This window comes from Erithacus rubecula (genome assembly GCF_903797595.1).
Source record: "Erithacus rubecula genome assembly, chromosome: 16".
NCBI classification, from domain to species: domain Eukaryota; kingdom Metazoa; phylum Chordata; class Aves; order Passeriformes; family Muscicapidae; genus Erithacus; species Erithacus rubecula.
This window is the reverse complement of record NC_136668.1, coordinates 3647293-3791471: the sequence shown is the minus strand read 5'-3', so window position 1 is coordinate 3791471 and position 144179 is coordinate 3647293. Positions and strand designations below refer to the sequence as shown.

Genomic DNA, 144179 nt, shown 5'->3' with positions numbered 1-144179 from the left:
GGGTATTTTCAAGTGCACACTTAGACACAAGTTCTTGTGTCTATTTCATCCAAGACAATGATGAAATTTTCACTTTTTGCTTCTGTTCTACCCCTTTTTATATCCTTCTTAGGCAATGTCAACATTCTCTTTTTATATGCTGCTAATATCTTGAAATCCTCTTTTTTTTTTTTCAAAGCTATCATGGCAATGCAGAAAACAGAATCTAGTTCAATACCAGTCAGACTCTTGATGTGACAGGATTTAAACAAAAACAGCTCCTTCCAGTTTCATTTGAAAATATGACAAAGCCTGTTTATCAAATACAACAAACCCATCTATCACCTTCTAATTGGAAGCCTTTTTTGCTAGCATGCCTGGTGCCTCACTAATCTGTACACAACTTAATATGGAAGTTAATAAATTATACAAGAGAACTAATTATACCTATTTGTCAAAAGATGAGATAGTTAAACTGAGGATTTAAATAACAAGGAATGAGCATTTTATCCTAATTAGTTTGACCTCAACTTTGGGGAACAGGAGAAAAGCAGAATAAATGTTTCTGACTAATCTCTGAGTGGTAAGAGTTATTATCATACAGACAATACAAGGCTGAAAAGGACACTGTTTCATCAAGCACAGGAACATGCATTTCTTTCAAATCACCATGTACCATCCTGACACCAATCTCCCCAGCTGTCCAATCTGCTTATGGTAGAAGACTATGAAAGGGAAAAAGTTAACATTAAGCCATTTTATCCACTTCCCCTCTTTGTTACTCTGAGCTTGTGCTCATACATTTGAAGATATATACATTTGTATCTTCCAGCCTATTGTTAAGAACCCACACAAACAAACAGAAAAACAAAGGAAGAAATTCTAAGGGACAAAAAAATGTCCTCTAAGCATATGTAAAATGGTTCTAAGTAGGAAAAACTTTCTGAGGGATAGTCACCACTGGAGCAGAGGAAGGGCTGACCAGCAATAAAAGACAAAACAAAGAATACTTACAATGCACTCAACACTGTGCCTGCATTTGGCTTTACCTGCTTGACTGCTGTGCCCAGAGCACTGCAGAATTCTCTCTTCAGGTTACAATATGTTTTTCACTCCTCCTATGCTTAAGAAGGAAATTACATCAAAAAAACCTGACAATTTAGGTATAAAACATAGATATATTTTCCAGAGTTCATATTTAGGTAAACTGTCTTCATCATAGCTTTGCTGGATGGATGCTGCATATCAAGTGACCAAATTAGCAAAGCTAGAACTGCTTTTATAATGAACTCTGAACCTTGAGTTATTATGCAATACCTATGGCTCTCTAGTAAAGCACCTCTAGGGATAAAAAACAGCAGCAGTAATTCATACTCCAAAAGAAACTAACATTTCAACATTCTAATATTAGGATAAAGTATCAATATAAGCTTCAAAATCCCTAGTCTCTGGTCTAAGCTAAATCTTCAGAAATAATTTTTACAAGAATCATATGAGAAGTTGAGAGCCTGTCACAATGTCAAATCAAAAGTGATTAGAACTTTTTGTTGACTGAAGCTTTCAGCCATCTCCTAGGGAGTATTTCTACAATCCTTGCACTGAAGAGCAGCATGTGCCAGGAGCCCACTGACATCAAAGCAGAACCTGTTGTGTGTGCTGGGCAACATGGGCAGGCACAGTGGAATTGGATTCTGACACACAACCTACAGCAGTGCAAGCATAAAGATATACTCACTAAATATTTAATAATAGCTGCCTTAGTTCTTCAGTTAACTAACCTTTTAGCCCAAGGAAGCCTAAAAATACATGTTTTACTTCTGCAAGCTACAGGTGGTGTTAAAACAATCTGTGTGGACCGAAAAAAGGCATGCAGGGAATCTGAGGACCTGAGCCAAAGCTGCCAGAAGTTGGTAGTTTGGGCATTTAATTGAAAGCCAAGTTTCAAGTACCCTTCAGGAGAGTCTGAGCTGGCAGTGCCACTGCATGAGGTAATTCTGCCCATTTTCCATCCATCTTGTTTCCATTCCTGTGTCACTCAGTCCCTTGTCCTGGTGCAAGTGCTGGCCCAATGCAGTGAGACATGAGGGATGCAACTGGCTGGAACAAAACTGAAGGTGATGGAGGGATAAAGAGTAAAGGTTAACTTTAACCACATCAATTTTTCCAATCCATATTACATCATAGAACTTTCCTTCTCCAAGAGTAGGAAGACAGAGACTGTCAGCTGGAAGACAGGCAACACTAATTTAAATCTTCTGACCATGAATGTGTCAGTGCAGCCTTTCTAAGGATGTACCACACCAGGCTAACTTTGTGGAGCCCTTTTCCCTGCTATTGATTACAACCAAAAGGAGAAAAATGTGTCTGTATGCAGAATTGATTTATGAAGTAAAGTCCAAGATTTCCCTCTAACAAAAGCTGTATGAACTTTTTACAATTAAGCAAACAAGCTTTGTTTTGATGAAATTCAGGGATTGCTGCTCAGTTTCTAAAGAGAAAGAATTTTGTAGCCAGAAATAGAAAGAAATTGGTATTCTCTCCCTTCAGTCATTATAGTTCTCATCAGCTGTCTTTCAACTTAACCTTTACTGGCTTACAACATTAACCAAACAAGTCTACATGTGGTTTTTTTGGAGCTGGTTTTGAGAAAGAAGAGAGAGCAGGAGGAAACAGATGATATTTACTGCACAATTTTAAGATTCAATCTGGATGAATCAAAGCGAGTCATCTCCTGAGCCAGGAAGTATATGAGGATGTATAAATGCAATTGAAAAATTCTTCATTTAATTCTGCAAAGAAAATTCTCCTTCCAGCATAGATCAGTCATCGACAGTCACAACCCTTAACTATTAGTTGTTAAAGATCCTAAATAATTTTACACAGGAATATCATTTAGCCAAATGTTTCTATGTGGGATTTATGCAGCTCATTCATCCTGTTCAAGTGGTATTTTTCCCCAGATAATTTTGAGTTCTGTACACAGTTTCCCCATGTACTGTGCTCCTTCTCACTCTACCAGGGTTGACAAACTCAAAAAATATTCTTCATTCTACTACCCAAGTCATTAATAAAAAATAATGATTAACATGAGACACAGAATATTGACAAGCTCTCCTTGATATATTACCATGTTCTAACATTTGGCTAATTATATATATTCTTTAATTCTTTGTTTTTTTCCATTCTATATCCACCAGGAATTAGACACCTCTAGACTACTTTTCCTCTGAATCAAGAAAACAATACATGAACCCAGTGCAAGAAACTTGAGCCAATCAAGTATATTATATCTAATGTTTCTCTCCTCACCACCTGACCTGTAACACTGCTGTACAAAGAAATTAAATGGGTTTGTCACGATTTGCCCTTGAGAAATCTGTTTACTTGGTAACAGATCTTGCTAACTGGCAGGGGCTTATAAGATGTCTATCCAATTATTTCTTGCTAGATTTAAGCCAAACAGACTGGTCTTTAATTACCAGCTCATCCTTTCCCTATCCCCTCCTGAAGTACTATATTTGCTTTTCCCCAGATACCACTTTCTTCCCTACACAGCCAATTCTTTGAATGCCCTGGAATTAATCACATCAGGTCCATCTTCCTTGAAAACATTTAAGAACTACACTTAAAGCTAGAAAACTTTGACAACTATTTTTGCATTAACGTAAATCCCTCAGTTCAGAAGAATCCTCTGAAGCAGCTAAAAAAATGTTCTCAACATACATAAATCCTAAAAGAAAGCACAAAGTGGCAGATATATCTTAAGAAAATTTTATTCCTATTCAGCAAACATTAAGATCAAGAGAAGCAGTGACTTGTACCAACAAAAATTAATTATAATTTTGTAGCAATTGAGACCATACCTGTGTCTCAAGGTATTTTAGATGTGTGCTTTTAGATCTCCCTCCCACTACTACTAGTTCTGTTGTTCCATTTTTGGAAAGTAGATCATAATACTAACAATTCTACTTCACCACCCTGAAAATACTATTTCTAGGGCCCATAATAATCAAAATTGCAGTTAAGAGAAACGGGTTTCTAGAACTGTGTCTGTAACTCAAGAACTCAGAAATCTAATTTTTGCTTTCTCTGATGATATTGATGATGTTGATGATGTATCTCACTAGGGCTGGGCACAGTTTTGAACCTCATAACAAGAGAACACTTGGTATGGAGAGCCTTGTTTCACATCTAAGGCAGGATATGAACCAACCTCCCTCCTTCTCTTTCCCCTTGTGAAAACACATATGTTCTAGAAGGAACAAGCCCCACTAGAACAACAAAACAAATTTCTGACAGCCCAACACCTTTTCTAACTACGGCAACTACTCCTTACTGGATTACACATGGCCACTATGATAGAGAAACAATTCTTGGCTTGTCCCTGCTACTAAACATCCAGAGATGGAGATGGTTCCTTGTGGGAGCCTGCACTGAATTTAACCTCTCCATTTGTTCTTCACATACTACTTTATTGTTCAGTCCTACAGATGTCAGAGCAGATGAATCAGCCCTTGCACAATGATAGTTGATCGATTACCAAATCATTAATCAGAGTCTGGTTTGGTTTTCTTTTTTGTTTTGGTTTGGTTTTTTGTTTTTTTTAACCAAAGTTGCTATGGTTTCAATATCAATTTTTAGCTTAGGTCAGCTTAAAGGTACTTTAACAAGTGCATTTAGTTGATCTTAATGGAAACAATTCTGAAGTATTGCTTTAAGGACATCATGGTATCACAGAGTTAATTCTAATTCACATAAGACAAATACAGCTATTACAATTAACTGCTCTGAATTACCTGAGCCAGCAGAAAGGGTGTCAAAGACCTGAGGCAGTTACTATTCTACCCAAGAGATTTCTGTACAATGAATTAAAAATCAGAAGAGAACACTGGAATTTTTTTATTTACATACCTGCCACATAACAACTTCTTTAAGAATATTTACAATTAAGGATTATACTTGTTTAACAGTTAAAACAAACAAAAACACAACCAAAAAAAAAGGTATTAATTCAGTTTTCAAGGGGGCAATCTCTACCTCATCTATCCAACATGAAATACTCCACTTGATCTTCCATGCAATGTAGGAAATTTATTTTTTCATATTTTGAAAGAAACTCAAGGGAAACCAGCACAACCCTTCAACTAAAAGGAAAGACAAACTCATTTTCCTAATTGTGTTTTCCCAAAGAAAATTCCCCTTATTGCAGTCTCCAATCCCCATACCCTCATCCATGTAAGTTATTGAAGAGACTTTTTGCAACTGTGATTCTTAATATTTGCTGTGGTTTATTATATAAATAATGTAACAGTATATTTCTCTTGTAAATGTAGAACTAGTTGCTTCAGCCCCCTGGTGATTGATGTATTCTCCCCCCTTGACTCTACCTCACCAGCAGACAGATGCATTTTTCTTACAAGGAATATAATGCTCTGGAGAGACCAGCACTGCCCCACCTAGAAATTCTGCAAAATGACTACCATTATGACTTTCTTCAGAGAAATGGAATATCATGAGCTTGACAGGGAACAGGAACTTCTGTTCACTCCTGAACTATCTTTTGTCACTACCAGTTTAAAAATATTTCACTTGAATGTAGCCTAGACTATGGAGCAAAAGGCAGAGCAGCAAACCTTGTCAGGGCAATTTCCACCCATTTTATCCTATAAAAAATCTGCAGTGCTACTCACATTGCATGCAATACATCCTTGCCTAAGTATCCACATGCTATTTAAAAATGTATCTTCAAGAGGAAGTAAACAGTGAACAAAAATTGCTGCTGATCTCAACACAAAGGCTACAGATGATGTAAGGTCTGAAACATGACTTTATGTTACTCAACAGCTACAGAAAGGCTGATGAGGTTTACAGTAAAGACAGAAAAGAAAATCAATAAACAGAGTAATAAATAGCTTGCCTATATAGTACATGTCTTTCACATCAAAGACATAAAGGAGGGACAAAAAAATACAGAGATAATTTTGTCCTCAACGTGAACTGCAGCAAGTGCTCCAGCACTTGACTGGAGCTTGTTTCTCACTGATACATGATCCTCTTACTTCAGTGGGCAGGAGTAAACAAAAGGTAAAAGCTATTGAGCCATTGTGTTAAACTTCTGGCTTTACAGCCTATTTTCTCTATTAACTTGGTGGTAATTAATTACTACCTGTACACTTAATTACAACCAGTTAAAGAAATGTAGTAAGTAAATGTAAGTCTGTAAACAAAGCTTGGTCAATTTGAGGTAATGGGTAGCTCGAGCTAGATAAGATTTCTACTCAACTATGTTCATATGTAGCATACTCAACCTACTCCATATTACAGCTTGAGGTTCCAGAGGATTCTTGAAAACTCCATAGAGATAGAACTGGTTCCCAAAACAATCTAAAAATTTGTACTTCTTTAGACTGACAAATAATATCCTTACAATGGTGGACTTAGAGAAAATTGCTGCAGAACTGATCTAGAAACACTCCCTCAAATAAAAAAAACTGGGTTCACTTAGGTGGAGTTTCACTCCAGGTTACCAGAAAGTCATGCTGTCTAAATAAACATAGTATGTCTAAGGAAAACAAATTATATTTAAGACTTTTATTAAATTTGCAAGAGGGTAGTGATGGGCATCTATTAGGAAACAATTTGTGGTTTACAGTGAAAACTAGTCTCTGTGGAAGCACTTTTCACTTCCTGCTGTTTGAGATCTAACTCATAACACTGGGGTTTCCAGCCCAACTCAACTCTGGAAGGCAAATGAAGCAAGTGCCACAGATCAAAAGGAAGAAAGGAAATCATTCTGGAGGGGTAAGGATCACTTCCCTCAAGCAATAATCATCATTAGATTGTCCCTGGATTGCTGTCTCCTTTTACAGCCCTTGGGCTGCATAGTTGATTATACTTATTGCCAAGTCAAGGTACAATTCAGTGAAGGTTTATTGATCACAATGTAATCAACATCATACTCTCCCAGACATGACAGTTGATGTTCCAGTCTTTTCCTTCACTGGCTGTTCCTGTCCCTATTCACCTACAGCTTTTCTGAGTTTCTCTGGCCTATGAAACTAATAACTCACAATATTTATTACTGATTACTACTTTGTTTCATCTTCTTTATTAGTGGTCAAAATACTGCTCTCCCAATAACTCTGAGTCCACGTGTATGGTTTTAACTTTATTTTTGGACAGTGTAATGTGCTTTAAAGTTATATTAAAAATCAGATATTTCGATATAGCTTACATAATTACCTTCTGGGACAGAAACACAGTTTCAGTCTTCAACAAATTCACACATATCCTTAAGCACCTGAGCTAAACAGAATGAATCTTGGTTTGAGATCTGCAATTGCCTTCCCTTGTTAATCCCCAGTGTAAACTCCTGTCCAGGAGTTTACACAACAGCTACAGGCAATGTTGATTGAAAAAGCACACAACACAAATGGAAAGTTGGCTGATTAGTTTCCATTTATCAAATCTATTTTCTTCCCCTAGAACATACTCTGTTCAATCCTGAGGAATTGTCCCATATATGGTACCATAATAATTCCTTCCTGACCTTTGTGGTGAGATCCTTCAAGTCAACATGGCAGCATCATGTTTCAGCATTCAAAATCACACATTTCCCATTAACCAATAACTCAACAGATTACTAATATATTTTTCATGGTGAGCAAATATTACTGCTGTTACTCTAATGAAATCAAATCCTTGGCTGTTTGTTTAAGAGCCTGCCCACAAGCTCTGGAGCCAGTGCACTGAGAGATGCTCACAAAGAGCACAGGAGTGGAGCAAGATCCCAGCCATGGCACATTTTGGGCTTTGTGCCTTCCTCCCACAGCCTGCTCCAAAGGCAGCAGTTCTGTTCTCAGCTGGGTGGTGCTGCAGCTGTTCAGAACATGGATATGATGACTGTCACCAGGGCTGCTGCAGAAGAGGGAGCCTGGTGGGACAGGTAGCTCAGCTTCAGTTTTTTCCCATGAGGAAAGCAGTGTTCCAATAGTCCCTTCAGATTAAAAAAAAAAAAACAACACCAAAACCAACAAACAAACAAACAAACAAACAAAACTAAGAAAACCCCACCACAAAATCACACACACACACCAAACAAACAAAAAACAAAAGCCACCTCAATACTATTAAATGAAATTCACCTAAGACTGCACTGTCAAATGCCCTAAATTTAAAGTGCTTGTTGATCTCACTCTGCTTGCCAGAACAAGGTTCCCAGGAGTATAATCAGCTGCTATTTTTGTGATTACACAACTTATTAATAAACAAAAGAAATTGCATCTTTAGGTGTTAATCTGCTTTTTCACAGATCATCAATCAGTTTTCTTTAGAATCTTGGTACATTTTCTCAAATCCACCTTTGCTGACAAGGTATTATAACTATTTAGTAGCAGAAGTTTTTTCAAACAGTAGATTTCTGTCTTCTTGTTTACACCTACGAGAACACTTTACAGTTATTTTTCAATTGTTAAGGTCTAATGTTTTATGTGTCTCATCACCACAGCCTTAAAAAGTCAGACAGACTTCATGAGTTCCTTTGGAATTTTGTCTTTCATCATCAAAAGCTCATGCTGCTTTATATAGCTATGCATAACATTTTTCATTTTTTTTCCCCCGAATGTTTGCTGCCATTTCACAAGTGGTTTGAAAAATACTATAATAGTCTTATTTATAAAACTACAGCAAGGATTTCACAGAGCACTAGGCATACACATGGGTGGGATGACTGCAATAGAGTTACACTGATAAATTAAGTTTTGAACCTGAGCCTTCTGCTCATCTTGTTTGAAAACTCATCTGCACGTATGTCAGCCTAGGCACACCCACCACCCAGCCCACACCTTGCTTGTGCTCAAGGTCACTGACAAAAAGAAGGGAAGGATCAGATTTTCTGGTGTGTCCATGCACCTAACTGGAATTTAGTGTACAGAAATCCACATTAAATTAAAGCAAAGCAGTTAATGCAGGAAAGTAGTTAAGCCATAGTAAGATGCTAATGAAGGATAAACTAACTCATAATAAAGACTTCTGGAGTGATGTCTAAAAAAAGTTGCTTCCAGTACTTAGCTAATCTTGTTAGTTTAGATGAAGGATACATATAGATTTTGCTTTTCTCTGTCATAGGTTATGTCTGAAATCTACTGAAAAATTTTTATTTACAAAGGAATACAGTATATATTGCACATTTTGCCTATTACTACACTTTTCATTTCCAAGAACTGTTAAATTAATTTTCATTTTTAAAAAAGGCCCAAAAAAGCAAAACATGCCAACATGACCCTATAACTATACAATATTAAACACAGAGACCAGACTCTTGGTTTTACAACACAAAGATTTCTGCCTCCTTAGTAACATGGCAACATCTACCCTTAGATGTTTTTGTCACCTTTTATTAAAGATGTGAGAGGGAAAGGAAAACATTCAAAGCCTTGAAAATTCAAAGAAATAATTGAAGCTTTCTGTTTAAAAAACAGCATTTACTTCCATTCCCTTAGCTAAAGGACATAGGGAGGGAAACTATCTTTTAGACAGTATTAACAATTTTTTACGAATGTTGGTTCAGCTTCTTTGGAAGTAACTTGGGTATATGCAGAAGGAAGATAAGAATCATAAAGAAAACAGAGGACACTGTGGTATTGACATATCCAGATTCTCTCTAGGAGAAACTCAAAGACAGCACAAAATGGTATCAGCTACTTCAAAATCATGCAAAATTACACCAGCTTTGTCTGACTTTTGTATTGTGTCAGAGAACTGCAGACAGGAAACTCTCTGTATTAGGTAGCTTTGGCTTTTTGCTTTTAGCATGTTTGAGAGCAGATTAATGCAAACCCAAGAGACAGAAGGAGGCATATAAGATGAGCAACAATGTATGACAGCAATAATCAGGATATGATTGGGACCTTTAGGATTAGACATGATAAGGTCTTGCATGAAGATCACAAGGTTGCAATGGCAAAAGAAAGTGGTAAAAGGACGTGGGGACTCCAAAGGATAGTTAGAGCACTGTCCATAGGAGCAGATGTTTATCCATTTGGCAGCAAGCTCAACCCTCCCTGATCACTGGCCACATGCATTACTGCATTCCACCATCTGGCTCACCATGCAATCTGGGCTCATGACACACATGTTTGGATAACTCTGGAGTCCCAAAGGCCTGACTCTTTCTTGGGTGGACTATCCCAGTGCACCAGCACCTGCCAGGCTGTATCAACTCCCTTGCACAATGCTTTGTGTCCAGCCAGCCTTAGTTCACATCATCAGCTGCCTGTTTGGCCCCTCTTCCATTCAGATAGTGCAAGCCTGCCTTCAACATGCAAATGAGAACATTGTCCTTGCAAGAAATCATCCCTGGTTTTGCCATCATTATTTGCAGAACTTTGCAGGGAGAGGGTATGGTCTCAGTATCAACACAGGGAGTTAAAACTCCTCACTGCCCTTTGAAAAAGCTATGTGTCTCCTTTGGTACAATTGCACACAAGAAGCTGTGATGATGGGGTTGCCTGGAGGACGGCATGTGCTGCACAGCACTTCTCAGAGCAAGATCCTAGAGCCTAAACACACAGAGGTGCTACATAGGAGTACTTAAATAAAAGGAGCAAGTAGCACATGCTAGAGTTCTTTCTAATTTTTATGGAAATACCTGCCAGAACACTCCATGGCTGTCTCTCTTCCTCTTCAGGAAGAGTCTCAAAGCACTCACTGAAATGGTTGTGTCCTGTTTCAGGCTTGAACTTACAGCAGCATCAGAAAACAAAAATCTACAGTGCTTTCATAGCCACATACTCAGTTTAAAATCCCCATCATCAATCCCACCACCTCCTTCCCTTGTGAGCAGTGTCAGAAATCTGCCCATCAGCCACAGTGTCTCTGCCTCAGACCAACACAGCTCAGAGATGGGTCGCAGAGTGCTGCATTTCAGACAGCACTCAGCAAACCTAAAGGAAGAGAAACCTGTTTTGATGAGACTGCAGTTCACAAAGCTAGAGTGGCACCAAGTGGTAAGAGGATGAATTTAGGTCTTGTTATGTGTACTTTTTCAATCACACTAGAAACCACGCTTGACATAAGGTAAAATAAGATGGTTTGGCAGCTCACTTTTACAGGGGAGCCCAGGTTTTTAGAAATCCTACATAATCCAGACACACACACAAAATAACAAGGGAAGGGATCCCACAACAACAACGAAACCCACCAAGACACAAAACAGCCCATACCAAGGATACTGTGTGCCTTCAAAGATCATGTCAGAAAAAAAAGATTCCCCTCTTCTCAGTAATAGTAATCATACACTTCATCTCACTTATCTCCCAAAAGTACACTAGACTTGTAATCAAACCCAAAGAACAGAAGACAGATGAGTAGTTTTGTGAATAATAGCTTAGAAAACCCCAAACCAAAAAACAAGTAAAACACAGACATCTCCCCACCCCTTATTCCCATGCTGTTCTTCACAATAAAAAATACCCTGCAGCTATTTCAAGGGCACCAGTGCATTATTTCTATAGAAAATGAGGGATTGTTTTCATCCTACATTTGTACTGGCTAGCACCTAGTAGGAGCTATTATTACTCAGACAAATGACAGAAGTGCTCATTCACATGGAAGAATGTATTAGATGTTAAACATTTGTTGGCTACTTTGGCCCAGTTTTTCAAGTTGTGAAAGACAATTTCACCTTTTGTTTGGTTTAACTGATATGCTCAGGATAGAAAAGTCATCATGGGAACAGTAACTAAACCTAAAGCTGAATGAATATGCTAACAAATCTAGAAAAATAAAATGTGAGTACTATTGTGACCAAGTCTTTGAAAATATATGAATAGGAGTTATGTAATGAATAGGAGGTATGTATAATATAAAAAATCACAGACAAGGTCAGTTAAGTAATTACAAGTTATTTTGATGTCCACAGAAAAACGAGTTCTGGAGAAGTGAGGAACCAACAAGCGGAGCCCTATTAAAACAGGTCTTTGTTGCACCTGATGCCCTCGAGTGCAGCTGGGGTGAGACTTCACTTTAGTAATCTAAAAAACAACAGAGGGTCTGAGGTTCAAACAGAAAATTCCTTAAAGCTTTTGACCCCCTTCAGTTGCACAGGCTGTGACATGATCACATTAACAGCACAGTCAGGTGGTTTTGACTTCCAGGCAGCAATGACCAATCTTCACTTCAAAGGAGATGGTACTAAATGTGAGCTAGATTTCTACTACACAAAACTACTAAATGTCTCTTCCTGCTTTTTGAAATTTAAATTCAAGGTCAGGTGGTTACATTCTGTGTGTGAACATCCCAACTGCAAATTAATGCTTTGTCCATAAGCTCAGCTTTCTTTGTTACTTTTAACAGATGGCAGCACTGTTGATCTACACATTAACAGCAACTGATTTCCAATTCCAAAACAAGAGAAATGATCTTTGTATCATTTCCCACAGAGAGGTAATTAATGGATATTTGCAAGCTGCTTGGAGATCCTCCAGTAAGGGGGGGTTTTTTGTTTGCTTTGGGGTCCTTTCTGTGGTGTTTTTTGTTCTTTTTCTATCTCCTGTGCAATAATTACAGCCTTTTTTTCTCCAAGTGTTGCAAAGTTTACTTTCTTGAGATTCCTCATACCGCATTTCATTATTTCATGCTTAAAAGAAAGCTCCACTAAGATTTGTTGCCTCTGAGCCTCCACCACCTTCAGCTCCTGTCAAAGACCAAACAGGTTCCTCCACCCAAACTCAAACCCATCTAAAAGCTGGACAATGAAGACTGAAGCTATGCTGAGGACCATTCCTTCATCACTTCCCCATCTTCCCCAGTCCAGCCATTTGTCCAGTTTCAGTATTGACAAGTTTTAATGTTTAGGCTATAAAAACTTTAGGAGTAAATTATGAATATCACACAGTGTATTTGTACCAAGCACAACAGCTTCCCAATCTGAGGAACAACAGTTCCTGCTAATTTCTATTTATTATGTGAGCTTTGAAAGGAGCAAGGTAATAGGACTGTGTCATCTGTGACAACAAAGCTGCCCTGGTTGCTTCTATTTGGGTCACTATAAAAGATGAGGGCGGGGAAAAATCAAAACAAAAAAATTCTAGTGTCCACTGAGGTTAGTATGCAGTCCTTCTTGAAACTGTTCAAGGATAGTTATGCTTCCTTGGAGAGGTGGAGATCCTAATATTTTACAGTAGCACTCATCTCCTTGGAGTTTTAGCCACTGGTAGGGAAGTGTTTGAGAATAAAAAATACTACCTGCCAATTTATTTTAAATGAGAAGTTGCATGTTGTGCTATATTTTGAATTCTTTTATGAATGAGTGTTTATTTTGGATAAGTGGATGTGGATGAATAGCTGACTAAGGCAACAACTGCTTTTTTAAAAGAAGAATTATCTGAAATCAAATCTTCTTTGCTGGATGAAACATAAATTGGAGAGGGAATATTTAACCATGTAAGGAGAAAATCCATAGATAAGGTACCATAGATAAGGAGTTAATTATCATCAATTGCTCTTTCATACAAGTTTTTAATGGAGTGTTTTGTCTAAATAACAAAATATGCTGCAATAAATATCCTCTGATACAGATTTCTTGACAGTTAGGCTTAAATGATAACCAAGTGCTGGCATTTGGATTGCTTGGCAGATAAAACTTCTGTTTGCTCAAGAGCCCTCAAGCCAACTTCACCCTTTTGCACTAAGGCAGAAAAATCCACTGTAAACTACTCCATGGGTTTAGCAGCATTTTTGACTGTGGCTGGTAATATTGACTTCAGTCTGTGATGATGACTCTCTTTCAGGTCAGGCATACTTACTTTGTCACTTTTTTTGTCCACCTTCCTCAATTCCCATTTTATGGTTTTATTCCAGGTTTAGGGCGTGCATTCTGACACCACCACAGTGGAATTGACAACTGCATTCCAAGATGTTGTTTACTATGAAAAATTATCTGTGTTACACATTCTATACATAGTCCACCTTTTACATCTCCTTTAGCTAATTGCTGGGAAAAAATCTCTTCATTTTTGCTGATAACCACTTTGCACAGAGATACACAATGCAAAGACTAAAGGATAGCAGAGCAGAAGGGGTCATTTCAGTTATTGCTGTCATATATGCCCATGCTTGGTTTTATTTAATTTGCTTTCAGAGAGAATTACAACTAGCTGAAATATCTAAAAGGCTACTAATTATCCTTCTTGAAAGAAAAGGATTATAATGAGTTTCTCATAAAAGTCCATCTACTTCTCCTAGTTCTGTCTAATCACTTGCTACTTGTCTGCAAATGGATTTGGTCTCATACATAATAATAATAGTGACAGATGTTTTTCTGCCAGTCAAACTTAAAATTCAAACTTCAGTTGATTATTATGAGTAATCTACAATTTCCTCCATAATTAAGGCTTCAACTTTGTTCACATTAACAAGTTCAATTTTGACCTCCCACTCACGTCTATTAATGAAGGAGAACTTAAGTGATACGTGAGAATTGTGGCAGAAGAAGAATTTTCCTTCCAATTTGGAGTAAAGTGAAGGAGGAAATTCCAATTTATGGCAATGCCTTACAGATATTGCCACATATAGTAACTGTCACTTTACTGAAGGGAGTGGAAGAAAACAATAGAACTTTACTGGGTTGAATGCAAGTTCTCATGCCCAGAACTGAAGCTGAGAGAACAGAAATCTCATTTTAAATCTAATTGACAGCTGCTTCACTAAGATCAGGAAGGACTATGGGCTAAGAAATAACAGGCAACAAAAAAGCACTACAGTTATCTTTCCTCTACTTTTGCCTGATTAAAACAACCTACCTTCCTGCAACCACCACCAATAAGACCCAAGGAAAAGCAGAAGATTTTCATAACACAGCAGAATTTATTTGGATGAACTGAATGCAGCCCAAAGATAACTGATCTATGATGTTTCACTATTAAAGGTACTCACTGGATTTCTAAAATTCCTCTTTGGGCAGTGTCTGACAGAGAGAGAAAGAAGGTGAGAAGACATAGTTTAATGGATTTATCTACTGAAAATCTAATGCATAGGGACAATGTTTTGTTACCCACAGTCCAATTTTTAAAGTTATTAAGATTTTAATAGGCTCACTAGATCACTGTGTTGACTCTGACAATCTAATTTAGGCTCACTGGCAGTTTCAGGGATGCTGCATTAACTGTTGGAGCTGACCAGTTTAAATAAACTCCTTGCTGCAGAACAGCCACCAACCAAAATAAACTCTGCAGAATAGCTCAGGTTAGAGAATTTGAAAACAGCTGAAGGACTTGAAGAGGCAATATAGAACATCCATCATGAATTTCTAAACAGAGCTGTGTTTGCTGTGCAGGACAGAATGCACCAAGGAACAGCCTTTTTGAACCATTTAAGGGGAAAAAACCCCTAATTTTTGGTTTTCCTTTTGCATGCAGCACACTGAACAGTAGCAAGGCAACTGAAATACAGCTAAGGAAGATGTAGTTTGAGAATTATTTTTTTTTTAATATAAAAACCTTTGCTTTATTCTAGAACTTGTGGTTACTTAAAACTCAATCAGAAGCCATGAATTAAAATTTTGGTTGCTGAAATGACTTCTATGCAGCTTTTACTTTTCAATAGTGAGAAAAAAATAATTACTTTCTGTTTATGGGTTTTATTGTCTGACTTTTTCCTCTAAATCATTGGTTTCCTTCTCACCAGCAACAGAATAAAAAGGAAAAAAGTTAAACAAAAATCTTAGTATAAAGATTTCAATAGCAATATACTGAATTCCAGTGGGACCTCTTTATAAATTAAGAATTATATAAACTTATAACTGGTAATTGAGGTTCTGCATGCTGCCAAAAAGCATTTAAGGGTGATATTAGAACAGAACTTAAGACTGTCCATTCATCAAGAGGGTAATTTACTCTCTCATTAAAGGTTTTTCTGAACACTTGAGAGCAGCATGAACATCTCTAGCAGAAGCTTTGGGAAATAAAAGAAGCTGTGAAAGCACTTGTCCACTACCTCTTTTACATCAGCAGCTGTTTTCATTGAGAAATAATTTCTGCAAAGACAGATGATGTAAAAATGAAAAGTATCATTAGTATTTATTATTCATCTGAATCTACTCTTTGCACAATACTTTTAATTGCTTTGCATTTCACCCTGACAGAACACCACAGTTTCCATATTGTGAACACGAGGCAGGGCAATATTTTTAGGAAATGCTAACACACTATTTCTACCTAAACAAGATCAAAATGCTTACAAAAAAAAAAAAAAAAAAACAAAAAAAAAAAAAAAACAAAAAAAAAACAAACACAAACACACAAAAAAAACCAAAAAAAAAAAAAAAAAAGTAAGACCCCAATGGTGAAATGCTGGCCCCTAACACCAACCTGCCCTCCCTCTACTGTGTAGCTGTGTGAGACAATGAACCTGTTCAAAAAATAATTCCTGTTAAGGGCTGCTAGGTCATTTGAAATAATTCAAGATCTGTTTTTTACCTTGAGCACTTTAGTCTAGCACCATATTTACTTGAGTATTCCTAGTGTTTAGGAGTCTCAATTTTATTATCAATACTTCTGACTTTTTCCCTGTTAGTTGCTGCCACTGGGTTCAGAACTCTTCTACTGGTTTAAGGGATCTGCTTCAGTATGTTTACACATTACATTTATTCACAAATAAAGTGAAGGAACCAGAATTTTCCCTGGGTGTTTTGGCTGCTGTCTTGACTTGCCAAAGGAAAAGAAAATATGCATTGATTGGTATGATACACCAAAGCCTAAAATGTTCCATCTAGTGGTAAGAATGAAAGTTGACAAATCCAGTTACACTCACAGTTGTCTTAATCCCATGTTTTCTTTTCATCACAGGCCAGTATTACCAATGTGAAGTTGAAGAATTCTTGAAGGAGTAAATTAAGATATCAAGGTTCCTCTTAAACCCTAATGAAGACCCAAGGGCTGATACTGATCAGTCTGACCAGGACTGATACAGTACTGATCCCTTCTTAAATTCCATTAACTTTTCCAATATATATCTTGCTACCTCTGGATGGTCCTGCCCAGCCTACATTCCCTGGAATCCTGAATAGGGTGACAATCCTAATGTTTATATTCTAGATGGTGAAGTTCAGAGGAATGCCTTATCTGCTTCTCCTTACTGGTAGTGAGGCTTCTGCCATCTCAGAGTTCATCATGCATACACAGAAATGTGAATTCTTATTTCACCCAAGCCCCCAGGTGAATTTGATTCACTGCATCCTCAAGTAGACACAATTACCTTAGTTCACCTGGTTTTTCCATTAAGTTGCTGATCAACAAGGAGTCCATTATGAGCATGTGTCAGCAGCTGGCAAAGCTGTGAGACACCAGATCTTCAGATGAGCTGCAGCCTGCACCTCCAGCTAGATAACACTGGAATCACCCATCAGAGGGATGCTGTGCCTAGCAGAGCAAGGAAGAGCAAAAGGAAAGGCTGCTGTCCTCACAGCAGCACATCTGAACAAACACATTATTATTCATACTGCAATGTCAAATACAAAGATGTGCAGCTTTCTTGAGACCCACAATGAAAGTACTGAAGACAATTTAAATTAGCAGATGCCAAGTTGATCAGCAGCAGAGGACCAATTCCATCTTCACGTGTTTAAGGCACATCAAAACTAAATCACATCATAAGCCAAACACTCACATATTGATGATTTGATTCAGTCTCACACACAAATTTCATATGGCATTCCAAAAACACACAAAGTCTCATTTGAAGTACAACAATTTGCATCTTCCATTTAATTCTCCCCATCTCTCTGAACATAAATCAGAAATCCAGGAAGCTCTGGAGTCTCTCAAGACTCAAGCCACTCTAAACAGGGAACACTTTATTAACCTCATCAAAACATCTCCCTTCCCCATGCTTACTGTTCAACTTTATATTTTATCCTCCTTTTTTCAGCACTGAACCACAGTTACACTCACCTTTGTTCCTTAGCATTACAGTTAATCTGGATACACCCAATCAACAGCACCACAGCACTCAGAAATTCACTTCTCCCTTGTGGAAGTGCTCTGTCCCTTGTAACACAAAAAAGTAACACACCTAAAGCTGTCCAAACCACATGATACAGCAGATGAACAATATTAATACACTACATAATCCTAAACCAACTTGATAGGGTAAACTACACCTCTAAAATTGTTCTCAGGGAAAAGACATGCACACAAGTAACCTCTCCAGGTATTAGAGTTTTTAAACATTGTAGTACTGTCACAAGGTAAAAAAGAACAAAACTGCCATCTTAAGAAGCCAAGACACCAAGTAATTTTAACATGGCTTTGAAATTGGTATTACCTTAAACCTTAAATTGGTATTACCTTAAAGCAGTCTAAGTTACTGCTTGGGAAAAAGAACTATCCATGTATGCATGACACAACTTTTGTATGAATCAGAGGGGAAAGATGGGCATTTAACCTGCTGCATGAGCTGTGCAGGGTAGATACCCTCCATCTGCAGGAATGGTGTGTAAGGGGCAGGAGGGAAACTCCATTTTGGAGCCTCACAACACCCCTGCATTGCAACAGCTACAGAAAGGCAGGAGAGCTTCAGGAGAGTGCCAGGGGAGCTGCTGCTGACACATGAACCTGAATTAATACCAATGCTCTGACACTTGCCTTGTGGGCAGGCACCAAAATAAAATTCCATAAAAATCAAGGTCAGAACAAAACATCACTATGAAACACATTTTAAAGCAACCACTGACTCAGCCAACATCACAATACATCTCTCAAAACATCAGCTTTATGGGTCTAATTAGTAACCTGCATCATCATGACAATGAAAGAACATAAACTATGGTATGTATTACATGCACAAAATATATAGATCTACTTTCAAATCTGATACAAACTACCTGTCACATTTAAGTCATTCACTGTGAGAAGCCAATATACACTCACACACATTTTTTTTTAACTGAGATAATGGGCACACTGCTGCTATTGGGCAAATTCTGACCGTACATTATATTGCACTTCCCAACAATTTAGATGGAAACTACAGGTGGAGACAGATTATAATGGGAACATCTAATTGAAATTCATCTCCCTTTTGCCTTGGATGGAGGACATGCTGCTTGAGACCTGAAGCATATTCAATTTCATTCAAATTGCATGCAGATTTTCTGGCAAAACTGAATTTATTAAAAAAATATGTGGAGACTCGTGAAAGAGTTCAGAATGCTGCAAATGCTTTGTAACTGTATTTTTGGCATCTTTGATTCTTCTACCTTCAGGAAAGCTCCTTGCCAAAACAATGAGAGATGCACAACCCACAAAGGTCTGTCCTTTTCATGGGAGTGGCATCTTCCACTGATGTGTTCAGTCACTTCAGGTCCTTGTGGATTCATTGAGGTGTTAGTTCCTATTCAGTAGTGTTCCTTCCAACACATCCCCATCAAAACACAGACAACTCACCTGTCTTTCCTCTTTAAAAATCATCCTACCACTCACAGTAGCAGCTTGTGAGTTTTTCAGTTTTTTTTTTTTTTTTTCTGTTTTGGTGTTTTTCAAGTCAGCAGATTCAAAGCTGTCAGTTATACAGAAAATTTAGAGGGGGTAAAAACCAAACACTTCCACAGCATTCCCCTCTTCTCCCATTTGGATACAATCCAAAAGTCAACTACTTCTTACAATAAAAACTCATAGCAAACCTGACTTAATTGTGAAGAGTAATTTCCTGGCCCTCCATAAAGAATAAAGATATTGAACAAGATGTTTGAAGCATTTGTAACAAATAGTAGCAAACATGGCCTTCCTCTTCCTGCTGTTTATTGATATAATCACTTTTCAAGTTAATTCAATGAAGAGCCTGCTCTGTCATGTAAACTGATCATTAATCCAATTACATGACAGAAATTGGTACTCTCCTGCTTCTACTATTGTCTCCAAACACCAGGCACGACAGCAAACAGAGACCTCTGCTAACCATCACACACACACAAAAACCAGAGCCCTGAATAGCAGGACCCCAACCTTCAGTGCCATCACTGCAAAGTCAGAGTGCAGCAATGTGGAAATTAAGGATGCTGACAAATAGTTGACTGCATGATAGCAGCTCTCATTCCTGCCCACTGCTCAAAAGTCATCATCGAAAGAGAATTTTTGTTTAACCAAGATTAAGAGGAGAAATAAAGGCTTACCAGAAGAAAACAGAAATTTAGAAATCAACCTCATTATATAAATGGATCCTGAATTCAGAGTTTGGACATGCCTTATTATTAGGGTTCAAGCATTTGTTGCTGCATTTTCTTTTACTGTATACACACAGGGAAGTACTGAAGGTGTTACTTTTAAGAAATTATAGGTAATAGAGAAGTATTTATCACTGCTTTGTAGACAGTGACAAACCTGCTTTCTATCAGTGAGGTTTCAGAATGAAGACTTTCCCTTTTTCTGTTTATGTCTTCGTAATAAATCAAATACTACAGAAGGAGTTTGCTCCTCTTCCCTGCATTTAGACAACGATCATTAAAGCAAGCTGAAACACTCCTACACTTAATTTCCACTTACAATTCCTCATGAGATGAAAAAGGTGGGATGGCAAGAGCTACAGCAACAGCAGGCCAGGCCAACTGACACAAGTGCTGCAGGCACTGAACTCTGGATCTGAGATAACTCTATAAGAATGTATTTCTCAGAAGCTGGAAGAAGATGACAGGACAATTCCAAAGAGCAAAAAATGGAGAGATATGGAAATATTTTACACAGTACAATACCCATATGACAGGACGTAGTCATCCAGCTCTTTTGGTGTGGTATCCTGAGCCATTTCTTACCTTTAGTAATAACTAGCACTACAATATACAGGTACTATACAAGGAAAAGGGAAACTCATATAAAATATTAATTTCTGATGACCTTGAGGCCCTTTAGTTGCCTAAAAGGGTATTAGCAAGGCACGCCTCAAAGATAAGAGCAAAAAGTTGTTTGATGTACACACATATGAATTATTGACATCAGGAAACCTTCTGTACAAGAACAGGGTGGATCTCCTGAAAGCATAAGCAGTCAGAACACACTAAACTGACCATCTGTTCCTCTCTGATAACATGAAATTAAGTAATTTATTTATTCAGCATTTAAACCCTCTCCCCTTCTCTTCACATTAGTCAAGGATGATTATGCTAAATCCAGATGTAGTTAACATATTGTGTGCTCAAGTGAGCACTGTCCTTCCAGCACAGGACTTGCCTCTGGCCACCCACCCTCAGGATCTCAGCTGTGCTGCCTTGAAGACCCTGTTTGCCCAGGACACTGCTCCAGCCCTGCAGGCTGGGCAAGTGCCAAGGCATTCTGTGCAGTGATTAAGTGCAGACACAGAATCACACCCTGTCCTGTGGGCCATGGTAACCACTGAGCTGATGTGCACATCTGGCTGCAGCTCCTTCCTCTCCACAGAACACAGCTCTGCTTGTTGCAAACCTTGGCTTGGTGCAGTTTTAAAACAAGGCGTTTGCCATGGTTTTGCAGAATTATCTGATGTTGGGAGCTTTGCTTGGCTTGGGTTTGGATGTTCTTTTTAAGATGAAGAGGCTGCACTGGGAAGAGGTTACAAGCACAGCAGCTCAGGGCACTGCAGGCCTGCATCCCACACTGATGCATTTGGAATTCCAGAAGCCTCCAACAGAAAACCTCTGCACATTCTGGTGCTGCACACTGAGAGCCCTTCCCTGGGACCTTTTCAGGATGACACTCTCATCTGCAATGTCTTTAGGATGAGCCATTAGAAAATGACTCCAGGTTCTCAATGGAATAAAGCTTTTTACCATAAAGATATATATTACAAAAGTTCTTTTAATAGCAGATTCTCTGCATTTTTCCAGAAAAAGAACATCAACTTAAGATATCCTGAGCTGAGGTCACTGTTTGTTTTGTAGGTTTGATTTATGACCTTTCTGCAGCCTCTACTGACATTTCTTTGAGGTGCCAAAAAGCCCTTGATTCACATATATATTCAGCCTTTTTTCTATTTGCTTTTGCTATTAAAGCATAAAGACTGGATTGAGCTGTTCATCCCACTTGTAAACCAAAAAGAACAAAGTCCTGTAAAGCTCAGCAGCTTACCCTCACTTGTGCTGCACACCCCACACATCCTTTCAAACCAAATTACTGCTCTGAAAAGTGAAGGTGTGATTTACACCAGCTCACTGAGGGAATATTCCACATGATAATTACTTAGTTCCAAAAACTGCACATCAAAACAAGTTTTTATTATTTTACCTGCAAGTTAACAGCATATATTGTTTCCAGATTTTAAACACAAGTGTGATTTTTCACTGCAAATACATTATTTAGCTCAGATTCACCTAAAATTAGCCATGATTTGTCACAAAACAGAAAACTGCAAAAAGTTTCAAGTGCCTTCCCACTTCTAGCAGTAGTGTTGAATGAACTTGGATGGACAGTGCACAGTGGAGAAAAAAAACCAAAATGTTTAACCTCAATGAAGCTACAGGGTAAAGTTTAGAAAACTTGAGGTTTGGAAGATTAGGAGTCCCTCACCCAGGCCCCTGGTAATAAATCCAAGAAATATCTGTGTTGACATTAACATCTTAACTTTCACATCTTTTGATTCCTCTGATGTCAAACACGAGTTGTACAGAACAAAACACATACCTCAGCTGAATTAATGAAAATAGTCTCAAATATAGAATATATTTCATTTGTATGTCCTTATATTGGAGAGAAGTGGTGAAACAACTTTATAAATATGAATTTCAAAATAATACACACTACTCCCATAAACAAAGATCCTACTATATAGTATGAGAAATCTATCAAAATGCTATTTTTATGGGTCATCTGAATAGAAATCAATGCAACATTCAAAGCAGCAGAAAACTCTCAATATAAAAATATGTACTTTATTTTCCTCACAGTCCATTTTAATGTGTCTAATTGTTATAGGTTAGTAAGGCTGGGGGGTTGACTTCTTTCTAATCAATTAAAATCATTGAAAAACACAACAGTCAATTAAAAATACTATTAAGCAAGTTAAAGTTTATCTACAGGTAGAGTCAAAGACTCTGGGTCTAAAATAAATTCTGTTTTTCCAAAACTTTGAACTTCCCATTTAATTTTGCTGATTTATGAGTCGGTCTCCTGGGTGCAAACTGTATACAAAGGAAACATTAACTCAGAGGAAGCAACAGTTTGTTTTTCAATAATAAAAAATGCATACTGCTTATACCATATTGCTTAGGAAATTAGATAAGATCCTTTCTAATACCCTGCACACAGGATGCTGTAGCAAACCACTTAACATGCAATAATAGAGTATTGACTGAACACAGGTAAAATGCAAGACAGTGATCCCCCAGAGCAGCCAGTCCCATGCTGTTAGAGCCTTGTTTGTTCCATATAAACAAAAAAAAACCAAAAAAAACCAAAAAAAAAAAAAAATTAAAAAAAAAAAAAAAAAAAAAAAAAAAAGAGATTACCACCTCTAAGGCATAAAAATATCAAATTTAAGTGAAATATTTTGTGGTTATTTCATAATAAACACTGTTCCTAAGAATTTTTTTTTTATTTAATAAACAAAAATGGTACTTTTTTCCTCTTGTCTGGAAGGGCTCTGTGCCTGGAGCTCTCTGGATTGTTGTAAGCACCACAAGAAGGCAATAGAGCATTTCCCACAAAAGCCCCCAGAAACAGATGACCACTGTAAGGCAAAGCTTTCTGCCTGTTTTGAAGGTCTTCTTCATTTATTCCTGCACAGATGTGATCAGGTGTGTGTCACACAGAGCAGGACAGTTGGGGTGACTTGTTCTGCAGGCATAAAGCCTTGCAGCAGAGCCAGTCCAGGGGAAAATCAGACTTACCCCAGAATGAGCATGACTGTCCCCTCTCCTCTCTCTGTGCAGGAGCACAACACAGTTACTGAAAAGCTGAGACTCAGCTTGGGGCTGGCTCTTCTTAGAGAAACATCTCTGGATGCAAATACCCAACAGGCACATCAATTGAAAATAATTAATTCTCCCAAACTTTCACATGCACTACATCTCACTCTGCCACTGAAGTACTGCTTCGTTAAAAGAAAACACATTTTTTGAGGAACAGCTGCACATACTAGTAAGAAAACAAAAATCTCCATACAAAGCAAAGCCATCTGCTCCCTTCATAGGGAGTTCACACTTGCTTATAAGGACAGAGACAATTTGTAATTTTTCCAGAGTTTGATTGGCTGGACATTTTTTTATTTATTCATTTGTTTTTTAAAGTAGAGTTAGAGGTACTTTTCTGTACTACATTCACCCTTGAGTCCTCCTGACAGGGATTCCTCATTTTCAAAATCACTGCTTTCTATTTTTTCTAAATATTTCTCTCTCCCAAGCAGCACATCAAAGATATGTAGAGAAACCCACAGAGGGCTCACTGACATAAAGGAGAAATAAATGGCTGTACAGCCTTTGCACTGAATGCTGTCAAATGAAAAAAGTGAAAGAAATGAGAAAAATGGTTTCCAGATGCAATGAACTTGAAAAGATTAAGGAAGTATACTACCCATGAATGTTGAAGTAGAATTGTTTGGAGATCAGAGACAGAAGAGGAAAACCAGCAGCAGACAACAGAGAATTATTATTCTGGGCATTTTTATCCTTTTTGGAGGTGGATAACTGGGGAAGAAACAAAATATTTGGCTGACAAATTAAAATGTACAGACTATTTCTCCCACAATGCACACGGTGTTTAAATATTTGCAACGTGGGAAAAGCAGTTAGCAGAAGGGAGATGTGAATCAACAAAATACCAGCTCTCATGAGACCTCAAAATATTATTATTTTCCATGGAAGCATTTGGAGACAAGGGAGAGAAAGTTTTTTTATTTTCTTCTTCCTTGTTATAAAGGAATATATGAAACAGGTCATTTGTTATGGTTTTGCTTTTCTGACAGACAGTTTTCACTGAAAGCAATTTTTGGGTCCAAATTTTAAGCTTCAGATTATGGATTTTAAGCTGAGTTCTAGAACTCTTCCTTTAAAATTTCAACTTCTACCAGGAAAAGGAGTTGATCTGCATAAAGGCAATATTTACTCCCATGTACATACAAGATTTATTCACCCTAAAAATACCACTGTGTGGAAAAAGTAAAGATCAAGGCATCAAAGTACTTTCCATCGTGAATACAGAGCACAACATGTAGCCTTGTGCACAAGTAATTTTACTAAATTTTTTTAAACTATTTCAGTATCTGTTTCATTTTTAAGCTAAAAAATCACTTCAGTTTTATACAGACCAAACCTTAGGGTATATGCAACAATGATGAATGAAACACTTGCACTGCAATAATGTTATGAATCCTCAAGGAAGGGGATTCAAAGGCACCTTGGGAAAAGAATCCTTGATCCAGTGGTGCTGACTGCAAGACAACCCTCAAGTTCCAAATATTGTAATCAAGCTTGTACTGACATCAATCCATCAAACCATAATCCTCATGAAAAAGACCCAAACAAAAATAAAATCACTTGAGAGTATGTGTTTCTGCACTCCTACAACTGCATCCCAAGCTCTTTTAAAATCAAGTTAGTCCAGGGAGAGAGGACACTGAGCACCTGCTTGCTCCAAGGCACCCCAAAGCCCTTCACTTGGTACAGGCAAACACTCTTGCAGCATTCTTTCCAGATGAATGAAACAAAGCTAACAAGCAGGAGTTTTGGAAGAAAATTTCTCTGGTATTTAGAGTAATTTCTGAGTTTGACCTACTAGAGTTTAGAAAACCTCCCTTTCTCCAGTGCTAAACAAGTAAAAAATATTTTATTTAATTATGTTAAATAGCAATTTAAATTCAAAATTGTATTATTGACATCTAATTTTTGGTCGTTTAGTTACCTAGAACTATGTTAGGAAGACCTTGTATATGTGAAGACAGACATGGGAACACAGTACTTTCAGTCAGGGAGTGAATGGTTGATGAACTCAGTGTAAAATGTAACTTCTTCCTATTTCCATCTCAAACTTCACCTTCCTGCATACTGTAAAGCAAAACACTTAACTCTTCTTTGTCTCAGCTCTCTCAACACCTACACTTCAGGGTGTTGTACAGATTATAACACCTGTGAAGTGCTTCTCCCTTACTGTGTATCAGCTGAGAAGAGCAAAAATCACACTGCAAATATGAAGATATTTTTACTGATTTCTTTGGAGAGTGGCAAGGGGGGCATGAATGGAAAAAATGCATTGATGTAGCATTCACATAGATGAAAATCTAAAATTAACATAGGTTGAAATACAAACACCTGCCAAACAGTGTACAGTAGCTACTTAAATTCCACATCTGGGGCAGTGGCAGCCTACAGAAGAGAAAACTCTGCAGTGAGTAAAAAATAAATCACCTCTCAGAGTCAGTCAAATTTTGAAAGCAACCAACTTTTTTCAAAAGCCTGTCCATCAGTCTCACACTACAGAAACAATGCATCCCTCTACTGTCTATAGGAGACAAGAGCTCAGATAATTCATTTGCCAGCACTGCTGCTGCTCCAAGTGAAGACAAGTGGGACTGTGCAAATTGAGCTAATCGTCAACACTTGATCAACTCAATTAGCTCAAATCAACCCAAGTGTTTCTCTGTCTGCAGTTGCAGCTCAACAGGGCTGCAGGCAGGCTACCATGGCAAATTACAGGCAAGGAAATGCAGATTTTCTCTGCCTACCCTCCAAGGTGGCCAGATGTTACCTGGTTTGGGAGTTCCACAACTGTGTTAGCAGAACACCCTGCCCTGCTGATTTGGCCTACATAAATCCTTGCCTCTGTCAACATGAACTGGGAATAGAACAAAGGAAACTCTTTTGTTCATAATTGAACAAAATAAGGAGGAAGGGCACAATCATGTTCTAGGAACAGTTTCTGGGAACAATTCTAGGAACAATTTCTGTGCAAAACCAGAGAATATTCCTGCCTTATATAGGTTTCAACTATTTCTATGCATCAAGACAGAACTGCTTTGTAGAATAAGAGAATCCCATATTGGATAACCTTGGTGAATTAGTCCTGAGATTCCAAGGTGCAATCTCTGAGGAAATGTCAGGAAACACAACCAGCTTGTCCACTTGGTTCCCCCTTCTGTCTGCTCCCAAGAAATCATGCTGGCCACTGAGACATGGACAGATTACAGCACTGAAGAGTATTGGTGATTTTATTGATGAGCCTCTCAAATCATTACTAAAGCAAAATAAGTTGTTCCCTCCTCAGCTAGTCAAATGGACTGATGACTGTTATCTCAGCTGTGGCAGCTGATTAATGAGGCTACTTTATCCAGTCAGGTCCTTGACTCAAATTCACAGTTAGTCTGTGACCTAACCAAAACCTTGGAGAGAACTGTCTAATGATGCTTGTCATGACTCAAACTATCTTGGCAACTCTACTTGCAGTTTATCTGCCAAAAGGGGTATTGTCTGATAATCAAGACAGCTGCCATGGCACCCTACTCTTCCTCTTCCCTGCTTGTCCTCCATGGTTAATATACAATTCTTTATAGTCACACCAAGCACCTCCATTTTTTGTTTCCAGTGACAGGACAAATGGTGCTGCTTTATACAAACTCTAAAAAAAATAAAACAAAAAAACCCCACACTGGTTTCATTCATGTTCTTATAACAACTACCCAAATGCCTAGCTGAAATTATCCTTTTACTGCACAAAGCACTGTACAAATGTACAGAAAGTGTTTTCTACATCCAAAGATTGAGTATGTTGTAGTTTGGGAGGGTGGAGTTGGTGGTTTTGTTTTTTGGAGGTAATTTTTTCTAGTGTTTTAATTAGTCAGGTTTCAGCTTGGTTTGGGTTTTTTTTGTTTTCTTCCTCTGAGGAAGAGGAAGATATTGTGAGAGTTCTGTTTTCTTGAAAAATATTTTCTTTCACAGCTAGTCTGACTCTTGCAGGACTACCCACTTGTGTAACAGCACATTTCATTCGGCCTGTAGGGACAGACAAGTCAATATTCCACATTGGAATCAAGGATGTTAGGAGGAAGAAAACATGTAACTGAATTCAAAGTCTGTCCTGGTTTTAAGAATTAGCTTTCTTGCAGTAGCTGTTATGGTGCTGTGCTCTGGATTTGTGTTAGAGGGATCTTTCACCTGCTGGGAGCTGTGCTCACTCAGCACCACTTCTCCCTTTCCCCCTGTGCCCCAGCAGTGAGCAGGCTCAGGGTGCACAGCACCTGGCAGGGCACACAGCTGGACTGCTGGCCCCAGCTCACCACATGGCATCATACCCAGCAATAAAGCCCAGGGGGATGAAGGAAGGGGAATGACATTCAGTTTTGTGGCACTTGTCTTCTTCATGTCACCTTCACATGAGACAGGGCCCTTCTTTCCTGGAGATGGCTGAACACCTGCCTTCCCATGGGAAGCAGAGAATTAATTCTCTATTTTACTGTACAGTTTGTTCAGTTTTGCTTTATCTATTTAACTGTCTTTATATCAACTGATAAGCTCTCTCAATCTTACATTTCTGATTCTCTTCTCCATCCTGCTGAGGGAAAGCAAGTGAGTGGCTGCCAGCCAGGGTTAGACCAAAACAAAACCTCAAAACAAAGCTCCAGCTCAAATGCAATACACTACTTTATGGCTGTTAGTATTCAAGCCACATATTATTATCCTCCACACAGTCACCCAAGCAGAAACAAACAGATATACCTTACAGGGGTGTTATGAGATTAATTAGTTAATAACTAGAAAACAATTTGAAGGTGTAATGCCATGTTGCAGAAATGCTAAGTACCATAACATTATATAAGCAGAAATGAAGGTGAGCTTGCCAGAAACCCTGATACTGACTGCATGCAGAATAATTACAGGAGCACTTCAAGTTATTTTCTTGCTTAATATAACAATCCATATCCCACCCCATCAAACCATTGTTTCCAAGGAGTGAATATTGAGTGGAACTAAGGGCTCACAGTAATGGAACTGCTCTCTGGGGAACACAGAATGTATCACTACCTCATAAGAGATACAGCTAGAACAGAGCAAACTCCAAATGAGCACAGGAACCAGGGTGAAGCTATTCTTTAATTCATACCAGGACTAGAAAAAGTCTAAGAGAAGCTTAAGAAAAAGCATCTCAAAAGAAGTTTTAATCCTATCTTTCACTGCAGTGCAGTGCCTATTAGCCTCGCTGTACCAAGTTCAGCATTAGTAGCAATGCCTCAGAACCTGCCCAGAGCACTTCAGGAAGCTTTCCTTACACACATGCACACATGTGCATACTCTAAAATTATAGGCCACATTAGGCCTTAGCTTCAGCAGATTTGACTCAAGGAATGACAGGAATTCCATAAAGCTGACTCTGCAGCTGCCAAGATTTAAATTATCTTCAAACCCCAAGAGGTCCTGTTCTGAGCTTGGCAGTGTCCAGAGCACAGCCCAGCTCCAGCTCAAGCCAGTTTTACTACACAACAGTATTAACTGAGCTATGGAGCAACCTTTGAGAAGTGAAAAGGATGATGAGGCAAGGAAAAAATTCAAACAAACAAAAAAATACATGCTCACTTATATCACATCTCTCCATTCCTTCATCATTTTTGTAGTCTTTATCTAACTATCTCTCTTTGAGATCCTAACTACAGAGTCTCACAAAATCAATGTTCTTCAAAGAAGAATTCTGCAAGTTGTGTCTATCACATATGCAACACACATCTGGTGAGTTATCAGCTGTAAGAACAAAAGGGAAGTGGCAGCAAGATGACTCTGCAGTACTATTGCCCCTGGAACTCTCCTGCTTACAAAAGTGAATCTTAAAGTAACACAAGCTTTAGAGACATAACTCTCCACAAGCACAGCAGTGCTCCTGCTGCTCTACACCTTTCAGAAAGCACACTGAATGAAATAAACAGCGCCAGAGCTGAAATTCTGGGTCAACATGAAAACACCAGTTCTGGCTCACCAGTATTCCCAGACACACATGGATGTGAGAGCCAATGCCTTGGAAATATGGTCAGCATGTCCCACACTACTTGGATAGATGGTAACTGACTGCTCTGCAGTACAGGAGATCACACAAAGGTGATACTGCAGTGTGAACAACCAGAGTTCAGACCAAGAGCTCACCTCCTGCACAGTGCAGGAGCCTCCTCATCTCACTGACCGAGGGATGGCTGGGATGCAGATCTGCTGGGCATGGTCCTTTCACTCAGCTGTGAATTGTCCTCAACAGTCCAAGACTGCTGCAGGAGATGAGAACACCTTTCTTGTCAAACCCCACTCACTGAGATCAGGTCTGAACAACAAGCAGTCTCCTACTAAAGCTGTGAGCAGCTGTTTGTACTAACCCTAAATTAAGGGTCCACAGAGATTCCTGTATAACCAATTCTCAACCTTCACCTGAAAACCTAAGCTGATGTAAGTGGTAGTATTTAATATTTAATTTTAAGTTTCCTCAGTGTTTTCTCAAATGATTATCTTTTTCCTTGCCATTCCATTGACAACTTAAATTTCACACAATCTCATGGAAATTTCCAAAGCCTCTCTTTGCAAAGCCTCCCCATACTAACTAGTTTTACCAAGTTCTGCTGCACTAATCTTTTGACAACTCCATGACCAGTGTGGGAAATGTTCTCTTGAAGCCAAGGACAGCAGAGATTCAAACCATGAAAAAGCAATGGGCAGAAGACAATATCTCAGAGATTACATTCCATAAAATTGAATTGGCAACATCTGCTCAATCTACTGTAGGTAAATAGTGAACTATTTTCCAACTCATTAACTCAGAGAATAAGATATTAAAAAAACCCATGGGCCTCATGCTTTGCTATCATATTTGAGGCTTGTCCCAAACTTGCCAAATGAGTTCTCCTGTAGGAAAGAGAACCTACAAATTGAGTTGCAGTTGCATAGCAAACACCCACCTAAATCCTTTGATGACAGAAAAAACAACCCTGCTTACTCTGTGTTTCTAATTACTAGTCACTTAGCCTAAATTATTAACCGTGTCCTCAGCAGAGATGTATGGTACATGTAAATCTCCAAGCAGGATTCTAATAGAATTATCTAATTCTATTAAACCACAAACAACTATCCATTAAATATTTATTAGAAAGCTTGCATTCACTTAAAATAGATTGGAATGTCAGCAAAACACTTCACTAATCCCTTCTTTGTTTCAGCCTTCCATGCTAAGGGTTCAAAATGAGCTATCAGAATCACACTTATTGATTTTGTACAAATTAGCTGGCTAATCCAAGTCAATAAAAAGAAAAAGATCTAAAAAGAATTTACAAAATAGACTATGGATTTCTCTGAAAAAATACACTGTTTAAATAAACAAGCTAGTTAAATTCCAAATTACTTGATTATGTAAAGCTTTTTAGCTCATTCTACCACAGGGCAAAGGTGATAAATTACAACTAATTCAATTTTATTTGTAGCACCAATGAGATGAATTTAAAGAAAAAATAAAAAAAAACTATTAAAGGACTTAAACAATTCAGTAGTATTTTATGTTCTCAGAACAGTTGTTAGGTTGGATTTTTCTACACCTTACTTAGTCTAACCTGGCACCATAGCAAAAGCAGTATTTAAAAATCAAAGGGACAAGCAACTCAAAACTTTCAAAAGCACAAACCACAGCACCTATTCACCTTCCAAATAAACCCAAAACAAATGAACAAAACTCCACAAAATAAAAAAAAAATCCACAAAGTTAAAGAAAATATGAGGGCAAGTAAAAAGAACACAGGGCAGAAGTAGTCAAATGCCATGTTATCACTATAGTGGTAAGAGTTATGCAAAGCCAATCTTTATGCCACATTCTGTGGCAGATCCCACTTTGATCATCACAGTTTTACATATATTTACATACACAATTGAGTCATTCCACAGCCCCTAGTAACACACATCCTCTAGAGTCATCCCCTCAGAAAAATGCAAATCCATATTAGCTGAAAGAGTAAACCTAAAAAAATCCTTATGCAATATTACAACATGCCTGTCCCAAAGGCAGACACAATTTTGTGTTCTTGAGACTGGGAATCATATGAAAGAAAGGTAGACTCTTCCTCCCATCCAGCTTTCTCTTAGTCATGTACTTTTCCATGGCTCCCATGGTATCTGGAATTTCTCTCTCTGTGAATCACCTCCATGGCAAACTCATCACACCTGATGCAACAATTGTGAGCACTGCTACCATCCCACAGATCAGACTGGTTTAAAACATGGGCCTGAGGGTGCACATTTTGCAAGGCAGGAGGAAGCAGAAATCTTGGAATTTTCCATTCTTAGATTAAATGTTGAAAAACCCAAAGAGGCATAAGGGAAACAGACAGATCACACATTTCTTCTAATTTCATAAAGGCTCCAAATTATTTCATTTCTCAAAATGGTGGCTGTCCACACACAATCAGAATAAAAGTACTTTTTGTGTTATCTTCATTGTGAATGCTGTCTGAAAAAATCCCACTCTTAAACAATGCAGAAGAAAGATACTGCTGACATTCCAGACCTATTAGTGAAAATTAATAAAACAAAAACTAAGATTTCCTATACTTAACAGTACAGTGACATACAAAAAGACCTCAGTTAAACTCCAGTCCTGTAAGGGAACTTCAGCTCCCTGCAGAGCCTGACAGACCAAACAATCCCCAAAGTCCAGTGAAAGCAAAACAACATGCAGTTGCCTTCACTTCCCTCAGGTTTTTTCACTGGTTGAGTCTTTTGGACACCTGCCCAAAGTTCTTGCTGTTTTCATGGTTTTTTTGACAGGTCTTTGTTTTCGAGTACACATCCTTTGGCTATAAGGAAGGTGGTTCAATCCCAGGCTATGTGCTGCTTTTTGTGGTCTTATATACTGGGCACAATTCAAGCTAGAACTCCATCAGCTCATAAATAGCAGCAATTCACAGCCACTTGGCACAGGTGTAATTGGCTACAGACAGCACAAGACAGGGACAAGCAGCCCTGATGGGATTTTACCAGAGATCAAGGCACGCAGAAATTGGCCCTAATTTTTGTACAATAGCTAGCACTTTAGCTCTTCACTTGGAAACTACACAGCTGTGAAACGTTTACAGAAAAGGAAAGCAATTACAGAGCCCTACCACTGGAGGAGCTTAAATAATTTAAGTTTCACCATGTCCCTGATTAATTTGATGTCATTTTTAACTCAAGACCAGATGTTATTCATTCTGACACGCTGAATTTCCACATATTGAGTGTGCAAAACATCTGTTTGCCAAATCTGTAAGGCTCTTGGGCCACGAGGATTAACCAACTCCCAGCTGTGGTGACCTTGGCAGTGAGAGCAGGAGCTGACTGAGTTGTGAGCCCCTGAGTTCAGTAACATAACCTGTCTTTGCAGGGCTCACACACCCTGATGGAAAGAGGCATCTTTGCTTGTGCACACACATCCCGTTGTGTCCAAGCAGGGCTCGCTGGACTATCTGCTCAGGCACTGCTCTCTGCAGTGAAGCCTGGTAATTTGTGTGATTTCTAACATGTAAAGCATAGCAGGGACAATCTCTGGCCTGGATGGGATGCCACAGACCTTTTATTAGTGTGGGCAGAGATGGTGGTAACATCTGTCCCTGTGTCAACCATCCTCTGACCTTCCTTTGGCCTTCATCAGGCCTTTCCTGAGGCATCCTGACAGTGCACACCATGTCAGGTCTCTGATCACAATGACCTAAGTCCAGCACACCTGGGGCTCTCTGCTGCACCCAAAGCTCAGTCTCCTTGCTCTATAGCCTCTGTTCTGGGGACAAGAGATTTAAAAGGGATGAGTTGGGTGATTCGTGTTTTTGCAGGGATTGTCATGGGTGGAATAGGGGTTGAAACCAAAATGTGGATCTGCTCAGTGAAATCTGAATTAATTAATTAACAGTAGGGTGCACAAAAATACCTTGTAGAGTAGCACTGGGTCTCCAGATCAGCAGTGCACTCAGTCCTCTCCCTGTGGGCCCGCAGGCCTCAGAGGGACCTTGTAAAGGTACCTTAAAAGGACCTATGGCTGTTAAAATGGATGTGGAGACATCCCCTGCAGCTGCTGCCCTGGTCCTCCCTGTGAGCTGATTGCATGGGCTCTGGCAGGAATCATCACACATCACACGCTGGGTCTCCATTCCCCTGCCCCTTAAAGGCAGCTCTGTCACAATGAGCTCAGGCTCTGCATTGTCTGCTCACAGAATTGGAATTTCCACCCTGGCTACAGGTTGTATTCCTTGAATTCCATGAATTGTCCCCAGTAGTGTAGACTTACAGGGACAGCTGGCTTTTAGGAGGCCTAGTTGTTCAAATTTGTAGCACAAGGGTGTTGCTTTCACAGCTCCCACTATGGAGCCTGCTAACAAGGACATGTTGTGGCCATTAGATCCAACCCTGGTGTGTGCATTCACCATCTCATCCAAGGATGGGCTGTCATATGGCAACAGCCCTAAAACCTTTTGACAGTCCTCATTAGAATTGCCTTCCAGTTGTAAAATTAATTAGTTTCTAACCTTGACGTTTATAATTTGTTTCTCCATTGCATTTTGCAATCTTTCTATGAGTTGTGGATATGGCCTGTTAAATCTCTGCCTGATCTTTGAGTACGTCTGGGTTGGACTTGACATGTTTGTTACTTTAAACAATGCTTGGCTCCCCAAATCCTTCACCTGTGCCAGCACTAGTGGATCTAGTCTGGCTTGGAGCTGAGGGCAAGCTAATGGTGGCAGTCCCAAAAGCAGAGACCCCCCTAACTCATAACCTGGGTCTTCTTGGGGAACCTTAAGGTTTCTTTTTTCCTGTTTTTCTGCCCCATGTCACCATGCTGATTCAAAAACCATATACTGGACTGTTGTGAACATTAATTTGGCAAGCTGTTTAATATCAAAGGGAGTAAACTCCTCTAGCTAATACTTTGTGAATAACTGATAAAGCAAATATCAGTAAGTTCCAAACCACTAGTATTTGAAAAATCTTTATGCAGTAATAAAAAAAAAGGGGATTCGTAATAAAGTACACATAAAAGTATTTAGCTGACTTTATTATTGGATTTTACACCAGTAATTTGCAACAGCCCTCTCCTCAAAAAAAAAAAAAAAAAAAGTAGCACAGGCACAGCAAAACGTGCTCATGCTCCAAGCAGAAGTTAGGAGATTGAACTCATAGGATGATCTCTATAAACTGACATGCAATCAAACTGAAATTGGCAGCTGATTTGTCTGAACATAGAAAGGGAAAATGGGCAATATCTTTAATATATGGATGGTTGGGTAGACTAAATGACTGTCACACAGAAAGCTTATCTGTAAACACTGCAGAAAGTCTGACGATTTTACCAAAATAAATGACTGGTTTCAATCAAACTATGAAAGTAAAAGGCTTGGTCCACAGGGGTAATTACCAGTCCCTAGACTGAAACAAAGGGCAGTTACAGCAAGCTCAAGTGTGCTTACAATAGCTGAGCACTTGATTATAGAGTACTGCAGCAATCAGCAAGAAAGGGCTGCTGGAGGTTCTTGTGCCCCTATGCCCCACTTCAGAGCTCTGCCTAATGAGGGGTGGGCTGCCACACAGCCCAGCTTAATGAAATGCAAGTCTTCTAAGGAATTTTAAGCATAGAAGACAAAAAAAAAAAAAAAAAAAGCAAAAAAAAAAAAAGCAAGGCAGAAGACAAGGGAGAGAACTCAGTGTGGTCTTGTCTACATCAGTTTTAACTGTGTAAAAAGCTGTAGAATTCCTGCTGCAGACACATGGCAGAGCTGCAGTATAAGTACTATGCCTACAATCATTCTCATAATTATTTTCAGGATTTTCTTCATGGCACAGAGCTGAAGCAAGGCTAGCAGAGCTACATTACTGCACTGAGCTACAGAACACTAGAGGCCGTTTCACAACTCTGACTACTTTTAAAGCCAAACAACAATTGGCATTGTGCTTTCAGGTTTCAAATCAGGGTTTCAAAAATTTCTGTCACCTCATTAAAAACTCCACTGTGGCAAGACTAGGGGAGAAAACAACTAGGCTGACAGAGAGGAGCTCTTTTTTGGTTTGGGTAATCTGCACTGTGCAGCTACCTGGGAAATGACTGTGTGCCATTCTCAGCACAGGGCTTTGCTGGAGAACCTGTGGTGGTTCCAGAAGCTTGCAAGAACACTTCAAGTGCAAGAAAGAAAAATGCTAGGGAAAAAAAAATCTGAATTTTTGTTCATGGTCCCAGACATCAGCCTTGTCAAAGAGCAAGCCTAAATATCCAAATCAGGGTGGAGACTATAATATTTACATTATCACCCTTCACAACCTTTTCAAGTACATTTCCTGTAAATCCTCTGACAGTCCATCTTCATGCATCTTGAAACAACAACAACAAAAAAGTAAATGGGAAGAATTAAAAAAAAATATATATAAAATATAGTACTAAACTAAACAACCTAAAGATATGCAGCAATCTTCAGTTTGGTGGGTATTTTTTCTGAAGTTCACTGTGCCCCTGTGAAAAGGTGCGTTCTGTCTTTTGCAAATCATCCTATTAACATATTTTAGTGTTGTTCTTTTCTTCATACTCAATTAGATTTTTCAGTGATATGAGAAAATGCAGTCAGAAAAAAAAATTCCCAGATTTCCATGAATTATTTGTGATTGCATTACAGTGCAGTATTAAGTATTCCTGTAATTTCTGTCCTTCACTCCCCCCACCCCTCATCCCCAAACCAAGAGAGTTTGACTATCCTACCACTCCTGTTCTACATCATTTGGTTGGAATTAATAGAGATCAAGCTTCACAATCAAAACACATGAAAGATGTTCAGGTGTTGGGTTAAATTTAAAATTATAGCAAAGTAAGAAAGTAAAAAGGAAAAAAAAAAAAGGCAAGCAAAATGTGGATTTATGATGCTAAATTCAGATTTGTTTATACTCAAGATTACAGCTAAACAGTGAGCAGGTAAAGACAGAGTATGGCACAAAGCAAGTAGCATCTAAATTGAAATTAAAAATCTCATTCTTCATAAAACTGTTTTATTCTCACTGCATGTGCTGCTCAATTTCTTTAGCTCATCATCTTGAAAATCTACCCATGTAATCAATACATGCCAACACATCACAAACAAAATGAGCTAAAAATGAAGGAGCAAGTTACTCACAGGTGGTTCTCAAGCTGTGGCCTCTATTTTTCTCTCATTGCAGACACAAAACAATACACATCTTTTCAAAATACAGACAAGAAGACACGCACATACACAGACTAAAACACTGAACTGTCAAGTTCTCAGCTCTTAAAAAGAACATAGGAAACAAGATATTTTTCAGCTTTTTCACTTCACACAATGCTGAAGGTATACTGAACAAATTTTCAGACTATTTTCTTGAGCTCAGCCCAAGTACTGAAACTTTCCAGACTTTCTGGCCATCAATTGCCTACCTTTTTTAATCTTTTAATTTCAGTGATTTCTTTTGATCAGTATAAAGAAATTTAAATTTACATAAGCATATAATAAATTAGATGCAGCAGGAAGAGATTTCCTTCCTATATCTGGATATTATCTGTGTGGCTTGTTAATTAGAAAACTTGATTGATTTATTCTGTTTCTGGACATTTATCCACAAAGGATATCTGGAGACATTGAATCTATGGGTTTTATACACAAATACATTAGTTTTTTTGCCCAAACTAAGAGATCAGTTATCCTGGAAGGCAGTAACAGTCTCTTCCATCAGTCCAGGAACAAGGGAAGCAGTGTCCTGCAGCAGGTCAGTATGGATGGTATTTATTGCATGGGCAGGGCTGACATTTTCCCAGATGCCTGAGGGATCTGAATGTCCAGTTCACATAGTGCAAACAACAATTTTAATAGTAATGCAACAACTGCAGACTCAATCAATCTTGCTGATTCAGGCACAATCCCCCCATGAAAATGAGAAAACATGAATAGGCATCCATACAAATCCATTTGCTGAATTAACCTCTGAATAACTTTCACTGATCCATCTTTTGATTCATCCTGCTCTCAAATGCCTTTGAGTACTCTGCTTCTGCAGTTGAATATCTGCTTACTAATGCTTAGCACAGGCTGACCCCTAACATTCCTCTCTTCTTCTGTGGGTGCCACACTTTTACAAGCTCCCCATGTGTTCACTGACATGATCTTTTCCTTCATTTGAACAGCACTGTCCTACAGTCTCATCACATCTGCATTGAATAGCAGGATAGTACCAGACATGCCCAACCATGTGAGCTGTGAGACAAGACACTCTTAAAGGTTTTGGTTTGTAAGTTTTGGAAAAACGCAACAGGAAGAGAATATGGAAGTTCTCCAGCAAACCAAAAGATAGCTGCAGCACAGAAAAGGATGGTGTCAGCCTCCAAATGCTGCCCCTCAGCCTGCCTGGATGGCCCAATGGATGGGCCATGTCCCAAGAAGCAGAGACTGTCTGAGCTCTCTGCCCAGTCTGCTGGTTACAGTTCTACATGGTGTGGATCCAGTGCTGCCTTTGAATTGAATATACCTTTCTGAACAGCAGGACAGGCAATTTTATCTGGTCTTAACACTGACACTCACCTTGAAAGAACTTGATCAGCATTTCCAATTGTCTGCCTTGAGGCTTTCATGCTTTCCTGAACAAGCAGAGGTGCATGTGTGGCCTTCATGCCTTAACTGAAGGGCCACCAAGTGTCACAGAAAGAGAAACAAGAGAAGAGTAACAAAACTTTCAGAGAAGATTGCTCTCAGGCTAGGAAAAGGCATTAGTTGTTATGGACCATAATTAAATGAAAGGCTTAGGGAGGAGGATATGTCTGTGTTTGTTTGCATCAGACAAGGAAATGTACATAGGAGTCCAACACCAGACAAAATTAGAATGGTCACTAGAATGCCAATTAATCACTTTGGACACCTTATCTGTCTCCCACACCTCCCTGCCTAAGCAGTGTCATCCTTTACAAGGTAAAATGTTGCTAACTAAAAACAATCTGGAGGCTTAATGGCCCACAGATCAAGAAGTTTGACATGTTAGTGTTGTTTCCCTACCCACTGCCTCTTTCACACAACATGTAAATAATGCTGGTCCCTCACCCAACACTTAGTAAGGATTTGGCTTTTCATTGGAGGACACAAAACATACACCTGGCCACAAAAAGGGACACAGCTACACCACACACCAGCTACAAAAGGGAACCAGGAGAAAAGTGATTTGTGAGGCTACATGACACAGAAAGGGCACTTCAATGGGTCTGCAGAAAGAGAGAGGCATTCATGAGGGCAAATCCAGCAGTCAAGAAGCACATCTGGAGTTCTGCTGATAGCAAGGGTGTAGAAACAAAGATTAGAGCACTCTAGATGCCAGCTAAAGCTCCTTTGCAAAGATTCTGATGGCCCCAAAACTGCTACACACACCAGTCTGAAGTAGATCAACACTCAGGAGGAAACAAATTCACACAGGCAGGTTTGGCTATAATCTGACTATTTACTTTGCATCCTTAGTCTGCCATCAACTCTTATAGCCAGAGAAATGCTTCTTCAAGAGTAACAAGACTGTATAAGAGATTTAGTCTTTTTCCCAAGAGATACACATACTTCAGATAATGAAGTGGCCACCTGGAAGGACAGATAAGTGATCTGGAAATATTTGAAAGGTCCAATATTTATCCTCATATTTTTTCCTCTCCTTCACCGTTACACAAGATTGAGCTGTTAAGGCGAAGTCTGAAGAATTAAAATAATAATTAATATAACAATATAGTATAAATATGATATAGTAATAAAAATAAGGTGTGGATAAAACTGCTTGTGCAACAGAATAAATATTTTCAGAAACTTGAAACAGTCCTAACTAAAAGAAGTATTCTTCTCCTCCATCCACACAGAGTGACACCTACTGACTGTCTTGTCATAGTTTTGGAGACAGTCACACGACAGAACACACCAAATTCATGTGACAACAGCCAAAGTTTATTGATGGACACCTGTTTATAAGGGCCTCAAAATTACCACACTTGAACATTTGATTGGTTGAGGTCTGAACACACCCAGCTCACTGGCCAGTGAATGGGATTGCCTGGAGTTCCCTGTTTGGGTTCAAATCCAACCCATCATTGTCTTACCCAGGGACTTGTTTACTTCTACTCTTTAACAACCCAGGCTAGTCAAATTGGAGTCTGTTATGGCCAATTTTATCTGTGCAGCTTCAGAGCAGCTGTAGTGTCACACTGTCTTCCAGCAGAATATGATTCAGATGTATGATCCATCCAGGATCATACAACACAAATGTCAGCAGCAATGATCTGATATGGTCTTTTCTGTTTTTCTTCTCTTAGGCCTGGATTTCTAATCTCTTTAGAACATCCAGAATTCCCAGCATTGTATTAGGGCGTGGGTTTCAAATCTCAAAGTAAAGGAATAAATTATTCAGACCATACTCCAAAGCACCAGTTTTCCTTTGATACTCTCAGTCAAGCATTTGGAAAGAGGCAGGACTTGCATGTGGGGCAATTGTGCTGTAAGGCTCACATTTTCTTCCCAAGCACCACTTGCTCTGCATGCCCTCCCTCAAATCACTCCCTGAGTTTCTGCAGCATTGCACATGGAACAGTTAGACCTCCTGAGCCATGGAATAAGTGACTGTCTTTGTACTACTACCCTATAAGATGGGTATGGAAGAGCACAAAAACATCAGGTTTTCCTCCCAGCTTCCCACTCAGTACACCTTAGAGCACCAGCTGCTGCTAAGCTTTGCTGCTCTACACATCAGCCCATCAAATTCAACTTGACCAGCCTTAAAAAAGGCCTACAAGCAAGTGAAAATTAAGTTCTAGCTGTTCCTTTTTATTTTTTTTTTCTTTTTTTTTTCTTGGGAGTATCTTCCCACTCCCAATGAAGCATATTTTAAGCATGTTGGTAGAATGGTACAGTAAAAACCCCAGAACATCACTGCTTGGCCCATAGCTAATTCAGCCACCCACTTGTATTCCTGTCAGTCTAGGAACCACCACTGGAATAAAAGGGGATTACCCATAGTTTTAAAGGCATTTCATTAGAGCACATCTTTGGTCATAAATTACTGTTTACTTGTCAAATGGTTTCAGAACACCCACAAGGTGCTCTTTGAAGTTAACCTCTTGGATTTATAGACTTTTATGCAGCTGTTGAGAAACTGTTTGATCTGAAAATCTGAGTCTTTTGAAGTAGAGAGCTAATGAAAGATTATTCTTTTTTTTTACATTGATCAAGTAGTTAATGAGATAAAGTGATGGGAAGACAGGCTTAATAGAATACATGGATGCATCAGTGTGACTTTTTCCAGTACAGATTATCAGGAAACCCAGATGCACTCAGGGCCACATGAGTCAAAATCATAAAGAAGAAGAGAATTAACTGTAGTCAGACCTGGGTCTTAACCAGAATTAAAGATATTTTGGGACTCTACTCTTAAACTCCCTCACCAAATGCATACAGAATAGAAAATTGAGCTATTAGGGGTTTGGCCATGGTAGCTGGTCCCTGACACAGGGCTAATGCACCAAGGAAAGGGCATGGCTGAACAAAATGAAGCTCTAATATAAATGAACCGTACACATGCTCTTAATGCTTTCAAAACCTATCAGGCACAGAGTTTTTATAATACCACAAACACTCCAAGTAGTGACTTTTGATCCTAAGGAGTGAACTTTCTGAACTTTTTTTATTAAAATATAGTCCTTCCCAATAGTAAAGCTAATATTAAGTATTTGAGATACAGAAACATCTTGCTATTTTCAAACAGAATCCTCTGACAGTGGAGTGCCCTAATTCCATGCACTACTGGCAAAAGTTAGCTCTTCTAATTCACATGGGGTACAGCACCAGAAATATCAAGACACAGGAAGAAAAGTCATAAACTTCCAGGACAAATTTTAAGTTATCAACAATAGCCTAAAAAGTAAAAATCTAGGTATATATTAAAATACAAATATATGTATTAAAATACAAATAGTTTAAAAATCATAGTTTTATTCACTATTAAATGAAATTAATTCTCTTGACAGCTGTGTCTGTCTTGGTCTTCATTAGGTTTTGTACATGTAATTTGTCTAAGTAAGAAAAAGATGTCTAAAAATAAGTTACTGACACAATTCACATTTATTTGTACTGTTCTTTAGATCAAGCACAGTGTTTCTCTTGAAATCAACACCTGAAGATGATGAATCAGTCAAAACATTTGGTGAGCAAATAAAATGCTGGAATGTGAGGGAAACAGCCACATAAAAGACTCACAATCCAGCTGGATAGCTTTGTGCAGGCTATTTTAGCCATGGTGAAATGGCAGAGGATTTCAGTTCTGCATCCTCTAAACCTGCAATATAAGTGGCAGAAACAGCAAACAGAAGCCATGGGGGGAAAAAGTAAGATACTTCAATTTCCATTTTTTAGTACATTCTGTTCTGGAGCAGCAGCACCAAGGACACTTGAATAGATCTGTTACATGACCTCAGCAAACTAGGCAAAATGTAAACACCCATCAAAAAATAATTTAAAAAAGAGTAGGGAAAAAAGCACATCTAACATAATTTAGAAATCACATTATAAACTGTAAATACAATCACCTGTAAAGAAAAAAAAAATGTTTTTGTAGTCCTCTGTTGTTTCTCAGAAATAACCTAATAATTGCTAACTAGGTTTGTATGTGTTCTTACAAGTCTTCCCCCAATTTCATTGTTAATATTGTGAAACCTCAGCCCAATACACACTTCAACCCTTTGACAGACTTGCACAACCTATGCAGTACATTTGTTGCCAATGTTTCCAGAAAGAGAAAAAAAACCTACCAACCCTACAATTATTCATCTAATCCAGCACTTCACCTCTGATAGCAAAAAACTCTTTCCAGAAATACAGGGAATCACAGGATATTCTGAGTTTGAGGGACCCACAAGGATCATCAAGTCCAGCTCAAGTGAATGGCTCATACAAGGACCTGACCCAGGATCTTGGCATTATTAATTTATCATGCTCCAACCACTGAGCTCATCTCCAGAAATCCCAAGGTGAACCCATCCTAACACATAAGGAAAGATGTTTCCTTCTCTCCTTGACATAAATACCACTTTATGCTCAGTTTTATCCAGCAGCTACCATTAACTTGCAGTACTGAGGACAGAGTAGTTGGATTATCAAATATGATGTTAATTACAATTTATTTCATGGTTGCAGTCTCCAATACCTCACCTTGACCACACAACAGTTCAGCATTCCCTGCACAAAGGAGATGTAAGACTGTTTGAGATGTGGTGGAGAAGCAGAAACGAAGTTCAAAGTTAAAGCTGGTACAAGTTGTTTGGACTGATCAGCTTTAAGTGCTGGTGAGATTTGCTTTTGCACTGACCTTTGGCAGTTTCACTAGTCCCTGTTGCCAGTGAGAAAGGAGGTGGTGAGAAGAAATGTTCATGAATATGCATGCAAACTAAAGCTGAATTTTGATTTGGCTGCATTCATAATCCATTTATACTCATTTCTGTGGATGATCAGGTGCTAGAGATTTATTCATGAAAATGAACTGAGCACTCAGTCAACAGAAGGGAATTCTGAGCAGCATTTTCAATGGCAAGGCCTACCAATATCTGGTGAGTTACACAAGTCACCTAATCAGGCAATGAAATAAGCAAAAGGAAAGAAAATATTACCAATACTCACAGGGAGGTGTTTATAGAGGAGCTGCTAATCAGTACCAGTGCACTGAGTGCAAGTTCAGTGCTCTGAGGTCTGTCCTGGATCTATCCTCAGGCAAGGTAAAGCAGTAATAACCAGTTCTGTAATGAAGCATTTGAAAAGCTGCAAGTAGGAGGCATGAGACAGGAGATCAGCTATCAGAAATAAACCAGGAAACTGTACAGCTCTCTGCAGTTTTTTCACAAATGAAACATAACAAAAAGGGGAAAATAGCTGATAATTTGTTATGACAAGTTGCACAAATCTACAAATCTACAAATATTAGACAAGGACTCAAACACATCATGATTTCAGGTAACTGAATATCTGCACAGTGCTAAGGCACAGCCTAACTCTCCTCAGCAAAGAGATTATCTCATATAAAGATCCTCTTTGCACAATGGACACTTTCTAAGCAACACAGAATATCAGGTTGCAGAAGGACAAATGGCAACTTGGCTTAGCCAGAAGACATCAGGAAAGATATATCACATCACTTTCTTTTCCAGATTATATGGAAATCCAAGGATTGTGCTACAGAGGATTTACCTTATAGCAGCACAGAGGCTCAACTGTAAGACTCTTACATTTCGGACTTTCAAATTCTTAAATTTGCCCTTTACTATAAAAAGTCAATGATTTCACCAAGAAAGTTTGATTAGTTTCTTTTACTTTCTGTAATGAAGTGCCATCCTTTTTACACTTGAAAGGATCTTTGTAATAATGCAACATTGATCTTTTGAATACAGATGAGCTAACCTAGATAATAGGATTTGGTACCCGAAAGAAAAGGCTCTGAGTGTATATATCTAAGGCTTCAGTGCCATCAAGAGGATTTTAAAGATAAGACACCTGTTCTTAAGCAAATGCTTAGCTGAGGCATTGTAACAATACCCTTACATTTCCATTATATTTGTAGGTGATCTTTCACTGAAGTGAAAAATTCCATGTCATAACTGAGGATGTGATGAACACTCACATAGGGGAGTGATGATGCAGAACTGGCCAGCAAGAGGTAATGCAAAGGAAAAAACAATGATCAGCAACTGCTATGGATATAAAGTTTGGAGCTTCTCTTATGTTTGGTGTCCTGACTCCACCATGCTGCCTACTTCACTGACTGTAAAAACATCTTCTGGAAAGAGGAAACATTTGGAAAAAGTGTTTGCAGCAATTTCCTGGACAGTAAGGAAAAAGAGGAATTTTTACTTCTTTTTAATATATCTGTTTCTGTATTTAAAATGAGCTTCACACCAGAAACTGTACCAACAACAATGCCCAGTGGAAACCTGACAAGTTATCAGCAATCCCAGCAAGTCATCTCCATGTACCACTTTCTTAGAGTGCCAAAATGCAAATTAGTCATTGCCAGCAAACAGAGCACAGAACTGGGCACCAAAATACTCGGGTTTTCTTCCCAATTATATTACAAACTTATTGCATTTATTTTCTAGCCAGCATAACAAATCCACACCTTTACTCCTTCATCACTTTCTTCTTTCTGTGCATTAACTGTCACAACCACCATGTGACAGGAGCAATTTCTTGTCATGTTCTCATAACACATTTTCACTGCTAGGGCTGTTTCACAGTCTATACCATCTATAATGATTTTATTTCATTATCTGCAAATACAGATTGGGTCTATTCTGAGGACAGTCATGCTGACAACAGTCTTAATAGCAATCCACAATGAATTTTGTGCCATCCATGACACATAGAAAAATGTTTAGCACAAATCCAGTCATATTAAGGAAATAAAAATAAATAATTTTTTTTTAAAAAATAAAGCTACTTGTTCCTCACAGCACCTTGTTAAATTCGAACAAAATTCAAAACCTTCCCCTCCTCCTCCAAGAAGAAAATATAGTTTCTAACATCACATCCAAGCTCTTGCCAGGCTGCTTATGGAACAGCTAGATCTGAACTCAAACTGTGCCTCAAGCCCCCTTTCAAACACAGCTCTGTTCCAAGTGTGGGCAGAGCCTGTGAGGAAGGTAACATCAAGAGTCCTTTCAACTGACCTTTTTAGAATCCTTTTATTATATAGTCCATTAATAGGCTTATTGGGAATACACTTTGCACCAGAAAGATTTGTATTGATCTGGGTAAGTTCAGCTGGAGTTTTTCTGCACAGAGCAATCATTTTGCTGGTGACAGCACACCTGTGCCTCCATTCCAGCTTCAGCTCTCCAGGCTCTCAGACTACTGAAACACAATCATCCAGTATTCAGAACATCAAGTGCTTCTGTTAGACCATGATAGCAGCAGGATATCTCCTGATCTTTTCCTTTGCAAGTGCCTTCAGGCAGCACCTATAGATTGGTAGTTTAAGAAGAAAGACAATCTGAGCCGTGGCTTTAACTTGTAAACAGGATCTTTGAAAGAGCAAAGGTGTGAGTTTGTTTCCAGGAAAGCAAACTTGCTTTGTTGTTTGCTTTTGGCATTTTTGTGATAAATCCACAGAGTAGGAATGGATTTCCTGTCTGCCTCTGCAAACTTCCATTTACTGAATGCAGCAAAACTGCCAGAATTTAATTTCCAATGTCAACTCGTGTCAGGGTCAAAGACAAGGGATCAAAAGTGCATTTGAGGATTAGGTGCATTTCTTTTCAATACTTATGCCATCTGCTACTGTGAGTGAAAATTAAACTCTAGGATTTCCAGGGTGTCAAGAGACAGATCATGAAGGCCCTGGCATTTTGTTCCTGACTGCTTTATTAATGCACTTCTGTCATCATGTGTGAGTAACTGACACTTCCAGATGAAGCAGATGAACACTCCATTTAAAACAGAGAAATTTCACACATTATGAAAATGAGATGGTTTATATTTAAGCTAGATAAACAAAACTAAAGCCTGTAGAGATTTTCCCATAGTACATTTTACAAGAAAACTCCCAAAACAATTGTGTTCAAGATTATTTTACCAGTCTAGAAAACTACAGTGTAACATACTTAATGGCACACAAACTTTCAGACTTTGGCATAAAGTCAGCCATCCAGCATAAAAGGAGCAAGCAAACTCATTAACACAACCCCTTCCCCAAAACCATCCTTTTGCCTCTAAGCATTTTACTCTGCCTGTATGAAAACACACCTTATCTTAATGACAGGGAGCATCCATCAAGTGATGTGTACTAGCATCTAAATATCACCCGTTACGCAATTAGCACCTGTCCATCGAACTGAAAAATTCAGGTAAATCAGCTCCTTGGCCGCTCGCATCAATGTAAACACATGAAGAAATAATAAACGCTGTAAATTTTTAACAGCCCGTCTTGTTCCAGCGGCAACGCGAACAGTTCTGTGCCGGGATGAACGGAGCCAGCGGGCAGCAGCGCCCTCCGGCGGCCGCACCGCGCAACTGCACCCGCAGCGGGGAGCGCGGGAAACCGGGAATGTAGAACAGGGATCCCCCAAACCGGGAATGCAGCCCAGGGATCCCCCAAACCGGGAATGTAGAACAGGGAACCCCCAAACCGGGAATGTAGAACAGGGATCCCCCAAACCGGGAAAGTAGAACAGGGATCCCCCAAACCGGGAATGCAGCCCAGGGATCCCCCAAACCGGGAAAGTAGAACAGGGATCCCCCAAACCGGGAATGTAGAACAGGGATCCCCCAAACCGGGAATGTAGAACAGGGATCCCTCAAACCGGGAATGTAGAACAGGGATCCCCCAAACCGGGAATGTAGAACAGGGATCCCCCAAACCGGGAATCCAAACCAGGGATCCCCCAAACCGGGAATGCAGACCAGAGATCCCCCAAACCGGGAATCCAAACCAGGGATCCCCCAAACCGGGAATGCAGCCCAGGGATCCCCCAAACCGGGAATCCAAACCAGGGAACCCCCGGCATCCTGAAGAGTTTCCCAGCCCAGCCGTGTATCATAAAGTGATTATATCTTGCTCTGCTTTGAGCTAAGTTCTACAATGTTTCATGTAGAATAAAAGCAAAGTGATAAGAAGGGCAGCTGGATATGGAAATGAAAATGAATTTGGAGGCCCTGACATCTGTCCTAGATCCAGTGCTTTTCCACATGAATTAATGCAACATGTGGTCTTAAAAGAGGTTCCACTTCATCTTCAAATGGGTGAGTTAATTACTGCCAGGGTCCTTGTCCTGTATCCCTAACTTCTGTGACAGTGGATATTCCCAGGTGAATACAGGCTCAAGCCTCTGCCACACATACTGCTGCCATGACTCAGGTTATATTAGGACAGTCCTAGAGGGGGTTAATTAAACACAATTGAAAGAAATACAAAACCTCAGGGGGTCACTATGCAGTCTCTGAAAATCAGATGGGAAATTTTTGTAAAATACTTACATGGTATTTATGCCTGTTGTCTCTACCTGCCATAATTCAGTCCACCAGCTTTCTTTTCTCAAGCTATGTTTATGGACTTCAAAAATGAGTCATCTTTCAGTTTATGTAGAATTAGGAAGTTTTCCCCTCCCTCTCCATAATCCAGATAAATGATATCCACTCTAGCTGTCCTGCCAAGCACATTTATCTTGCCTAATCTTCTTTTCCAGGATCCATGCTGGCTCCCCTTAAGCAATTACATATATCTAAATGTTCTGTGTGCATAATTGCTCTCCATGCATTTTCTGCCACTGAGATCAGATTTACAAGTCTGCAGTGCTCTAGTCCTTCTGCTTCTACGAGATGCCCACTGCTGCCTAATGCTGTGCTTTGTCCTTTGATGAGTTATCACTACAATACACACCTTAGAAAGAAAAGTCAAAATAGCCACTATTAAGACTCAAGAAGGGGAAGATTTGTTTCTCTGATCTCACCCAGCCTAGAGGTCTTTTCTTTGCCACAGGCCTGCTTAGTTGCCTGGCCAGGGAGAAGCCGAGGGGCTGAGCTGCTGATCCTCACTCAGGCACAGCCTGTGCCCAGCTGGCAGGAGAGGGGCCTGGCAGTGCCCACAGTCAGATCTGGGCAGTGTTCCCTCAGAGCCTCTCCTGGCACCCCATCCTAGAGCTGCCCACGCTGCAGCCAAGCCCAGCCCCAAGGCCAGGAGAGGGGCTGCAGGGCCAGGGGCCCCTCAGGGCCCTGACAAGTATCTGCAGTGTACCCTGGTGATCTAAATCACAGCTCTGAGCATTCACACCACTGTTAAGAACATGACCTTGCATTTTTCATATCTGTTCATTGCAGCTGTTGAGATGGACATGACTGGCACCATCACCAGTCCCTTATTAAAAACTTCTCTCTGTGAACTTCTCTCAGGCAGCTCCACACAGCACTGACTCCTTCTCTCCATCTCTCTGCAAGTTTCCTTCTTCCTTCTGCATGACCAGCTAACTCCAACCTATCTTACCCATCTCCTGACCCTATCCCTCACACAACATCTTCTCACCTTATCTGTCCCTTGCATGACTTATTAGTTAAGTTTCTCTTCACATATAACCAATGTATTTCAATTTCATTATTCAAAGTGAAAGTTTACAGTAACATAACCACATCCAATTTATTCTGATTAATTCTTTTCATTCTTTTCTCATTTTTTGTCCCCCTGTTCAGAGCTATCTGAATGGCAACCTTGCTCTTGAACATAACAACTGCTCCTCACAATTTGGTGCCATCTGCAGACCTGCTGAGCAGGCATTCCATCACCTCTCCCAGGTCATGGATTCATCCCATTGGTTTCTATCAGCTGTTAAAGAGAAGGACTCCATTTTCTTTACAGTAGAAACGGTGAAGTTGGCATTGTCCTTCTAATATTTGTCTCAGGTGTTCGCTCTGGAGATGAGTTCTTCAGAGCTGTTGTTGAACTAATCAAACTTAGGATATTTATATACTCTTTATATTTCCTAGGTTAACAGAACTAAGTGGCTAGGACTGGTATACAAATCCAAGATTCTTTTTTAATTGTTTCCTTAACCTTGACTCTTTTTAAGCCTTTTTTCCCCATACTTTATTTGTCCATCCATCCATCACTCAGGACTTTGAAAAATACTCTCTGATTTACCTTTATTCTAATGACTCAGAACAGTGACTCTAATAGCAACCAAGATACTCACTATTAGATTATGATCAGCAATTCTGAAAATTAGATCTTTTGCTTGTTGAGTTAAAAGTAAAAATACACCAGTTGAATCAACTGACAAGACAGGCAAGAACAGAACCTGGTATTTGAAATTGTTTTGGAAACTTCCCACAAGGCAGCAGCAACAAGTACAACCAGTTGTGTATCATACTAGGCAAATATAGCATATATCTATAAAAGGAGGATAAGAAACTTCAAAAAGTTAAACTTGTACTGATGACTAAAAAAGATCTGTGTGCTGGAGTGCTGGTAGAGGGAGGAAGAGCATAGGAGGAGGTGAGAAAGCATCTCGATGTACAACTAGGCATTAAAAGTACATCAACCCCAAAATTTAAAAGAAGCTTTTCCTGGACATATCTGCCAAATCTGTCTTTTCTGTTTTCTGGAAGCTGGCCATCCTGGAGGACTCAGAGCCTGTTCCAACAACTGCTGATCATGCAGGCTGTTCCCTTTGCTCCAATAGCAGAGCATGGGTGTTGGTCCAAGAGGGCTTTTTCCTATACACTGTTTCTTTACTGTCTCTGACTTTTAGGAACTGTGAGCAATTAGCTTTCCCAGATTTCTTTAAAGTAAAAACTGCAAACAGTCCTAGCCCCTCTTTCACCTACCAATACAACAGCCCCATAAAATGCAGTGTAAGTACACACCTTGCTCATACAGCAATACCACAGAGGGTAGGAGCAGTGGCTTTGGGGATCTCAGCCAGAGACAAAAAGGGAAGAGTATGACAAGTTCTTTCTACAGCAACATATCTTTAAAGTGACTGGAAAATGACATTGTTAGTTCCACTGTCTCTTGCAATATGTGTTGGTGCTGTCTTAGATTTCTATAACCAAAGGAGGGAAATGTCATCCAAGGTGTCTGTCCAGTAGCAAAATGCCTCAAGACTGCAGTCTCCAAGGGGGATGCTGAGGGCACTGATTCCTTCTGACAGGCTATAACTGGACAGTAGGACTTACTTGCTCAGTATGGAAAAAAAAGTTCAAATATTTCAATTTTGTCCTCCGAGTAAAATGCCCAACTCATTCAGTTAGGTCCTTTACCTTTGGGAGAGAAGTCATCCTTCCTTCCTTCCTGGTCAAACTGCCCTCTGCAAGGGGAAAGGACACAGAATCATCCTGATCCAGCCCTGAGGCCCAAGATGCTTCAGGGTTCATATTTTCAACATCTTCTGAATCTTTTGTGTGTACATTTATCACATCTCCAAGGCAGTGACACTGACAGAGAAACTGATCCAACCTAATCCAAGTCTGGAAATAATTGTTGAATTAAAGAGGGAGAAAAACCCCAACACTGAAAGGGCATACAGATTTCAACAATTGCAAACATTTGTGATTCAGATAAACTAATCCTGATGGTAAAGAAAGAATCAACAACTGTTTCTCATGCTGGCAATATATATTTATTGTCATTCTGGAAATAGGTTACCATGTGTATATCAGGACTTCAGACTAAAAACAAATTGAGATTATGAATGCTTAGCATATGCCAGTTGAAATGAAATGACTGAACGTGAAGCTGACCCTTACAAGACCTTCAACTGGTTTATTTTGCAGGTGTCTCCCCCACACACTTAAAAACAAAATTAATCTGAACATCTTTCCCTTCCCCTTCATTTCAGCCTCAGAAAAATAAATGACCATCCATCTGCATCTTTTACTACTTTTACTAATAATCTGCTAGCAATGTCAGAACATCTATATTGTTGATTCTGCAACTTCCAAGGGAAGCAAAGCTTTAACAATGTTCTTCCTCCATGTTACGTGGCTATTGAGCACAGCTTTCAAGACTGTCTTATATTAGATTACTGCAGTTTTATTATGCTGCAAACCTTCACCACACACACCTTTCCTGTTTCAGAACAAGTGGCAGCAGTGCCAGGTCTGACAGTCTGTGCAAAAGCTGCTGCAGTGCTACAAATTATTGAACACCTTTCCTCTCCATTTCCCATGTACTGACTAACTAATCTTACATTAATTTAAGAAGTTGAAAATGCTGCCCCCAAGAAGGGAAGGGAAGGATGAAGATATTTTGTGCTTTCATACAAAAACAACCAACCACCCAATAAAAAAAAAAAAAGCCCTTCAACTCCAATCCCCCACCCAAAAAAACCCCCGTTCAAAACTACTGGCTACCCACCATCCCCACCCTCCCCTAAATTTTGTAAGTCACCATGAAAACAAATGCATACAACTTACTGTACAAATACAAAGCTGCAGGCATTCAATTTACAGAACATTCTGAAAATATTTCAAGCATAAAAAGTACACTTCATAATTGCAAAAATAAAGTTTCACTTTTTTAAAAATCATTTTGATCAGAGCTCAAGCAAAACAAACATTTAAGGATTCCTACTTCAGCTTAACTCCCTAGAACACCACATTCAGAAATCAAAAACAAAAAAAAATCATATTTTTGGTGATAAAATAACTGACCATGTCTTTTAATGAAGAGAAATGTTATATACAACAATGGCACAGACCTTAAGCATCAACAACATATTTCAGCCAAAAGTAAGTCAGCAAGTGATCTGAGTCATTCTTAGCATCACACAGTACTCATTACTAAGAACCTCAATCCATCAAGAACAGATATTAAGTTAGACTGCTACAAATGGAAGGAAAAAAAATCCATGACATCAAATAGGCCCAGTTTTTGTCACTGAACTTTTTTTAGGCTAAGTTTCACTAGTGCAAGACCATTTGTTTACCCAATTAAATGAAAGCTCATAAATGTCACAATTTAAGAACACTCATACAAAACTATTTTTTTCTTTTAAAAAAGTGCCACATACCATACTTTTACTAAAAAAGTTACAAACTAATGGAAGACTGTCTGTCTCCATCTCTTGTCAACAAGGAAAGGCCAAAGTGCTTCTTTGATCCCAGTTCGAAATGGTGTTCTCTGACCTATCCCCAGCATCTCCAACTTGGAGCAGTCCAGCTGAGCATTCCTTGGACGAAGAGCACCCACAACTGGACTATCAGTAATCTAGAAACAGCAACAGAAGAGCAAAAAAACCCACACCAATAAGTAATCAGAAGTGACAGAAAAATACTTGTACATGTACATTAGAACTATTTCCTCACAGCTATTTTGTGTTGGGTTTTACGGTTTGGATTTTTTGCTATTTGCTTGTTTTATAGTTAACTTTATTTCAACAAGCCAAGCCATGTGAAGTGTCTCAAGGCAAATTTTTCTTACTCTCTTTACTGCTACTATGTGTTTTTCAACATTTTATTCATATTTTCACTCTCTGATTATTGCCACAAGGTAAGGAATGCTCCAGAATATAAACAGAACCATGTCTTGATCAATATAGTTGGAGAGAAATAGAGTTGGGCAGAAAAAATTAGGACTAAGTATTCTCCATTGTTTTTCTTCCATCTTACAAGTCACATTTCAGTTCCAGTGTTCACCAATTCTGAATCCTTAGAATTTATTTTGTACATAGATAAAATCTTCTTGACATGTTATATGCCCACCACGTTATTAATATCTTTAAGAGTAGTCTCAAGTGTCAATAAAACTGCAAGTGTTTTAAGCAAAGCAAAAATCATTTGTAGTTCCTAATGCATGTATTCAGAAATAAAACTGGACTTTGCACAGCTTTTACAGAGCCCTATCTTCAAGCTAATGTTCTATCAATCTGTAACATAAGAGTACAGATTTGCTTGTGACTTAGGGGAACTGTTCTGCAGAAATACCATTACACTACAGACTGGGAAACCAGTGACTGACTGACTGACTGATTTTTCTAATTCAGCAGGTCAAAGCAGCTGTTATTTTCCTGAGCTTGATACCAGCTAGTCTCCTCAGCAACAGAGCTGCCATGCTGGACATGCACAGCCTGTCCTGAAAAGGAAGCTCACTTGTACAGCCAGTGGGAAACATACACTTGCACTGATCAGGCACATCCATCTGCCTACAGGTCCAACAACACATCACTTACTGGTCTCAAGTGGCTGCTGGGAAGGTTGAAAGCATCTGCAATTGCACATGCCATCTCATACTTAGTCATCTGTTCATTGCCAGACCAGTGAAAGGTTCCTTTTATTGATGGGTCCTGGAGAAGAAAGAGGAAACACAGATTGTTGCATACAGGTAGATATTAGAAAAGAAAGGCCTTATAAAATCAGGCCTGGCTCTGCTGAATTACCAGCTGTCCTGTAAGTTCCTATAAGGAAGAATTAGAGGAATGAGAAGCTAACACAACAAACTATTCTTGTACAGAAAAACAGTCTGCACCTGTAAAAAACAAGAAGTCTGTTCCATGAGAATCAGTGAAGAAGATATGTAAACAATCCAGGAATAGAGACATTTGACAGACATGCAAAATGCCATTTAATGACCAATGAACTGAGCATCACTGTATTGTTAGCCAGTTAGATCTAACACAGTGCCTTCTGACACTCTATAAAATATGACCTATGCAATACAGATTCACCTTTCTCTTCATGAAGAAACTGAGTCCCATCTGCTTATTACTGCAGCAACAGTAGGAAGCACCCAGCTATCCCTCAGGCTAATTCCTGTGCAAAAACTGTGCAGAATTACAATCCAGCAAGATCCTATCTCAAAAAGCACTTTAAAGCACCTCCCTGGTGTTCTAGAAACATCTGTACCCTTTCACAGAACACCCGGACAGGGACTGAGATGGGAAACTGGTGTTACATCCATCTGACCCCACTTCACATACAGCTTGTGTCCTGTAGAATGAACAGGAGGAAAAGGAGCTGCCCACCAACCAAGCAGGGCTGAAGAGCTGGGGAGGAACTCAGCTGTTCTGTGATGTTCACTTACTCAAAAACAAAGGTAAAAGGCATCACAAACATTCTGAATGTTAAACTGCAAACCCTGTTCAAGTCCAGTCAAATTGACCATGTCCACAGTCCATGTTTTCAGGTACCCTGGGCAAAAATAAAGGTGGCTGTTTGTTGTTTGGTACTGTTACCTTGCAAAGATGGTAATCTGAAGGTGTTGTGGTGAACAATTACAAAGAAGTCCTTCAGTCCAAGGGCTTTGTTTGGCTGCTTCAGTGTTGTTAATACAATAAATGAGTGCATCTTTGAGAACTGCATTTAACCACATGGGTTCTTCTAGTTCAAACTAGCAATTTGTAAAAGGCATATCAGACTAAGTTCAGCATTTCTAATTCACTCCTCTATACCAGGAGACACAAGACAATTTTCAGAAGGTTCTGTCCCATTAGGCACTTTTGTTTCAAAGACCACAATACCCTCATACTCATGCAAAGATCCTGTAGTATTACAGCCAGTTCTTTCCTCCCTCCCAGCATTCCAGAAATGCAAAGAATCCAGGTGATGTGCAGTTCTCAGCTGTTGAGAAGCAAAGGTGAGAACTCAAACTGATTCCACCTTGCAGAGGCTCATTTCTTGCCATTCTTACCAGCATTCTCTTCTCTGCTAGTTGTCTGCAAACAGCTGCTACATCCTTGACATTGGTAGGAAATCTCTGTTGCCAGTGGTCCATGTTGGCAGATTTATTACTGAACTGCACTTTATCAAACATAACTGTCACAGCACTTTCCTCCAGTCTTTCCACTTCTCCATATAAGACAGGAATCCTAAGTACTGCAGTTTCTAAAAGAAAGAATATTTTAGATCATGGTGGGGTACAAATGCTGCAGCATAATCTGAGAAGTGGAAGTGCTAAGAAACATGCTGATCATATTAAGCATCTACAAATCACAAATAAAATGCAAGTAGTATGTTGGACCACAGAATGCAATTATAATCTATATCAAAACCAGTTTATAAACACTAAGATTGTAGATGTTATTATATTATTATTTATTTTCATTTATGCCAATGATTTCCAGAAAGTTAACAAGATTTCATGAATTGCATAAAGATGCCTGTTTGGGTTAGAACAAAAATTAAAAAATTAAAAAGCCCAACAACTCTGTGCAGTTACTCCAGCACTCCCCATCCTCATTGGGTAAAAACAAGGAGAAAAATTCCCATCAATTACAAGTGATCATATTCAGGCAGCAATTACAACCATTTTTCACCCATCATCCAGAAGCCTCCTGTATAAAAGAGGATATTATTTACCAGAAAATACATAAGACATGAACCTTGAAATAAATGAAAAGCTTGACAAATAAGGAATAGGTTCACAGAACACAATAGTAAATAATGTTAGATTCCAGGACAGTGATTTGAGAAATTAACAAAATGCAAGGAGAAGCATATTTCATGATGGAATACATCATACTAGTCTATCTCTGTCATGAAGACTCAAAAAGCCTCTGAGGAGAAATCCAAGGTTATGACAAATTACTTAATAGTAATGGTTTTGCTGAAAGAGAAAACAAAAAAATCAGACCTGAAATTAGAAGCTGAAGTCATCAAAACACTGCCATTCTTAATATATTTGGAGGAAAATGCTATAGCTATTGAAGAGACAAACAGAAAAAGCTAACACAGAAATCATTCTCACAGAGAAGTAAACCAGACTAAGTACTTAGACAAGAAAAACAAATAGAAAACCCAACATGGCATTGATTTCCTGCTGCTCTAGAAGGAGTTATTTGGTCACTCAGCCTCATGGCTAACAGCTCTGAGGACCTCCTGACACTCTGTCGTTTTATAAGCATGAACTTATACATATACATAGGAATATACATACATATATTTATAAGCATGTATCCCCTTCTAACCAAAGTAAAGTATCTTTAAAAAAAATGTTAAACCTCCACTTACTGGAGATTTTTGCATTTTACAACAGAAAGTAACAGGGCAGTTCTTCACACAGCTACAGATTTGACCAATGGGATTCTACCTACACTGTATCAGCAAATTAGGCATTGGAACACCAATACATGGAAAATACTTGTATTTGTATGAATCAAGACAACTCTTCTTTTCAAACTCTACTCAGCTCCACCTTGACACTCATCCTGCTAATAATACCACTGCTGCAACCCACTGCTGCCTGACAGATCCTGCTCCAAAAGCTTATGAAACCAAATTGCAGTGCTGAGCTGGGGGAAGGGTCTAGCAAGATACCCACACATACTTGGATTTGGTAAAGTCTTATCTTCATTGCCAATCTAGAAGAGAGAGCAAACAGCATCACAGTCAAATTCAGGGATGGTATTTAATCTAGAGATGTAGTGAATAACTTGTAATTTAAATTTATTTTTATTTAAATAAGATTTTTCCTATCAAACCATTTTTTTACAAAGTTTCTTACTAGTAAAGCCAAATCCATCACACACAGAATATATTTACTTACTGGAAGACCATCACACTAATTTATCAATAGTTTGGTTCTCTGGCTGGAAAGCACAGAATCACAGTGAGAGTATCATACTGACATATCAGAAGTCTTTTCTGCATGTGTACTGAAATTATTTTCTTCAGATTTTTTTATAAAATACAAGTGCTTCTTTTCTTATAATCTGTGACTGGACACTGACACTGCACTAACTAGAAACAGCCAAATCTCTCTTTTATACAAGAAATAAATTTTAAATTAAAGGCAACATACTCTTTTCCCTTAAGTAGACTATTAAAAATTATGTTTGTATATTTCATATGTCAAATTTTCATTAAGAAAACATATAAACAAATTTTTTACATCTTGTTGTTTAAAAACATAATTATATTATTAACCATTTAGAAAGTGCTAGGAGCAGGAATTGGATGTGTGCAGGTGAGTAAAACCAAAATGGGTGGCCTGTTGTCAGACATAATAGAGGAAAATCCAAAGAGTAACAAGACCCCATGTTGATTTGAGCTGTATTATTACTGAACCACAAGTCTGGTTTTCCCTTTAAGTAAACATACACTAACAACACTTGCAATGCATCCCCATAAATAACTGCAGCTATGTACTGAATTAAGTATTTTATCTTTTCTTAGGAACAGCAGATTCATAAGAATTCACATGAACGTCCATCAGAAAGAGAGAAATAACATGAAGATTGCAAGAAATAAGAAATAAAGAAGAAACAAATAAAGAAATAAGAAATAAAAGCTTTAGTCAAGATACAAACACGAGGAATTACTCATAAGCAAGGAGACCAACTCCTAATCACATTCTTCTCTGAAACTCATTTCCATGGTTTTGCAACTTCATCACTGACTTATGAGTCTACTAAGCTAATATATAACTGACTAAAAATAGAAAGCCTGTATTAAAAATGGTTTAGTGTCTTACCTTCGTTGTTTTCCAGAACTGCCTTTTCACCCTCCAGTTTGGTTTTACCATATAAATTCAGGGGATTTGGTACATCAGTCTCTTTATATGGAGGGCTTGTTCCATCAAATACATAGTCTGTACTAATGTAGATCAGAAATGCTCCAACTCCAGCTAGGAAGAAAATGTTTATAGATAATTTATATTAATTCATGCCTTCTTTGAAATCCCAACAGACCCTTAAACCAATCTCCCAAGGATCTCATCTTTCATGCACATTTACTCCTGCTGCTTTGTCTGTTCCTGGATCCCTCAGAGTTGTGCACACTACTCCTATGGAAAACAGATCAATAGCACACTGATGGCAGCAGTGACATTCACACTTGTTTGTACTGATGTCCCTGTATAAACAGATGCAGGGTTTCAACAGGACATCAAATCCATGAGATGGTCTCCTTACCTGCCTCTTTTGCTAAGTTTGCTGAAGCAGACACATTGAGCTGAGAAGCAGCATCTGGCTGACCTTCTACAACATCTGGCCTTCTCTCAGCAGCACAGTGCACTATAACATGAGGCTGGAAATTAAGAGACTAATTTTAAACAACCAATATGTCAAGAGATGGCACTTGCACACTAACTCTAAAGATGACACCCCCCCCCCCTTAGGCAAAACAAAGTAATAAAATGTTATTTTTAATTATAGCATTCCAGGAAACACCTTTCTTTTCCTTAGTATCTTTTTTACAATAAAACTATGCTGTTTCAAGACATGAAAAACATTTATCATTGACTGTGAAGTTATGGTCTTTGGTACCTTCAGTTTTACAGCCACTCTGAAGTAGTGGGGAATTTTTCTTTTTAACTCTGTATAGTAAAATATATATTAATTATAAGATAGATCTCACACACACAAAAGTACTAAAAATTTTCAGGTAAGCTATTTACACATGGCTTACTTGACATATGCAAATTATTAAGATGATATGTACTGTTTATAGAATGGCACCCTGGATCATGTATTTCAGGTTTTATATATTCCTCCTGGTACTAAGACTGAAAAAAAACCAATGTAGTGTGAACACTGCACACTACACAGAGTTACTGCTGTTGTATTCAAGCATTCCTCCACTTCCCCAGAGCTGCAGGCTGACACATTACTGTGTCAATAACTCAAAGGTATCTCTTCCTTTCCAGTGTGCTGGCACATCCAGCTGTACCTGCAGCCTGCCTGTGCCAGTGCTGAGAACAGCAAAGGCCAGAGCTGTCTGTACCTGGGGGGGTAGAATATGCAGCCACACCTTTATCAGAGCCCTGCCAAAGCACCAGCCCCACTGGTGTCCCAGCACTCAGCAGCACTACCAGCTGACTACTGGACACAAAGGAACCCTTCCCATCCACTTTATACTCCACAATCTTACCTGAAAATCATGGACAATGTCATGAACTGCAATAGAGTCCAAAAGATTAATATGTTCAAATCTGGGCTGAGCTCTCCTGTATCCACAACCAACCGCGTTCCAATTATTTTCATTGAATTCTTTAAACACAGCTCTGCCAAGAAGTCCCGTAGCACCAGTGATCAAAACTCGCCTACTGGGAATGTCAACATCTTCCTAGGGAAATGACAACAGGAAAAGTTTTGTTTCTACTGCAATTTCTTAATGTTTTTTCTTTAAAAGTATGCCAGACTACAGTCAGAGGCTACTGTGTTAAAAAACAAAGTATCAGTGAGAAACTCATTTACTTCTACAACAATCCAAACCACTAGCGAAGACAAAATTTTAAGTTCATTCAAAAGCTGATAACTTTGTGCAATCTGAAAGGAGAAAAATAACTTCTTCAGAAAATGGACCCAAAAAAAGATGTAACATTTAGGGTCCAAATCCTACAACAAATAATTCTGGATAGACTGTGCCTGTTAAAAGCCGCTGCAATACAATATAACTCAGTAGTAGTAGTAATAAAAATATTTAATTTTGTTATAAAATAGAAGAGTAATTAATTGATATTCAACACAACAGTCTAATAGTAAGTATAACAAAGATATGGATCTCTTGTGAATTTTACAAAATGCATCTAGAAGTGTTACAATTTCAGCTCTCAATCTATACAAAAGTACTTCAGCTCCTGCACATTTTGGTACTTTGGACAGCTGTGAACATCAGCACACACAAACTTCATCCCACCCCTCATCTCACTAGAATATCAAATTTTCAAGACAGCAAACGTAAGATCCATGTCTGTCTCTGCAATCTTTATTTTCCTTTAATGCTTTCCTTCTGTATCTGCCATGAATAAACCCAAAAACTGCCTGCTAAAAACAAAAGTGAAAGCCTATCTTTACCATGCCTGTACAGAAAAAATCTTCAGGCATGCAGAACCCACACATCTTGGATTTCCTGACCACTTTACACACACAGACAATTTATGACAAATTACTATAATTCTGTACATCATAGAATACTTTCTACTATGTAATCTCAATAGTCCAGTAATTTCTAAGCATTGTACCAGACTGCTATTTTTTGGTTGCAGCAGGAAGCCACAGCAATCACTTCCAAGTTACTGTCTTTCACCCGTGAAGTTACAAAGCATTTGTTTCAAAGGCATAAGGGCTGAGGGGCACGATGGAAACAGCCCACCCCAAAACAACTGTTTCAAGTTCCCAGCACAGTGCATTTTTCTCAGCTCTAAATCTCCAAATGAAGATTAACTTATTCCCATTAGTACTAGATGAAAATTAGTAATTTACATCTGGATATTGCCTGAAAATGACAGATACAGCAAGTGATGTTTCAAAAAGCTACTTTTATCCTTAAATTTTACCTGAGAACAAAAGCTGATTTACCATTTTTAAGGCTACTCAGGCTTCTCTGAACAGCATGAACAAGAACATGCAACTACTATTTTCTTCTGTACTTCTCTCAGAAAAGTCTGCAGAGTGTCACAGGACCAGGTCACCTATGGTCAGGGCTCCACAGCCAGAGGCACCTGCTAATAAATATCCAACACTTGCTGCAGAACAGAGTCAAAAGGTTCTCTAAAAACATCACTGAATACCTTCAATAAGTAGGAAGTGACCAACAGAAAACAAAGCGTCATTTGCAAAATCTGATATTTTAAAGCCTCATTCATCTAAGTTTGTTTATTTGATATATCATAAAGAGGATGTTACATCAGCAGCACAGTTTGAACTGGACACAAACACAGCTTCCACCAAGCACAGCCTGCATGCTACTGCTGCTGTCTGACTAACTGATTCCAGTCACTTGTTTCTGGAAGAGCAAGACAAATGACAGCTGTTCCTCATAAATCCAACTAATTACCAGTTTGAACCTCTTCTTGCCAGAAGTTTTAACATTCTGGTGACACAAAACCTGAACAGATGAATTCTTTCCCTATATGCTACCTTGCTCCTTCACAGGATATCACCTAGCTGCTGCAGCATTTCTATCATCTACTAACACTACTGAAACATGCAATTTTGAGGTTTATAATGAACCATCCCATATTAGCCAAGAATAAAAAAAAAATTGTATTTATAAGTCTCATTTATACAAAAATAAACTCACAGCATTATCAGATTAAAAAGTAGCATTTATAAAACACCAGATCACTTTGCAGACACCACCAAAATATAAAATAACTGTATAATTCATAAAAAGAACAACACATGACGCATTTCAAATTGAAAACCATAAACAAGTACTTCTAAAGTTTTTCATGGGGTTTTTCAAGCTTTATATTTTTATTTAGAAAATCATGATGAACTCAAACCACCAGCTTTAAGGAATGGCCACTAAAACCCGGAAGCTACTGGTGTAAGAGATTTGCAACATAACACTCTACGATCCAAGTCACTACAGGGAAGGGGTGGGGAGGCTGAGCTGGGAGCGCAAAGGGCAGAGCCTGGCGCTTTCCCGAGCCGGGAATGCCAGGTGCACCGGCGGTGCCAGGCCGAGCCTTCCCGCACGGCCCGGGCTGGCTGCGGCAGCGCACGGACACCTGCGGGCCCCTCCACGGGCAATCCCGCCGCTATCGCCCAGCCCTTCCCGCGCCACGGGCCCGCCGAGCAAAGCGGCCCCAGGGCCACTCCCGCGGGGCCGTGCGGACACAAAATGCCCCGACTCCCGAGCCCGCGGCGCTCCGGCTGCGGCTCCCAGCCCGCCGCGGCCCCCGGGCCCGGCCCCGCCGCCAACGCGTCAGCGCTACGGGCCTGCCCGCCCGGCCCCGCGCTGCGCACCGGCCCCGCCGCCCGCACCTCCACGAGCTCGCAGCGTCCCGGCGCGAAGCGGATCCTGAGCTCCTTCTCCCGGCCGACCATGGCGGGGCCGGGCCGGGCCGGGCCTGGCGCCGCTCCGCGCCCGCGGCTCTCCCGGCGCTGCGCGAGAGGCTCCGCGAGTGCCCAGAGCCGCCAGGGGGCGCCCTCGCCGCGCCGCGCGCCCCACGCACGCGCCCCCCGTCGCCGCGCGCTCATTGGCCGGAGCGCGCCGGGGGGCGGGGCCAGAGCGGGTATTTAAAGGGGCAGCGGCCGCGGGGGGGCCAGTAGAGGGTGGCCCTGTCGGTGTGGGTGTCACTGTCACTGCCTGCGGCCAGCCCCCCCCGCGGCACAGTCACGGCAACTGCGCCGGCCTAAGGAAAACCAGACCCGGTAGCCACTCATAAGGGTGCAGGCCTCGGGCCTGTGCTCCCGGGGCACCGCAAGCACCGAGGCCACCGTACCTGCAGGCCCGGCTCTTCTTTGCATGGTCATGGTAATTTAAAAAGTGATAAAAGTTAGTGCAGTAAGCACGTGTGGCGCTGTACTGCATTTGAACATTTGACCACACTTCCTCTCTTGAAACTGTGAACTTTCTTTTGTGATTTCTCACTTACAAAACACAAAGTAGAACGTCAGTAGACCAAAATATCGTATTATCCTGCTCTATAAATTAAGTGATTCCTCCTTTTAGAATGGAGAAAAATTAGCGTTTTCAATTTGCCTTTATCCAGATTTGGGAGAATGCCACATGGGGGGGGGGGGCTGTTTCTGAGAGAACAATTACTGTTTACAGTACCCATCCTATATGTATCAGTACCCCTCTATGTATCATTACATGCTTACAAAGTGACAGATTTGATTTCTTTAACACAAGATTTTGAAGGTAACAGGACACTGTATATAAAGTATCAGTATATACTGTATACAAAGCATCAGTACTGTACATAAAGTACCATTTCTGATGCACAAAGGCAGAAACTGTGCCTAGCATTTTTTGTTAACCAAGACAACTGAAGCTAAAATGTGTAAAAACTACTGCCAAAGCTCACTGTAGATACTTCATACTTTAATCTCTGCCAATGGATTTATTTCAACTTGCCTTGATTAAAATTGTTTGATTTGGTAGTACTCAAGGAAGAAAACCAGAAAAGTCTACCAAAATTTAATAGAATCATGCTAAAATTTTACAGAATATTGTAAATGACTTTTATTTATGACAAACAACTAACGTTTAAAGACCAATAGGTGTATATACATAAAAAAATTAAGCCACTTCAGCCAGTTTCTGCCTTCATGGAATACAGATGCCCAAGCTACTGACATTGAATTCTCTTCCATTAAACTTAGAATTCTATTTCAAAATACCAGTAATTCATAATTTGAAATCAAGAAGGAGAATGTACAAAGAAATACCAAACTGTGTAGCAGTATGGAGGTAAGAACTCCCAGTACACCTGATGTTACATCATGTCCTCCCAACACAGCTTGGAAGAGCTCCCTGTGCATTTTAACAAAAACCAAAATAAAAGTTTTGTCTTCTGGGCTCAGAGCAAGAAGAAAATAGCAAAAGCAAGAACACCAAAATCTCAAGCTACAGTTACCAATCAGCCTGTAAAATAATTTACCATCTTTGTCATCAGAATAAGTTAAATTATTTGTAGTTTTTGTATCTTCATTATTTAATATAAACTAGTTTTTCCTCAAATATTTACCTCTAGTTCTGTAGTGTTCTACCTATACTTTCAATTTCTTTATTATTGTTGCATCCACTTTGTGAAGATTTTACAATAAAAATTGTAGATCACAGCCAGTTAAGCATTATGCATCCCTGGGTGACTAAATGGACCACTCATTAAATTAACATTTCAGACTGTAATTCACTGAGCATCATTAAGTCTCCCTCTCTCCTCCTCATTTGCTTTTCCCTTGACTTTGTAACCAAAGTGTGGTAGCAACCTGTTAATGCAAATATGCAGAGGCTTACCTGCTCCATTTGCAGAAGCACTTCAGGCACTTCTGCCAAACCACAGAGGGAATTACCAGCCTAGGAAACCATTGCAGTTCAACTGTGCACTTATTCCTTTGTCTGCTGTGCCTGCAGAGAGCACATGGACTGAGAGCAGTGCTGGCTCTGCTGACCTTTGAAACCAAAACACAAATCCAAGCCCTGCATCACATGTGGCTCTGAATCCTGTTAAGCTGTTGGTCTGGTCCCAGTGGTACCCATTTAAGCAGCTCAGTATGAGCTTAAATTTTTACCTCATAACAGCCAGCATGAGCAAGCCCAGCTATTGTGTGTATGAGGTCCATTCAAAGCATTGGCACTGAGTCTTACACAGTTTGTCTTTCATGGCAGGCAGGAGGAAGGCTCTAATTAGGTCAGACAGGTTGAGAATTCTAGCTCTTCATGTTACATTTCAACTAAGCACAGCCCAGCTTTTGCTGCAATACAGCAAGATGAATGATCAGAGAAATAACTCTGTGTTCAATCATGGATTTTTCAATTTAAAAAAAAAATCTTCCACAACACAAAAGCAATGGATTCCTGCAGTGAATACTGATGTCAGTTAAGTTAAAAATGTCAAGGCTTCAGTTTTTAATACTTCATTTCATAGTGCATTAAAGCAAAAAAGCCTCCTAGACTGAAGTTGACAGAGAGCTCTCAATTTCCCCTTGACTTCTACCCTTTGCTTCTCTTCTCCCCCCTCTGCTCTACATGATTTATCAATGTTTTACAGCTCAAGGATCACCCTTGCTGTAAGGCTAGCAGAATTATTTGCTGGAGCTTCTTTATTTCTGTCAGTATAAACATGCTCATGCCAGCCATATCAAACAAGGATGCAGCAATCCTAAAAGCCCAGTCCTGTGACACCTGCCATTCTTGGCTTCCCTTGGCATATTTGTACCTTCAGCCAAAAAACCCCAAAAAAACCCTTAACTCAGTGTCTCCATTTTCATATTTGAGTTTGGTGGAACTTTCTATTAACATTCAAATGCCTGTTTCCTCTACAATATTTTTATTCTATTTACATCTTTCAGATGAGAAAACCTTATTTTTTTTCCTCAACAAGGAAAGAACAGTATAAAATGCTTCTAGCAACTTTTTAATCAAAAAGTCTCTCAACACTTCAGGCTCAATACCAAGTGCTCTCTTAATTAAAACACTTGAAAGTAATCCTCTTCCCCAATCTTCAGAGGATCAAGTAATCCAGCAAATACACAAAAATGACATTAACAGACAACATCTAGCAACTCCTTTCCTTGGACTTAAGGTACTTAATGTATTTTTTGTATATAATTTCCTAGGAATTATTAATTTTCTGTGAGCTCACAATGTCAGCATAAATGGCAATAAATGCTACCAGCTAAGCTTTGGGTAATGCCTTTGCAGCACCTCTGTGTGAGACAGCTGCACAGACATACAAAAACAAAAACACAGTTCCATCTTAAATTCAGTATTTACTTTTGTATTAAGAGAAATAAGAATTGCAGGTTGTATTGTACAGTTCAATTAAATAATTTCTCTGAGACTAAAGAATATGTAGTTTTTGAGGAAAGACTGACATTGGGCTTTGTTTTGAAGACAAGACTAGAAAAAAGAACATTAGATGAAACCCACTGTAATGTAACTTTGGGTTTTATCCCTGGTTTGCAAAGGAAATGAACAAATTCTTTAATTTAAAACTTTTATTGTGCTTGAGTGTTCTTAATTTTAAATGCAGTTTAACAGAGTCTCTCAGTTCCAAAGTTCCAATCCATACAATGCACATGAGTTCTGTGGTGTCCTCCCACCCAAGTGGGAGAAGTTGTTGTCATTCCCTGTCACTATACACTGATCACTTACAACACATGGCTACAAAGATTTTGTGGCAGTTTAAGAATCCAGTGGACACAGCATTGCTCTCAAGACACTAACCTTAGTCACAGTACACAAACATTTAGATAAATGCAGCCAATTTAACTTTGGCCTGAAAATGCTCTTCTGAAGATCAACAGCTGCAACACCTAGCCCCAGGATTTGAATTTGCATATACTGAATATAGTCCTCTAGAGTATAAAAATTAAGTGTACAGTCCCATTTCTACATTGTTTCTACAGGATGCAGGCCACAGAATTAAAGGGTACTCTTGGCAGTATTGCTGCTGTTGGTACCAAGACAGCTATAAACAGCAAAATTAATTTATCACAGAATTGTATACACAGGATGAAAAAAAATTTTAAATGTATAAAAATAAAAAATCTTGAATGAAATCTGATTTCATTTGTAATCTTATTCTCCTTTTCCAAATTTAAAATGCTGTTCAAAACCTAATTAAGCAGCCTCAGCATACCCACAACGTGCAACAGTGAACACTTTTCAGAGTTCATGCCTATACTGATGGTACCAGGAGTCAAGAACCTACTGTCACCTGCTGCTTCTCAGTAAAACATAGTTTTTCTAAAAATATATAATTTTAGATAATTTCTCTAGGGCTCCTACTGATTTGTATTATACACAGCATCCAAGTTCACCTTGAAGAAGCAGTCTGTTGAAGTCTTCTGTAGCACACAAATTTATGGGTGATTTGTTTTCTTAATATCAAGAAGACTTCAAATTTTGTTTTTGTTACCTGCAATAAAAAAATGTTACTAAGTTTGAGCTTTCACCTATTGCTCCCACCATACTAAGTAATTTCTTGTCTCCTGGGAGGCAAAAAGCCCTACACTGAATCTCACAGGGAAGCCAGGATTTCAGACTCTGGAACAGACACTCTACTGAAACTCTCTCCCCTACCCTGCATCCATTGGTGTGCCCCCCATGCTCCTTCATCTTTTCCTCCCCATTTATCTGCAGACCATTTGCATCTTATCTTGACACCTGCAGTGGTGTAAGGTCCTGCCAGATAGCAGCTAAAGAACCAGGGTGCAAAGGTCTGGCTAAGCCACTTGTACCCCCATGACCTGTGCAGGAGACAATTCCTGTCAGCTCATCAGCAGGAAAATGGCTTTGCTTTCTGACCTGGCACACCACCTATTCCTGTCAGATTGTAAGGATCTGGGATGGATGGTACAACTGAGAGTGCCCCATTGATGCAGCCACCAACATCTGCTGTGAAACAAGAGACAGCCTCCCCCAGATGCATCAGACTGCAAGACTCTCATTCTCTTTGGTTAAGCTTAAGGGGTACAAGGGCTACATCAATACCAAACTTACCTTCTTTTAGAGGTGTTTTTGGAGGAATATTTTCCTTGCTATCATGCTGGAAAGCTTTGGAAGGATCAAAACGCTTAATGCCCTGTGCTGCACACAGCTGCTCCTGCAGATGTCTGCTGGTTTGCTTTTCCTTGGCTAGCAGTGCACGCAGTTTTGAGACATCCTAGAGAAAACAAGACTTGCAAGTTAGATGAAGAACAGGAGAAGAGCTTGCTTAGTCATTTACTGAGGGAAGCATTTTGCTTAATGTTAAACATAGACAGTTTTTGGTAGCATTAAAACCCAACCCAAACATACAGGTGTAGAGAAACCAGCAGTACACAGAGGCACAGTGTAACACCACTAAGCAGTATGGCAGTCAAACTTTCAGTAGAAAGTTTATTAAGTCTAGGACCTCAAAAAAACATAAGAAAAGCCAACCAAGCTAAGAGTATAGATACTTATTTGCACTGCAGATCCCTCTGTATCTTGTAAATTCAGTCAAAAATAAAACACTTGGCATTTCTGGAGGCTGGTGGTTTATTGTAATCTGTTTTGTGCAGGGAATTTAAGAACCAAGAAAGTAGCTTGCAGGATTAGTCTATAAATATTTAGAGCAACAAGCACATTAGTAACTTGCAGATTTCTAATTTTTCATTTCACAAACCTGCTTCAGGTGGGCATTGTCTTCCTTCAACTTCATAACATGCTTGATTTTTTGCTTCATGTTCTGGTGGCCAAGTAGTTTAGCATATGCATCACTCAGTTTATTCAGTTCTTCTTGGGCTGCCCCATGCTCCTCCAGGAGTGCATTCTTCTCTGCTTCAAAAGCATCTAGTTGTTGCTGAAATACATTTGAACATCTTAGAAGTCTTTCAACTAAGCATAACATTTTATAGAACTGACATCTACCAAGGGAGATTACTTTGGGAAGGGGGATAGCTGACTCATTGAATAGTAACTTAGGAAACTAATGTAGAATAAATGCCTTAAAATGGGAAGTAGCATATTTACTTCTCAGAACTTGAGCCAACTGCAAGTCTTATGTCAACAGGTACTAGCAAACACCTACTTCACACCTGAAAAGGCTTAACTTTGTTATGTAAGTCTTCATACAGTTTACGCCAGGTCTTGATCTCTTCCTTTAAGCTAGAAGTCACATCTTCACTTATGGTTTTCCTAAAAAGCAAGAAGCAGAGTTTTAATGCGGTCCTCATTAGCTCTTAGCACTTCTTCCCAATAAAACTTGGCTGTACCATCATATGCAGTTTAAATTTGAGAAAGTCACCTTGATCTTTCTGCTTCAAGTTCTCTTTTCAGATCTTCAGTTTGCTCCTCAAATTTTTCCTGAAGTTTAGTCATTTGTGCAAGACAAGACTCTTTTGTTCTCTCTGTTTCTGCTTCTTTTAGTGCAAGTTTTGTCTGGACTTCTAAAAGCATCCTGAGGAAAATACCATAATTTCTTAATGAGTCCTTGATTTTTACATTTTTTCCACTACACTAAATCTAACATGGTGGAAAAGCTCTTAGTAAAACTGAAATAAAGGTTTGCACAAACAGTGCCACAAAGAAAACAGTAGTACAGAAGGGCAATTAAGTTTAATATGAACAACATTTTTACTTTTGCCCGTGAGGATGCAAGCAGTCCTTTTGAAGCAAAGCAAGATCATGTTGCTCATTTAAGGTTGTTCAATGCCAACAGCTTTTAGCAGTTAGGTTTTACATGCAGAGATTTGCTCAAGCAGGAACTAATTGAGACTATCCAGTGTGGATGTATGCAAGATTTAAAAAACCCTACACCTAAAAGCACTGACCCCTTTTCACCCCCAGCTGTTTGTTCCATCTATTCCCTGCCACCTCAGCCAGGAAATACCTCTTCAGTTTTTCTTTCATCAGCTTTAATGGAAATTGGAGACATTAAGCAGGTGGGTGGAAAGAAAGGGCAGCATCTTAACCAGCACAGAACCATCGAGAACATGGATCACTAAGCTGCTGTTAGAGAAGCATGTCCTCAGCTACTGGCCTAACACAACTTCTTGGGTATTATTTCTCATCAGCTGCACTGTGGTGCCCCATATTAGGCAGAGAGGGACCTCAGCCTACATCACCACAGTGTGGCAATTCATGGATGATTAATTGGCATCTGCTTGTGAGCAGAATTTGAGGTGACATCATTCAGACTGGAGTGCAAAGAGCAAGTCCTGCATTAAGTATTTGCTTGTCTACCCTGGGGATCTTATTTGCAGAGCAGTTACTGTAATTGATATTCATGCTGAAACAGACAATATTCCAGCATCTATCATTCAAATATTTCCCTTCTCCTCTATGTTCCACGTATAGGCAAAAGTCAAAATAACTGATTGGACAAACCAGTTTTCTAATGCATATAAACTTAATAAATTTTGTCTGTAGTATTTTCAATCTTCTTCACTAGGAAAAGCAAGAAACTTCAGCTTACACCAAATACTGATCTGATCTTCTAGAGCATCACATGACATTCTAGTTAGAAAGGCAAGCCTCAGTTTGCATTCCTTAGCTTAAGGAAAAATTTTTCTGTAATACCTTGAACATTCTTCATTTGCTTTGTTTTTATTGTATTCTGCTTCTTGAAGCAACTGCAGATTCTCTTGGCCTACTTTTTTCAGGCTGGCAACTTCTTCTCGCAGAGAGGTATTCTCCAGTTTAAAACTGCAAATTTCTTCAGCTGATGTTTTCTTGTAGCTGGTATTACAGTAGAAGTGAGAAAAACCCTTGTTACTTCAGGCAAAATACAGATTGACATGTTCACACCTTACAAGAGCAATACAAGCTCATGCTAGCAAGTATCAAAGATTTTATAATCCAAAGACATGGAAGTGTATAGGCACGGATAAATCCAAGGGTAAGAAATAAACCACAACACATTCCATAAAGCCATAAGCAGTAAAATTACAACAAATTCTGTGATACAGATAGTACTATATTTTTGTAGGTATTTTAAAACACAAAGGAACTACTCTCTCTGAAGTTTATTTTTAACTGTGAAACAACTGCTGTGTGTAGTTGGTATTGACAAATATCCCACAGGATTGTTCATGGGTGACACACATACCTAGTAATAACAGTATCACTTTTTATATACTTTCTAAACCTGAATATTTTAGGGTAAAAAAACTGCAATAACTGTTGGAAATTAATCTCAATTCAGTGCAAATTTTGAGTCAATAAAAATATTTTTGCAAGATATTTCAGTGCCAAGAACACCATCGCTAGTTACAAATACCATTGTGATTCAAGACCACTGAACTGGCTACATTTTGGAAGAAGAAATATCCCATTTCCTGAACTAAATAGTGATACTGTGTCTCTGTACTTGCCTAGTACTCAAGAATGCCACCAAATACTATCACAAAATCCTCTGCTCTAATGCCATGCCAACACTCACATGTGGTGTGAGGTACCAAGGCATGTTAATGAACAGTACATTTTGTCATCTTAGAGATAATGCCTGTTCTATACATTAATAATATTTAAATACCTTTCAAAGTCAGCAATAATCTTTCCAAGTTTCTGCAGTGTATTGCTGTGCTCTTCTTGGATTTTTGATACAGCACTGCTGTGCATTGCCTTGATTTGCTCCAACTCTGCATTCTTCCTGAAATAGAGTCAGCATTGCACGCTGGAGAGAAGCATGTGTGAACACATCACCAAATGCTGCTATCAGTTACAGAAGGTTTGAAGCAGCAGCAATAAATTAAATTGTGACAAACCAGTAACTTCTCACATACTAAAGCACAATCTTCACAGCAGGTATTACTAAGAATTTTCCCCTCCTGTTATTTTCCAAGGGAGCTAAAGAACAGACTGTAGATCTAATAGTAAACTTAAAAAGAAACAACTGGCTTGAAAATCTTTTTGTCATTGTCTTCTCCAGAAAAGAAATAGCCAATACAACATGCATATAGCTTACCCAGCACAGCAAGGTCAGAGCACTACAATAACCAGCCTTTCAAGCAAATCCCAATTGGCTTTTTTTTTGTTTTAAATTTCAGCTATGTAAAACTGACTCAAGTTACTACTGCTAGTAATGAGACCTCATTACTATCAGTAATCAACAATCACCAAACAACTTCAAATCTGCTCAGGTCGCTAAAACCTGAATTGAGCTCAGAAGCTCTGTATGCACTACAAATTTAGCATTTTTCCTTTCAAAGCTTGTATCAGAAAGTTTCTCTCACAAACCCTTTCAACTCTTCTTTCATCTGTGCAAGTTGAAGATCTTGAGATTTGATTTCTTGTTCCAGTCGCTTCACCAGCTTTTCAGCTTTCTTCTCCTTCTCATGCAATTTATTCAGTTCCTTCATGGTATCATTCAGCTCTTCTTCCAGAAGATGTCTCTCACTTGTTACTTCATCTTCAAACTCTAGTAACTTCTGCTGCATTGATGCAGATGACTCCTGCATACCAGAGATTTTAAAATTACCAGTACTTTCTGGGCAATAAAGTGCTAATTTGCCGTGTTTAAATTTCAAATCTATGGAAAGAACAAAAACCCCCATCCCACCAGCAATTCTTAGACTATTAAACCACACATCATTATTGTTAATGATAACCTAATCTGTGGAATGCACATCTCATGCAGAACCAAAACAACAATTTTTAGTGTCAATCAATGGGAATACAATCTACTTTTAGACTAATTTATAGCCTGTATTTACCTTCTCTTGCTGCAGTTGAGAGATGACCTCCTGATGTTTCTGAAGCAGTTTTTGGTGTTCTTGTTCCACCAAATCAATTTTTTTTTTCAAGTCTTCTATTTCAGCATTCATGCTCAGGAACTGCCCTTTGGCCTCCGACAACTCTTTCTCTACACAGAAAAATTGTCAATATAACAAATTCTCTTATCTTCAAATAGCTACAATATGTATTATTCATAATAATTCCATTCCATCTTGGTTTTTCCCTTGCCTAACTACCAAAAACACTGAAGGAAAACCCCCCACAAAACAAAACCCATACATACAACCCAATCTGGAAACTCCTCAAAATTGGCTTGAGGTGCACCACTTTAAAGCAATTTTAACAGAAGGAGTATTTGGACCAAGCAAGTAGCCTTTGCCAGAAGAGCAGTATTGCAGGGAAAAAAATTACATGAGCTCCCCAAAGCTTCTTCCACAAACTAGCAGACAGAAGGGACAGTACACAGAAAACTGAGTACATGCCTCAGATTGCAGTGCTGCTGGTGTTGGGAGAGGAGGAGTAAGGAGGTGAGGAGGCAGCCTTGCCACATTCCCAACACTTCAATGAACCTATGTGCAAGCTGCTAGCAGTGAATTCACACAATATTATACTACTTCTCTGTGAAGAGAAAGGAACAAGAACTTCTTAGTGTTCACCTTTCAGATTAAAGCCACTCCTACAATTTTCATTGCATACTATTCACCCAAGTTACCCTCTATGGAAATACCAATTAACAGATGTCAGATGTGATTTGCCTGTTGTTAAAAATATTCCTTGGTGTTTCTAGCTGGAGCTCAGAGACTTGACTTCTCATTTGACATTTTAGAAAATTGACATTTTAGAAAACACCTATTTGAGATGCTTTAAGACATGTGAGTCATCACATATAGTCACATATAGAACAGTGTACAAGAACTAACAATTACCTTTCTCTTGTTGAAGCAATTGACACCTCTCATTGAGTTCTTTCATCAGTTTACATGACTCTTCCTCTTTTGCTTGGAGGGTATTCCTCAGGATCTCAATCTCTTGGTCTTTCTTACTCAGTGTCTCCTCCATCTGGGTGACTTCCAGTTTGTATTTCTCAGCTGTTTCTGCAACACTACTGTAGAAGAAAATTCAGACACTTGTTACCATTAAATTTTGTTTGTAATCTTACACATCAACACGAAGTGTTTAGAACTGTTGGTTTCCAAGAGAAAACCTGCCTTCTTGAGAAGAATTTTTTGTTACCTGAGCTCTGTAATATATTCCAGGAGTTTTTCAGTGTCAGACTTTTCTTCAACTTTCTCTCTCTCAGTAGCAGACCTAAAACGAGACAGTTTTTACGACATATGTTTAAGCACATTAAAGTTAAGTAGTAACACATATACTTTGCATCTCCCAGTTCGGCTGAAAAACTGATATTGGCTCTAAGAGGTGATTCTACCCTCTTTTCATACCTGTTCTAGATAGTCTTATCATTGTAGTAAATGATGTAATAAAGATGTAGTAGAGATGATGTAAAGATGCTAAACCACATTATGCCATGAGCAATATGCCACAAACATGAATTAACATAATATAGCTTTTGTAGCAAATCAGCATCTCCTCCCTTTGTGACCTGCACTACCTGCATTATTTATTAGCTTTGTGTATTTTAACAGCCAAGTTTGTGCAGTGCTAGTTGTGCCAACCTGACATTAATCATAGCTTGCAAGTTCACCTTAGGTCACTATCCTCAGCAATACTAATTACATGTTAGTGCACTGTCACTGTACAGCACATGACATTCTTTTGGCTGAATAGAAAGTGCTGAGTTAGAACTCACTCTCTATTTACATGGAGCTGCTGGAACTAAAGAGACTGTGCAGTTGCCTTTCTTCAGAGCAGGTGTGCACATCAAAACAGCTCTGAAGGCACCACACTGGCTCTTCAATGCACTTCTCTGGAGAGCATGAATGCATTCATCAAATCCATGCCAAATGCCTGGCTGCTGAATTAGGATTTCAGCTCCTGATCTAAAGCTTTTCTATTCTTGCTTATTCCTAACTTAGGATATTTCTGGCCCTTTAAACTCCTATCTATACAAATATCCTCCTCCAGCCTGAACAATTCTTTTCTTAAGACCTATGTCTTCCCACCCTATACCCAAGAAAACCCCCCAACCATTCCACACCAGAAGAGAAAGGGCTGACATGACACAGTTTGTCTTTTGGAAAAATGTTAGATACACTAGAGAAACAATGCTTCTAATGCTTGTTTTATCAAACCACAGCTGTTGTTAGAACTTCATTCCATTCTGTTTATTCCAGATTACAAACACTGATAATGTCTGTTCCTTCTCAGTAGGGAGACAGCATTGATTTTGGTTACTACAAAAGATAAGCACAGAAACAAAGCCATGTCATATCATCTATCTAATACCCTTCCTAGCACTTACAATTTTTGTTGTAACTGTGCTACTTTTCCTTTTGAATGCTCTAGATTCCTTTGCACTTCCTGCAGCTTCATTTCCATGTCTTCCTGCTTTGCCAGTGCAGTCTTAAAAAAACAAAATACAAAACACCCATATTAACATTAAAATGAGATTCAGTTAAAAAAAAAAAAAAAAAAAAGGCATTGTGGAAAAAACAGTGGTGAACTGAAATTTAATAATCACTCCCATTTAATGATAGCACCAACTACTATGCTAAATGCAATTGCAAGTGTCCTTTTATAAAGGTATCAGCCTCTTGTTAAACAAGAACTACCACCAAGAGCTTCAAACTCCACTGAGAATCACTGGTTTTATTCCTGAGCAGCTCAGAATTACTGTCCTGTGCAAATGGTCATACCTTTTCCTTAGCATCCCTCATGTTTCTGAGCTTCATCAACTCCATACACAGACTGCTCATTTTCTTCTGCACACCATCTTCAGAGAGCTTGTTAGAAAAGAAGAGCAATGTGTAATTCCTTTGTATGAATTGCTGTTCACACAACCCATTCCAAGCGTTCCCCTCCTGCTCTGTGTTCAGACAGGAGGCACAAGACCCCAAAGCAGACATGTTTTATGTCAAAACAGATGCTGATCAGCAACTAAAGCTTCCTCTTGCACAGGCAGCTCAATAAGAGCAAAGGCAAAGCAAAGATGCACTTATTTGTCTGAATACCTTTGACTTCAGTAGTTCATTGCTTCTCGTTATCTCCAGGAGCTGTTTTTTCAGGCATGCAACATTTGCTGAAAGAGAGGTTTTCTCCTGAACTGCAGCACTCAGCTTTGCTTCAATCTTAACAAGATCTTCATCCAGAGCCTTAAGTTTCTTATCCTGTTCTCCACGTTCTCTCACTAATGCACGAATCTGAAAGATGAGGTATTTTCTTTATTTCCTACTATCATCAGCTTAGCCTCTCCAAGTAAACCACAGGCATAGGTATCCAAACTGTATTTACTTTCATTCAGAATATGTATCTGCAACTCTCATTCACAGGAAGGAAATAACAGAATCACCACAATTCTCTATTATTATGCACCATACAATAGCAATGTTTTCATCTGACTTATTTTATGCTACTGAACCAGTACAGCATGTCAGAATAGTCTTAGCTTTAATGGGCAACAGAAACCAAGTCTCCTTCTTGGCTGTGACAGACAAAAAGGCAGAATGTGACATTTGAGACACAAGGCACCAACTAGCACACAGAAGTGTACTGATACAGTTTAGGGTGCCTCTAAAGCATTAGAAGTATGATAATTAGTGAGCAAAGAATTTCATTGTTCAATAAAACAGAACCTTTTTGGAGCAGCCAACAGAGGATTTAGTTCTGTTTCTGAAAAGACTGACAGAATAGCTGCTTACAATCAGCAGGAATTAATGCAATTCCATTAGCTTTGTACATCTATAATATCTGATAATCTTTCTTTTGCACAGAGTTGTTTATAAATTATTTTTAAGCTGCGTAATGCGAAGGAGGCCAATTCTACCAGCTTGTATTTTTTATTATTTTAAGTGGGAGACATGACAGGATTTCACTCATATAATGGATTCATACCTCCTTCTCCAGTGCCTTCTGTTTCTTTTTCTCTTTCATAAGCATAAGATCTTTTTTAGTCTTCACAATCCCATTAGCTGGCTTTGGAAGAGAGAGCTGTGTTAGAAATCTCTAGCTTCATAGTAGCTGAGCACAATTAAATACAAGAGTGGGTGCTTCATACAGATAATACTACAAAGATATACATCAAATAAAGAGCAAACCTTTGTCTCTCCCAGACAGAGCAGAAAAGTTAGGATGGGGTTTACCATTATAGTTTCTCATCAGCATTACTTTGAAGGGACAGTTCATAACTACAGGGACAGGAAGACAATAAAGTTTGAGACTTTAGCACCTCTGAGCATCATAAAAACATTTTAATATCTTCACCTCTGGTTTGTTTGCAGAATTTCACCCTACATCATCAGTACTCATGAATCTAATTAGTACATCAGGGTTATAATTTTTCAGCTTGTTAAGCTATTAATCTTGAAATCCATATCCTTGCATAGGACATTGAGAACCTGTACATGCAGTACCATCCCCTCCCTGTTTCTTTCACCACCAGGTTTCCACTCTGCCTTGCCCAGCCCATGAGAGCAGGAACAACATCTTAAAAAGAAGGAGCTACACCATAATGGTGAGCAAGAGAAAAAGAAATCCCAAGAGTGTAGCACCAAATGTAACAAGCTTCTCTGTAATCAGAATTTAATTGTCACATGATTCCCAAGGACACAGCAATTTCATTTTTCCTTAGGTCTTAAGGGACACAAATACAACAATATGTTGCATAGCTCACTTGGGTAGATCAATGACAATTGTATGAAGAGGCTGCATTGTTTAAGCAGTCAGAGAGATGTAGCTGGGATTTAACAGTGCTACAGACACCACAGCAGAGCCTTACTGTGGATCCCAGAGATGTGAGTCTCCTGGCAGTTACTGGGGTGGGTGCACTCTTCTCACTGCTCAGATCTGTAGTACCTGCAGAAGGATGTAGAAGAGAATGGTGAAGAAGGTGTGCATGCACACAGGGAGGAGAATGTAACTAAACTACACAAGCTTAATTTTCTGTGTTCAAAAGACAACATTCCACCTGGTTGTTAGTCTAGCATCTTCACAATGCAATACCTGCTGCTTTTTTACTGCCAGTTCAATATTAGTCATCTGGGCACTTGATAAAAGTTTAGAGACTACCAGATGACAGACACTTCAGATATTTCCACTTCTGCCAAGTTTCCCTGCCATGATCCAGATCCATATCAGTTTTGAACTGAAGGATGCTTTAGATATTAAAAATGCATGAAAATACCTTTAAAGCCTAGACTAATAAGTAGTTTATTGGGCCTCCAGAGCCCCCCTTTCCCTCCCCCCCAGTTAGCACAAGTCACAAATAAACCTATTTTTGGAAGATTCCAATAGTTGTTTCTACAACTGCTCCTCTGAGCTGGAAGATAGGCAGTGAGTCTCTGCAACAGAAACCAAAACAAATTTCTCGACAGCAGAGCAGTAACAGCACTACCAATCATGACATAACATATATATCCTATCATTGTGTTCTGTGCAATTTTTACTTACTCTTCTGTTTCCTAACCCCTTGGCATGCTTCAGAGGACAGCAAACTTCCCACTCCATCTGATGGCTTAACGCTATGGGATCCTTGCAGGGGCGTACATGCTAGAAATGATTTTCAGAACAGCAAAGAACAATGAAGGTAATTAACAGGGCTTTCAGCTCCCATGAGGTGAGGCTGATAACACATCTAGGGTAACCCTAGAGCCAAAGTCTCAGTGTGAGAGATTCGTACATCAGAAAACGCTCTCGCAAGCAGCGCCTCAGCCATGACAAGCTCTGCACGTTCCTCTCACAATGCGGTGCTACGGAACCAGAGGCAGCGAGGCTTAGCACCGCTTTAGTTACTCTGTGCATAAAACACGTTCACTACTGTATTTGGCATGTCAGCGATAGACACAGAGTCGGAACCTTCCGCCTGCGAAGGGAGCCCCTGCGAGAGCCCAGAGGATCTTCAGGCACCGCGCTACGGTCTGCTCCTCACAGGGAGGCCCTGAGGCCGGTCCCCGGTCCTCCGGCCCCCGCGAAAGGCTCTCCCCGCCCCTCTGTCCCCTCTCGGCACGTACCGGCGCTCCCATGGCGGTGAGGGTGGCGGCAGAGCGGCGCGCGCGCGGAGGCCATGACAGCGCCAGCGCTCCGCGGCACGGCGTTCAAAGGGACCAACGGCCGCCGCGCGCGCCGCCCAGCCAATCAGCTGCCGCCGCCCCGCCCGCCTCGGCCAATCGGCGCGCCCGGAGTGGCGCACGCGCGCTGCGGGCCCGGCGGGGGCGTGGCTGGCGGCGCGCGTGCGCGGGGCGGGCGCTGGGTGGGCGCTCCGGGTGGAGCGGGGCGGCCGGAACCGCGGAGCGGTGTGGGCTCGCTCTGTGCGGGACTCACTCTCCTGTGCGGCCCGGTGCGGAGCGCCCAGCGCTGCCGGCCTGCCCCATGTCGGCTCCGTTCGAGGAGCGCAGCGGGGTGGTGCCCTGCGGGACGCCCTGGGGCCGCTGGTACCAGACGCTGGAGGAGGTGTTCATCGAGGTGCGCGTCCCGCCGGGCACCCGCGCCAAGGACGTGCGCTGCAGCCTGCGGAGCCGGCACATCTCGCTGGCCGTCAGCGGGCAGGAGCTGCTGCAGGTACCGGGCAGCCGGGGGACGGGCCGGCGGCAGCCTAGGCCGCGGAGCCGGGGGTCACGGGCTCCGTTCGGTTATAAAACATCTCTGAGGCCATCGGGTCCAGCCTGACCAGTTGACCAGTGTGTCAGTCGACTGTGGGCTTTCCTTAAACACCTCCCCGGGCAGGTCGATCCAATGTCCAGTCACACCGGTGACATTTCTTGCTGATGTCCCACCCGGAGCTCCCTGGCGCAGCTTAGGCTGCGTCCCTGTGTGCTGTCATTACTTGGGAGAAGGTTCGCACACCTGTGCCCTGTGGTGCCTCTCTGTTCTTTATCCCAGGTTCGTTACACTAAAAATTCCATTCATTGGAAACAGTTTTGTTCACCTGCACGGGGTTTTACAGATGGTGCCTGTCCTCCAGTACATGAAAAGAGAGCTGGAGAGGGACTTTTTAGAAAGCCGTGTAGGACAAGGGGAAAGGACTTTAAACTGTCAGAAGACAGTATTATATTGGATATTAGGAGGAAATTCTTCGCTGTGAGGTGGGGAGGCCCTGGCATGGGCTGCCCAGAGATGGATGGATGCTGTATCCCTGGAAGTGAACACTTCTAGGGTTGGACAGGGCTTGGGGCAGCCTGGGACAGTAGAAGGTGTCCCAGCCCATGGCAGGGAGCTGGAATGAGATGAATCTTAAGGTCCATTCCAACCCAAACAATTCTGTGATTCTGTGAAAAATAAAGATACAAATTCAGGTGGATTTTAATGTGAATGTGGACAGCATTTCAGTACACAGCTTCAGTTGCTCCAGAAAGCAAAAAAAAGCCAAACCCAAAACCCCCAAAAAACCAGCCTGAAGACAGATTTACTTTCTCATTTATAATGGACTTCTCATAGTACCTGTACCCTGCACCAGAGCTAGATGTTACTCCTGGCAAAAACACTTGCATTGTCATGACAAGATTATTAGAAGTGGCATTACCTGCTGAGAAACACAAGCCTTTTCAATGACTCCAGATACTGAAACAATTAAGCTATTAAATGCTTCAATTAAAAAAATAATTGCATAGCAAGCAATAATTCTTTAGCAGGGTACATACAAGTGTATACTTGTAGGGCCAGATTGCCCTATTCATTTTCAGCAGAATACAAGGTGGTTAAGTTCTGAGTAAAACTTCATAACTCAAGGTGAGCTGAATGCTGAGGAGGTTTTACTGATTTGTAATATTGTACCTGTCTTTTGCAGGGTAAACTTTTTGACTCTACAGTAACTGATGAAGGAACATGGACCTTAGGTAATGACCTACATCTGAAGTGGAATTATAAAGGCAGTAAAACTTTTCAATAGACACTGCAGAGTAGTTTACCCCCTCTTTATTAATGGGAAAGTTTACTTTCTTTCCATAGCTTTGTAAAAAGGCAGTTGTTATTGCTGGATGAAGGAACTGAGGTATTACAAAAGCACTTGAGACTCAGGTTAATGAGAAAATGCCACATCCTGGAAGATGTAATCATTGGGTTACAAACATTTCCATATAGTGAGAAGTTTCTTGCAAACCTTCATTTAAAGGTAAACACTTATGGTACAGTTATGTGGTATATGACTCTCCATGATTACTACTTTTTATGAGTTATATTTTTTGAATGAATAACAAAATCTACAGTCCAAGAGAAGCTGAAAGAAATTTAAAAATCACACTTAAGGTTCCTACATATAATTAGGAAAAAAAGCATATCAGGCCATTATATCATAAATACTGTAAAGTATTCAGAATATTTTGGGGTTGGCAATCATATTTGTGGACTGTTCCTCTCAGTGTTTTCCTATGATATTTATTTTAAATATTTATTGATAATTTAGTAATTTAAGCATTGAAATTAAAAACATTAATACACATTGTGAATCAAAGCCCAGTCTTAATCACTTCAGTATAACTAAACACCTTGCACATTTACTTTGAAACGTGCTCCCAATATATTCTCTATGGCCATACACACTAAAACTTAGTTCTGGCTTTTTTTGGTAATAACTCTCTGTAAAGCCTGATCTCAGTTTTTTCATTATTGCCTTAGTAGAGTTGTCTATATTAATAGATTAAATCTTTTTTGTGAACATCTCCAAGAGTTTACATTATGTTTGCAATAGAAGTACTTTTTAACTGTGTTTAATCTCTTAAAACAGCTTCAGCACCTTACAGGCCAGAAGGAGAGAGGTGACAATACAGACTGTCTTTGCTTCAGCCCTTTTTTCTTTTTAATGTTTATTTATTTATCAAGAACTTGGTTGGCATTGGCATTAAGAACTTAAAATTAATTCACATCTTGTGCTTATAAATGGTGAATTCACAAACCAAGAAAAGAGCCAACATGTAGGACTGAGTTTAAAGGTTGCTCTGTGTGTTTTCATTCTACAGAAGACAGGCAGATGATACGAATTGTTCTAATGAAGACAAATAGAGATGCTGGAAACTGTTGGACATCTCTGTTAGAAAATGAATATGCTGCTGATCCTTGGGTGCAGGACCAGATGCAAAGGAAACTTACATTGGAGCGCTTCCAAAGAGAAGTAAGTTAAAGGACAGATGCCTAGAAAGGATGATGTGGAACAGAGACTAGACAGAGCTAAAAGAAAGAAAATAGGTATTTATTGAAAGGCCTTGAAAGGATGAACTTTGGGTAGTACAAGGGCTGTACCCGGGTTGAATCCAAGATGGGTCTGTCACAAGTTTTTAAAATTTTATAAATTTTGGTTCATCTGCATACTGGAGTCAATTTTCCAACCACAGCCCCAGGTTATGATGTCTCTGCTTTTTGAGTAAGGGTTGTCCTTGATTCTCTGGCTGGGAAGGGATTGTTAAGAGAACTTACTAAGACTGAATATGAAGTTTCAGAGTTACACACTAAGCAGCAGAGAATCTGAAAAACATACACACTAAAACCCAAGGCCTCAGGACCATAGTTAATCCTTATATTTTTGTTAGCACACAGACATTATGGCCAGGAAAGCTGACCAAATGCCATGGAAATATATGCTTTAATTCAGTATCTATAAAATGCTTACAAGGTTTTATCACTGTGCTTTGAAGAGATCTGTCTGTCTACACTTTGTCTGCAGGGTTGTAAGTTCAGGTGAGTTGGGAGGTGCTTTTGCTGTTTCAGTAACTGCATCTTCCTAACAACTTTTCAATTGTTAGACTACACACAGCTTCTGTTATTATCTAGAATTATGACATAGCCATATTTACAATAAAATTTGAACATCAAACTCTACTGGATATGCTTGAATAATTAGCTGCAGAAGATGTTCCTGGCACTTTTACTAAAATTGCCTAGCTAGTTTTGTTGTCCCTTTAGCACACAACTATTCCTGTACCTGTCTGCAGAGGTGTAGAATTACGTTTTACATGCCAGCTCAATCAGCAGGCTATGTACTGCAGCAGAGAACAGTGGTTTTGTGAATTTTTTGTTATCTATCAGGGCATGTACTTAGATTTTCAAAAGGCAGTTTCAAAGGGCACCAAAAGCCAGATCTCTTTCTTAAACTTTCCTTCATATTTATTTTCTGGGAGATCTGACTACTTGCTAAGTCAAGGACACCATTATGAAATCAGTTCAGCAGCAGACAACCAAACTATGACAATTCAGAGTTTGTTGATGCATTTTCCAAGGATTTTAGTGCTGTGATAAACATATGACAAGTTGATTATTATATGTTCTTATTGCAATGGCAGAATATTAACAAAAAGCAATTTAGGGTTTTTGTTTATGGGTTGTCTGGGATTTTAAAAAGCATATTTATTCTAAATAATTTACTAAACAATTTTTAATTTTACTCCCATCAGAACCCTGGGTTTGACTTCAGTGGGGCAGAAATTTCTGGAAACTACAGTAAAGGAGGACCAGACTTTTCTAGTCTTGAAAACTGAACTTTTTATATATGATCCTTTAGACAAATTACATGTTACAGTTAAAGACTGGAATCATGTACCTGTTGAAGACTTCAGTGATCTCTTCAATGGATTGTTGTCAAAAGTAATTACTTCAGTGAAGAGAAAGAAGATCTTTTCCAGCAGAATGAAGACAAAATGTTACCAGCTGATTTATAAGCTGTGATACTAAGGCACAGACTACAGAGAATGGTGTACATAAAAAAGTAATGGCTTTAAGCAGAACATTTGGTTTGGGGTTTTTTTTTTGTTTGTTTGTTTTTTTTTTTTAAGAACACCATAGCAAAAAAACCAGTAATAAATCTACCACTTACCTTAATGCAAGGATATCTCCTTATTCTTGCTTGTCTACACTTGGGAAGGAATCTCCCAAACACCAGGCTGGGGTGCAGCTCTGTGGAGAAGGACCTTGGGGTTCTGGTGGACAATGAGCTGTCCCTGAGCCAGCAGTGCCCTGGGGGACAAGAAGGTTAATTGTATCCTGGGGTGAATCAGGAAAAACATTGCTGTAAGATCAGGGAGGTGATCCTGCTCCTCTGCTCAGCCCTGGTGAGGCCACATCTGGAGTGCTGTGTCCAGCTGGGCTGCTCAAGACAGGAGGGACATGGAGCTCCTGGAGCGAGTCCAGCAGAGACTGTGGAAGGGATTGAAGGATATCCCTGCAAGGAAAGGCTTTGGGAGCTGGGGCCATTCAGCCTCTAGAGGAGACACAGCTAAGAGATGACCTCATCCCCATCTGTCCCTGTCTGCAGGGAGGGCTCAGAGCAGGGACCAGACTGTTCTGTGGTGCCCAGCAACAGGACAGGAGGCATCCAAACAACCTTTGTCAAGACCAGCCTTTGTTCTCTACTGAATGCAGGAGGGAGCTCAGGACAACTGTTCTCCTGGGTCGGTAAATGGTGTCAGGAAGCAGAATGGTCCCCCTGTTATCCAGGAGGAGGCTGAGAACTGCTGAGCTGCTTAGATATTCATAAATCTATGGAACCAGATGGATCCATCCCAGGGTGATGAGGGAGCTGGCAGATGAGCTTGCAGAGCTACTCTCCATCATTTATCAGCAGTCCTGGCTCACTGGAAAAGTTCCAGATGACTGGAAGCTGGATAATGTGACTCCCAATTCACAGAAAGGATAGGAAGGAGGATCCTGGTAATTACAGGCCAGTTAGCCTGACCCCAGTACCTGGTAAGGCTATGGAACAGTTTATACTCACTGTCATCACACAGCACTTAGAGGATGGCCAGGGTATCAGACCCAGCCAGCACAGGTTTAGGAGGGGTAGGTTGTGTTTGACCAACTTGGTCTCCTTTTATGACCATGTGACCCACCTGGTGGATGCAGGAAAGGCTGTGTATGTTCTGTACCTCAACTTGGAGTTCAACAAGGCCTTTGACACTGGCTCCCACAGTGAACTGGAAAAGCTGCAGCCCCTGGCTTGGACAGGAGCATTCTTGGCTGGGTTAAGAACTGGCTGGATGGCCAGGCCCAGAGTGGTGAATGGTGCTGCATCCAGCTGGGATCAGTCACCAGAGGTGTCCCTCAGGGGTCTGTGCTGGGGCCAGGTCTGCTCAATACTTTTATTGATGACATGGATGAGGATACTGAGTCCTTCATTAGTGAATTTGCAGATGACACCAAGCTGGGAGCATGTGTCCATCTGTTGGAAGGGAGGAGGGCTCTGCAGAGACACTGGAAGGGTTGGGTGGATGGGCAGAGCCCAGTAAGATGCAGTTTAATGAGTCCAAGTGCTGAATTCTGCATTTTGGCCACAATAACCCCCTGCAGTGTTCCAGCCTGGGGATGGTGGGGCTGGGCAGTGCCCAGGCACAAAGGGACCTGGGGCTGCAGGTCAGCAGCCAGCTGAACACGAGCCAGTGTGTGCCTGGTGGCCAAGAAGGCCACTGGCCCTGGCCTGGGTCAGGAATGGTGTGGCAGCAGCAGCAGGGAGCTCATTCTGCCCCTGTGCTTGGCACTGCTGAGGCCACACCCTGAGTGCTGTGCCCAGCTCTGGCCCCTCAGTTCAGGAAGGACATTGAGACACTTGAGCACGTCCAGAGGAGGCAACGAGGGGCTGGAGCACAAACTGTGAGGAACAGCTGAGGGAGCTGGGGCTGTTCAGCCTGGAGAAAAGGAGACTCAGGGTGAGCTGATCACTCTCTGCAGCTCCCTGAAAGGTGGCTGTGCTCAGCTGGGCTTGGTCTCTTTCTCCAGGCAGCACTGACAGAACCAGAGCTCACAGTCTTTAGCTGCACCAAGGGAAAGGTTGGATATTAGGAAAAAGTATTTTACAGAAAGCATGATCAAATACTGGAATGGTCTGCCTGGGGAGGTAGAGGAGTCACCATCCCTGGATGTGGCACTTGTGTCATGGTCTAGTTGAGATGTTAGGGCATCTTGGAGGTCTCTTCCAACCTTGTGATTCTGTGAAACTCATGCCCAGGAAGTTCCACCTGGACATGAGAAAGAAGTTCTTTCCTGTGCAGTGACTGTGCACAGGAACAGGTTTCCCTGATGATGGTATGGAGTCTGCCTTACTGGGATTAACCAAGAAATGTCTGGACTGGATTAATCAAGAAATCCAGTGTTATGTGCTCTGGGGTGACCCTGCTTGAGCAAGGATATGGGACCAGCTGATCCCAGCCATGATAGACTATGTCTGCGATTCACTGCTGAAGAACAGATATTATTAAGATATTTACCATTTTCTCATGTGGTTCTCTAGTTGTTCCCATGCATCCTCAATCTCTTATAAAAATAAATGGGGAAAAAAAAAATCTTCATTATGTCTTAGCTCCTGCCTGGAATTTTTTCTCCAGGTACTGTTCAGGTCTAAGTCATATTTGTTCATAACAAAACAAGAAAAAAGCTACTTAGTTAAGCACATTTCAATGTTTAATTTAAAGGTATCTTGAGACAGGACAATCAGAATTGCACATTGCATCCTCTCTCACCAGGCTGACTACACCTTTGAATCATTTTGCAGGGGTCAGCACAGTGCCCAGGCAGCACTGACAGGTGTGATACACGTTTTGCAGTGCAATCACTCCCATGAGCTCACGAGAAGACTTGATTTATCCAGTAGAGAGCTTTGGTATGGAGTGTTTTGTGAATGCTTTAACTAGTTTGAGATATGCAAAGAAGGGTTTCCACCATTACAGGGAAGGATTGGCTGGCTAACACCTCATGCCACATTCTGATCTCTCCTCCTCCACTCCATCAGTCCATATGACAATCAGGTTAATGGCCTGTTGCCAACAGCCTCTGTCCCACAGTGATGCTGAATTCAAGAAGACATTAGCAACACTCTCCCAGAACCTCTTTTCATCTAACATCCAATAATACTTTCTTATTGTTCACTTCCTTGTTAGCACTATAAACCTGAATGCCTGAAATATTGACCTGGTCTTCAGAACAAACAGTTGTGTTTTACAAAGCTTCCCATTAAAGAGATCAGAGTTGAAGCAATCTTCAGTGTTTCTCAACTGGATTGCTCCTACACACAGGCCAAGATGGGGAACTAGCCTTGCTCCTCCTGTACCAATGTGCTTGTTCAGCATCAGCATTTACCTCTAGTACAGCAAAACCCTGGAAAACTAATGTCAGATTTAGGGCATGAAAGGGTTACACGGGACCCAGTTCTTTGCCTCAGTATTCATTAGGTATCACCATTGACACTCAAAAACTTGTGGCATTGGTAAACTACAGCTCTTACAAAACACTGCAGTTACTGATGCTGTGCTAGTGAGTCTTTCCTAAAGGAACACAGTTAAGTTTCTCTTTTCCCCTGCTCTACCTACTCAACATGTTTAGTGGGTATCACATAGGCTAATATTTAATGTGTCTGTGGTAGGAGGCCAGTGCCCATCCTGGCAGGAACACATGGACACAAGGTATGGCCTGAACAGCACACCAGGTGAGCTGGCAGACAGCTGCTGTTGCCATCAATACTGAGTGGGATTAGTCTTTCTTAATACACTGCAGCACTGCACTACTGCACATCAGATTTTCCTGGTATCCCATAATCCTCAGAAAATGAACCAGGTTTTAAAAATTAGTATGTAATTCAGCACCTGCAGTTACTGTAAACCAAAGTTAGATTACACAAGCTGCTCTACAAACTCTAAGGTGTTAAAATTCCTTGTATTGGGATTGTGTTATTTCACTGACTAGTAACCAGTCTACCATGTACTGACACTGTGTACTGTTGAATTAATCAAGAAAAGAACTGGTATTTGCTTGAAGGATCTTTCATCTGAAATGTTACACATTCTTTCCAGGAGGCGAGTTCTTCATTATTAAGATCATGGTTCAGACTGTTTCTCAAACATTAGTGTGCCTATTGACAGGTCAAAGGATGGTCTTCTCATTTTATTGTACTCCTGCAACAAACCCCAAACAAACCAATCAACTGAAATGCTTTCTACCAGAGCCAAACAAAGCATCAGATCTTAATACAACAACAAGACAACAGCAAAACAGCTGTTACAGAAAAATGTGTAGCCTCTGGAAGTAAAGTCTAGGTGAGGAAGAAGTTCACCATTTTTACAGGGTAAAAAACAGTAACAGGAATATCTGAATTACAGATTTTAGCCTTCACTAAGCAGTTACACAAGTAACACTGTATAAAACTGTCTTACTTGTAAGTGGCCTAAGTGACCAACAACCAGAAACTCAATCTAACAGGCTGGTTTTCTTTTTGGGATAGGAGCAATGCAAGGGTTTTTCCCCCTCTTTTTCAAGCTTCACTCCCCATTTTAGTGTGAATGTGGTCCCAATGTCTGTAGAACGTTCTGCTACCACGACACACATCAGTTCTTTCTCTAATGTATGAACACTGATCAGGTTGTCACTTCTTCAGGTCCAGCTGGCTTGAGCATGAACATGAGAACAGGCTGACTACATTCATTCCAGGAGGTAACCTATAAGGACCCTGGATATAGTCAACAGCCACTTTAACTTCTACATTATCAGAAGTTGATTTTCAAAGGTCAGAAGTTGATTTTACAAGGACTTACCTGTTATGAGATGGTCTCTGGAATGGTAGGAAGGTGTGCTATCCTGTAGTAGCTGTGTTTAAGCTGCCGAGCTGTACGTCCAGACACAATCCATTTTAATTTCTGCACATTTGGTTTGGAACACTTGCTTGAGGAATATTCCATAAGGCACTTTAACACTAGCTCCTTCCAGAAGGTCAATTCTCTGTTGCTTATCTACATGACAAGACATGTTAATAACTAGTTAAATCTTTACTTTGTGCATGTACTTTCAACTTCTTCAACAAGATAGGCAGCCAAATATCACAGACCAAATGAAAATGACTCAACAAAACATCACAAGAAAGCTACAAAAGAAACCAATATGCCAATGCACCTATCCCTTTCCCATTGTGTAGGCCCTTTAATGCATTTTTCTTCCACCCTCCCCTGAAATTTTATCTGCACATACCTTGGAATGTAACTGTAGAAATTCCAATGCCTCTGTCAACTCCAGCAGTTTTTGTTCTTCTATCTCTAGTGCCATAATAGACAGTGCCAAGACAGAAGGCTGGAGAGAGAGATCATGTTTTTAAACACTGCTTTGTTAAGTTTCAGTAGTTTAATTTTCTTTGAACTTTCAAGATATTTACCTTGGCTTTAGAAAACATGAGTCTGCAGTGACAGGCCTTAAGTTGGGTCTCAAGTCTATCAAAATTAAGGTATTTTCTCCTGTAACAAAACCAGATGAATCAATCTAGAGGAATGCAAGCTTGATCAAGGCAGCAGCACTCTGGGAACTCAGAGAAGCAGCAAGAATGTTCATTATCTAAACAAAAGCCTCATTTGTCCCAGATTACATTCAAACAGGTGTTCGGTTTTGGCAGTCCCAATGCCCAAAATAAATCCTGTGTTACACTGGGGAAGAGCTGCATTACCAAAGCAGGCTTTACAAAGAATTTCAGTGCTTACTTAGCAAAAGGAATCTTTTTTAAACTAGATTTTTGCAATCTTTACAATGAGGCAATACTTCACTGCAGCATAAGCAGAGATTTATTATACCATTATTATTGAGCAAGTTTGGTTTTCGGTTCAGAGAGAAATACTCCATTTATGAAAACAGTATTTAAAATTACAATAATATTAAACCACAGATGCTCACATTTATGACAATTACCAGTAAGGGGGAAAGTTTGTGGGATTTTTGAAGTATAGAAAGGCCAATTACTCAAGCAATTTCCCTGCTTATTTTTCTATATTCTACATTCTCTGGTCATAGGCAGTTATAGCAAAATCAAGATTAGCTATTGTACCTTTCACAGCTTAAATTCTCATGAATGAATGAATGATAGAGCTGTAGAAATTGGAAGGCTGTTATAGCTTTGACTTTCCAACACAATTTCTCCAATATGATTTTCTCCATTCTCATCATATCAGAAACAGTGAACCTATACTGGCTGATTCGAATTAAGTCAGTGGCTAAGGGCACATTTCTCTCTTCTTCTGATGCCTTCACAGCCAAGTAGAAGCAGCTGAGTCCAACACAGCCCAAGTGTTTAGGCTGTACCTAAAGAAAAGTGAATTGTTATTTTCAAAGAAGGCCTCTGATCAGCTATTACAACATACAACTATCAAACTGTAGGCACAGATCTATTTAATCAAAAAATTATAGGGGACAAGGGGTTGTTTTGCTTTTTGGAAATGAAAACTAAGTCTTTTATCAAACATTCTTAACTTTATTTAACTAAACAAGAAAACAGTTAAGCACTGTAAATTGCATCTCATTCATCTAAAAAGCAAGACTACAGAGCAATTTTAATCTGAGGTAGAACTGGCTTGATAATAGGGTTCTAAAATAGCCTAATAGGAAGCTTTTAGGACTTAAAAGTGTTGTACATATTGGGTGATAGTAAAAAATTGGGGGTTTCTAACTCTATTTTAAGCATATATATAAATTGTCTTATACCATAAACAATGCAGTCTCGATTTTTACTGCTTATTCTGGATTCACAAGTCTTTGAAATCATAATTTTCCCATCCATTCCATCAGGCTTTCTCATTTTTGTTTGAACACACAAGGAAAACAAGCTTTTGTTCTTGTCCAGATTGTACAGTGGTAATCCTGTCGTGTCTTTAATTGTTAGACAATTAAAAACAACCCAGGTCAGCATGTCACATCTTCATGGGAAATGCAGTGCTAACTAATGTTTGACCATATTTTAAGTGCTCGACAGCATCTTGATATACACAAGGCTTACTGATAGGTTGAAAAGGCAGTTAAATAAGAAGTAATTTAAGGCGTTCTTGTATCTATGCAACAGGACAGGCAGTCTGTTTTGGTCTAAGCCATTAACACGTCCCGTTTCCCAGCCCATGGGCATCCTTTAGTTTTTTCTTCTTCAGAGGAAACACTTTTCTTAACAACACCAAAATCTGAACGGAGAATACCATGTTTTAGCTGTGTGCAACCAAGAATCTCTGGAAAGAGCTAAACCTTTATTTAAACCCAAGACATTCTAGCTTCGAATAGGAATCAAAAAGCCTTACCTTCATTTTTGACAAGAACCTGTCTAAGAAATTCACAGCTAGCGAGAACGTCTCAGTGTGGAAGCCAAAGAACTGAGTTAGGCTGAGCAGATCCTTCACTTCGAAGTCCCGCAGCCGCGCGGTCATTCGCAGGCCGCTGTCGTGGGCAGCCTCGAGCAGCCTGAGGCCGGCGGCCCGGGGCTGAGCCCGCGGCTCCTGCTCCAGCATCGCGGGCAGCTCCAGCAGCGCCTCCCGAGCCTCGCCGCCCGCCGGGCTATCGATCATCTGCCACGGGAAACACCGCCGGCCGATGAAACGGCTACAGCGCGGCAAACTCCCCGGAAACCTCGCAGGCTCTGCGGGCAACGCGCAGGGAGCGCCCCGGGGCGGCCCCGGCCCCGCAGCCGGAGCAGCGCACGGCGGGACGTGCCCGGGCCTGCCCCTGCTGCGAGGGCTCTGCCCGCGGACAGCGACCGCGCTTCCGCCGCGGCACCGGGGCACGGAGCGACACGGGGATGGAGGGACGGAGGGACACGGGGATGGAGGGACGGAGGGACACGGGGATGGAGGGACGGAGGGACAACGCTCACCCCACGGAGGGATGGGAAGGGACGTGAGGGGACGGGACGGACACGGGGATGCCAAACGCGCAGCCGGCGGGACGGGAGCCGGCCGCGCGCCCTTACCGTGTCTGTGCAGCCCCGTCCCCTGCCCGGGAGCGGAGGGGACGGGCCGGACGGTCCGGAGCGGGGCCGCGGGCAGGGCCGGGCACTGTCCTGCCCCACACACGGGAGCGCTCCCCGAGCCCGCCGGCCGCCGCCCCCGCCCGCGCAGTGCCGCCCTCTGGAGGCAGCGCCGAGTAAGGCCCCGCCCCCGGCCCGGCCCGTCCCGCCCCCGGTCAGCCCGTCCCGCCCTCGGCCCAGCCCGGCCCGGCCCGTGCCGTCCCCGCCTATCCGTGAGGAGGCGCGCCCGTGCTCTCCAGGCCCGTCCTCCCTCCGGCCCGTGCTCCTCCCGGCCCGTCCTCTCCCCGGCCCGTGCTCTCCCGGCCCGTGCTCCCCCCGGCCCGTCCTCTCCCCGGCCCGTGCTCTCCCCGGCCCGTGCTCGCTCTCCCCGGCCCGTGCTCGCTCTCCCCGGCCCGTGCTCTCCCCGGCCCGTGCTCTCCCGGCCCGTGCTCTCCCCGGCCCGTGCTCCTCCCGGCCCGTGCTCTCCCCGCCCGTTCTCTCCCCGGCCCGTGCTCTCCCGGCCCGTGCTCTCCCGGCCCGTGCTCTCCCCGGCCCGTGCTCTCCCCGGCCCGTGCTCTCCCCGGCCCGTGCTCTCCCCGGCCCGTGCTCTCCCGGCCCGTGCTCTCCCGGCCCGTCCTCTCCCGGCCCGTGCTCTCCCGGCCCGTGCTCTCCCGGCCCGTGCTCTCCCGGCCCGTCCCGCTCGCCCCGAGCGCGGGCCCGCACTCCGTGCTCAGCCCGGCCTCGCACCGTCCCGGGCCGATGCCATCGGTTCGCTCCTTGTGGCGCTCGGAGCTCCCAGAGCGTGCACACAGCCCCGCTATAAATGGCTTTTAAAGCATAAATGGCTTCTAAACCCTTGTGATGTCTCCCGGATGGGATTCCAGGCCTGGGCAGATGCTGTTAAAGAAGTGAGAGTGGAAGCATCAATCCCAGGTCTCATGCCACAGCCCATCTGAGAGAAAATGAATTATCTTTCGGTGCTACAAACTCTAAATCAATCTCTTGCTATTGGGTGACATTCCCATATAATTGCCCATGAATACAAACTCAAGAACTTCAAATATTCACCGATGCAGCATATCAGAAATAAAGATTATACTAAATCAGATGTCATGAATACGGATATTTATGTTGCCAGTAAATAAGTCTGAGTTATCTAAATTAAAATTCACAATTATATATTGCAAAGGAAGTGTTCTTTTTTTTTTTTTTTTTGAGAGTTGGAAAACATTTGTGGTGTTCTTCCTGTCATTACTATGCACATAATAATCATGTGAAGCAAATGATGCTTGTTTTAAATAGCTTTTATTTCTCAAGTTGCTCTTAAAAATAGACTAAAGGAGTGCTGTAAAAAGCAGTAGGCTGTGGATCTGGTTTGAAACCACTGACAGCAGGCAAAATCACTGGCCTGTTTTTTGTTCTTGCAGTAAGGATTCTGGACTGAGGTGACAGCATGGAAAAGCAGTTCATGTTGATTAAATACAACATAGAAGTTATGATTTAAAAATGTTCTTGGGCTTAGGCACTTGGCAAACAGAAGCCCAGAAGACTGGATAGTAAAGATGCTACATCTCCTCTCCTAGTTGTGGGTCCTGCCCCTTCAGTGGCTGTCGTGCCTGAGCCAAGGACAGGATTTGGTGTGGTTTGGTCTGAGGGCACTCACGGCTCCGGGGCTGTGGCCGTGCAAGCTGGGAGGGCTGCAGGCTCAGCCTGCCGTACAAGCAGAGTGCATAGCTGCAGGAGTGCTGTTTCCCCCTTTTCTACTTGTCTTTCAGGAATCTCAGTGGCTGTTTAATGCTCACTGTCACGGTCAGCACCTGCAGGGCTTAGCTGTGTGCACTGGTCTCACCTGAGGCTTCCCCCATTCTCCTTGCCCAAGATCCAGGAGCCTCAGCTCAGCCCAAGGCTGGGATCCAGGAGGGACTGTGCCTGCCTTCTCCTCTGCTTGGCCAGACGTGTTTGTTGGATTTCCCAGATGGGCCCCGGGCTTGGGGTGTCCCCTGCTTTGTCTGGTGGTGACAGGGCAGCCCATGGCTGCCACCAGGCTGCCTCTGCTCCTGCTTTGGGGTTGGGGCTTTCTTGGTGAGGTTCTGCCCTGCCTTTGCCAGGGTTGGCCTCAGCTTTTTTTGTTACCTCCTATAGCAAGAGAACTATATAGCTTCTGGCACTCCTTTCTCAAGACAGCTAAATAAATTAATGCTGTCTTTTCTCCCATTGCTGTGTGTTTTATGACTATAGCATCAAAATTAACATAAGGATTCTTTAAATTATTTTTTTCCCTGTGATTTCAGTTAAAAAATACATTACTGTGACAGTGTGATTTCAGTTGAAAAAATAAACTACTGTAACAGCTGGAAAGGTTTCTCCCTGCTCCTTCTCTTGTGTTTGTTCCCTTATTATAATAATTGTCTTTAGTTCATTAACATAATTGTACAGAAGTGCACACAAGAAAGAAAAGTAAATGAAAGGAAATAGGTGAAGCTTCCCAAGTAAATGTAAGATCCTGTAGGAGATTTGATTTGTCTGCTGTTATTCTTTTACTGATTCTCATTATATCAAATATGTCAGAGGAGAGAGTAAAGATCTCTGAGATGGGTTTAAGTACAAGAGCTTGCTAATACAGGTGAGAGGTGAAGGAGACAAGTATTTAACTCATCTGGACCTGCCTTAGGGAAAGTATGTTCATAATACTAAGTCCAGCTTAGGCTCAGGAGAACTGTGGAATTCTGATTTCAAAGCTTGCAGAGGTCCAGGTTCTTAAATGTATTTATGTATCTAACACCCACTCTCTTTAATGTAAAGAATTGAGATGTCTAAGCTTCACCAAAGAAGAAAAGTCACAGAGACCAGAGGGGGCATCAGTTAGCCCTGGCAGTGAGTGATTTGTTTCAAGTGTAGATTAAATTAATTCAAAAGTTTCTTGTGTGTCTTTTGCTTTACATTGCATTGTTCAGATTTTAATCAGAAAAAACTCTACAGGCCAAAAAGAAAGGCAGTGAGCTCTGCATTTCCTTGCTATAAATCATTTGAGAGAAGGACACTTTGTCAGATCATAGAGATTGTAAAACCTTTCAAAAATACCAAATCTTGGAAAGAATTTAGGTGCTGTAATTACCAATTGATATTCTTACAATGATCTTAGTCAAGCATCTCCTTTATGCTTTCTCGTCTCTTTATTTTCTAAATAAAGAAGAATTACATGTCAATAACAGGATATCTTCTTTTTCAAACTAGAAAGCGTGTTATTGTATATTGTGTCAGTGAAGTTGCCAGGTTAAGGAGACTTTCAGGGGTTTCTCTGCCTTACCTTGGACAAAAATAATGCTTACACCCCTATTTTGGATAGGGATAATGGCAGTCCATTAACTCTTTTTTCCCTATTACTGCACTGGAATAATATGTAATCTATATGTCTCCTGTAATCTATTATGTCTCCTGTCTGTATCTGGTATCTGAGCTATATACTTACTTATGTGATCTCTTTGACCTATTTATGTGATGCATTGATTTTAAAAATTTTTTTTTGCCCCCAAAGTATTTATATTGACATAGTTCAGGGAAATGCCTTGCTGTTCCCCCAGCCTTTGTTAAGAGCACCATCAAGCATTGTGAATATGTCTGCTGTGTAGTTAGCTGCCCTAGAAGAAGAGGATGTGGATGGGGTATGAAATCATGCAGTGTAAATTTAAAAACTAGCAGAAGTCATGTAATCTTCATGGTTATACCTTCTCTGCCTATAATTTTCAGCCAGGTGTTTTCTACCACTTTGACAAGATTCAGGACTTCTTTTTTAGGAAGAGTCATGGTAGCTGGATTTGGAAGGATAATTTGTTGAACAGACAGGGAAGGCTGAGGCCAGGCCCTTGTGATGATTAATAAGCCTGTAAAATTTTGTGTGTTTTTGTTAATCACCTTAAGAGGAGCAGCCTGGGGAAAGTGTCATTTTCCTTCAGAGAGGATTTTTAGAAATACTAAAGTCATTACGAGACAGTACAAAGTCATGCTTCATGTTTCAATATTTTAATTTTTTTTTTTTTTTTTTTTTTTTTTTTGCTTATGGATGGAATGTTTCCAATGGTTGTGTGGTTGCTGCACATTTGCTTTAGGCTTACTGATAATGGGCTCATTGTTCTGACTACTCTTCCAATATTTTAATTTTTTTTTGCTTATGGACTGAATGTTTCCAGTGGTTGTGTGGGTGCTGCACATTTGCTTTAGGCTTAGTAATAATGGGCTCATTGTTCTGACTACTCTAGAATAACAGTTGGTGAGCTCCCTAAGATGAGATTTGACATGATGGAAATACACAATTTGTCTTTTTTTTGTTAAGAAAAGAAAATTAGGAAGTCAATCACTTGCACTTGGAAGCTTGTTTTTTATTTTTTAAAAAAGTCAACTTTTTGATAACTCCCAAATGAATGCAACTTGAATCACTAATTGAGAGCTCAGGAGCTGTCAATGGTTGAAAAAAATTTGCTAAAAAATGTACCTGGTGTCAGGAAAATTAATCCACAAACACCAGAGGCTTATGCCCAAAAAGGAGACAGAAGAGTCCTTTTTGCTTTATTCAAATAAAGGGAGAGGCCATGGGGCATTGCCCTGGATCTCTCAAATTTTTGGAGGACACAGCCTCCTTTTTATCCTGTTTTCCCAGCTGCTTTTCCCTCTCTCTTTCCCCATGGGCTGAGGTACTTGAGAAGCACAGACTTCCCAAACACCTGATATCTGAGATTCCCCTCTAATGTATAACCCTCCCTTTAAATTTTTAATTCTTATAGAATTCACAGTTATTCCCTGTTGCTTCTTTCATCTTTCAATATCCAGTTTCATTTATCAGCAAACCTACAGTTGGCTTGTAAAGGCAAATACATTTTCCCATTCATCAATCAGTGGAATCCATCCCATGGCTTCTTCTATCTCTCAGTGCTGGTGTTATCTACCAGCAGATCCACAGCTTGTTTGGAAAGACAAATCTGACATTCCTCTCCCTGGTGATCTTTGGCACTGTGCTTGGCTGAAGAGCATGGCATGACAAGTAATTTTTAATTTAAGTAATTTTTGTTTGATGGATCATATACTACTTGGAGATAAGCAAAAATACACAGACAAGATTGTTGCTTGAAGGTGTTATTCCTGCCACAGCCTCTAGAAGAAAGGTGACACCTGGTTATGGGAGTTTGCCTTGTCTGGTTTGTGTCTTTTTAAAGAAGAAATATTTTGTCCTGTTACCTATGCCTTACTTTCAAGGAAAGAGGGTCTGCCAGTTCTTACTGTGATTTACCAAATGAGTTAAGTAGTTCAGGTAGTATTTTAAACAGCCAAGAGTTAAATATCTTTTATTAAACAGTAGATTTAGAGTACAGCAGTTGCCAAGTCAGTCACTCTCCATGTTGTTGGGCCAGCACTGTGGTTAGAGCTCATGCAGAATATGTAATATCAGGATATTTCAGTTCATGTGCAGAACATTCTTCTTTTCAAAAGCTGTTTCAGAAGAAAAATGGACTGGTGTTCACAAAGGCGGAGCTGTGATTAAAGGACAGGCTGCTTTCCTGATGGCCCCTTTTGGTTGTAGTGGAGATCTTCAGATAACCTGATGAAGTGAATTTTGCTCTTGCAGGGAGAAACCATAGCAACCTGCCACTTTAGAATGCGTGGTATATAATATATCTGTCCTTCAGATAGTATTTCACAGTCCATAAATAGTAATTTCCTGATGTGTGAACGTAAAATGTCAGACAAATGTAGCTGGAGTGACAGCATTGTCTCTGGGGTAAGCATGAGTCCTGTTGTGCTGCTTGTCTGCTGCTGCACATTTGAAAAGCAGGTCCCAGAGGAGGGCAAAAGAAGTACTTTTTTAGTTTTTAATACGTGGGTGAGAGAGGTGCTGTGAAATTCGGTTATTGAAAGATATGCTGCAGTCCCCCAGTGCTGCTCTTACCTTGCCTTCCAACCTGTATGTGCCCCTACTTATTTTTGTCATAGTTTCCTTAAATTATGGTATATCTAGTTCCAGGTTTTTGGTCAGTGGTCTCTGAGGAGGCTCAAACAGTGCTGGAAGCGCTCAGTAATCCTGCAATGGGAGCAAGTACCCTTCAACCTGCTTACAGCTGGCCAAAGCTGCCAGCTGTTTATTGAAAACATGGAAAACATTCCTCCCTGGTTAAATAAATAAATCCTTGTGAGCAGCCTCACTGACTTCTGCTCGTGTCACCCTCCCCCTACAAGATCTGAAACACTGAGACAAGTAATTTCTGCAGAAACCAGTTTGTGAATTCAGCTTATGAGCCTCAGAATCTGGTGCAGTTTTAGGGACTGAGCTACCAGTCAGAAGGGATGACTGGATGACTTAGCTCTTTTTTTTGTTTTTTTGTTTTTTTGGTTTTTGGTATTTTTTTTTGTGGAAAGGGCCAAATGATTAGTGCATTGAAGGAATAAATAGGTAAATATTTAATGATGTTGCTAGGGATTGATTGAGACTAAACAGCTAACTAAATGTTTTCCTTAAAAATATTATCATGACTCCAGCTTGTGTAGGGAGTGTTTAAAAATCAACTTAAATGGCACAGAATGCTTTTTATGAATGTAAGTTTTGTGGAATAGAGGCATTTCAAATAGCTTTTTTGCTATAAATCAAATGTTAACAGCCACATTTGTTAAAAATGCTGATTTATTTTGATAGGGCTGTGATTTACTTCAGATGAGAGGAGAATAGTGTTGGTTGGTTGGGTTTTTTCTGTTTCTGTGTCATAGTGGGTCAAGGCTGTGCTATTCCTTCTGCTCCTTTAAACTGATCTGGCTCCTTATTGTTTGTGACACATTGCTTTTGTTTAAATTTTGGTTACTCAAATTTTCTCATCACGACTCCATTTCCTTGCATTTTTTAAATATCATACCTGTTCAATAGCAGTTTTTGTCCTTCTGCCTCCTTTAGGTTGGTTTTTAATCCACCCTTGAGTAGTTATGCCTTTAGGAATAACAGTGGAGCACATTTAAGCTATTCCCATTGTCACAAGTTTTTGTTCTATTACCTTTCTGTTTGATCTGAATCCCAGTTGTTTCCAGCTTTTGATTTGTCTGCACTGCATAGTTGGTGTTTGTGTGTAGATGGATTTGGCACTGAAATCACTTGTTACCACTCGTGTGGAAGCAAATGCTGTGTATTTCTTGGTTTGGTGATTTTTTTGTTGTTGTTTGTTTACCCAGGTGTACTAGCAGGTTTTTCTCCTTCTCTTGCTTGGGCATCTAAAAGGAATCACTTTGTTGAGAGGAGACACTTAAACTTGAAGGAAAATGTAAATGATGGTATGTATTCTCAGATCTGTACCACCAAAACTAACGATCCAAACAATCGTGTGGCAAATTAAAGCCTTTCCCAGTAGGTGGGAGATTCATCCTTCTCCCAGATGAGGGCAGTGCTGGCTCATGGATTGCACATCCCTGCTCGTGTTTAAGGTAACACTCATTACAGACTGAGATTTGGTGGATTTATATTAGGAGTTACAGAGAATGTGTTGTGGAATTATTTTTATAAATTCAGGGCTGAGAAATACAAGAAAAGAATGTGAAGGGAGGTATTTTTATATGGAGGACTTTCAACTTAACCTCTCCTAGAAGGATTTTTGAGTTTTTAAGAAAATCAGGACAACTTGCTGAAGGGAATAAGATGCACTCACTTGACAAATAGAGTTTGCAAATCTGTATCTGAAGTTTTCTAGATTTTCAAATTATCAAGTTTGGCAAAAATGAAGAGTAATTTTTGCTGAAGAATTATTTTCCATACACAGTGTTTCATTTTACCATTTGGTTTGATACCCACCAAATCTATTTACATGCACTTAAATCTTGTACTTTTAATTGCTACATCCTCATGTGGCTGCTTTGCAGTAGCAGATATGGAAGTTTGAGATGAGTAATTTCCCTTCCCCTTGCCTTAACATGAGACCCATCATGCTTTTTTAATTGGCTTTCATTATTAAGCAATATTAATGGATTTGAGAGAGAATAATGTATGTTGTTGCAGGTGTTTTAAGGATGTTGTATTTTGAAATATGACTTTTCTAACAATTGAGGACTTTTTGATATAGCATCTAGTGACAAAGTTTTTGGGACTGTTAATGTAGCAGTGAAGATAAGATTGTAACTAGACAGATAACCTGCTGAGGTGGCACAAGAGCAGGATTAAATAATAGAATTAATTATGTAATTGGGTATTATGGTTTTAAGAATCTGCTGCTATTATGTCCAGTCTGCTTTTGTTTGTTCTCTGCTCAGCTTTATATAAGCTTGTGCTCCAGTGAGTCTGCAACTCTGCCATCACAAGCCAATGATGATGCAGAAGAGTGAGCTGAGGTCTCTGCAGAAGACTTGGCAGATGGTTAAATGAAGTGAAAGAGTAACTCCTTGCAAACACAACTGCTGCTGAATGATGGGATGTTTGTATTTATGTGCCTGCTGACACCACTGTACATGACAAGAGTTTCCTGAAGGCTTTGCTAGAGCAATGTGGAAGATGATTATCTAATCCCTGGTTGATGAAAAGTGGTAATCACTGGCTTTGAGGTGACAGGGATCACATCCACACTTCAGTTCTGAGTGTTAACTGCTAGGCAGAGCTTTTATTTTAAGCTTAAGAACAAGCATATTAGCTCTGCTTGCAAATAATTTTAACTATAATTTAAGAAATTTATCTGGCTAAACTTTTCTTTGTTGGATTTATCTAGTAGTATGCCAGTGGAGTCTTGTACCATAGAATAACATTCCTGCTTTCTGTGCCTGGTAAGCCGTGGCATAGATGGGCCTTGGAGATGGGACTCTAAACTCAGTCTGTATAAAAACATAATCAAAACATTTTCAAGGTATGTAGGCAACAACTTCTGATGAGATGAGGAAGGTGCTGGAGGAGTAGGTCTGCATGCAGTCCAAGGTGTAATGCAGGCTAAATGTGCTGTATTGTGTGGCTGCTGCCTCCTGAATGTGCAAAAGGAGCAAGTGGCACTTTTCAACTGAGCTGTGCACTTTTGTGTGGGAATTTGTAGTACAAATATACCTTGTGTGCTGAATGGTGCCATCCTGGCACCTGCCGATCTTCAGGCCCCCTGCTGATATTCTCATTGTAAGGAATGTGTAGGTTAAAGCATCCTTGCTGGACACTTCTTGTGCCTCAAGTAGTGGGCTCCAGGAGGGGCTGGCTCCTTCCTTTGAGGCCACTGGTGCATGCATGGTGAGAGCAGTGTGGTCAGTGACAGGAGTTCAGGAATCTTTTCTTAGAAAGTGGACAGGGCAAACACCCCTCTCGTGTTTTGCTGAGCTTTGTGGCTACCTGGAAAACATGTGCTTCATTAAGAATGCAGGTGTAAATTGTCAAGCTACCTGAAATAAAACCAATACTGATTAGTTAAATATTTATGGGCTCCTGACTGGATGTTTATTGTGTTGTAACATAGTATGGTTTTCAGGTTACAGTTGTGAAATAAAATTAATTCTGATCTTGGCTTGAGAAACCCTTCCCTAGGAGGCATTTGCACTTGGCTGGCTGCTGATCTGAATCTAGCACAAGTCCAGGTCTGAGGAGCTGCAGAAGCATGGAGAATTATGGTAGCATTCTGTTTGCAAACCTTCTATTTAACATTTATCATGAGGTTTGTGGATATGTGTATTGGCCAGGAAGCCTAATGCTGTGCTCCATGTGCACTGGGTGTTTGTGGAGGGAATCTACATTTTGGAGCCTTGACAGGTTATCTGTGTGCTGAGGTGTCAGAGACAAGGGTCAATGCCCTTCCTTTTCATTTTGGGTACTCTTCATTACCCTTGGGAAGCACAGTCTGCAAATTAAAAGGCTGTTTGTCAAAATGTCTGCTTTGAATAAAGAATTTTATATAAGGTTAAATTTCCATGTTGTTATCTGTCTTAACAAAATTGCTGTTGCTTCTGTCAGTTTCTTAGGTGTCACTTCTGCCTTTTTTATTCCTGTAAATGAGCTTATACATTATGCATCTAGAAGCTATTTTTTGGTATTCCTCTACAGAATAAAATAAAATATGTGGCAATCAATGCTGCTCAGAAAAACTGTCATATTTGTGTTCCCAGACTTCTAGGAAGGTTAAAACCCTGTAGCTGACTCAAAGGTGATAGAATTCACTGTAATGGATTGCACAGAAAATCAATAGGAAAGAACTAGTGTTTGAAAATGTTATTACAAGCTAATGTCAGATTTAAAAATATATATCAGTAAGATTGTTTTGTGGTGGTGACATGAGAATGTGTGGTTTATGCAATTACTCTGTATACAGTTTCATTTTTCTTTCAGGGTAATGAGCTTCTTTACACTTCAGTGTTTCATACCTTTCTTTGTCTTACATCGAATTTGATTTAATTGTAACGTGGAACTTTTTTCAGACTGACAGAGGTAAACCTATAAAGGCTGTCTTCATAATCATGGCTGTGAGATAAAGACCTGCAGCATGTCAGATGTTTGTTTTTGTTCCTTTCAGCACTCACTTAATGAGTGTCTCAGTTCCTACTGAGGAAAATAATTTAAGGAAGATATGAATTACCAAATACTTCTTTGTTTATCCCAGTAGAATAACAGAAAATGTGTTTCTTGCTTGTCTTGTAAAAAAAGTATGGTTTTGTTAGGAAGTATTTTAGAACTTCAAGCAGAAATCAAAGGTTTGTCAACAGCTACCTCCATAAACTTGGCATTAACAGCTAATGTCTTGATTTACCTAAGCAAAGAGTAAGTTGAAAAACTGGCTAATAGAAATAATCTGAGTGGTTTTAATGTGTGCTACAATCAATATAGCCGGTAATTTGTAAGGTCCTATGGCACTAAATTTCTCTGTCTGACAGGACTAGGTGGTCAGGATGCTGTACTGTCCATTATTTTTGTCTCTCCTGGTCCAAGACATCTTTTCAACCTCCTGCCTACATTTGTGATTTCCTGTGCTTGCTGTGCTGATAAATCTTCTTTGACCTGTGTGTCTCAATCAAGAGCTGCTTTGCATTGTATGAAGACCCATCCTGCTGCTGGCAATGTGTAAGGAATCTCTGCCCTGCCAAAGATTTTCTGCTCTATCTTTTTACTTCCTTTCACTCTGAGCTTTACCCAAAATCTGCATTGCTCATTCTCTGCTAAGCAGAGGCATATTCAAATGCTAATGACACCATTTGTAACCTGGCCATAGATAATGAAGAATTCAATGAAGGAAACCATTTAGGGCACTTGTATTCAGTTCTTCCCTGGGCATAGAAAGTTATGAAATCCCTAGGATCCAGCCAGGAGCTGTGATAGTGATGTCTGCAGTCCTACCCTGCTGGTAGTACCTGTAGTCATCACTAGGCATTGACTAGACATAATGCAAGACCTCCCAGCTTTAATAGTCAAAGCTAAACTGTGAGTGAAGGAGAAATGGCAGCTTTTTTGGTGAATCCCTAAATCCTCATTCAGTATCTTTTATCAGAGGCAAGCTTTGCTTCTCTTTTTTATTTTTTTTGATCACTCTTATTTGGAACACCTATGAGACAGCACTGAAAGCCAGTAGATTTCTTAAAATACTCCAGGGAGATTCTACGCTGTAACTCATCTCAGTGTTTACTTTGTAATTGTAAAGGCTATTTCTGATGGGTAGGCAAGAAGGATTTAGAAACTAAGACAGAGATTTTACTTATTTATTTGTTATATTTAAAATTAAGTCTTTGAACAGAGACCTATTGATCTGTTGAGAAAATCTCAAATATTTTCTCCATGTGATAGGAATCACTTATTTACAACAGGTAGTTATTTGAACTTCTTTTCCCCATTAGGTTCAGACAACTGAACTCCCTGCATATCCTCCCAACTCTTAAAGATTGTGTTTTGAGTCTCCGAGGTACTAAAGCACTTTAAGAAGCAGGAAAGAAATGTGCTTTTTGTAGTGCCTACCATGTTCTAGATGGCCTCCTGAATGCTTTCATTTAACTTCTCATGCACTAAAAATAGTATTTTAAGGGTAAAACTGACAAACTGTCTACTTGTTGTTGTGGATATATGTGAACAAAATATTGCACTTAGGTACATTTTAAGTACATAAGTGACTTGTGCTTTAATGGAACCAAGAATTTCAGTAGAAGAGAACCATCTTTGGTTGGAGAAGGAAATGTAAATTCTGGCTTATTATACCTATAATCCAGGAAGAAAGAAAAGGTTTTACTGCCAGTCATGCAGAACTGCATTGGCATCTAAGGTATCTTGAAATTTCTTCATCTTCATTCATAATGTTTCAGTTTATAGAATGCTTTGGTTTAAAAGTTTACTGAATGCTTCAATTTATAGAGAAGAATTTCACTGGATGCGTTTTTATTTCTTAGACCTCCTGCAAGTCTGCAGCCTGTGCTTAGTTTTTTTTACTGATTTCTTGAAGTTCTCAGTCACCATCCTTCTTGGGGCTGTCTTTCTTGTAAAAGTAGTTTTATGCTTTTGTGACTTCTCTGAGGTGCTGATGTGACCAGAATTGTTCTGCATGCAGAGGACTTGCTTTTCCAGATGTGGTGCTGAGCATTCACCATGACAGCTGAAGTCAACACACATCCACATGTCTGGAACTTAAGCCCCGAGGCCCAATCAACCTTTTGCTGAAATCAGTGCAGAGACTGGCAGCAGTGGGGGCTGACTGAGGACAGAAAGTCTTTTGAGGCTAAATCGGAGTGGGAATATAATGAAATACAGCTCCAGTGCTGGCTGTTGTCCAGTGCTGGCTCATCTGAGCTCTGTGCCTCTGTTGCTTGGCTTTGTTTCTGTGAACAATCATTTTAGCACTTTGAAATGTAACATTTTGAAAGCTCCTTCTGGCACAAGCTCTGTAAGCGTGTGAGTGGCCATGTTTTGTTTGTATCCTTTAGACGGTGTTCTGGGGAAAAATATAAAACTCATTTGTGCTGTTTCTTGATTTGAATGCTGTGGACTTTGTAGGATTTTTCCTCAGAAACAGAAGCAGACAGGCCCTTGCTTTAGAGTAAGTGAAATAAAATCACACAGGGACTGTTTTGCACTTGTTCCCCTCCACAGTTATTCCAAGTCTCTCTTTAGTGTGCTGCTCAACACAGTGTGTCTGAGCCAGGACTTCTGGTCAGTGCTCAAAAGGGTAATTACAGGAGATGAACCTCAGTGCTCTAGGGCAAACCCTAGAGTGGATGAGTAATACTCTTACACCTCTTTTGAATGCAAGGAGCAGGGCAAAGGTTTTCACTAGAGCAGTAAACATTGCAGTGCAATTTTGAGGGTTTCTTATACAGAAAATATCTCCTGTTTCACGCCTCGCCAGCTAAGCTGCAATGGGACCCCAGTCACTTGTAGGCACAAGGATTTGTTGTTTGGTTTTTTTGTTTTGTTTTGTTTTCACTTGTTTGTTTTGTTTTATGCTTTGTTTTCATGAGTCAGTGTTTCACTGCAGTCTGGACCCTTTCACAGATCCAAACAGATCAAAGACTCATAACTTAGAATCACAAATGAAACTGATGTTTGTCAAGTCTGAATGGATTGTGTGTTTTAATTCCTTCTGTTTATTTAGTGATGTTCAAGCTTCTAAATCTATGTTTCTTGACAGTTTTGTCAGCTATCAAAAAGAAATCTTACTTTTTATCTATAAACCCACAAGTGCCAGACTCTTGTTTCTCACTGTTTCATGTGAACATGCTTTATGCTGAAATGTATGGCTGAATTGAGGCAGCTGTGTGGAAGGTGTGTTAGTGAGTCTTGAACTGCCTGAGTGAACCAGGGGTGTTCTTACTGAACCTGTATGGAAGAGAAACAGAACAAAATAATCTGCCTCTGTGAGACCAAATGCTTAACTGGTGAATGAGAGCTGGTTAAGATATTTTTGACAAAATGTTTTTCTTAGGATAGGCCAGTTTCAACAAAAGTTTGGTTTGAAAAGGTTGAGATGTTGCTTCTGGTCAGAACTTGGAGGCTGGGCCCCAGCCATCAGCAGTGCATATTTCCTGCTCCTGTACTTCCAGTTATGGGGAACTTGGCTTGAAGCCTTGGCTATTCAGGCATTTCTGAAGTAGAGATTGAAATAAATCTTGTCTACATCTCTGATAATAAACCAGAGGAATTCAGTATTATTGGGTCCTTCTGGATCTTCAGAACCAAATTCCATTACTGCTTTTTAAAGGTCTCATCTTCAATAATGAGTCTGTGCTAAAACTGATGTGGAAAACCATACCACTTGACCACTGTATTATGTGTGAACATCAAGAGATGTCAAACAGTCCTACCTTGTGTAATATGAGTCTCTAATGATGGATCCTTCCCTGGAGTACCAGAGGAATCTGGGACATGTATTGTCACTGCTCTGTTCTTCTTTTCTCTTTGATAAACTTTTTGATTACCAGAAACAAGCATTAGTAAGAATTAGTGCTGATTTAAAGTATTAAACCCCATTCATCTAAGTCTGGTTCTGTACTCCAACTAGATGAGGGCTCCCCAACAGTAAAGGTGTTCCTTGTGCATTCCTCTTTGTTGGATTTGATTTTGGATTTTGTGGATTTCAGTGACCTTAGTGATAATTTGCAAAATAAATACTGTTTGTTCAGAAGCTTATCTAATCCTTTAGGGCTCTGTAGTCCTCTTAAAGGTGCTTGAATTATTTGTTCTGCTTTTTTTGGCATTTTGCAAAGTTTGGAAGCTGAGTAAAACTATTAGAGGAAATTGCCATACAAATGGCAGTCACTGAGACAGGGGTAACAAAGAGTATATTGGATGTAGATGGAGGAAGCATTAAAATAATATTTGTAGTACTCAGTGGTACTGCAGCTCAACAGATACAATAAGTGTTTATGTGGGCTGAACATAACCAAGTCAAATATCCTGATTTAAATGGTGTTCATGATGTAACCATAGGTTGATCAAATTCTGTTTTGAGGTTGCAGTGCTCTGTAAAATATGCATGTAGCTCCTGAACTGATCATCACGAGTCCTTGGGTTGCAAATCTCTACCTGTGTGTAGCGTTTCTTGACTACCCGATAGATCTTAATTTTCAGACATACTGCCCTGCAATATTTTGAACTTTCCCCCAGTTCATCTAATCAGTGTCCTTCCAATCTATGCAGAAAGGAGGGTTTAGTGTGGTGATTTCCTCTGTTTGACATTGGAGTCATGTGTGGCAATGCAAGCTGGCTCCTGACAGTTAATTTGGTTATTTAATTAACCCTGGCCCAGTGCCATGGGTCAGCCCCTGGGTGGACAATGACAGGCTATATTCCAGTCCAAACAGGGATGTTACCCAATGATTTTACATTGCAGGAGACACCTTGCTGGTCAGAGAGCTGGGCAGTCCAAACTCCCAACCAGTCATCTGCCTTGAGCCAGGAAATTCAAACCCTCTATTTAGGGTTGAGAAGAATAAAGAGGCTTTTGTCATATGAATCTCAGAGGGTCATGTCTCTGTCTCCAACCACAACCCCAATTAGCATTATAGACCTGAATTTCAGATCCTGTATAGTAAGACAAAGAAATTAGTTTAAGCGTTCCAACAGTTAAAAATCAGAATATGATGCCAAGTGGCATCTTGTGTCTTTTGCTGCCAAATACCATTTTGCCTCACAGAATTTGAATCCAGTCAAGTGGTGTGAAAACAAAATTAAAAATCGGCGTACTACTGTTACTTAGGAGCTTTCAAGTGCACTTGGAAAACTGAGATAGATGGAAACCTTTACTGAAATATCAAATTAAAAATAGGGATTATCTCGCTAATTTAAAAACTAATTTAAAATCAACTATCTGCAGCAGGGATTCTTGTTCCGTGGAGGATTTGCAAAGTTCAGTTTATATGGTTTCTGATGATGTTTTTGTGCTTGGGTTTTTGAAAAATGCAAATGATTGTGGAATAGTCTTCCATGTTTATAAATACAGTAGTACCAACTGGAGATCTGGGTACAATTTCAACCTGTTTTCTTCCTTTACAAATAAATCCAGATGAAAAGATTAAACTCCTTTAGAAATACTATGTAGATACTCTGAAACCTCCCCAAATTAACTTGCATTTAGTAATGACAAATATTGTGTTGGTGTATACACATAAGAATGATTCTATACCTAATGGTATCACAGTCCAATAAAATACTTTGTGTGGTAACTAAAATATTTCTGTAAGGTACAGATATCTATAAACTGGTGAATTTACCCTGGCACATCTCCACCTGGCATCCAAGTGAAACTGGAGCAATGTGTAACTGTGAGCAGTAACCACTGCTGTCACACTGTGCAGAAGAGAGCAGTGTCTGAGTTTCATACAGGCATTGGTGAGTTTAACAGTTAAGTGTGTGCCAGAGGGTTGGAGAGTTTGCCTTTGGGGCTGGGCAGGCAGGGGAAAATGCCATGTGAGTTTCCTGTGAACTGAGTTTTCTTCTGCTGCATGGGAAGTTCAATCCTTGATGCTCATTCTGTTTGATCAGTGCTGCTGATGGATATCAGACCTCAGTGCTGAAAGCAAGGAGCTCTTAGCAAAATTAAAAATGGTGTTCTGTTCAGTCCATGTTAGGAAAATGTTATTTTTCCCAGAATGATGGAATTCCTTACAGAAGGGAGATTATCTCTTGAAAAAAACTGTGAAACTCATGTAATGGTAGAGTTATTAGAAGGCATGAACATTTTTAAACTAAGCTACTTCATTGACTAGCTGTGCATGCTAGGAAAAAAAAAAAAGGAAAAAAAATTAAAGAGCTTACCATTTGTTCCTAATTTTATATGTGTTATGTGGATAAAGCATGAGCACTTTCTCCTGTGTTGTGAAAAGGTGTGCATAGGATGACTTTCTGCAAGGTAAAACATCCCTGGAAAGTTCACCTTCCTGTTTCATATTCTATTCTTGTTCAATAGTCCTTGAACTAGAACTCCTTCATGTCTTTCCCAATGAAGAGAAATATAACCCCCTCACACATCACCTTGCACATTACACTTGTTCTATGTATATGCTTGGATGTAAGTCCCTCTATTTTTTTGTCTTCCCTCTCTCCTCACCATTACCTTCAAGGCTGGACTGTCTTCATATATACCAAAATGACTAAAGCTCAGATCAAAAGGGAGTAGCCATTAAATAAAAAGCCAGTGTTAGAATCAGGTATAGCTGTACATCTCCTAACACTGCTCAAAAGCCTCTTTCTGCTTTATGTAAAACTGATTAAATGCTTAGTCCATCTGTCTCCCATATTTCTTCTTCCAGTATTTCTATTTTTGCTGTTGATTCCCTTGTGCAGATCTGTGTTTTATTAAAATTCCTTTACCTTTGTCCATTGTCCAGTATTAGAAACAACCTTTAGGGAAAACTTAGTCATTACATACAAGTAATTTAGAAAATAGCTTCTAATCATGGTTAACTGAACTACATCCAAAACTGCATTATTCAAAAATAAATACAAAATTTTGTTGAAGGCAAAAGGGATTGCTGTAACATTTGGGGTAAATATTACAATTTCTTGACACAGGAAATGTAGCATTTCTTTGGCTTTTGCTTGGTATATATAGCATTAACTGGGGTTGTGACTGGAGACAAATGACCACAACCCTCTGTGATCTCTGTGACAAAAACCCCTTTATTGTTCTGTTTCCTTCTTAAATAGGGGGTTTGAATTTCCAAGTTTATGACAGCAGATTGGTTGGGAGTTCAGCTGCTCATCTCTCTGACCAGTGTGTGTCTGCAGCTTAGGATGGAACATCATTGGGTGGAATCTCTGTTTGGGTTTGAATATAACCTATCATTGTTCACCTAGGGCCTGTTTATTGAACCAGTCAATTGAACTGGATTTCCCATTTATGGCCAAATTAATTGCCTAGCTACAAGCCAGCTTGTGCCATGGCAGATATGTAAATGTGAAGTGAATATTTCAGATGTGAATGGTTTTGCAGTGTGGTCACTGGCTGGGTTCTAATTTATTTTCAGATTTATAGGCTAGTTTCTTTCATCAATACTGTGTTTTCCTTTTGACTTGTAAGGCTACTTCTTTTCCTTCTTGTTTGCATCTATTCCCAGAAGAGCCCTGTTATATGCTGAGTAGAGCATCAAGAGGATGCAGATCAAATGCCCTTTGAAAATGATAATCTGGGATTTAAAAAAAAAAAAAAATTACTTTTTTTTCTTTTTTTTTTTTTTTTTTCTGAATAGTGGTAATTAAATTCAGGCAAAGTTTCATTTCCTGCTCACACTATGTAGCAGTATTAGGTGTTTTCATGCTCCGTCACGTCCTTTTTTTTTTTTTTTTTGCTTTTCTATTTATGGTAGTGCCTTAGAAAACATTTTATCTTAATAAGAACAGCCTATCAAGCACAAAAGCCAGCAGATTTCACAGTACCACACTCTCTGTACAGGAGTTCATCTCCTTGCTGCCACTGCTGCATTCCACACTGCTCTGATGGTAGAAAATGAGTTATTTTCAATGGCTGATGCTTGAGTGGCAAAAGCAGAGGGGGCATCCATGGCCCATCAGAAAATGACACGATTAGAGCCAAGTGAGCAGACACACAAGAGGTTACAGAGCTTTTGGAGGGGAATGTGCTGAACACCAGCACCTCTGATCAGCATTAGCATTCCCTGCTCATTGCAGAGACTCTTTAAAATGCCATTTGCATTGATGATGCTATAATTGACATGGCTCCCTAAGGAGCTGTGAAGATTGTAGGAAGCTTAAATCTCAGGAAGAGTCATCTGTTCTTGGGATTTTTTTATAGTCTGACATCTCATTGCTGTCAGGTTTTGCTTTGTTGTATGTTATCATTCTATTAATAAAGGGCCATCAGTATTATGGCTTTTCTCAAGTTCCCAGCAGTATTTTTGTTAAATCTAATTAAACATTAACTTGCTAATTAGCATTACCGCTTCATTCTATTGGATAATTGACTTCATATTTCTGTCTTGAATGGCTTTCCTGGAAGATATAGTGAAATAAACTTATATAATGAAATTATTAACTTATATAAGGTTTCATTATTTCAGCAATAAAAGGAGTAGGATATGCAGTAAAAATTCTGTATTTGGTTTCCAGAGCTCTCAAGGCTAGGAGTAAGGCAAATGTACAAATCAATGACTAATAACTACACAATTAAGGAACTTAAAATGTTAAAGGGATTTGGGAATGAATACATGATTTGTATGTCCACATGTTATGTATTCAGTGAAAAGATCTTGGTAATAAAAATGGTATCAGAAGGAGTAGGAGAGGTGCTGACTTAATGAATCTGTGGCATGTGTGATTGCTTGTCTTTGGAAACAAAAGCTTTAATTTCAATTCAGTAAAAGATATTGGATGAAATTCTGGTCTGACACTTAAGTGCCAGTTTGCTGTAATTTCACTGAAGGCTTAACTTAATCCTACACTAAACTACCACCAAAAATTACATTACATTTTGTTAGTCCATATTCTTTTAACCTGTAATTTAGGTGAAGCTCCTTGCTCTGAAAGGAGATACTGTGTGTTAAGCTCTGTCAGATGAACATTGGACATACTGCTAATTTTAGGCATTCCAAAGAGAAATTGCAATGGTGAACAATTTTGCATGCTTATTTTATGCAAAGGTTGAAGTGCAATTCCTGAGCAATGAAGGATTGCAGTTTAAATTTCAGCTTTTGGTCTCAAAGAGGTTTGAAAACAGTTAGTAATTATGTTCAGTGAGCATTTATCTTAAGTATGTTAAAGACACAAACCAACCACATACGTCAGATTATGGAAGGGAGAGAGGGAGAAAGGTCTCAAAGTGATTTTTTTGGTGCAAGTTTTCCCATGATTTTGTCCTGAATTCTAGGTATTTTGTGTTAGTTCTGTCAGTTAATGACTTATTGAAGTTTAGAAGTGCCTGTACAGAGTTGAGATTGACAAAGGATTTTCTTTTCTGAAAGTATGAATGAGAAAGTAGGAAGGCAACATTAGATAATTGTAGAAAGTAAAGTGGAAAGGTTTGGAGTAGCTAGAGTTAAGGTAGATCCAGTTTATGACACAAAAGCCTTGACAAATTCACTCTCATAGGCTTTTTTTTGGTTTTTTGGGGTTTTTTTGACAATCAGAAGAAACACAGCAATGCTTTTTTACAGGTCTAATAGTGATTGTTGCACCATTGGAAAAGAAGATCAAGGCTGGAGGTATAACATAAACAGTTCAGGCACTTGACAAAGATAGTCTTACACACAGCCAAGGGAATGACAAAGTTAAACTACCACATTTAGTTTCCCTTTCTGTCTCTCTCACAGTGTGTGCACTGTACCCTTCTTTGTCTGAAAATTAATTTCATGTGTCATCTACCAACCAGTGCAAGAAACACAGTGTGGTGTGTGAAATGATACAATATTGGTGCTTCAAATCTAGTAGTTCTTTCTTCATTTAAATGCTTTTGAATCTATTTATTCTATCATAGGTTTGAGGAGATACTCAAGAATAGGGAGCTTGATTCTGTTCATTTGTTCCTTTTAATGTTCTTTGTATGTTTTTTTTTAAAACTTACTCAACATTAAAGGTACTAAAGAAGATGCCTTTCTATAGTTTTTAATTTTCAAACTTCTGAATTACACAAGAAATGTTAATGGGTCACAGTGACCCATGGCATGTTCCCTCTTCCTGTTTTTGTTCAAGTAACTGCTGCTATTTGCAATTGTAATTCTCTTTTTGCATCTTTCCCTTCATTTTCAAGGAGCTGGTGCTGAAAAGAATGACCCTCAGACTGTTATTTATCACAAAACATTTACCAATGTTGGCATCTTTGTAACTTGATCAAATTCTAGCTCTGGTAATTTAATTTCCCTTGCCTCAGGTATCTGTGTAATTTCATGGAATTACATTTTTTGTGTCTCCTCTTATTGCCTGTTGAGCAGTGGCTGTATTGCACCCCAGCTGAAGAATGGGATGCATGGGGGGATGAAGTGTTCTAATGTTTCTTGAAACAGTCTGAAAGGTTACTAGTACCTCTAGGAATTTTTAGAATCCATGTTCTGTTAATGCCTAAGAAATTATTATTCAAAGTTTAGCCTTTTTCCCAAAGGGGTGGGGGAAGGAAATTCAGTCATATCACTGGTGTGTCCTAAGCACAGAAATTGCTTATCAGTTTGCCCTGTAGCTTATTAGCACTGCTGTGTTTTCACTACTCCTGCATGCTAGTCTAGAAAGAAAAAAATAAGCTCCTTTTTCCTACCTTTATGCACATTAGAGAGAAATTCTTTGGTTTTTCCTTTGTATTCTTGTATGGACAGCTTTTTTAAATTATACCTGACCTTCAGTAGCCTTGTCCTAGGAGCTGCTATGGATTTGTTCTTATCACATCATGAAATGGCTTTCAGTTTAAAACCCCACCTGAAGCCAGTCAACCAAAATACTTTCACTGCTTCCCTGCCATGGCTATGTTACAAGAGCCTGCATGGCAGTGATTCTGAACCTCTCTTTATCCAGTATTGATTCTAATTTTGTCTTTTTTTTTTCCTCCAGGAAGGAAGGGAATTCTAAAAATGTTAAAATAAATATTTTCAGGCTTGACCTTTGTAAGCAACTGATGACTCAATTCAAGCTTTTCAGGCCAAGGATATTTTCTGCAGGATGGTACCTATCTGCAAAGTAGGAATTTGGATTTCTCAAAGGATACTCTGATAAAATGTGTTAAATGTGAGAGATGTTAAACTCAGAATTGTTTGATGAGTCTTCAGAGACTTCACTTGAACTTTGTGTTTTTCTGGGACCACAAGCACTTGGCAGAAGTTTGGATTGTTTGCCCCAACCATGAGAGTTTTTTATGTTTAATATGTAGTTTATATGGTCACTGTGGTTCATGCAATTTTCTTGGACACTAGAAGATGGAGCTTTCCCTTTTTGCTAGACAAGGAAGAAAAATGACATCTCATTGCTTTAAATTAAAAAGATATATAAGGCATCCACATGAAGAGTCACAAGCATCTTTTTCAGTCAAAACTTCATGCAAGGAGCAGCAAGTGGAACTTTTAAATTCCCCAGTCTCTAGAGATGCCATTCAGATATGCCAAAAGGTTTCAGCATGCACTAAAACCTGTTCCAAGCTGTGCCCTGGTGATGTCTGGGGAGAGTAGCTGCCTTTCATGTAAGTGGAGTTGTCTGCACACTGTCCTAAACCCAACAGCAGTTAATGGAATGTTTCCTGTTAACTTTTGTACCTGCTAGTTATTTCTGGCCCTGCTTCTGTGTCAGGAAGCCAAATAAATCTAGTATGGTGGGATATTTACATAGTTTAAACTGGGACTGGATTCTTCCTTGAAACTTCACTTTCCTTTTCAGCTTGAAAAAACAGAAATTCAGTGAACAGAGTATTACCAAGGCTGTTGGTGAAAATGCAGATGTCTTGATGCTGGAATACATGTCAATGCAGAAAAGAGCTGAGTGTCCTTTGTTTTCAAGTTGCTAATTATTCACAGAAAAGATTAAAACTAAGTACGGTTTTCCCAAATGATTTGATATCATACTCTGAATTTAAAGAACATTATGCAAAATGCTGATGTGGTAGAAAGGATTTTTGTCAGTGCAAGGCTTCAAGGTTTTTTTGGTATTTAGACTAATAAAATCTAGGACAACAGGTAGAATGGTTGCTAGAAAATGAAAGCAGCTGATGTTGGGATGTGCATCACCTGTGCTCTCTTGTAGGGGGAATGATTTATTGCTGACCCTCTCCCCTTCCTTGGAAGGTGTAGTAGACTTTGATCTCTGATATGTGGGAATTACTTGCATGTGTGGCCAGGTCACTTAGTTCTAGCCATGTAGCTGTGGTCAATTTGACTCTTAGCTAGTTAATGTAATTTGGATTTCTCAGCCTGCAGTGCCAGAAAGTATTAATTATGATCAAACTTGACATTATGAGCAAAAGTTTTGGTTGAATATAATTTTAGGAAGGCATCTGTGCCTTTTGGGCCTTGTTCCCAATTATGCAGGTTGTCTAGAAGATGTTGCTTTAAGCATCCTAATAATATGGTTTTTTATCTGAATTTTGCATATTGCAATTTTCTTTTGTGCAGAGAAAATTGATGTGCCTTGAAGACAGTAGTTTTTCTGGAAGCAGACATGCTGTGCTGTGGTTGTACCATGTAGATTGTCCCACTCTGCACCACACTGATGTAACCCCATCCTGAGCAGTGTTGGGTGCCTCAGTACAATAAGCACATCAGACTCAGAATATGTCCAGGGATTATTTTGTGATGGGATATAGTATTTCCTTAGTCTTTCTTCTGGGATTTATTAGGAAGCAGGTGTGAAGTTCTCTGATGAAAATACTGTTGACCTCAGCTGAGCAGGAATGTCTGTACATTTAATGAAAAATGGTGGTGGTCAGAAACCTTGGATGTGGAGAAGAAAAGGCAGCTGGCTACCTGTAAGGGACACTGGATTTCTTGCTTTGTTTTTTTGGTTTTTTGTTGTTTTGTTTTGTTTTGTTTTGTTTCTTTGTTTTTTTGTTTTTTTGGTTTTTTTCCCCCTGTATTCTGCAGTCTGAGATACAGGGAGCAGTTGGTAATAGGAACTGAGAGGCCAAGGAAGCCAGTGCTGAGGAAAATGAAAGCAGTTGTCAAGCAGAGGCAGGTGAGATCTTCTCTTGGGACTGCAAAGTTCATAAATCTGTTATGCACCCTTTGTGGCTAAGGAACACAGGCCTTGCACAGATTTGACATTTATGGGACTGCTTTACCAGCTGTAACTAACTGCTGTGGCCCTTGATCCCTCCTCATTATTTCCAGCTATGGCTCTTGAGAAAAGAGCAAAGGTCCCTGATATTCTAAAAGAAAACTAGAAATAGAGCTCTGCGTGTCTGTGATTTTTTGCTTCATTCCTGGTAAAAGAAAAAAAGTAGAAGAAATAAATTTATTCCTTATGCATTATTATGTAAGACAGTTTTGCCAAAAATACTTGGGAATTTTCTAGGGTGAAAGGAGGGTCATGCTTTTGTCAAAGTATTAACTATTACCCAGTCTGTCTCAGCCTGTGCTTTTATTATTCCTGGATATTTCAACACATTCTTCTGATAAAATTAAGGAATGGTTGAAGTTGCTGTGATAGTTAAAGATGAATCCCATCCTGTGCTGGTTGGCTGGAGCTGTTTGCTCTCCTCTGTGGGTGAAGGGGAGCTCCAGGGGGGGCTGTGCTGGCAGCTGCAGCTGGAGCACACCTGGGTTCTGGGCTTGTCCCTCAGATATTCACCAGCAACCTGGGCCATGAGCTCTGCTTGAGCTTAGAGTCACCTTCTGCAGGGAAACCTGCTCCCAGGTAATGCTTGGGAATAAGCAGAGATATTTCAATCCAATCTGTTTAAGAACCCTTGCCTACTTTGCCCTCTTTACTTGAGAAAAAAAGTACTAATGTTTACTTCTCTCACAAGAACTTGCTTGTTATTGGCAGCTCCCAGCATTTAGAAGAAAGAGGAATTTGCTAAAGGCACAGGGATTGCAGTTCAGGCCTCCCATTTTTCTCCTTTTCTGTGAAAAAATCCCCATGTTTCTTCCCTCTTGTAATTTTCTCAATCCCTGAGAGCATAATATTACCTTGCTTTAAAAAAAAAAAAAAAAAAAAAAAAAAAAAAAAAAAAAAAAACCCAAAAAAACCCCTAAAAAAACAAGAAAGGAACTTTTATTTTGAGAACTCAAACAAAGTATCATGACTTTTCTAGTTTCAGGGCTCTGTGCTGTCACTTGTTTTGTCCATCTGCTGCTATGTCTGGGATGGGTTTTCTGCCCATCTATGACTTCATTCCATTATTTGTGTGCCTGGCTCTGATCAGGCTTGTCTCCCATTAATTTGTTCTGAATGTGTTTGCTATTCCTAGCAGCAATCACTCAATGCTTCTCTTTTCACCTTATTTCTGCTTGGTGCATTTGATTAGTGTTTGTCTTTTCTCCTTCAGACTGAAGATGGCTGGGGAAGGACAGGATTTAAGTCTTCATTCAGACAGAATAAACAGCAATGGTTTATACAAACACAGAGTTCACTTCAGGTGACTTCTTGCCAACCTGGTTTCACACTGGTGATTTCTCTTGACACTGACACTGCTCAGTTGATGTTTTTTTGCTTTAAGAAAGGCAGCTACTCTTATGGTGAGAGTCCTTTCCCTACTGCTTTCCAAGAGAAATCTTCCCTGCTTTTATTTCTAGATTAAACCATAAAGACTGAAAAGGGCTCAGCATCACCATTTGTTTCAGCTGAAGCTTTGAGTGTTCAGGACAGTCTGTTTTGTACATGTCCATGGTAGTGTTTATTTCTCTGTTTGAAACTGAGCAAACTATCAGAATAAGTTAATGTGGGATGGGAGTCATGGAGTCTTCACTGAGCTTTTCCCCACTTTCTCACAAGCAACTAACAGTCAGGCCAGTGTATCCAGAAAAAAATGCCCCAGTTCTAAGTTCTCTAAATGAAACCAGGGCCATTTTGTCCCCTCTCCCAACCTAGAATTACATCTCTCTATCCCTCCTTGAAGTGGCTTAATCTAAACTAGCTAAAGCATTATGCTGAAGTACACTTAATTTGCTTTGTTTTCTTAAAGTCATGCTATCATCCTATTGACCATGTTACTCATGTATCACTGGTTTCTGGTACTTGATTTATTGTTCACCAAAGCAGCAGGATGATTTCAGTGTTCCAGGTAAACTACTGAAATCTCTAATGGTTGGTTAGAAGCTGAAAAAGCAGTGAAAAAGGAAATAGAAAATATACTCAATTAAATGTCTTTGTCCCATGTTTCTTGACTTCAGATGTGCCTTCTGTGGACAGTACATAGTTCATTATGAAGATTCTTTCATTTACTTGCCAGGCTGCTGGATTTTTAACGAGGTATCTAGAAGTAAGTTTCATGGGTTGATTGACTTCTCTTCACAAAGCATAGAAATACAGAAAATACAGTTCTCCAGAAAGTCATTATACTGTTGTAAATCCAGAAGCACCAGCTGTTGGTTTGGTTTTGCTTCAGGCTGAGTTTGAAATTCCCTGATGCATTAGAATTTGCTTGATGCACTGATACATTCTGTATTTACTTACCCTTACAGGGTTGGATCCTGTTAAATGTTGTTAGTTTAGTTTTGAAAAGCTTACATTTGTGGTGCTTCATTTGTAGACAGCATTGGTATCCTTTTAGCATTTGGGGTTTTTTTGAGCTTCAGTATATGCTCTGAGCCATGACTTAATGTAGCTCTTGTCTTAAGGATTAGATTTGCTGCTGTGAAGGGCTTTTCCTCCAGCTTGCTGGGTCCCTGGAGCAGAAAAGTGTTCAGCATTTAACTATTCCTTGTGTATGAGGTGTGTAGAATTGGCCATTTTGACTCCTATTTGCCTCCTACCAATTCACATATTGGTCACTGCTTTGCCAGTTTTTTCTATGATGTCTTACAGAGAAAAGTATAATGATAAAATAATTTTTCCAAACTTATGTCCACTCAAAATAAACAGAGCATATATGCAGTAAATTTCTAGTGTCTTTTCCCCTTCTGTTTAGGTGGAATTAGTATTCCTGGTGGGTGCACTGGTGTATAGGCTTTTGTCTGCAGAAGCAGGCATGCTGATGGCTTTTGTAAAAATGATTTCAATGTCAGTCCAAGATAAAACTAGTAATAAAAGCCTCTTTTCCTTCTGAAAATCAGTGTGGACCAAGTCAATTTTATTATCTTGTCTGCCGTAGATGAGAGTCCTGGTGGATATGTTCTCAGCTTCTATTTTATTACCAAAATATGAACAGTGAAAGTAAAACTATTTAAAAAAATTAAAAGGTAAGAGCATATCACAATCTCCAGGAGCTATAAGAAAATGATAAGAACTGGGGCATGAATATGTAGAAGAATTTTATCATGTCTACTTAATCTCTCCGTGCCACAGCACAGAGCCCTTAACTTTTCCTCCGCTTGAGAACAGTAGATTAATGTTCTGAGTCGGAGCATTGAGGGGAAAAGAAGAGAAAATGGAGTGAATTTTCATGGAAAACAGAGCCAGTTTGGTGCTTGCTTTGCTGGAGCTCCGGGAGCTCCCGAGCCTGCAGGTGGCAATCTCGTGCTGTCTGGGAGCAGCAATTCCAGTGCAGTGGGAGCCCGCGGGTTAAGGCCGACAGAGAGGGGATGGCAGCAGATTAAAAGAGAAATTGTTTTTTTTTTTTTTTTCACTTCTTTTCTTCAGCTTTTAAGTCTTGCATCCCTCAATATTTCTTCACAACTCCTTAGTGGCCAGGGCTTAGTGCAGCAATTAGCTGGGGAGGAGGTGAGGCAGCTGGAGCAGCGCTGCTGCCAGGGCACGGGGCAAGGCTGCAGCTGGGATGCTCTCCATGCTTCCACCTCCAGCCCTTCCTCCTGTAGCTTTTCAGGGCTAAAGGGATCACTAAAGGAGTCTTAACTTTGTTTTCCCTTCTGCAGCATGAGCCCCATGTTCACTAAGTTCACAACTTCCTTTAATTCAAACAGGAATTGTTAAGTGGAAGGATGGCTGAGAAGGATGTGGCCCATCCCAGGTCTAGGGTTTGGTGATTATTCATCTTTCAGCCTTTATCAGCAGGACCTAGAAGAGTGAAGGCCTGAAATTTAGAGCACAATTTGGAAAATGTAATCATTTTCTGGATGAAGATGAGAAAAGGAAAAAAGCCTTCAGTGAGCAGTTTTAAGAGAAACAGGACTAACCTGTATTTGCAAGTAGTTTCCTGCCTATGTTTTTTCACAATAAAATAGACTTTGCTGTGTTTTATATACTACTGAAATTATAGAGGTGATTATTCCTCTCTCTCTGTGTATATATATGTAAATATATATATATATATGTGTGTATCTATCTATCTCTATATATGTCAGGGTTACACAAGAATTAAAATATTACCAGCTGTGATTGGATCTAATACATCCCTGACTCTAAAACTTAATATTCATGGATGGTCTTTTTTTTCTCAATCTCTTTTGGGAGATGAGGAGGCTGGACAGACCCCCAAAATCTCTCTTATACACAGCTTTGCAAAATATTTAGTTGACATTGCATATTTCAGCAGAACACTCAATACACCAGGGAAATCTGGGAGAGAAAACCTGTGACTGGGAACTGCAGAGCAGTAACTGTATTCAGTTCAGTACAGGGAATCAATTTATGCAGCTGTAGGAAAGGAAGAGAATTCAGAGCTCAGAATAAGGGATAGCAGTCCTGTCTGGATGTAAATCATGCAGCAAAATGTCATCATCCTTGCTCTCATACTGATGTATTGCTTAAAGGATTTCAAAACCTGAAGGGTGTAAGCATGGGCCTGACTTAATTCTGAGGTAGTATGGGGATGCAATTTTGGAATGAAATGAGCTGAATGAAATCATCTGGCCACTTGCACCCTTAAACTTTATTTGATCTAGCATGCAAAGGGAATGTATGAACCTGCAGTGATTTAAGCCAGGTGTAATTTTGTGTGGTTACAGGTCCACTTCCCTTGCAGTGCATCCTGAGGTGAGCTGGCTTAACTGGTCTAGGCCAACTTTGGTTCTTCTCACTAGTGATTAGCTTTCAGTGATTGGATCCTAGAGCTGTTTGTTTCCAAGCCACCTTTCTTGGGAAGGGAGAGCAGAGTGGTTTTGTTGAATGGGCTGTTAATTCAATGCACCTTAGGCTTTGCTCTCATGCATCAGAGCAACACAAGTGATAACCTGTGGTCACTTTCTTCTAAACCTACAGATAACTCCTTGAATGAGAGTATGGAAAGGAGTGATGCAATAATGAAGATCTGCATTGTCGTGAACTGCAGAGAGGCTGGTGCACTGGGAAGAAGGAAAGAAAGCTGCATGATGCAGTATTTTTATTGTTTAGCATTTCCCTCAGGCTGACATTATTGATTCCTGTGTTGTTTTGGTTTTTTTTATCTTGACTAGCCACAGATTCAGATCTAACCCTAGTCTGGCCTTTAGTGAAAGTTAAATGGCAGCTCTCCACATGAAGAGAAATCAGACCTGCTTTTAAAGCTCCATGGGAGATGGAGGCAGAGGCTTCTCTTACCCTAAGACAGACAGAAGTGCTGCTGACTAAAAGCTTTTTTGGAAGCTATGCAATGAATTATCCCAATGCACAGCTCAATTGAAGGTAAAAAGATCTAACAAGCCTGAGTAGGTAATTTTTCATTAAGGTGTTAGTGAAGCTTGACATTCTTAATCTTGTTCTTCCTCCACAACAGAAATCTGCTTCTAGCACAAACTGTGTTCTAGAGGAGGGCTCAACAGGCAAGTCCAAACAAACCTGTCCAAGAAACTTGTTTTTCTAGAAGACCTCTTCAATCACTCTGTGTGAATTTTCCCTTCATAGGAAATGAGCAAAAGAAATGATTGAGAAGTGGTCAGGCTTTACTTAGTGTGATACAGCAGGCAGTTTGTTCTATGTTGAGCAACTTAAAGCTGAAACAGTTCTTTTTAATAGCTGTTCTTTACTAAATAGTTTTTCTTTTGTTTTTCCTTCCTTATGAAATGTTTCTGTCCCTTTCAAAAATATACTCCATATAGGAATGCTTCCACCAGAGCATATGGATGACTTCTCTACTTGATTCTGTTAGTTCATATCTTTGAATGATGAAAACAGAATTCTACCTTGTTACTGAATAAACACAGAGAAAAATGTACTTTTTAGCGTGTGGATTAGTACTACCTTTATCATTCTGGGGCTGGAATGTCTTGCAAAACACAAATGGAACAGTCTTCACACAGATCTCTGAGAAGGAAATGCTGTTATACCTTTTAGAAACTACAGGGCCCCTCTGTGTTTGTAGTCCAAGTGCATCCCTGGCCAGCATTTTATACTTCTCCCACAGTCATGCAAAAAATTACACTAAATCTGACTAAAGGAAAATTATAGTCTGGGTCTAATAAAGGGCAATGAACTAAGGAAATGTCTGTGAACTGAAAATTAAAACTTCAGGTCTGAGACCAATATAAAACTGGTTAACCTCTGTAATTCACAGTGCTTTGCCTTGGAGAGATGCTATGGCAGTTCATTTTCTGACAAAAAAGAGGTTTCTGTGTTTGGAGTGAAGGGTGGATTCCTGTGCCTGGGTGCTGGTGCAGCACTGCTGAAGGCAGACAAGGTTTTGCTGTAGGACAGGTCACTGGTCTCAGAGGCAGGCTTTGATTTCTGCTTACTGCCAGCCACCTGTAAATGAAACTGCCAACACTGCAGGAAAGGAAGGAGTCAAGGGCCAAATAGAAACAATGCAAACCTTACAGGCCTGGGGAGATTGGGATCTGCTCTCAGACCTTCAGCTTTTAAATAAATCCAGAGCTGTCAGTGGCAGAAGCCTGTACCCTTTTTGCTCTACTCATCCTCTCATAGAGAAGAGTTGATTGTAACTCCTCTCACCACTGGAAACATGAGTCCTTCTGTGGCCACAGAAGTGGGTTAGGATTGGAAGGGTAGCTGGGCTTTGGGCTGGTCTGAGGAAGGTCAGAGAGCAGCTGCTGGGCTGGTCAGTGTGCTGAGAGTCATTGAGAGACCTGGAAGAGGGTGTGTGCAAAGCTCTCCTTGCTTCTATTTGAAGTACCTTTAAAACTTAAGCTGCTATGAAAAAGTATGATGGAGGCATCTTCTTTTTCCCCCCCACTTAATGCTACTTGGTAAATTTGTGTGCTTAAACCATAACTTAATTTAATTATATATCAGCATTTTCTTTGTAAAATGAGTAGGATTAAAAAAATGTTTTCTGTTTCTTTGTGATAACACTTGAGCATGGCAGTTCTCAGGACAGTGTATCTGTCTTTTAGTAGGAAGAAAAAAAAGCTGTGTAATCTGGCAAGTGTTGGAATGTGGCTGTAAGGACCAGTCAGTAAGAACATTGTGGCTCATTTATATGCAATCTATTTGTTCCTATGAAATGCTTCCTAAGGGTCTGGGCACTTTAGGGCACAAATATAAAATGAGAGTGCAGGGTTTTGAAAAATAATTATTGGGAAAATAGTGATTTTAATAAAAACTTCTGTCTGATTTTTGAGAGATGCTGCAAAGAAAAGGACTTGTAGTGGGTCTCTTTAAGCAGATGCATGCATTTTCTTTTAACCTATTCTGATTTCCATTTTCAGAGACTGTTCTGTCTTAAATGCAGAAAGTTGTTTTAGCTAGAGCTGGTAGGAAATAAACCATTTATTTGGTTGATTTACTTCATGAGTTATCTATACAGATGATATTCCTACAGCTGGACTCAGAACAACTTGCCTTTGCTTTTTTGATAGTTTCTAAATGCTTCAACTATTTCTACTTAGACTGTCAAGTTGCATCTTCTGTTTTCCCTGAATTCTAGCAGTCTGCATTTTCTGGGATGTGTGGCTGCTCTTGGCCTTGGTCTGTTTGATGGAAGTGATTAACACATGATGACATAACCATCTTGAGAGATGACTTGGTTTTGTCTTGTGAACCCATTTACTTTCCTTCATTGTGTTACCATTTCTGTCTTGTGAAATTGCTGATTGTTTTCTGGCAGTTAATATGCATTGATTAGCTTTTCAACAGCCTCTGCAATGCAAAATTCTTCTGCATTGTTCTTTACAGGCAGCTCCTGCAGAATTCTGTAAATCACATTACCCTGCAGCAGTTTTCCTGTACTGCTGTGGGTTCAGGTTGCACAGCTGTGCACACAGTAAAAGCAACTAAGAAACTTTGTGAGAGTCTTTGTTGCAGATGTCGATTCTAATTTTGCACAGTGAAGAAAACCTCAGGTGCAATATTTTCCATTCTGTGTTTAGCTCCTATATGGTCACCTTTGTTTTAGATGTCTCTAGAAAACTGTATATGATGACTGCACCTCCTTATTCTGCTTCCCCTCCCTAAGTTTTGGCCAGTTTGACAAATATGACTTTAAGTCAAGTATAACCATCTGAATGCAGCCTGAACTTGCAAGCTCCATAATTTTCTTGCTTTGACTGTCCTTAAGTTTGAATTGAAGTTCAGCTCATGTCTCAATGACTAAAGGAAGAGAAAAAAAAGGAGCCTGAAGGAAAGGAGGTAAGGCTTTCAGCAAGGATATTTTTTAGGACTTAAAGAACTTTTACCTCATGCTTTCTGTGTGACTCTGGGCAACTTCCTGGGCTCAAGTTCTAAGTTCACTTTTAAGTATGTGCTGAGATTAACAAAATGCCTTTCTTTTTGATTTTTATGTAATTGTGGATGCTTTTCTTTTCTTTGTGGCATTTAGAGATTGGCCCATTTGGAGAACTTGCTTAAAGAAGTTTTGCCATCTGAAGTTCCTTGACCCTGGCAATTTTATTACCAAATCTTGGGGAATAGGGATACAGTGAGAGTAAGGTAGAAATGTTTGTGTGTTTCAACATTTGCAGATTGATATCTGAGATCTAAGCCTATATTGTTCCTACTGCTGCAGAAGTGTCACACAAAAAGCTCCCTGGATTAGAGCACTTCAAGTCCTCACATTGACAGGCATTATCAAAACACCAGCTATGTGCAATTTGTCTGTCTAGTGAAATCCAAGGGGTCTGCCATGCCCAGCCAGTGCACAGGGAACTTCTTTTAGTGGCTGCACTTTGTAGGTTTCCAAATGCAGCTGGTAATGCCCTGCCAGGTTAGGGGGGAATGGGGGGAATTGCTGGAGCAGGATGTTGCCCCATCTCCTCTAATTCCATCCCTCTGTCTCCACACCCCAGTCCATGATGCTCAAGGTATTTATGGACACAGTCCCACACCAGGACACACCTGGTGCATGTGCTGCTTCCCAGGGGGAAGGTGTTACTGCATGATAAAACATTGTCTGATTGACTGTGCAAACTGAACATCAACCATGAGTGAAGTTGCTTTCACCTTGAAAGTGTTGGACAACTTCTTTTTTTTTCCTTGAAGAAAGATATAGATAACTGAATCTTCAGATTCAGATAACTGAAGGAATTTGACATGCCCAAGTTAAGGTTTTATTTTTGAACTAAATTAAGAGAGGCTAAATATAGTGATTTCAGGCTCCAGTAATTAATTGTTTATGGATAAAGGAGGACAAGTGTCAGCTCTTCTCTTGGATCAGCACAGGATCAGTCTGGTCAATCACTGACAGTCTCTGGAGGAGACAGCAAATGTATTAACTGATACTTCACTCAATCTTTAATATTTAGTAACAGCATTTCCCAATTCCTCTCTTCTTAAAATGTGATGACAGATGAAGAAATAGCTTAAATTATTAAAAACAATTATTTAAAAATTTATTTCTGACAGCATTGTTGATGAAGCATCAGGGACAAGCTGTACTATAAATGAGCTGTATGAGAAACTGGTATATAGTTTTTTGTTGTCAGTTTAGTACTCTGAGGAAGTTTATAGCTCTGACAGCTGACCTCTGGGTGCATTCCAGGGTAACCTGAAATTATGAACTGTATTCCCTCTATAAGTAGGGAAGATGGACATTTGAAGACATGTCCCCTCATTCTTTTAGTAGGAAGAATGTTGTGGCAATTGATAAATCAAAATATCAGTTTCAGGGCTACCAGGCTAATTATGATCCTTGAATAATTCATATATTTAGAGGATGTTGATCTGTCTGATCAGTCTCTGTTGAGACTGATATAAGGGGAAGGTGATTCTTCTCCACTTCTTATTGCCTGAGAATGCCATAATGGTCTTTTTCAGAAGTACTACTCCAAGTATTAGTGCTTTTCCACCACACAAATACAAGTAGGGTTTTGTTGTGATGTAAAAAATTATTATTATAGCACAGAAAGCAGTTTTGTTTAATGTTAATAGAAATTTATTCTCATTGTCTCTAACAAGAGGTAGGTGGGGAAGGCAGGGAGTAAAAATTGGCACAGAATAGGTAGCCAGTTTTGAAGAAACAAAAAAGTAGTAATGGAATTAAGACTAGAGGAAATACTAAAAATATTTTGAGAAATATCAGTCTGTGAGTTTTTGGTTTAATTGATTCAGCATTTGGAAGCTCCACGATATTGGGATGGGGAATTAATTCTTTCTACTTTCTTCCATACTTTAAATAGAATTTCCATCTTTTCAAGATAAAATCTCTCCCTGCAATTCTCTCTGAGTATCAAATAAAAGAAGCTCATTGAAAACATGAAGAGCAAAAGACACTGGTGTTTCTTTTTTTCTTTCTCCAATCAAAGATATTTGAGTTCCCAAGTTAAAAGGTATTTAGGGTTCATCTAATCCTCTGCCAGAAAATTCCTAACTGGTGTTGTTCAAATCTGGGAATGGGATTCACAAATGGCTTCTACTTGGCCTTGTGCTTGTTCATTGTTTTTGGGGACAGGAATCCTTCACACATTGAGGCACATATATATTGGTTTAAAAACCAGCACAGGGCAATAGTCTTTGCTATCCAAATTCTGGTCATAACTACTAGATCCCTAAGAATGTCTGTTCATATGATGCATATATTGGAGTTTTTGTCTTTTTTGTAGGTTTGTTTTTTTTTTTTTTTCTTTAATGTAAGTGATAATTCTGTTGGGTGTGTGTATAGTCATGGAGTATCCTGTCTGAGGAACTTTGGGACATACTGCAGAATTTTATTCCCATAAATGCTTTTGAAGTTGGAGTCTTTGAAGGAACTCTAAAAAAAAATATCCAACAGTTATGTGAGCTGTATTTGGGATGGAGGAGAGAGGGAGAAGTATGTTCATAATCATCTGATTTGTAATGGTCTAGAAGAATTATTGTCATCTTGAACTGAGTTATTTTAAGTGATGTGGTAATTATTTCTTTAATACATAGAGTATTTGTAAAAAGCTGATAAGAGAAAACGTTGCAACTCTCATATAGTATTGTGATCAAATTCTAAATTAATAATTTGAATGACTTGCATTAAAATTAAATGTGAAAACCAGTTCAGTTAAAAGTAGGTAGAAACTTAGAGATGTAACTTCTTGCTTCCTACTGATACACCTGATCTTGTTTGACAATCTCACCATACTGAAGTGATGAATGATGCTGAAGGTTCTAGGAGGCATTGAAGATGTGGGATTTGGTAAAGATTATGAAATTTTTAGAAAGAAAGTACTTTCTCTCCCTTTTCCCTGAAATTAGACTGGGAAAAGAAGCCTTTGCTCTGCATGGGAACAGTGGTACATTGTAATGAATGAGGGTCTCCTTGTTTGCAGCAAGAAAAACCTGTCTATAGGGTGCATCAGTTTCTTGTGACTGTTCAAGCAACTAAGTATGTTAAAGCTATTTTTGCTTTGTTTTGTTTTGATTTCTGGCCTTAGTTGTTTCTTAACTCATATTGTTCAGTTTGATGCTTTTGTTTCACTTTTCTATTTTATGAAGGGAGGATTTTCTTCAAGACCAAGTGATCTTTAGGTCTTTTAGCTAATGCAGGACTGGGTGGAACTGCCAATTTTGGATGTTATGCTTCTTTCCTCTAATGTGAACTGTAATTCGATTGAGGTTGATAGATCAGTTCATGGCCAAATAAATACATTTTTCCTTTAAAATGCAGGGAGAAGGAATAGACCTTTATGCTTCTGAGAGATTAAAAGCTTCCTTAGTGCCACTGTAGCTTTTATTTATTTCTTTCTTTATTTAATTATTTAAATATTTAAAATGTGACTTTTCTCACTTTACTGAGGAGGAAAAAAGCCCGGAGTGGAAGAAGCAATCAATTAAAAAACATTGGTTTTTACCCTCCTTTATTAAATTAATTTAGATTAGCTGGTGGTTCACATTTTGAACCATGTTAATATTAACCATGTGGAAATGCCATTTGCAGTTTTGCTGCTCTTTGATTGACTGTTGCCAAAAAAAGTTTTCCTTTTCTAGTCAGAAGAGGGTCTAGTAAAAAGGTAAATAAAATGAATTATGAAGAAAGTGATTTTTAAACATGATTGAATGGAGGTAAATCTGCTTTGAAGAGGCAAGGAAAACAAAAGTGTTTGTGCAATTAATCATGATTGTAAATGCCACCATAAGTGGTCAGGGTTTGTATGTTGTGATACTCTGGAAAAACCAAACTCAGGTAGACCTCTGGAAAACTAGCTTTAACTATTTACTAAATATCACATTTTAAAATATTCTATACCTGCATTCCCTGTTCTTCAGACACACAGGTAATCTGGGATTCTAGTAACTCTCTCAGTTGGGTATCATAGGTGAAAACTTATGATTTCACCTTTCAAATAAGCTTTTAAATGACAATACTGGATACTGTGTCACTCTAGGATTTTAGACAGTAATCTGATGGCCTGACTTGATGGTTTTGGATGGCAAGTGCAGAATGGCTTTGTCCTGACTGGGTTTGCAGTAAATGACTGAATGTTTTTCACTCTAGTTTCATTAAGCTTTGTACATTTGTAACCTGGCTGTGTAAATACCTCCACAGCAAGCACACAGGTTGATCTGTGTTTTCATTAGCATACCAAGGATCTGTCATTGTGCACAGAAATTGTATGGCGAAATAACCAGAAAATAAATAGGCTCTTGTAATCATACATCCATTTAATCCACAGGTATTGTTCCAGAAATGGAGTTCAGGTCTTCATTCAGCAACAGTTTAATTTTGTGTAAGTGTTCAAAGCAGGAAACTTCTGGCATCCAAACCAACTCTTATGGCTGTGATGCTTGTGTGACTGTGGCATTAGTAAAGGTCTTAATTTCTAAGTTCTTTGAGTAGGAATCTTTGCAAAGTGGGAGTAGCCTGCTCTGTGATACCACATCAGTGGTAATGTTACAGATTCTCCATGGGGTCAGAGTCAGAGCAGAGGTTTCTGTGGCCAATGCCTCTGAGCTGATGATAGCCAGAGATTGTTATGGTGCTGAAGAGAAAAAGGAATGAAAGTGCTAATTTCCTCTGGCAGATAGTCCATGTTAGAGGGGGGCTTAATACAAGCATCATTACTTTAATGAAATTCTCATATAAAATGCAGGACACTTGATATAATTTATCTAAATTAATTACTCTCTGCTACTAAAAGCAAGTTGTATGAAAAATTATTTGTTCTGCCTATTCATCCATTCTTTATCAGACCTTTTCCTACTCTGATGCAACGTAAAGAGCAGAAGCAGCCTTCTTCATGGTGCTGAGTGGATTAATTTGCATTGATCCCAGGCTAATAGATGAGTTATTTCACCCAAGACAGCACTCAGTAGTTTTAATAACAGTATTTTTCTGTGCCTAAATTAACTATCATTTTACAAGTAAGCAAAATACAAAATTAATTATTTTTAAATTACTATTTTCGGTTGTGTTTTTTTAAAGTTGTAAAATAAATTTTAAAAACCATAAACCAGCCAATTTCATGTGTGCATACTAACACAAATTCCAGGTATGATTTTGTGCTCATGTTACAAATAAGAAAGCTCCTAACATCTTTCAGATTATAGATTGTGTTTACATTTCAAATGTTTCTGTAAAAATCAGATACATCAGATAAAGAGCTTCTCCATCCAATTAGAGTAAATGAACACAAATGCCTCAGAAGCAAGGTGAATCAGCTTTAAAAATACTGAAGTGTTGCCCTGTGGGACACAAAGTGTGAATCCTGAGTAGAAGTTATGTTTTAAACTTTATTGCCCATAAACCTGTTGTTTTAAAATGTTAGGGATGATCAACAAGAATAAGCAAAGTCTGAATAGCTATTTCTGACCTGGCTTAAATGCTGAGCCTTCTTATGGCACCAGTAGAATATTGCAGCATGGTGTCTTCATGGATTGGGGTAGAACCATACCCAAATTTTTTGATGTGGATTTGGGTTTGGTGTCCAGTTAGGGGCTTCTTTAGTGCTGAATCTGCTGCTCCAGAGCCAGGGTAACAGAGGCAGTACTTGGGATCTGAGGCTCTGAAGTCCCCAGGTTGTTGGGAGGAGGATGCTGGGCTGGGCAGAGCAGTCACTTTGACCTTGGCTCAGCACAGAGTTTTTGCCATCTGAGTGCCTGGGCTGTGTTCTGTGGGACTGCAGGAATGTGCATCCAGTGTCTGGCTGCAGAGCTGGCATCAGCTCTCTCCATGGTCCCCTTGTGCTCCTCCCATTGAGATACAGGTAATGTTGCTGAGCTGTAGCAGTGTGTAATATTAAAATCAGATTGTCCTTGCAGAAACTGGCGTGGGTTTTCAGTGCTGTTGCCTGTTGAAAGCTCGCTCACAAACTGGAGCTGGCAGACTGGATTGTGCATGCTCTTCGTCTTGTCTGAGCACACAAGCCTTCCTTTGCTTAGTGGGAAATTCCTAAACAGTTTTTAAAAAGATGATTCCCTTTGATATGTACTAAGAGCAGCTGTTGTGTGGTTCTCAGCTCTCAGCTGGTGCCTAGAGCTGGCACAGTGTCTGCAGCACAAGGCTGATCACAACCCTGTGTTCAGGGCTCTGTCACAGAGCAGAGCTGACAGAGGGAAAGCAGCTTCTCACCAGCTCATCTCATCTGAGGCATGGCTGTCATGGCAGAGCTGCTGTAGCACAGATGCAGAATCATTTACAGCTACTGTGTAAGCAGCTGGAGCTGTGTCCTGTCATACACACAGCTTCACAAGGCAAGAAACAGGGAGAGGTTCAACATGATTTTTAAATAGCTGAGATGTAGCCATTAAAACTATCTTCATTTTTATAGTAGCGTGGGATTTTAAAAACAACTAATGTTACTTTCTGAGCCATTCTAATACTTCTGTGTAGTTACAAATTTATTTGTCATCCTGGATATTTTTCCCAGCATTTTCATTTTATCTGGGAAACTTTAAGCCAACTTATTTGTTCTTCTAACTTTTGAGCTTTGAATATTGGAGTTCTTATTATTAGAATGTTCTGTTATTACTCAGACTACGTGAGCCTGCCAAACTTTGTTTTGCTCAGGTTTCATGAAGTCTTGATTCAGAAAAGAAAAAAATGAAATGTTTCTCAGTGTGTGCCCAGAATGCACAAAGGGATTTTCCCAGGAACAGGTCCTGTCTGCTGAGGAAGGTTTTGTGGAACATGTCCATTCAGCCTGGTGGCAAGTATATTGAATTGTGGGTGGGCAAAACAGTGGAAATAGAATATTTTTGGGGGGTCTTTTGAATGGATGCACAAGTGCTGTAAAGGAAACTTGTGTTTCTTGTGTATTCTGGATAGTGTCTATATACTCCATAGCTAAACCCAGTGGAGTTTCTGTCATATTTAGGGAACATTGAAGCAGAGAATGATAAGTTTGAATAGGAAAAGTCAGCCTAATTACTGTTCTAAGTTTAAATCTGAGAGATGTCTGGATAAGCACCTGAAATTACTCATTTGAGCTGTTTGAAAGTAACTTTCTGGTAGCTGGAAGTCCCTAGCTTATTTTTTCCTTTACCTGAGAGACAGGTTTTCCCCACACAATTGGCTTGGCTTGCCTTTGATTCTTGGCAGTAGCAGCTTGCTCCCTGGCTAACCCAAATGTGCTCAAATTCGGGTGGGAAAGGCCATTTTAGGCAAATGTGAAAACAAAGGTCGAGCTGACATCATTAGATATGCTGGAAAAATAAGACAAGCACAAATTTTACCAGCTTGGTCTAATTAAAGCCTCTAGGCAGACATGGTTAGAGGCTTCCAACCTTCCCAGTTTATACTGGTCATATTTCCACTTTGTTTTTAGCAGACAAATTGAAATGGACACTGCAGCATCCTGAAATCACCCTTTGGCTTACTTCTGAGACTTGACTGGAGCCAAAGATGTGCAGGTGGTTCTGGCAGCTGCACTCAGCAATAGACTCTAGACTTGTGCCCACAGAAAATAGGTTATTCCACTGCTTCTGGCATGTGGCTTAGAAGAAACTCTTTGAAAATACAACTGTTGTGCATTTCAGTTGTACACTGTTTCCCTTTGCACTGTTGAAATACTTTTAATGAGATTTTCTTCTCCTTTGTTAGCAATTGTTAATTCTAATACTTTTATTTTTGCAATGCACTGTATTTCAAAACCTGAGTTTGCTGAAATAAAAAATTGATTGGTGTTTATTTTTTTGGCAGATGGAATCAAAGTGCACATGCAAATATTAGTAATTGCTACATCTATGTGGCAACTTTTGTAATTTATTTCTATTAAGAAAAATATAATCACTTCAATAAAATCAATCTTTAGGGCAAGTCAGGTTTTTACTTTGAGCTCTGATGAGTTGGGTAAGTTTGTTTCCACTCAGTGTAAATGTAGTTTCAGATTAGAACACATGAATAACAAAAAGGCAAAATAACAGGCATGTTAATGGGCACTGATTAAACTCAGTGAGAGACAGATGCATTATTCCTACATTATTAACTTTCTGACACAGTTTAAATTGCCATAAATTAAATTTGCATGAATGGTTTGGACCCCCTATAGAATAAAATGCTTGGTTGTGGTAATAGAGTAGAAGGAAATTTAAGTCAAAGGTGAAATCTTAACTGATTGAGAGCTGATGAAATTTCTCATCTGTGTTGACAGTGCAAATTCCTGGTACGCTGGGTCACCCTAGTGGGACCAAGCATCTTCACAGTAATTAAATCACTCTCCAACACCTCTCTTTCTGAAACTGAGGATATAGCCTGTTTGGGATATACTTTTCTTGCTGTGTGTGTGGTCCCCAGGGAGGTGGGAGAACCCAAACACTGGAAGGAGAACAAGGAGAATGGAGACAGAATTTAATGTAGATTTTCTTTCTTTAGTATACACATGCATGTATTTCTGGTTTCTATGAACTAGACTTTATCAGAAAATCAGATCTGAGTATTAAAGTGAAGTTTTAGCTAATAAAATATGCAAGTCATTTTTGCAAGTGGAGGAAAAAATTAATAGTTTTACACAGTCTTAGAAGGTGGAGGACTTGGGCAACTGTTACTTAATGCAAAACCATATTTAAGATGTGTTGGTTAGGAGGTTTTTTGGGATGGATTAGTTCAATGAAGAGCTCATAGTGGGTTTATTGGAATTTGTTAACTCTTGTATAGTATAAGCATAGATATTGTTTCTGAATACATATATGTACTAAGTATTATTAGAATCTGTTATACACATGAAAAGCAGATGAGCTCATTCACAGAAACAAGGCAAACTGAAAACAATGTAGAAACAAATATTTTTTTTTTAAAGTGTGTTCTGCATTGAGAACTTACCTGGTGTTGAGGCTTGAATGTTGGTAATTTTGCCTCTGTGTAGTCTTCTCTCTAGAAAACATTGGGTCTCTTTTTCTTTCCTGCCCCTTTGCCAAAAAAAAAGAAACTGTTTTCCAATGAAGATTTTGTTTCTTATTCATCCAGCTGATTTCTCCATCAAGGTGGGTATATTGAAGTAGTTGGAGATGCTGAACCTGTGGCACTGCTGGTGATTTATTTGCAGATCCTCATTTTTTTCTTCAAGTGGATTTTTTGCCAGCCTCGCCTCTTGCATCTCTAAGAAGCATATTGTGCATTCATACAGAAAACCATTTTCCACTGTGAGCTTTTATGCTTCTCCCTTTTTTCCCTTCTTTACTTGATGTCAGTTATTTCATGATGTGCTGTGTATGAAGATTGTTTAACTTCAAAGTAATTTGATACCTTTTTTTATTCCATTTGATTAAGATAAACTTGCTCTGATTTTATTCCACATTGCAAAAAGATCACTGGGGAAACCTGAAGAAGTTATATAAATGTTTAAAACTTACATCCTCTTTTAAAATATTGTTATTGAAAATTGCATAATTAATTTTACTTAGTAATAATATCTCACTAGTGACAACATTTTCTAATTGCTAAAAAAGATGGCATGATTATGTACTGGAGGCAAAGAAAAAACTTTCTGATGGATTGAATAAGTGCTTTTCATCAGGCAAGAGGACAATGACTATTAGTGTGGGCAGCAAGAAGAAGTGAAAGCCAAGACTGAATAGTTTTTGTGTCTAATTCGACAAACACTTGTTTTGCTTTCTCACACATTTAGCTTTATGACTCACAGTTAATGTGTTTTTAGGGGAAAGGTGTGGAGAGAACAGCTATCTGAAAAGGCCACTGAAAGAAAATTTGTTCAGTTGCAAGTGGGTAAAAAAAACGTGAAACTTGAGCTTGTATTGAAACATTTTGCTGAGTTGGACATGCTCATGGCCCTCTTTCATATCAGAATATGATGATGTGACACCTCATCAGAAAAAGTTGATCATGGTTTTGAAAATTGAGTTCTATATGTGGGAGACTTTGACTTGATGTTTCCCATGCAAGGCACATTAAAGAGAGCAGGTGCACAGTGTTGACTCAGGCTTTGTGCAAATGTGTCACAGCTCTCACTGGTGTTGCTGCTTCCAGGAGAGCTCTGAGGTCCCCTCTTGTTTAAAATCTCTCTTTGCACTCTGCAGGGACATCAGATTTCCTCAGTGAAATTCCTTATTAGTTTTGAATTTTAGTGACTTGAGAGACTATCAATAAAAACTTTCAAAATAGTCTAATCGGCTCAAAGTATTAAGACAGAATTTTTATTCTGTTAGTCTGATGTTAGTGATGACTCTTGAGCAAAGGCATTAGTTGAAGCATTTCCAGGAAAATTATTGCTGAAATTATTTACAGGAATCACCATCTATTTTGATGTTTGGATATACTCAACACAGCAAGGCTGGAATCACAAAATAGATTCCTTTCTCTGGAAAGAACTTCTGCCAGAACAGAGTCCATGTCAAATATATACCTGATAGTTCAGTCCTATGCAAGTGTTGAATGGCTTTGCATTTTAACTGTTTTGGCCAAATATATTGATTTATGGCAGTTTGTAAATGTTATTAAATGCTATTTAAGCCTACCTGTTCCTCTGGCCTTCCAGAATGCCTGAGTCATATTAAATGAGTTGGAGTTGAATCATCAATACCAGGATGCTGCCTATTACTCTGTGGTGTTATTTCACAGGTTAATTGTGTATTGTCTTGAAAACCTTACATGTATTCTTACTCATGTATTCTCAGCCACCTCCCTGCTCTGTGCTTCAAAAAACATCTTGCTGTTATGACAACGGGGTACTGATTTGGAAAAAATCTGTATAGACTGTTTATAGAATCTCTGAAGTAGAAATACTTAGAATATACATTGTCACATATATTATAAAAATAGTAATGTAGACATTGTCATCAATATAAACTGTGATTGCATAATCAGTGCTGCTTTCTAATATGTGGAGAGAGTATTCTAAATAATGTAAGGAATTAACAATTCATTAAAAGCAGACACTTTGATCTTCAAAGCAGTGATTAAACACAACCTTTCAGATTTTTAGAATTGTTAAGTTTCAGTATTCAAATCAAATAGCTTCAGATGTACATATAAGTCATATAATACTTCTGCTTTTTGTAACTCAATCAACAAATGAAACATAAGTGAAACAGTTTATTTTTGCTATATAAATGCCTCACATTTTATTCAGATGAGTCTTTTCAACATTTGACATGATGACAAAAGTTTGTTATATATTAACTGCTACCTAATGAGATCAACGTTTTACTTTTGTCTTGACATCTGTCTTAAGCTCTTTTTAAAAGCAAAATGTAGACTACAATATGGCTTTGTTTGTAAGAGGTGTATCCAGTGTCTATGTTCTACTAGCTCAATTTTGGAATAATGAAAAATGGATAACTGTATGTGGCATAAATTAGGATGTTCCTGTCAGTTCAGACACAATCTTCATGTCTAGTCATGGGGGGAATGTTCTCGTGTTCTTTTTTCTGTGTGACTGAGGTTTCTTGTGTAACCAGCCCCAGCTTTTATGTGGTGATGAGAGATCCCAATCTTAGGAAGGGAAGATCTTCACTGTAAAATGCAATGTTTTATGTGCTGGAGCTTTTGGTGATCCGAGTGCATTTATTTTATGGCAGGTGTTAAAGACTTGTATCAAGTGATTTACTGCTATGGAGCCATTTGAGTAGAAACTCGAGCAAAAAGATGTTTGTAGATGTTTTTGTTTGGTTTGTTTGTTTTAAAATTGATTCTGCCTTGTGCTTGCCTGCAAAGTGAAATATTTTGTGACAGGGATGGAGAAGAAGAGATGTAAGCTGGTATGGCTGAGTAACAGCTCTGCTGACACTTGTTCTGAGAGGAAATTATACTTCTAGTTTGTCATTCCACATGCTGTGGTTTATCTTAAAAAAACTACTTGGTATAAGAAAGCTTGACAAAATAATGTGTATTTACCCACTAGTCAGAGTTGTAAAGTTGTTTGTTTGCTTGTATCTAGATTGTGTTTGTGTAAATTTTGAGTAAGGGGAAATCCTCTTCAGTTTTGAGAGAAAATTCAGCTTTTAAAAGGAAGACTGAATGCCTCTAAGAAGTGTACCAGGTTTTGGTAGCATGCATATTGTGCAGGTTTCTTCCCATATTCGACCAGTGCAGTGTGAGTGTTTCTTTTTTTTTTTTTTTTTTCTTTTAGTTCTTGTTGTTTCATACTTGTAGGTGTTGACAGCATCAGATAACTAAAACACCACATGCAAGAGCCAGAAGAAATGACACAGCAGAACTTGGACATTAGAGGTAGGATTGAAGTGAAATACGAAATATAAGTAGCTTTTATGCCTCTGAGTGGAGAATGTACTCTGCAACTGCCTAAAGGGATTTTCTTTTTTGATCATTTCAGCAAAGATGTACAGTCTGTGTAAAGCCACTAATCAGAGATAACTTGAGGGAATCTAGGATGAACCTGCTTGGTTTTAATTAGAATTATTTAATAAGCAATTACCACTGCTGTCTGCATGCAGAACCAAAAGGGGGAGTGGTGTTTCAGAGTTTCTCCTGAGGAAGGAGCCAGTTCACATCCTGATACTGTGACAGCTTCCTGCTGCATTGCTATGAAAAGGAATAAGAAAATTTTGCTCTATTTGTTGAGATACAGTGAAAATGTAACCAATGTGAACAGTAAAATTGTGTTACCTTCCAAATAGGTGATATGAGCTCACAATTCATTTTTTGTAGGTTTTGAAAGCTTGTGACGAAAACAGCATTTGCAAGATCAAGAGAAAGAGCTAAAAGCTTCATGTGTAAAAACTTTAAATTTCTTCTATTTGAAAAACCATCTTGATAGCAAACTGCAGAGTTTGATTATTCAAGTGTCCCATCAGCTTGGTCATCTTTTAGGTAATCCCTGCTACATTTTCCCAAAGGCTGGCAGCACAGCTTTGAGAGCTCTTCATTTTTTTCTAGATGACTGCTGAAGTGATTTTGGAACCAAATTCTCTGGTCTCTCTTTCTAGGACTGGCTATCTGATCTCTTGGAGTCCAAAGAATAAAGCTGGGCTTAAGTGCCTCAGGTTTATTATTAGATTTGTCCTTAAGTTTAAAAAAATCCATTACCTTCCTTTTTCATACTTGTGAAACAACTAAAGCTGTGCAAGAGCTGTCTGAGTGCTTGGACAGAAAAATCAGACAGATGGTCTCTGTTATCAAATTATTTGCCTTTGTGGAAATTGGATATTTTGTTTTAGGAATAGTGGAAGAAAGAGAGAACTTCCTGGTTTGTTCAGTTTTAAAATGTGTGTTCACAGAGGCTTGTTCAGCTTTCTCAGTGCTTTAACAGGTTGTCAATTCTAAAAATCAATCACTGATTGGTTTTTATCAGACAGAGGAAGCTCTCAGAACTCCTTTTAAAAAAAAGACATTATTTCTGTGGGCTTCCTCACTAAATCTCATATGTGCAAAACCAGCACAAATTTAAACTTCTTTCAGTATCAATTTTGTCTTCTCACATGCTGAAATCTCTGGGAATTTCACTGTGTTTATGTTGATAGTTCAAGACTTTAAAATGAAAAACTTGTAGAAATGCTGAAACACTAGACAGTATTGCCTGCATTGAAATAAAGATTAAATTCAGCCTTGATATTGGAGTGTAAGTTGAAATTGAAGTTAGTTTATGTAGGGGAAGAATTCTCTTTTGGTCTCTCAGATACCTCACTGAAGAAAAGGCAAAAAAAATTAAGTGGAAAAAAAAAAAAGAGGTTGTGTGGGAGAAAGAGGATTATATCATCTCATCTTCTCAGGCTAGAACTTGCAATGAGGTGGAAAAGGAAGTCTTGTTTTTCATGGGCTTTTGTAGAAATACACAGAAATGCAGTTACTGCCATTAATATGCAGAGTACTGAAGTTATGTTGGGTGCAAGAATGTGTCTGCAGACCTGCATTAAAGCTTTAGAAGGTTTCATTGTTTGACACAAAACTGTGATGCTGAAGTTTCAGAAAAGTGGAAAAAATGTCAGGAAATAAAAAATGTTTTTCCCCTTCTGGGATATTTAAGATTAATTATTAAGTAACTTGGTAAAAAATTCACACTTGCTTCAAGGTACTCTAATTGGATTTACTTTAATGTACTGTCCTCTCTTACTGGAAGAAATATTGAAGGTTTTTTGACAGTTTGAGTTTAACTATAATAAAAACAATAATGGAATTATCTCAGTATTATATACAGTTTTACAGCATACATATAACCAAAATGAACAACCAACTAATTTCAAGTTGTGAGAAATGTAGCTGCAAAATGGTAGTTTACTTTTTTACTCCAGGTTTCTTTGGCCACTGTTGTCCATGGGAGATATTTCTACAGCCTCATTCTGCTTTTAGCCTGGACTTAGTTTAACTTCCAGAATGAATTTGATAGAGCCAGTTCTGGTAATCTTGCCATATTTGTATGCTACCATGATCTTAAATAGTTTTTTATTACTGGGCTTCTTTGGGGTGGTTTTATTCACCTCTTTGAAGAATTTTATTTTCCATCACTTCTTAGAGTTTCAGAGAGTGCAATAAGAAATGAGTAGTAATATTTTAGAATTCAGTTGGTGCCTAGAAGATGTAGAAGGGTTTTTCTGTTCTTTTAGTACCTGATAAGAGATGAGCCATCTGGTAAATAGCAGCTTGCAGCTTCCTAGGGACAGGTGATGTTTGTAAAAGATGCTCATTAACACTAATGATATTTTTATTCACTGCTTTACAGAAAGGTGAGTAAATAATTTACATTTTATTACATTGAGAGAATTGGTGGGTATTAAGTACAGGCTGTTATTCCTTTGTTCAGAAGATGCTCAGGTATAACTTGGAAAGGTTTTGGTTTTCTCTCTCCTCTCATGTTTATGAAGAATATTTGAGAAGGAAACTGCAAAACTCCAGTGCACTGCAAGTTTCTAAGAGCTGGGATCTTATTCAACACACACTTTTTACTGACTTGAAAGTACTATAAAATAATGATAGGCTATTCTATGCCATTATTTGTGTTGCCATCAGCTGTATTTCTTGAGGATTCAGTGAAAAGGCATTTAAACCTTGTAGTGCTGTTGTACATGTCCTATATAAAGTGCAGAGATGGAGATAATTCTTAAAACTTTTTACTTTAATGCTGATCACAGTAAAGAAATCTGGCTTTTGTCATGTTTTTTCTTCAGGTTACTGATTTTTAGTAAGAGCCTTACCTTAAAGGATTTTCACGTTTAAAGCTCAACATGTTAGTCTTCATGCTTCTCTTATTGGCCAAAATTAATTTTTAGAGTAAAATCAAACCTTTTTTTGTATTTTGCAAGTCAGCCCTTTTTTTAATACTTAGGATGATTCTCTCTTGCACAAGTTATTTTACCTTAGGCAATCCCTGCTGTGCCTCTGCAAGAAAACATTGTTGCTTTGAAGTCCTGAAAACTGTGTATCCAGCTTTTTTGTCCTTATCCCTCTTTTCAAGTATTTTGCATAGTTCTTTCTCCTAGTTGAAGCTAATTAATTATGCAAGTTAAACACTACAAAGTGAGAAGGAGAACATGCTTGAAATGAGGAAAGGCTGAAGTTTGTGTTCTGCAAGTAAAATAGAAATTAATCAGCATAATGGATTGTTTGGATTTTCAGTTTTGTGTCCATCCTTGTGGCCTCTCCCTGCCCTGATCAAACTCAAGGTGCTTTCATTGACAATGAGCTGATGGAGACCTTGGCATGTTCTCTAGAGATGTCATCTGTCCCAGGAGCTCAGTGAAATTACCTTCTCTTGGCAGTAGTTTCAGACTTTAATCAGTGATAAACATCTCCAGGAACAGAACTTATGTTTTCAGATGATGTTGATAATGAGTAGTAACTTTAGGGAATTCATGGCATGAAGGGAAAACATGCTTGGTTCAGGGGGTTCTTGGTATCAGTGAAATTATTATTATTATTCTCTTATTCTATTAGCTCTCCCAACAGTTAAATATGTTGATCTGAAGTAGGACTTGGCACATTGTAGTCTTAAAAGATAAAAGGGAAGGATAAATGTCTTTCTCTCTGTTTGATTTTTTCAGAAGTAAGGGACTTTACTCCTGGCTTTCCCTTTTCTAGGACACTTTCACTCAATAGCTGCTTGGGCTCTTATCTGCTCCAATGCATTTTCTTTTTATTTTTTGCCCAGCTGAATTGAGCCATAAGCACTTCAGCTGATCTCTGAAAGGCTGCAAGTTCAAAGGCTTGCAATGCCAGGGTGAGGAGTTGCAACTTTTCTGACTGCTTTTATAGACACTTGTCATAAGCTTTCAATTCTATTTTTATTTAACTTCCTGCTTTTTTCTGTTTCAGAAATTATCTTAATTATTTGTCTTACTAAAAGTATCCAAGATACCTTAGCTGCAAAAGGAGAGCCAAGTGCAAATCTGTATAACTTACTATCAAAATCTGAGCCTGTGTCATGAGTACAGCTAGAGTACAGAATATAAAGAAGACAATTTAAGATTATTTGATTGCAAGGAGGGAGCTAGGTACTCTAGAAAATGAACTATGAATTTACATAAAATTATTATAATAAATGAGAAAGGGCTTCCAAGCCACTGAAACACAAATTGCAATGTTCTTTCTGATGATTTCATATCAGCCTGTCCATTAAAGGAAGCCAACAAGTGATTTTGCTCCTCCATGCAATGTGTGTCTACATCAGAGGAGAACTGGGCAAAAAAACCAAGGAGCTGGAGTTGACCTGCTGACAGCCTCGCTTTTATCATCCACAGGGGCCATAGAAATACTGATACATTTTTGACACAATACTTACTAATTCAAGTATTTCATCTCTATCTTTTCAAATGCTTTCCTACCACTTCTGTAATTTTAGTCTTTCTTAGGAGAATTCACTGAAATCCTTTTTAAGGTGTGTAGGAATTCTGGGTGCCATAGAGTTATGTAATGTTTTCAACCAAAACATTTCTGGCAGCAAATGTAGTTGTTGTTTGATCTTTTTAAATAATTTAGGTTTTGTTGAAATGTCTTTCTTCTAAGTTTTACTTTGTGGTGAATAAACAGCAAGTTCAAACAATGTTTAGAATTGAAACAAAATGCTTTTATCATTGTAGTTTTTCCATATGCACAGGACTAGTTATTCAGAATGTCAGCACAGTTCAAATAATTCTCTCAAATAGCAAAATTGTTCTCCCATAGCTACTTCCTGGGAATATTTGCATCCAAAAATCACTCTAAAAATAATTACTTGTTTCTGCATCTTATAATCAGGTAACATGAAAAAAAATCTCCATTTTCCATTGTGAAAATAATACCTGAATTAGTATCTGCAAATTGGTAGGAATATAATGCATAAATTTTAATAGTGAGGGTGTCATTTGACCTGATCCTTCTCTGTTTTTGTCTTTCTACTTGTGCTTTGTCCTGTTCTGTCCTTTCACCTGATGCTTATTAAAAACTTGCTATTGTTATGAAATTAACACAAAGATCCATCTCTCTTATCTGCCCTGATTATGTTTTTCCAGGCTTTGATAGTAACTTCAAAACTCTGAATGCCTCCATTTTTATTTTTTTAGGTTTGTCCCCACCCAGTCTCAGGTAAATGCTGAAGTCCTCCTGGGTTCATTTTTGAATCCTTTTGATTTAGCCAGAGGATGGTGAATAGAACAGGAGATAAATAGGAGATTGGAATTAGAAGTTGCAGCACATAAAGGACTTTCCTCAGTGCAGGGGGAGCCCTTGGCTCACAGTTTTCTCGGTTTTTAGCTGCTCCTCTCTTTCCTGGCCCTGCCCTTGGAGCACTCTCAGGTGTCCAGCTCGTTCCTGCCGTGCTCCTTGGCAGATGGATCTGCTCCTGTTCCAGGTCTGTGCAGTACAAATCGCCCCCTGTGTCTGCAGTGCAGGATTGCTGTGTGCAGTGGCTGGAAGGGCTCTCCTGCTCACACAGGGTTTTGGATTGGGGTGAGATCAGAGAGGGTGCTAGTGCCAATATAAAAATACTGTGGTGAATAAGTTGGGAGCAATACCTGCCAGTAAAATAGAGTGCCTCTTGATTTCCAGTTTGTATTTTCCAGCAATGTCTGAGTGTTTCTTTGCAAGAACCTAAGCCATTGGGATTTTGGGGTTTTGGTTAGAAACAAGAAATCCATGTTAGGCTTTTTTAAAGATTTAAAACCCGAATGAACTCATAACTGATTTGCAGTACAAGCTAATCTACTACTGCTTGTTGAGTAAAAGTACTCAGAGGGAAACAGCATAATTTTAGAGTTACTTTCATTTTGATATATCTAAAAGTAACTCCTAATGAGAAGAAACAAGCAAGAGATGCTAACTTTAACTGCCTCACCATATAAAAAGTGTCATGTAAATTAGCTTGAGAGAAGATGATGATTATAAAACATGTAAGTTTACTTTGAGCCTTGACTGAAAATTTGAGCAGTTGGTTGTTGCTCTGTTCAGTGAATAATTTCTTGAGGGTTTTGTGTCATGTTCTGCCAGTCAAAGAAAAAGCTTACAGTATATTTAGACATGTAAAGTCATGTTTTCTTTAAAAGAAATCTTATGTTCAACTGCTTTGCTTTGCCATGAGTGCCTGCTCTTCAGATGGGTTTGAAGTGGAACATTCATGACCTGAGACTAATTAAACCAAGATCCTCTGCAGTAAAATACACACTTGAGACAGGCAAGTTCAGCTGAACTAACCATGCAGAGGATAAGAATCAAATACTAAAGCCAACTTCTTCACTCAATACAGCAATAAAGGTACATATGTGGAGGTGACTTTGTGTATTTCAGTCTTTGCTCACAGATAGAGGATATGTTCTGAAATGGGATTTCAAGAAAACCCCTCTCAGGTTCTTTGTTTACAGTGTGTTCTTCCATGCCTTTTGGAAACTGCTGGAAATTTTTCCAGTAATTTAAAATGTTCTGTTTTACTTTTATTGTAATTACATATTAGTGAGAGAACCGTATTCAGTCAATTTCAGTTTATAGAAGGTTTGTCTTGTACATAAGATCATCTTTAATATTGTATGAAAAATCTTCCAAAAAGAAAGATTTGCATTTTTATTAAGTTGTTCCTAATTTTTTCCCATGCCTGTTTTGTCATACGAGTTGTGAAACTCGTGCTGGTGAGTTCTGTTAGTCAGTGCTGAAGGCAGAAGAGAAGAGATAGGGAGCAAAGGATTAGCCTTCATTAAAACACCTGAAAATAAAGAGAATATTTTATTTGGCTTTGAGATGACTGTGCTTCAGTATTTCTGATCTGTCTTGTCCTGTTTGAGCAGGAGGGTGGAACTGAGTGTCCCTGCTAATTTCTTAGGTGACATAAGCAGCCTCCTCAGATCTCTCAGGATTTAGAAGAGATGACTCTTCTTGCTTTTTTATTTTAAAATCTTTCCTTTAAAATATGAAACTGAATTGATAGCATAGCTTTGAAGTATTTTCTTCACTTTATTTGTAGGAGTGACTCTAAAATTTAAACTTGTCATTAAGAACCTTTGCTCAATTGAATTTCCTATAAAACTCAGTTTTCTCTGAGTTTGGTAGGAATAAAAAACAATTTACAATGTCAACACTTTTTCCAAGTAATAGTATTTTCACTTCTAGATAGATTATATAAGGGTTTAGTATTTAGATTAATTTTTCCCTGCTTTCTGTGTGAGTTTAGATAAGATTTCCTGCATCTTGCAAAAAATGCTTATGAGATTGCTCTTTAATGATGCCCTCCCTCTGTCCAGCTAAAGAATTCTCATGCCAAAATTAAATGTTTATTAAGCTACAGAGAAAAACAAAAAATAATGGCTAATCTGAATTTTGGGGAAAACCCAGTTACAAATCTTGCTGTAAAAAAATAAGAAAGTGTTTTTAGATTCAGGTATACCTGTACCTGCAATATATCTGAGTTCCATTAGATGTGTGAGTCACATTTTTACTTTAAAGACACAATTATATGCCCTTGGCAAAGAAGGAGTAGCAGGAGAAATGTTCATTTGCAACATGTTTCTTTCTGGAGAGATTAAAGAGCCAAGAGATTCTTTGCAAATGTGTTTAAGAAATCTCACCAGGTTTAACTGGTGAGGGGGAGGAGAGGAGGGAGAAACAATTAGCTGACTAAATCTTTCCCTCAAGAGGGAAGATCATACAAAAGAATGATAGTCTTGACACCAACTTTTTCTCTTCAGAATATTCTGTTTTCTTTTAGTGCTATTGAGCTTTCGGATTTGTGGGAACACAACAGTGAAAAAAACTTCCAAGGCAGACAAAATGACCCAGTAATGTGCCTTCTTGACTTGGTGGGGTTTTTTAGACTGCCATACATTGTGAATTTTCTTTGGAGATTCTTGTATGCTAAATAAAGTTATTTCAACAATGACCAAAGGCTTCCAAGGTGAAAAAGAGGATTTTTGGCTCATTTAGATCAGTTTTTACCCACAGTCTTGGTTCAGAAGGGAGCTGAAATAAATGAACCTCTTTATACTGATTAAAAGACAATATCTGTAAATGAACTTACTGGGATATCTATAGGAGAGATTTTCTTGTATTTCTGCTTTTTGACCCTTTTCCAAACAACATAATGACAATCACTGAACAGCTCTGGTTTTCTGAAATGTGTGATGCCTTTGTGTCCTGGACATAGCTGGTCAGATCTACAACTTAAAGCCTGTATCTTCCCCTCAGTGCCATTTCCAAGTCAAAGGGACAGCATGGTGAGGGATGGTTGCCATTTCTGGTATCTAATGGGAGCCCAGCTCAGGGTGTGAAAGGAAGAACCTGCTGCTGCTGAGCCAGATAAGGTAAATTAAGGTCTGGTCTTATGGTCTGCTTTTTAACCTAAACTCAGTTCTGGGGACATAGGTTGATGGTCACGTTATTTGTAAAATGCATTTCCCAGTGAATCAGTGATTTTGCTGTCACCTTATGGTGATTTTAGTGGGTATAGAGCATACTGTGCTAGAAATGAGCTGTGTCAGGGCAAGATTTACAAGACACTGATTTATGGAGGTTGGTTTGAGAGGTACTGAGGGATCCAGAAACCACTGCAATCTGTCAAATCAATCTACACATGATTCTCTAATTCTAACTCTATATGAACCACATTTGGCTGGAATTAGTCTTCCTGTCCTAGAAGTAGGACACAGATTTTGGGGAAAAGGAACTGCATACACCATCTGAAAACCATTGGTACAATATGCCCGAGTCTTTATGCAGGAAAATGCATTTAATAGCATGCAACTGGAGGGAAGAATAAATAATAACTGATTTCATACCATTGGGTGTGCAGGAAACTTGTCTAGCAAATGCAGGTAGGACTGATGTCAGTCTGCATATTGTGACTAACCAACCGTAGTGCAATGTTATGTATCTACTAA

At 39.5% G+C, this 144179-nt stretch overlaps 4 protein-coding genes across 4 annotated transcripts; 1 reads left to right on the top strand and 3 right to left on the bottom strand.

Moving 5' to 3' along the window:
• Positions 1-51036: 51036 nt before the first annotated feature.
• On the bottom strand, positions 51037-62249 carry MAT2B (methionine adenosyltransferase 2 non-catalytic beta subunit). The gene is made up of 7 exons (XM_079320137.1): positions 62088-62249; positions 59245-59439; positions 58287-58401; positions 57848-58000; positions 55067-55260; positions 53610-53723; positions 51037-52648 (listed from the first exon to the last, which is right to left on the bottom strand). Exons 1-7 carry the CDS (start codon positions 62148-62150, stop codon positions 52478-52480), a joined length of 1005 nt encoding a protein of 334 aa, XP_079176263.1. The 5' UTR covers positions 62151-62249; the 3' UTR covers positions 51037-52477.
• Positions 62250-65756: 3507 nt separating this feature from the next.
• HMMR (hyaluronan mediated motility receptor) lies at positions 65757-78190 on the bottom strand. The gene is made up of 18 exons (XM_079320170.1): positions 78105-78190; positions 77545-77643; positions 76874-76950; positions 75991-76071; positions 75111-75299; positions 74796-74882; positions 74402-74502; positions 73213-73287; positions 72906-73084; positions 71958-72106; positions 71482-71696; positions 70778-70894; positions 69823-69981; positions 68549-68701; positions 68340-68439; positions 67928-68104; positions 67282-67444; positions 65757-66697 (listed from the first exon to the last, which is right to left on the bottom strand). The coding sequence occupies exons 1-18, from the start codon at positions 78157-78159 to the stop codon at positions 66678-66680; spliced, it is 2196 nt and encodes a 731-aa protein (XP_079176296.1). The 5' UTR covers positions 78160-78190; the 3' UTR covers positions 65757-66677.
• A 123-nt stretch (positions 78191-78313) lies between these two features.
• NUDCD2 (NudC domain containing 2) lies at positions 78314-82825 on the top strand. The gene is made up of 4 exons (XM_079320130.1): positions 78314-78651; positions 79877-79925; positions 81045-81196; positions 82473-82825. The coding sequence occupies exons 1-4, from the start codon at positions 78463-78465 to the stop codon at positions 82554-82556; spliced, it is 474 nt and encodes a 157-aa protein (XP_079176256.1). The 5' UTR covers positions 78314-78462; the 3' UTR covers positions 82557-82825.
• Positions 82826-86362: 3537 nt separating this feature from the next.
• CCNG1 (cyclin G1) lies at positions 86363-90918 on the bottom strand. Its single transcript, XM_079320138.1, has 7 exons — positions 90761-90918; positions 90096-90359; positions 88862-89115; positions 88202-88280; positions 88021-88119; positions 87591-87785; positions 86363-86954 (listed from the first exon to the last, which is right to left on the bottom strand). The coding sequence occupies exons 2-6, from the start codon at positions 90357-90359 to the stop codon at positions 87594-87596; spliced, it is 888 nt and encodes a 295-aa protein (XP_079176264.1). The 5' UTR covers positions 90761-90918; the 3' UTR covers positions 86363-86954; positions 87591-87593.
• Positions 90919-144179: the final 53261 nt, after the last annotated feature.

Coding starts and splice junctions, on each gene's coding strand:
- NUDCD2 (XM_079320130.1), top strand. CDS start 78,463: ATGTCGGCTCCGTTCGAGGAGCGCAGCGGGGTGGTGCCCTGCGGGACG. Junction 78,652..79,876: donor GCGGGCAGGAGCTGCTGCAG/GTACCGGGCAGC, acceptor TGTCTTTTGCAG/GGTAAACTTTTTGACTCTAC. Junction 79,926..81,044: donor TGAAGGAACATGGACCTTAG/GTAATGACCTAC, acceptor TTCATTCTACAG/AAGACAGGCAGATGATACGA.
- CCNG1 (XM_079320138.1), bottom strand. CDS start 90,359: ATGATCGATAGCCCGGCGGGCGGCGAGGCTCGGGAGGCGCTGCTGGAG. Junction 88,120..88,201: donor TCATGTTTTCTAAAGCCAAG/GTAAATATCTTG, acceptor CTCTCTCTCCAG/CCTTCTGTCTTGGCACTGTC. Junction 87,786..88,020: donor TTCTACAGTTACATTCCAAG/GTATGTGCAGAT, acceptor CTTGTCATGTAG/ATAAGCAACAGAGAATTGAC.
- MAT2B (XM_079320137.1), bottom strand. CDS start 62,150: ATGGTCGGCCGGGAGAAGGAGCTCAGGATCCGCTTCGCGCCGGGACGC. Junction 53,724..55,066: donor TAGCAGAGAAGAGAATGCTG/GTAAGAATGGCA, acceptor TTTCTTCTCCAG/GACCCATCAATAAAAGGAAC. Junction 52,649..53,609: donor CCAGCAGCCACTTGAGACCA/GTAAGTGATGTG, acceptor TGCTGTTTCTAG/ATTACTGATAGTCCAGTTGT.
- HMMR (XM_079320170.1), bottom strand. CDS start 78,159: ATGGCCTCCGCGCGCGCGCCGCTCTGCCGCCACCCTCACCGCCATGGG. Junction 76,951..77,544: donor AGGGGTTAGGAAACAGAAGA/GTAAGTAAAAAT, acceptor ATCCTTCTGCAG/GTACTACAGATCTGAGCAGT. Junction 74,503..74,795: donor TGAGGGATGCTAAGGAAAAG/GTATGACCATTT, acceptor TGTTTTTTTAAG/ACTGCACTGGCAAAGCAGGA.